Below are 144,179 nucleotides of genomic sequence, written 5' to 3' on the forward strand. Positions count from 1 at the left end.
AATAAAGCATACAGGAAAGTGCATATAAATCTTGTTGCAATACCGAAGTATCCTTGCTAAATCCCGAATTGAAAAAAGGTACCGCCATGCTATCGCAGTCTCATATATACAAGACTAAGTTTTAAAATTCAGAAATTGTCCAGTTTCGCTCTGGAAGATCGCTTTCCCCTTAGCACACGGGAGCGCTGCGGCAAAGCAAGGCACGCAAAATTGCAATGCCTAGTCAGCGGTTGCCGTTTCTCTGCAGTACACCAGTGCGCGCTGTAAAGCGCACTCGACGAAACTAACCAACCTGCCAAAACAGACCACAAACGTGAGAATGATAGCGAAACTTCCGTGTACTGTCTTTGATATAAAATGAAATCAAATAGTATGTTATTCGACTCAATAATCGAAAGTTCCGAAAACTCGCATAAGCGTATCACAACGATCCGGCCAGGTAGCGAGGCTTGAGCTATTAAGAACTATATTTTCAGTATTGTTAAAGGGAAATTTTTGGCGCAATGTTGGCGCCAATTCCCCACATTCTGGTAAAATGTGGCGGGATGTTGCAGGATAAGAACTTTGACGCAGTTTGGCGCAGATGGCGCAGCAATCGCATCACTGCAGCAGTTACTTCCAAAATCTGGGTTTGGATGGTGTAAAGATGGCCGTGCACACCCGTATAGACAACTTCAGAAATTCCTTGGTGTCCTCGACCTCGTGCAAGGTGCACATGTGGGGTGTGACCACGGGTCAGCGGAATTATCATGCCTTGAATGAAGGTGATAAGAATGCAAGACTGTATCAGGCAACATAGAAAAAGAGCCACTTGAAACTTTATTAAAATAATTTAAATAATCTGAAACTTTATTCAAATGTCCCGAGAAACAATTGATTACACATTCCCGTTAGGTGCTAATTTCTCGTAGCACATCAGGCGAAGGCTTTTGCAGATTATAGGGGATTAAACAAAAGCCTACATGCCAAAATGGGATGAACAAGCTTTGAGCCCATTTCACAGCTCAATAAACTTCAGCAAAGAACACGAAGGATTACATAAAGAAATAAAGATCATTTTAAATCTTCAGTGTGTGGATTACAGACCCTTTCCAACTTAATTTGCTTATGTTTTCGGTTTGCCCTTACCCATTTTGAAAAACAAAATATTGCATTTTCCCATGTTGCATGTTCTTCTATAGAAAGCAGAATAAATAAGCCATCTGTTCCACAAAACAGCTGTCAAGGGAATTATCTAGATAATGCCTAATTCCATAAAATGATGACCTGTGTAGTCTTCCGTGTCCCAATATGTATCACAGTGGCACAAAAAGACTCGTTTGTATTTGACTATTTCATGCTGATTTCAACCTTTTACTACCATTAAAAACATATCATTTCTATCAATCCATAATGCAGAATAGGCGTCACTAAACTTACAAATTTAAGAGACTGAAGAATGCTTCAGCATACATTCCAATTTCAAACTGATCTTGATTTTCTTTGCCATAGGTAATTAATTAGAATTAACGTTGTTCATTGGAATTAATCACTTTTTAATTTATAGTTGCTATTTAAAGGGATTATTTTCTAAATGCCTCGAATAACCCTGCCCATGAATCTATCCTTAGTGCCCTGAATTGCCAACACATGCATGTAACACAGTAGAATAGTTCAGTAAGTGGGTAGTGTCACCAGAGTATTTGTATGCATTGGGCATGGCTGTAAGAACATTCAATGCATAGCTCAACTCGCAAAAGCTTTCACCAAGACCAAGACAAGCAGAGAATGCTTCACAGTAGATTATCTCAAAGATTTCCCTGAAGCTCAAGTAGAGTAACGGAACTAAAAAATAAAAAATCCACCCATTTAAAATTCTTTTTCTAAAGAAAACCCATTGAAAAAAAAATGCCGACATTTACGTAAAAAAAGTTACAGCTCATTAGTTAGGATGGCTAGCTTAACGAGCTGTTATCGACAATACTTTCCTTCGCAAATATATCCTTGGGTCTGTCCAAAATGAGACGGACATTGAATGTTAAGTTCTGCATAAGTAAATAGGAACACGAATAAATGATGTAGTGGAGGGTCCTTACATACAGAGATCTTTCCAGAATAAAAACATGCCAGCTTGTATCAACCGCGACGTCCAAGCGAACATTTTTACAGCCACACCCCGTACACGTGCATGAGAATAGGTACAACTGCACACGGGCGCATGTAATTGCACATTTGTTAAGAGACTCCCGGAGTTGCACATTTTGCCCCGGTTTTTCTCTTCGTGACATTGTGAAAAAGTGCCCTCAAGCACTGTTCAGACTTCAGTGGCAAAACCTTACAAAAAAAAAATGTATGTTCGAAACACAAAGCGGGAAAAAAGTATGTTTTTAGAGAAGTCTTTTTTCAGCAGCCCAAAACATTGGGACATTTCAGAAACATAGTACTCCACCTCTTTGCACACCCCTTGAAGGTAGAAAAGTAACATTTTCTCTCCTTACAAAGCCCCAATACTACACTCCGTTTCAGCCCAAGTCTGTCCGCAGCTGTCGCTTCGATCCGACAGAGCTGATCACGCAGTGCCAAGAGCGTATCATCACGTCACTCGTTGTGTTTTTGGGCTTGCCATCATTGGCTAAACCAATTGCGCGCAAGAAAAACCGCAGGGTCGAGGCACATTTATGTGTGCGATTGGTTTAGCAGTGAGGACACACTTTGGACGCTGCGCAATTGGGTCCATCGGGTCGTAACGGTGGCTGTGGTCGGACCTGGGACGAAACAGGGTATGGCTTTGGCCTGAAGGAAGCACTGCATTGCCCGCGTGCACAACACAAAGTAAAAAAAGAAAAACCACATAGTTGACGAACAGAGAAACACTCTTAGCGAAAAGGCGGCAAAGAGTTCCAAAAAGCGGCTGGAATGTATTGCAACGAGACAACTCGCAAGAAAAACTCTCCAAAGGAATAAGACACGAGAACGAGGAAGAGTCGACACCAGAAAGGAGGCACTCTTGCACTTGTAGGCTGAAGTGACTAGACAAAACTCACCCTCGGCTGAACCAACAGCCCAACAACCCTGGTGCCAAAACAGGGCATAGACCGAGATGCCACGGCACTCCGAAAAACGGCCAAGAACGGAAAACGATGCGCAGAGCAAACAGCACTTCTGGTCTCTATTCAAAAATAAGTACTAATTCTTTTGGCAAACCCAGCCAAGATACAGAGAATCAATGGCTGTGGTGCACCCGATTTGACCAGTAAGTGCGCCATAATTGCACAAGTCCTTTTTTTTTTTCTTCAATGTTTAGACATTAGATATTTTTTGCAATTCGCTGGCCTCTTTTTGTACAGCCCAATCACTGCAACTCTGCATGCTCAGAAACAAATTTAACTCGCAGACGTTGAAGCAAACTTTAGAGTGGGCGCTGGTAAATTGGGCAAAAGGTTTTTTGCATCTTTCTTTTTTTTTTTTTTCTTTTTTTCGGCAGGAGAACAGGTGCTTTCTCCGTTTGCAAAACACAGAGTCAATATAACATGGTTTAGTTTAAACGAGCTTGTGTCCAACTTGTGAGAAAGCCAAAGAAAGAAAACAGCAATGGGCACAGGTCTTCCAAAAGAACTTCAAGAAAAACATGGAATGTAAGAGAACTTAAAAAAAAAAAAGAAAGCCCACACCAGGGATCTTAGAAACAATAAATAAAAAAAGCAGAAATAAGAAGTTGGAAGATAAAAGTGACATATAAAGCTAAAAGGCTCTATCCAAAATAAATTTTAAAAAAGGTTACAAGCACAAAAGGGGTAAAAAAAGTCTCGCAGAAGCCACAGCCGTCACCGTCTCCCAAGGCACGTCTTGTGACCGTGAAAAGCGTCCAGTCTTGTACGACGCCATCAAAACGGTAAAACAATTTTCATAAAAAAACTTCTCAGTATGCCGCTTCGTAGCCGTAGTGAGGTTGACGCGTGCCTCCATACATCGCGAAGGCTGCAAGAAAACAAAGAAATGCAGAATAATCATAAATTTGTCTAGCACCTTGCAAACACAGGGAAATGCAAGACATGCATCTATTTATGCCGTCCGTTTTTTTACAAACACTGTACACCGCAGGTGATCATCTGTGTGGGAAATGGTGCAGCAATGCGGTAGGTTCTCCCAATGCTGCACACTCACATTTACCACTTAAAGTAATAGTTGGCATTTTACTCTAAACACCGTCATGCAAGAAACAGTTTTTTTGCTAATCTACCTAAGCACCAAGAGGCATGCCCCAACTGTAGTTCTAAATCCAAAACCTAATACAGTAAAACATCGTTATAACAAAGTTGAAGGAGCGGTCGTAATTATTTCGTTATAACCATTAGTTTGTTATAGCCAATGTCCATTTCTTCCCACTATTAGCAAGCAAGGGGAATTACGGTTGCTTTGTTATATCCATTAGTTTGTTATATCCCATTTTGTTATAACGAGGTTTTACTGTATAACAAATTGCACTTTGTACACACGTGTTCGACGACGCCTTCCGTTGACTGTCCACTTAGAGTCTTTTATACTGATGTGGCGTATGCATGGAACACATGTACAAATGTTTTGTTATTTCGGGGCTATTTGTTTGTTTTTTTGTGCGTCCAAGTCGGATGGTTTACACGTTGGTACACTCCATCCACCCCTAAGCTGACACACCTATGACTGGAACAACAAGCACATGGCCCCACCATTAGGGGTGAACGAAGTATAAGCATTAGCATCCCTAGCAGCAGCAGAGTTGGCCAGACATCGGCCAATGGCTGGCAATGGTCCTTGGCCAAGTGACCAGACAGTGGCCAGAGACTGGCCGGTGACTGGCATTTATCGGGCCACTGGCCATCAGCCATCGGCCAAGCATTGGCCAATGAATGGCCACTTTCTGGCCACTTGCCAAAAGACCATCGCCAGACATTGGCCATTGCTTGGCCAAAATCCGTGCTGCTTGGGATATTCAATGCATTGCACATTGGTGCGCTCGATGTAAACAAAGTTCCTTCCCAGACGAAAATCAGCCCACTTCTAGCTGGATTATGGAACTGGTCCCAGCTGGAAATAAACAGTTTAGCTGGATTCCAGCTGGACTGTCTCATTTCCAGCTGGGACCAGTTCCATAACCCAGCTGGAAGTGGACCGATTTGCACCTGAGTTACAAGCACACATGGATTTACACAATAGAATTCCTTACTTAAAACAGAGCTGTATACGTTTTGCCCATGTATGAGGGGTGAGGATGCTGATGACTATGACAAAAACGACAGCAGTGTTGTTTGCTATGCCTCATTTCCAGCTGGGACCAGTTCCATAATCCAGCTGGAAGTGGAATGATTTTCGCTTGGGATAGATTTTATAAATAAGGTGTTCCTTGTGAACCAAGCAGAAGCTCCAGCAAAATATTGAGTCGCTGATTTGCCGCAAAATTGGTTCAATGCATTAATAGACATATCTAAACTACTAACCCAAATTACAAATCACAATAATTTCCTTTTCACGAAGTTGTAGAATTTTTATGCTTGGACCGAGAGGCTGAGAGGTACTACTGCGAACACTGACATCAAATGTAGTATTATAGGGGTCAGTACAGTTTGTTTCCCACCATCAAGAGGCTCACGCCAGCAAAACAAGTGCACAAAATACTCTGTTCATAGACTGCCCGCTCGACTTACGCAAGTTTTACGTGCGACGTCACTCCGCTGGACAGCGCAGGAAAATTGGAATGTTGATTTTGGCATGACCTTCATTTGCCGTTTTCTATTCTAATTTAGAGGTAACAAATAGCATGTCGGGAAGAGCCAACCCTGGTACTCCGAAACAGTGTTTTGATCAGGTAGCTCAAAAAACTACCGGAGCTGCCGTCAAACCAAAGCGGGAGGGAGTGTCACAGTAGGCGACATAAAGCAAGGCGGACACGGCGAGCGAAGCATGCGGACGGACACGGGCAGGAACGGCTTACGAGGCGGCGACAGCGAGTGTGGCGGCGAGGGCGAGGGCGACACACTGCCGGGGGCCCACGGGCCGTGCACCGAGGGGCTACCTGGAGGCAAGAAGGCGCCGTAGGGGCCGTAGCCCGCGCTGCCCATCGGAGCTGCCGTCACGTACAGGGGGCTGGTCAGGTGGGCCACGTCTGGCTGGGGCACTGGTGGAAGACACAACAAAAAAAATTGGAGCTTCAATCCACGCTGTGAAAGTGGTTTGTCAGCGAAGCTGTGGTATCACGTGCAACGACTGCCTACTGCACTATAAAAAATGCCGCCGCCGGTCGCAGCACGCCGCCGCTGGCAGTATTGCAGTTTCTTTTCCGTTTGCCGCTCCTAGTATTCACGCTGCTCCTCGGGAGTCCTAACTATGCGTGGCCTATTCATTGCGGTGCCGCAGCAACAATGGAATCAGTTGCTATACTCCGTTTCATCTTACGTTTAAGCGCAGCGGATCTTACGAGCCATCGGAGGCACAGCGACGTGCAGGAAGCGTATCACGGGCCACGTCCACAGAACGGGATTGGCTAAGATAGCTCATAGCATCCGCTGTGTCTGGACGTAAGGTGAAACGGGATATAGGCGGGTTCTCCTTTTATATGTGAAAGGCAAGTGACGTCACGCCCCACGTCGCAGCTGCCGTTGCCGCGGCAGCTTGGACAACAGTAATCTTCACCGGGAACGTATGCGGTGAGCGCTACGTGCTTCGCATTGTTTTCAGGAGCTCCTTATCATTCATTATATGATTAGGGTGCTTGTTTTGTGCTTATTCTTTATTGAAACGAATGTTGTGCTGTATATGCCTGGTGTTTGTACTTTTTGCTTCGATCTTCTGAAGTCTTCTTTTCGTGAGAACGCAGACACGAAAACACACGCGTGGAGAAGAAACATGCTTCGCATTGTTCGCAGGGGCCGTTATAATCCATTATGCGGTTTGCACTTCACACGAGGGCTTTGAATGACATCAACCCCTTTCGAAGCAGCTGCAAACCTAATCTTTACTGGAACGCATGGGAGGGCGTTCCTATTGTTCCGGTCGGGTGGTTTCGTTTTCTTGCCGGTAGCATGATGGCAGATATAGTTCTCGGCGCGCTACAAGATGGCGCTTTACATTTCGCATATGGTCTATTCCCCACTAAATTTAGCACGGAACTGAATTGGTATTGAGGCCACATGATGTCAATTTTCCTGCTAATCTAGCGGAGAAACTGAATATGTTTATATGTCTCGTGACACAAAGTCATGTGATGTCATTTTCTCCACTGAATTTAGCGCGGAAACTGAATTGGTGTCGAGGTCACGTGGCGTCAATTTTTTAGCTAAATTTAGCGGGAAAACTGTGGGAGGACGCGAGGGTTTGGAGGAGGGGAAGGTATGGAGTAGGATGGGAGGGTACACAGGAGAAAGGGAGGGTATGGAGGAGGAAGTGGTGGAAGGGAAGAAGGGAGGAGAAGGGGAGGAGGAAATAAGGGAAGGAAGAGGGGGTACAGAGGAGGAGAAGGGGCATACCCTCCCCTCCTCCTCCTCAAGAGCTGTGCTCTAATTTCACATTACAGAGATTTATAAACGTCTTTCATTTTTTTCGGCTCTTCGACCTAATACGCACCGACCCTATCTGCTTTTGATTGCCTCCAATTTTTGCGCGGGTGCTTGCTCGGTATTTTATGCTGCGCAACACTGCCATGCTGCCATCAAGTTTGATCCGAAAAATGTGACCCCGGATTATGGACTCACTTTCTGGCCTGATGCCGAGCTGTCCAAGAACGTGCTCCGCTGCGAAATCCTTGGCTTCCTCGACGCTGCGACACAGCTTGCTTGGCGTGAAAGCGTTGTTCGCTGCTGGCAGGTCGGGCAGCGTCACCTGGTGCCGAATACCTTCGTATATACCTCTTCGAGCGGTACATAGAATTGATATAGGAGCAAATACAAGAATCACGCACTCTGCGGGCTCCTCAAGAGTGAGGTAGAGTCTGAGGATATGACTAAACGTTCCATAGCATCAGGTTAGAAGAAAAAAAAGTAGAAAAGTGCTAACAACCAAACAAAATGAGCTGCAATTGACAGTGGCTGCTGCTGCATTATAGACAGGCACGTTGAAGGAGATTTGCCTACGGCCAGTGGTGCTGTACAATGCATTCGACTCTCATAAAATCAAACTCTAGGGAGCCACAGATTTTAGTTTGAAATACCAGATGCGTGAATTATCCGAAATTTATCTATGATGTGAAACGAAGTACCGATTCACTGTAGGAATAGCCACACATACCAAGCAGACTTTTTAAACTTTCCTTATACACGAGCCTATTTATAACCAGCACACACATAAAGCATTGGTGAAGTTCGAAGCGAGTAGTGGTTTTGGCCAAATATTTTCTAATCGAATATCAAATAGTTTCTCCAAGTCTTTTATTACCGTCGTGCCATGCTTTAATGAAAATTCAGCTGAGCTCGTGAAGGTCGATCCCAGCTTCCACTTAACCACTCGTAAGCTCATTTAGTTTAAATAAAACTATATCTATGAACTGTGGCCTCAGAAAGTCCAATGCCTACATTGGGGTGGCATGTACCGTAATTACTCGCGTAATTAACACACTTCTTTACCCGAAAAATTTACACATATATTTGGGGGGTTGCGTTCATTGTGCGGGGTTAAAGTTTTGCATTTATGTTATTTTAGGTGCCAATATGACACGGCAGAGTACTGTGGCACGTCTCCACTGATGGAGGCTCACCAGCAACTTATTGTGAGCGCGCCACAGTAACCATGCTCTTTAAATTGCGAACAGTTTTTAGGGCGCTTTCAGCATGCCTTTTAGCGAAGGAAACGTGCCCTACGAAGCTCACTCAGCACAAAGAGTGATGCGACCGTTCTTAGGCCTAACCATTTTCACAATTGCACTGTTCGAAAGCAGACCACAGACGACAGCGTGTTTGTTGACATCAATGCATTCGATGGGCGAAGAACGTTCGGGGCTGGGCGATTCCTCGACCCCAGCTTTGTTAGATGTGCGCGCCACTCGGTTTCACGGTTGATCGCTTCCGCAACTATGCACTTGCAGCCATTATGAGAGCCACTTGGCTTGGCTTGACTCAGCCTGGCCACTTAGCGGCAAAAGAAAATTGGCTTGGTGGCTAGCTGCGTTGAACGCACCTTGAGACTCGCGCAGACAAAAATTGTAAATGCATTCTTTATGCAAGAACAAAAAAATTCAAATATTGATGTTTGTTGTGGAGGGGTGCATTCATTATGCAAGTAAATATGGTAAATGACAGATTTCACATAAAATTAAACCTAGAGAGACGCCCAGCTATCCAATTAAGGGAATTTATAAATCTGCGTGCTATATGCAAATATTCTTGCTTTATTCTCGAATTTAACCCCATCAGAAAAATAAAGAAAAAGTCCGAATAATAAAGCAGATTGTCAACAGTACTGCCCCATCGAGTGCTCTTCTCAGTATGCACCCACATAATTCAAAAAAGCAATGCCCGCGGGTATTGCTTTCCCACAGTACACTGGTGCTCAGTGAAAAGCACACACAACAAGGCTCACCCACCGCAATGAACAAATAGTATCAATTAAACGAAAAAGATGGTAGAATTAAGTAACTTAGAAACATTTACACACCATATTTTCCGAACTAGCACAGCGGTACGGCGAAATATAGTACCTTTCAAAACCGACCCAGAATTACTCGGCACATACTGGTATTTATACACCTCGCAAGCCTTCTATCACGTTTGCATGGACCAGTATAGTTGATGCAATGAACAGTAGTGAACCTTGTACAGGTAGAGCTGGTTATGTGCATTGCTGCTGTCCGGAGACCCAGATTCACTGCCGGGGACAGGCACGGTGTGGAGCTGGAACTGTGGCTCCCCCCAGCCGTTCTTGTGGCACACGTCGAGAAGGATCTGAGATTGAAAACAAAAACAAATTCATTGACGACCAGAAATTTTCGGTTGTCGTTTCAATCATTTGTAACGGTGTGCAAATGCTAAATCCATTAAAGATTTTTCCTTGTAGTATTTATTTGTCTAATCTTAAGTTCCTCAATATTTATGGTGATGGCCAGTTCAGTAACAAAAAAAATTATTAAATTTAAATGTTTATAACGAGGGATTCTGAACCAGAAAATCAAAGATGCTAGCTTCCCCCAACATACTTCTGGTGAGCAGCTTAAAGGGTAACTGCAAAGAAAAAAAGTGCATTTTTAGACAGCCTATTTGGGACAAGCATGTCAAAAAACAATTTTTTTTGCCAAAAACAAAATTTTTCACAGCAGTATTTATTGCGTGAGACTGATTTTAGTTTACGACTATTTCGTCCGTTTTAAATCGCGCGCCACAAAGTTGGTATTATACGTCATGTAGACGTGGCTGCTATACGTCACGGAGTGACGTATAACAGCCACTCCGAGCGCCTCCAAAGAGCGGGAGTTTCAAATGTGGAGAAGTATAGATTCCCGACTAAATTACGTCCTGTGGCGTAAATATTGCTAGAAAAAAAATTGTTTTTTCGCGGAAGATTTGTTTTGTGATGTGCTTTTCCCATATAAGTTGTTTAAAAAGACACTTTTTTTTCTTTGCAGTTAAACTTTAAGCAGAGGCTATTAATACCTGGCTGATCTACTAAAAATGTTTGGCTTTCATGCTACTGCAAGTAATGACTTCTTTGATTTGCTATGCACATTTACTAAATAACTAAGCTAAAAAAAGAAATTTCACAGATTTTTGTCATCCAAGTTGTTTCTAGGACAAGTGTTGTAAACCAAGTTTTCCACCAAATCCAAATATAATTTCTAGGGTTTCAAACTTTGTTCCTAAACAAAGATTGATTGTACCACCCTACCATTTCTGCCTAAGCTATGGCAAGGTTAGAGAGCATATTTTGAAATGGAGCAATAAGGAGCAATAAAAGACAGCTCATACGACTGTTAATAGATAGCATCTGGGTATCTTGGGATAAGCTCAAGGCAGCAAACACAAAAAGAAGGTCAAGAGCATGAGTACAGACAGCATTAAAGAAATGGGATACAGCAACTCATGGCAAACAAACAAAAAACAATTGTCTTGAGAATGGAACAGCATAACACCAAACCACAGCAACAATGACCACTAAGCACAGCAATAACCAACATAAATAAACAGAACAAAAAAGCCCTCAAATCAAGGAAGCAAAAACCAGATCCCCAACATATAGTTTAAATTTCGATGACCGACTGCGCACTATACTCGGAGGGAGTATTTTAAAATGGAAATGGGACGATTAAAAACAATATGCGCAATAAAACAGGGTCAAAAAGAGAGGGACACAGTATGCTTTGTGTTGTGTGCCTCTCTATTTGTCCGTTTTACGGTGCATATTCTTTAGTAGACAGTGTTCTCTTAGCAGTGAGCATAACCTGCAGTTAAGATAAGGCGCTGTTGCATTCCTTTATCATCATTATCATCAAAATATTAGTTGTTATAATAGTAATAACTGGACACTGTGTGCTCGAATTCAGTCACATGGCATATCTAAGAATTGAATAGGCTTCAGTTTCACTTGCTCTGATGCAACTGTTTCAACTGAAATAAATATGAACCCCCCAAAGATTAAAAAGTCCCTGAAAAAAAAAAAAAAAAAAATTTATTTTTACAGTTTGGCCAAGACACGCGTATCGAAAAATAAATTTTACGCGAAAAGATAACAACTTTCTATAGCAATATTGATGACAAAAGATTTATTTGAAATTCTATGCGCAAAGTTAATGACCCTGGAATGGTCATCCGCTCTTTCCACCTCATCGACATGGTCATTCGCTCTTTCCACCTGGCGAAGCCAATCCACCTCTCCTCCACGTGCCCGAAATGCCGAGAGAGAAAACGAGTGGAAAGGGGGTGACTGACTACCGCCTAAATTGCGTCTTACGCCGTCAATATTGCTCTAAAAAAACTTTTTTTCCATTGAATTAATTTTTTTACATGTGTGTCCAAACGAAACTGTTTAAAAAAATCTTTTTTTCAGGGGCCCTTTAACACAATGCATGCATTAATGCCTATGAACCTTCCTATGTGCACTGAATGACAGTCTGAGCAACAATATGCAATGTGCATCTGTTTTGTCACACTGCCCAAGAAGTATGAAGGTATACAGTTCCTGAGCACTGCTGAATGATCTTTTTAATATCAAGATAGAGCCTGAAATCAGAAAAGGCACTAGGTATATAGGTTCATACTACCCCAACAACGCTAAAACAATTCTTACACTACTCATTGCGCTTTTTTTACAGTGGAGCTGTTAAGGGCTAGTTTCCCCAGGATCGTGTCCTCTGCAAAGAAATGAAGACACCAAACTCTGGACACCTACCGCCATCTATGAGCAACGGCGGCAAGTCACGTATCTGGTTGCCGCCGTCGCTCATAGATGGCGGCACCCTTTTCACTCTGGCCTGCCGATTTGCATCCGGCTATTACTTTCCATTGTACAGCTCTGCTGGTCTTCCTTCTTCACCAGAGTGGAAAGGCTGAAAGATTTTTTTGTATTTTACTCTTAACACTAGCAGCAATAACACTGAATTATTAATGTGAGCTGAGCTGGACAAACACAGCTATGTGTTTGTCCTGTTTCTGTGTAAGTGTGTTTTAGTTCACACTGTTTTCCCACCTTCTAACAATAAGACACTGCGTCGGCATCATCGTGTGGCAAACTTGACGAAGCAGCAGGTTGAAGGTAAGGGCAGACAAACTTGCTAGCAAAACGAACGGTGACAAAGCACAAAGCAAGCACAGCAGGGTATATGATGTACAGGGTTTGCCACAAGAACAAATGCAGGTGCTTTTGTGCGGAGCGTTTTTCGTTACCTGCACCGCATGAAAGGCTGGTTTGAAAATGACATGCTGCGGTGTCGGTGTGAGCTGCATGCCAGGCTGAAGGTCCACCAAGAACGGCTGCTTTGGATGTCCGAGAGAAAGTGCCGCAAAATTATTGTCGTTCAAAGCCGAGATTGAAATTATGCGTATTATTGGAAGCCTCGTCCACGTTTCATGATGTCAGATTGTAGTTTCTGCAATTAGTATGACCGATGAAATTTGAGTTGCGTTGAGTCAAGTTTTTATTTTAACTTCACTTAGACAACGAAATACCCAATGCCTTAGAAGTACCACTTTGATCCTAAATGAAACACCTAAACCTCGTAAATTTTTAAAAAGTAAAACTTCAATTGCTGCTCATTTAGAGCACCGCGTAACATACCGAGCAACTGCCCATTCCGAATTAAGTGCCCAACCCTCAATTTTGTAACATTCAGAAAATACACAAAGGACATATCTTTACATATTGTTGACACGAGGAGAGCCTATGCCCCAATTTTACATGGTTACAGTTGGCTCGCAATAAATAAAACTGATATTTCATACTTCTGGTTAATTAAAACAAAATTTGAACTTTTGGTTGTCCCGTCATGTTTTTAAAGGGGCGATGCAACAATTTTTGTACTTTGCGCAAATACCACTTAGAACGGATCCCTGACATTAATTACCTATGAAACTCACGTTCGTTTTTCACCCCACGCGATAGAAGTCCCAGAACAAAATCAAAGAAAAACGAGCAGCGTTCACCCCCTCAACTCGCAGCCAGAACAAGCGGTCACGTGATCTGGAGCCGATTATATGCCGCCAATGTAGATCATAGCCACGCGCTGGGGTTGGCAAAGCACAGGACACGCGCTGAGTTCCAGATATTGTTATGGCTCGGCTATTGTCGTCGTTGCAGCGATTGGACACGGGCCCACTACCCGAATGCTTCTCGAGCTAGTAATTATCACGAGCCCAAATCGAGTGCCCACGCAATGCTCGGGTCCAATCTATGAACAGCATTCAAATATCGTCATATGGGTGTACTGCGATCCCCACTTTACGTCATGAAATTTTGCAAAGGAGAGATTGAATGAAAATGATCGCTTTTGTCCTTGAAATTAGACCGCAACAAAGGAGTTCTTGGCCAGCGGAGTTGCGTGCGAGTATCCTTGACTCCCACTAGTGCCAGTAAGCTCGTGTATAGTGAAAAACATTCCAATTGAATATCGTTGCACAGCTCCTTTAATGTATTCATAAGCCGCCTTTACCGGTAATTCATACTTTTTTGCTCTCGCGGCCCCATTGAGAGCACTTCTTTCCGAGCACCGGTGCACTTCAAAGTGGCAACACTCGTAAAGCTTGCTTCCGTGCGTGTTGCTTCTCTGCAGTGCACCGGTGCTGGGTGAGAAGCGCACTCAACGGGACTCAAGCAGGGTACACATGAGCTATGAAAACGGGCACTACGAGGAAATTACCACAGCAACTTGCACTCAGTGTTAATATCCTGCCCAAGAGAACAACTATGCAAGCTCAAAATGTATTCTACAGCCCAGTACATGAAAATGGCAGCATACAGTTACAGGAGGCAGCAACTGCAGTGGTCTATGCCGCCTACCAAATGCTAAGTTGGTTTAAAATCGGTAAATAAACTTTACTTCTAAACTTTTAAATATGGCATGCCCATAAAAAAAGCCTATCAGAAACCATTCTGCAACATACCAACAGCTCTTGAGCTTATTTTTTTTAGAAGAATTTTGAGAAATAGGAGGGTTTTTTCATGTATAACTAAAACATGTAGGTATGTCCTTTTAAATATGGGGGTATTGACCCGCTTCTCACCTGCATCGTCCTGGTGTAAAAGGGCGTGATCCTCACGGGCATTGGACGATATCCACGCACGCCTCCTGCACCCCTGCCCCGGCCATGGATTTGCGCCCTCGACGAATCCACTGGCCTGGAAAGATGGTCAAAGAGGTGCTTGTGACGTACTTCTAAGAAACTCGCATATGTGCCTTAACCTTAACGATGTGCAATCTGCTCTGTAAAGCTTCTTCTTGCCTGCACTTCTAGGTCACGGGCATGCATGGAACAGAAACCAATTCGATTTCAGGTAGGAATCGGTGGACGATTGTGTTAGCGTGCCAAAGCTTGGGCGTATGAAATGAAACCTTCTTCCAAAGAACTCGGAAATCCTGCATTCGATCCACACTGCTGCCTTTTTCAATCTGGACGGCCATTGTACCGGCCCGAATTAGCAGCGCACTCCACTTGCCAAATCTGTCTACAGTATAAACGAGCATCACCATATCGCTGTGTGGATGTCACGCTGCCTAGATGTCATGCTTCCTAAATGTCACGCAGACTAAATGTCACACTGCCTAGCCACTAAGTCTCTCAGCTGCTCACTTTATTTTTTTTTTGTTTTTCCTTGGCTTTTATAGCCCAATCCTACTTTGGAACAAGCCTGCCGAGTATAGCCAGATTTCACTTCACTATGCTCTCTCGGGTGGGCTTTTGAGGATCCCAGGCTAGAGGTCATGCTGCACAAGTCAAACTGTTCCTTCACAGCAGTGACGCAGCCAGGAGTAGAGAAAGCAACTGGTAGTATAAAGCTCAAGCCCCCTCCACCTCCCCCCCCCCACCCCCCACACCAAAATGTAGCAGACCCTATAATGCTATTGGGGAGGAGGAGCGACCGTGACGCCCCAAGCGGTTAACTTTAGAACTACACGGATGGGGACAACAAATACAATGATTCAGCGCCCGGCCGACATAACCGAACGCGGCGTCAGCGTTCGGCTAGAGTTTGTGTTCTCGGGTGAGGGGGAGAAGGGGCTCTTTTGTTTCCACTCTGGCCTGCAAGAACAATGCAGCATGCAAGGTCCCAGCTCTGCACAAAAGCCGAAGTGGGTCAAGCTCGCATTCTCCGACGATAGATCCGGCACTTAACGTCGCTTCGTCGATCGTTAGTATTTTTTACATTAAACTGTGCCCTGCGCTCTATTGTAGAAGATGACATGGACATGCCCATAAGGCCTGTTGGCATGTGCACAGGCCTTGTGTTGAGTAAACACCGAGGGTGGGGACAACAAAGGGGTTAGAGCGCCCCCTATAGTTCGATCTCCTGCCCAATACCCTTTGATATCCAAGCCACAAAGATCCCAGCCATGCTAGGCTCCACCCGGAAAAAAAACTTCCTAGTCCAGGGTAAACTCGTCGCAGAACACAGTGCACTAACCTCAAGCTTCATGGAGATCTACACTAAGCTGCTAACTTCTGAGCTCCAAATTTCACCTTCGAGCTACGTAACCTCACCTTCCAGTGCCGATGGGTGGGAGGCGGGGGGACCCCAGGGAGTAGAAGTCATAGCCAAAATTAGCCGATGGGGAAGCCATCATGACCGGGGGCCCGCAGTAACTCCTCCTGACGTCCGAGAAGCGACATTTTGGCATTGACTTCGGATTCCGGCTCCGGTCAACTGGCTTGGACCACGTCACCTCTATCACCGAGCCGTTGAGCACTGCATCTGAGCATGTACAAAAGACTTTTATTACTATAAGCCCTGGCTTTGAGCTATACCAGCTCCAGGGAAAAGTCCATTAGTAAATTCTAGGCCAATTAGTTTGTTAATTACTCTGTAACATTGGTGCCAGACAATCTCCGCAATCTATAAGATTATCCCAAAATAATTTTTTATATAAAATGTCTTTTCTTTTTTATAAATTTTAGACTACACGAAAACACCCCGTGTATACATAGCTTCACTCATCAGCAATAGGGAACATAAATTTAATAAACCACGCCTGGCAGTTTCATTGCAGTCAAACGTGTTAATCTAAAACCCTGGCACTGATGGGAAGCGTTTCGTACGCAAGCCACTTCATTCTGCCAGATTGGCACAAGAAATCGTGCATGCGAAAGTAAACCGGGCCTGCCGGCTCTATCCCTCAATGGTGCATCTGCACAACATGCGTCCCGTTGTTTTACATAGGACAGCTCAGTCTTCTCTCTCACAGTGTGTCTTGCTGGCACCATGTATCCGCTGAGCAAAAGACCAGTTAAGCATAAGCCAAGTATTAATTACCTCAAAAATACAAAGCATGAAAAACAAAAATTAAACTGGGTGTCGCAATTAAAGAGCCATGGTATTCTGAAATCCGTAACAGGGCACTTGACTGGCCTTGGTCGCTGCTCCACAAGCCAAGGGCAAATTTTATGAAAATAAAGCCTATGCTGCTGCTCACAATGTTTTCTACAACCGATACTCTCTTGGTGAAGGATTGTATATTAACACTTTGGATTGCATTAAACACCCCAGGATAGCTTTTGAACTGCACTGGCTAAAATGCCCCTTCAGAGCACTGAACCGACGGCGTGGTTGGATCTTTTGGGTAGATTGAGCCCCTACAGACATTAACAGCTAGTGCTCAATTGGCTTGACCCCAGTAATTCCCTTCCAACACTAAGCACCACAGCCTGACCTATCAAAGTACAAAATACTACAGACAGTATGGCTCACTCTGCATGGCCTCCAAGGCTGTGGTGGCTTCCTCCCGAGACCGGTAGTGGATGAAGGCAAAGTCCCGAATCTTCTTCACCTTGGACACCTTGAGGCTCCCGTTGAGAGAGAAGACTTCCCTGAGTTCATCCTCCGTCGTGCTCAGCACCAGGTTGCGGACATAGAGCACCATCACCTGCGCACCCCCAGAAGTTAGCACCACCGCACAGGCTAAAACAAATAAAACTCGCTATCTCTTTGGTATTTCCCAGAGGCACTCATATATAACTCCCCCGTCAACTCATGATGTCACCTGACAACACAGCATCACGTGATTTTGGGTGACTAACAGGAAAGCATCTGGCATCACAGTGTCAACATCATGCTGTCACGTTAAGCGAAACCACGTCATATGATACCTCGGTGTTATATGTGACTTCATGCTGTTGAATGGCGACCGCCACGCTGATGATTGTCGTCGTGTGACATCATGACAACGTGAGGGCCACATACCAGGCATGCTAAGAAATCGCTGAGAGTCGACTCTATAAATGCTACATGCATTTAAAATTCTATTGATAAAGTCAAGATCACACTGACTGTGTTGGGCGTTTATTTGAGCTGCACTAGGTGTTCATTTATATAGAAACTTTCTAAGTTCAGGAGACACGCTGAACGTAATATGCGTCCCCATTTTATTTTGAGATGTAAGATACCTTTAAATTTATTATGACACTCTGGAGATGACTTGCTCGTTTTCTTTTAAGACTGAAGGTACTGCAAGTTTTAATAAACAAAAAATCACAACTTTTCAGGACAAACTCAGTACAGGCGACTGTGTTGGTCTGTGTGAGACGGCTTATTTAAGTCTCCCCCCCTCCCCCCCTTCCACCTCCCCGTATGAGAAATCGAAATCCGGAGAAGTACCTGCTGGGCAGTGTCCCCACGAATTGGTGGACGTGTAGTAAAATTATGTTTTGCTGCAATGTTGGCGCAAATTCATCACATTTTGGCAAAATGTAGCAGGTTGTAGCAAGGTAAGCACTTTGGCGCAGTTTGGTGCAAACGGTACAGCCATCACATCACTGCTCTGCTCATCCATCATACAAAAGACAGTAAGCAAACACAAGTCACCGCCATATCCGTGGTTTGAATGCCGCGTGCCAAGTTTTCCCCTTGAACTCATTGCCGTGCGGCATTCCAAGAACAGACCTTGCACTGACTCGCGTTTGAGTCTATGCAGAGTCAGAGTGTCTTTGTTATTATGTGTAACCAGTGTGACCCCAGCGGGAAACAAGCTCTTTAAAGGAACACTAACAGGGTATTTATGCTCACCAAAGTTTTCATTTCTACATGACACATGAGAGCCCAACTACCCAGAACACGATTTACGGCTCGAAATTCTTTTTCTTTCCGCTCGAAAACAACCGATTGAGAACTGGTTGGTTAGGCTCGCTCTCTTCTCCGTGGTCACGTGCCGTTTTCTATGGTTTAGACACAACCACCAAATATAATCGAAGCTGTGGGTCATCAAAGGCACACACTCAATATTAAAAGCATAAAATAAAATATGACACCGATTTTGTAGCTTCCAAAAAGCTACTAATACATTGATTTTTTCTTCCTACCCAGCCCAGTTTCAATTTCAAGCAGTTACGTGTTTTTACTTTGTAAAAAATGTATATGCCTCAGTAGCAAAATATTGATTTGGTAGTCTTCTGAAAACCATATAAAATCACCTGGCAAAAACTTTCGATGGCAGGAATTTTAACCGCACTGCATCACAACACTGCCCTGCAGTGAAACCAAATATAATTTGTCGCTATGTACTTTTGTTTTCATTTTGTTTCATTTTTTTTATTTTTTTCATTTCACTGTCAGGAAACACGCAATGGCACATAATTAACTTTATCCAAAAAATTCAGTTTTGCAAAAAATCTCAAGGCAAACATTTAAAAAAAAAAATTATATATAAACTGGGTGTTTTAGCGAACGTTGGACAAACTTCTCCTGCAAAAACTCTGCAAAAACTATATATCACAGCAAAAAAAAAAAAAAAAACGGTTGGTGCCATATTTGTCATTGCCGTCAGGCACATTGAGTTTCGGATAATTAAGTTCCTCACACTGATGTCATTGATTCGAGTTATTTTGGAACATTGTTTAGAGCAACTGGAAGTCCTTTCTGGAGCAGCAAAAAAATACTTTTGGAGTATCGCATACTTTTTAATCTTATTCATTCCACAGTGAATACTGTATGCTAAGATTCATGTATCGCCCTGTCCAACAAAACCACACTGCTTGTTTACCTTCCCACGTCTGTGCAACCACTTTTGAGAACCCACTACAAAACATAATTAAAGTGCAAATGTAATTTAATTATGCTCATCAGGGGTCCCTTACAGGAAATCTACAGCAGGTGGACAATAAATGTGCCTTAACAAGTCCAGCTGCAACTCAAATGTCATTGCCAGAATTTCATTCCTCAGATAAAATAAACTGAACTTTAAACCTTATTAAATGCATCTATGATCAGCTGGGGGCCAATTCGGGGGTAACAACTCAACATAAGAAGTAAACCTATTGGGGAGGAGGACAGACCGTGACGCCCCAAGCGGTTAACCTAACAACTACACGGATGGGGACAACAAATACAATGACGCAGCGTTCGGCCGACATAACCGAACGCGGCGTCAGCGTTCGGCTGGAGTTTGTGTTCTCCGGCGAAGGGGAGGAGGGGCTCTTTTGTTTCCACTCGGCCTGCATGAACAATGCAGCATGCACGATCCCAGCTCATCACAAAAGCCGAAGTGGGTCAAGCTCGCATTCTCCGACGATAGATCCGGCACTTAACGTCGCTTCGTTGATTGTTAGTATTTTTTTTATTAAACTGCGCCCCGCGCTCTATTGTAGAAGATGACATGGCCATGCCCATAAGGCCTGTCGGCATGTGCACAGGCCTTGTGTTGAGTAAACACCAAGCGTGGGGAAAACAAACGGGTCAGAGCGCCCCCTATAGTTCGATCTCCTGCCCAATAGCGCTGCCCAGCTACACCAAACCAACATGGTTCACTTACCCCCTTACCCAAAACACAAGTTATAAGCATCCTTAAATCTCGAATTAAAAAAAAAAAAAGAAAAAAGACACAACCTATGCGTGCTGTCAGAATGTTGTAATCTATCACATAGACGTCATAGATTAACCATAGTTTCATTTTTAAAATTTTATTGCAAGGTCAATGTTGTCACATTATAATTCACAAAATCGTTCTTTTTTCTTCCTTTTTTTTTCCTGAATGGAATGGCGCAATTACGTGCGCCATTCCAACCTGGGGCTCTGATCTGGACACTTCGCAAAAAAAGTCGGCGAGGAATTCGGAGGTCATGGTTGGCCGGCGCAGCGCTTGACCTTGGCGCCGGCCAATCTCGGCGGTCCAAATCTTCGCCGACTTTTTCGCCAAGTGTCCAGATTAGAGCTCCTGGAGGAGCGTTTTTCTACTTAACACGAGGCCGAGGCTGCGCAACGGCGAAGCGACATACGCAGAATCGCGATGTCTCCTCCGCGGGCATCGCTTCTCTGCAGTGCTCCAGTGAGTGGGGAGAAGCGCACTCAACGGAGCTAATTTAAAGGGAAGCTGAAGAGGTTCTTGAAAAAAATGAATTAGAGGTGAATTCTAGAGTATTTTTATCCCGTGAATCTGAATATCACGTTCGTTTTCCCCGAAGACGTAACATAACGCTAAGAAACACACACACACACACACACACACACACACAAAAAAAAAGAAAGTCCGATTAGTCGTTACGTTATAAAAGGATCTTTGGTTTGCCACGCGCGTGTCACTCGTGTGGGCAGCGCGTGCAATTGCAAGCCCTGCCAGGTATATTCCCCCGCACTCACACCAGTCGTGACGCCTCATTTTGACCTTTTTCGAAATAGCAAGAGTGCGCGTGCATAGCTTTGACAGGCGCCGAAGATGCGCGAGAGTGGAGATTCCGAAAACTCCTAATGTGACATAAGGATCCGGGAAGAAGGGGCTTCAGCGGTACTTCGAAAGTGATTTTCTGCAACCTCCGTGCACCATATTGAAAAATAATCTCGATATTCGTGATCCTGGAGACCAAATGAAAACGACTGAAGTGCTTTTCCTCAAATACAAAACCGCTTCAGTTTTTTTTTTTTTTTTTTGTTATTATTATTACTTGAGCAGATTAAAAAAAAAATTGGGAATATCATGAAACGTACGGGTAATGAGTCATGTACAATACCAAGATGAAATCAAGCCACACGTTCTTCTAAGGGATAACCGAAAGTTCCGAAAATCCCTGCAAGCTTACCGAAACAATCTGGCAGTCTAGCAACGTCTAAAGGCCCGTTCACACTCTTGCAGCCCAGTACGACCGAGAGAGACAAGACCGGTTTTTAAGCCTCTCACGACGTCTTAGGACCAGCTCCGCAGCAGCGCATCCGATTTTAAGACGTCGCAAGAGGCTTAAAAACCGGTCTTGTCTCTCCAAGGAGGATAGAAGGGTAGGAGAGGGCATGACGCCAGCCGCATAGCCTTCACAAGCCATGCTCCCTTGACGCCTCGCCTCTTTCTCATTTTCCTCCTTACTCTCCTCACTTATCAGGCAACGTGACCACATCACGTGACCGTAGCTAGCCTTCGTCTAGCTATGGGGTACTAGAATACACCACAGTCTAGCCTTCGATCTGAGAAAACCTACCGGACGGAGCGCGCGCAAGCCTGCAAGGAGTCCTTCTACAATCAACCATCCATCTCACACGTGACATGTCACGCGCACCAATAGCCAGAGAGATCTACGGTCACGTTGGCCACAACATCGTTTAATCTTTTTATGACTAGGCTTCACCAATATTGCACCGTGCCCCCTCCTAGTACTTCTAAACTCCTTGTGTCTCTCTCGGTCGTACTGGGCTGCAAGAGTGTGAACGGCGCTTAACTTAAATATACAAACTGTTAAAAAAAAAAGTAAAGGTTTTAGCTCTGTTGGCTGCTATTTTCCCTTTCCCGCAAAACATTTTCATAAAATCACATAATTTTTTTAATAAAATAACGGCTAGTCTGAAACTTTGGAATCTTCTTCGGACGCCTACCGCAACGTTTGATCTGAGAACGAGCGTTCGGCGAAGCGCTGTTTATTTTCGGGGTACCCTGTTCTTGTTTCCGTACAGATAAAGTGAAATATGAGCCTTTGGCGGAATGTTGGCGCAAATTCCTCGCTCTTTGCTGAGATGTGGGAGGGCGAGGACTTTGGCCCAGATGGCGCGGCGATCACATCATAGAGCCTAAATTAGCGTTTCATTAATTAATAAGCTCTTGGTTATATAGTCACCGACAGAATGAGAACGGCAGGGCGTCTTTTTCATCGACGCCTGGCCTCTAGCAACTTCAAGCGCTCACTGCCTTCCGTCGTGCTTTGACTACGCGTGCAAGCTCGATGCCCATAGAAGGCCGAATCGTTATCGAAGGGAGGAAGCTCAAACTGGAAGCGGGACAACAAAAGGACCTTCCCACCGTCCTATTCCTGCCAATGACTAATTAAAAAAAAAAAAAAAAGTGGTTCTGTTTTGAATTAATTTGATGAGCGCCATCATAAACCACTCAATTATTAAATCTATATAAAAAAAAAAGTGAGTTGGAGCGCGCGTGGGGAGAAACGTTGTGGTCAGCGAAACAAAAGTGGCCGCAGTTGTTTGTGCTGAATGGAAATCAGATGACAAGAAATGGAAAAAACCGCGCAACCGCGTCAAAGCTGGTACGCAATTTCGGGACCCAGGAAAAAAAAAAAAACAAAAAAAAAACTAATAGTGGTTTTCAAGGCTCTCCAAGGTTGACCGTTTTGTGGTATTCAATGATTACCAAGAAATTTGTAAAAGCTTGCTTTCTTCGTGTTTTTTTTTTCTTATTTTTTGCAATAGTTATTTACGATAGCTTAAAAAACGCAGCTTTTTTTTTTTCGTTTTGTTATCACTTTTACAGGCAATGTGCTTGCGTCATTAGCCAACAAGAACGCCAAAAAAAAAAAACCAACCACGACGCTTGAAGCCTAGACGTTACAAAAACACTTCCTCAATTAATAATAATTAAAAAAAAATCCCCGCTGCGTTCCGCAAACGAACTGCGGCCACATCCGAGACGCTGAAACTGCCGTGTTTCAATTTTAGCGGATGGCGTTCGTGTGACACTATGGTCACGTGACGCCATGACATCACGTGACGCCGTAACGCAACGCGACACCAAACTCGCGCTAAATATGGCGGAAAAATTGGAACGTTTCGCGACACTGCGATTCCCGCCAAATTTAGCGAATCACGTCATACGTACTACACGAGAAAAACACACACGACTCCCACTGCGAAACGTTCCCCGATAACGCGTCGATCGCAGTCTAGAGTTAATGCAAGCACACATGCGTCAAAACTCAATTAACCTAAACGCTATATGTAGCTCAATAGATAGAATGACTAATATGGAACCAATGATATCATTTCTGTGCGATGGCGCAGTGTTTACGCGCAATTTTTGACCAATATAAGCTCGTTTTTTTTTTTTTTTTTTTTTTTGGGGGGGGGGGGGGGCGGCCACGCTGCAGTTTTGCCGCCTCTCCAACCTAGTCGTCACTCCACCCACGCGTACGACACGCCAATCAACGCGCCGTGCGTAAGCGATAACCGCGCCATCAGTCGGCGCGGTTTATCGAGATCGCACACCCCGTGCGGGGTTACCTATTCACCGGTAACGAGATAAGGAAAGACAGGAGGGGCGTTTGCACCGGATAAGGTTGTCCGGGAGATCCGGCGCTTTGCTTGACGTCGAATCTGGGAACGACCGCGATCGCGCTCCTCTGGGGACCGATTTTGCTCGCCGCGAAAGCGGGTCCGATCGAGAAAACGAAGCCCCGTTTTTCGATCCTCATAAATACACTATGCGACGCAGAAAGCCAAAACCCCGCGTGAATGTGGCGCTATATATAGCGGGGATGCTGGAATGAGGACATTTTAGAACATTTCGTTAATCTGGATCGAAGTATAAAAAATTTAAAAAAAAATGTATCTCTTATGTGCCGACGTCCAATTTAGGCCTAATATTCGTCAAACCAATTGAAATGGCATTGCGGTTGCCTGTGGCATTGATTTGGGTTAAAAAGAAACTCCAGCAAAAAAGGTAAACAAAAATGCATTTCTCGTTGACAGGTTTTTTCGCTGAAATAATTGCCATGGCGTGTACAATGTCATTTCTTGGCTTCACGCAAACATTCAGCTTAAATGCGTAACAATTTATTGGGTTTTTTTTTTATCTTTTTGATTTTGGTACGCCATGTTCTGAAACTTTCGCAACTTCTCACCCCCGCTAGCGTCACATTCCCAACAAGTTTAATTGCTTTCTACGATGTGTATACTTCATTCTTGCGAAGCTAAAAACGTGACACGGGAACTGATTTATGACACCGCAGATCGCAGACACGGCGAATTCGCGTGCAATAAATACGCGGGAATTCGCTACAAACTTCCCTGTCCCGGGTACGGCCGCAGCAGAGCGCGGACGCAGCACATTCGCGCACAGCGCAAATACACGTAAGGACCCGCTACAAACTCCCGGAGAAACGATATCGCGTGCGCAGATCGCGGACAAAACCGCGGGAACCCGCTACGAAATGGTATGTCACGTGAACAGATATCGCAGATTTCGGAAGCACCAGATTCGCGTTTCACGGCGCGATAAACATGAAAAATCGATACAAACTCGCGTATCACCCGAACCAATATCGCGCGTGCAAATCGCGAACCAAAAGAAAAAATAATAATAAACGCGGGTCCGAGTTACGAATTTGCATGTCACGGAAACGGATACCACAGATTGCAACGCTGCAGATTCGCGTGTCACGGTGCGATATGCGCGAGTTCTTAATTAAGATAGGAAACAAAGCTTTTGTCACTTGATTATGAACATTAATTACATTTTATAACGATAACTTCCTGTAACAAAAATCAGCATGTAAACAAGAAAAATACCTTCTTAAAAAAATTAAGAAAACGACCTCCCCGAATTTGTTTAGGTTATTTCCAGGCTTTCATTGACTGCTCCAACTAATTTAGTATTAATTTACTGCATTCGCTGTACCATCGAACGGACTAACCGGGGTTGACCTGAAAAATAAACATAAAGATCAGTTCAGCAGTTCTCTCGCAGTACTTAAGTATCCTTGATGAATCTCGAACGTGGAAAATATATCTTCAGGATATCACAGTTTATCGTAGACAATAAAATTTAAAAAAAAAAAAAAAAATCGCAGTTTTATTTAGAAACAGCGTATAACGTCTAGCTCTGGAAGAGTGTTTTCCCCTCAGCACACGGGTGTGCTGCGGCGAAGCAAGATATGCAAAATTGCGACGCCTATAGAACGCGGTTGTCGCTTCACCGCAGTACACCGCTGGGCGGTGACAAGATTACACTCAACGATGCTAGCTATCCAGCCAGAAACGACGAGTGTCGGAGATATCGCTATCCAACTACGGTCAATGATCTATTATACAGAGATCAAATGAAACATCGTGTCAGTTGAGGCGTTAATCGAAAAAGTTTTCGAAACTCGCACAAGCCTACCCGAACGATCCCGTCGTGTAGCGTTGGTTCGTTTATTATATTGTCAGTATTAATAAATTGCAAATAAGTTTCGATACAATGTTGGCGCGAATTCCGCACATTTTGGCAAAATATAGCAGGATGAAGCAGGCTGTAAGCGCGTTGACGCAGTTTGGTGCAAATAACGCAGCCAATTAGATCACTGCCAGTAGCAGAGACCGCGTCCCTCTTCGCTACGCAAAAACGCCGCGCATGCGCTGTTGCGACCAATCTCCGCAGGAGTCGTCCGCCATTAAATTGCAAACGGCCCACACGGTTTGAGATGAACCCTTTTTTATAATCTCGGCTAACTGTAGTAAGATGGTGATCTGGGCCAGTTGGGAGCAGTTGTACATGATGGGGATGAACAGCTAAAAAAACTGGGACAGCGATAATAAAAATATTAAAAACACGACAACACAAAGCTGTACTCGCAACTAGAATTTAACAGAAGAAACGGCATAAAGAAAACATACATAATATCTTAAAATATACTATGCATGTTTTCTTAATGCTGTTGTAACATATATGTTATAATCTTTTAAAATCTTATGTTTTCTTTATGCGGTTTCTTTTACTAAAGGGATTGTCCAGTGATATCCGGAAGTTACTAAGTTCTTGCGCTGGTCACGTGGAAGGCCTTAATACAGTCAGATGTGATATGTATTTCATTAAAGGACGCCCCTATATTCGTTACATCAATTATGAACATCAATACGAAACTTCACGCCAGATTTCGCTAGTATGCATGGCTGGTCCTGTCGTGACGTCACATCAGGCATGGTGACGTCAGAGTCGCGGGCGTTGACTTATTTCCGGTTTTGACCGACAGGGTTGATGGTGCGTACAGAGATCAATGTCGAAGAACCGAGCTTCTTTTAATACCCTAAATCCTGTCTTAGAACGAAGTTATTTTACTGAGACAGCAGTCAAAGGCTGAGGAGGCTCTCTTTGCCGGGTGTATCTCAAAACATCTCATTCGAATTTGAACCTTGCTCATTTCGTCCCATTCTTATTCGGTCCTCCTCGTTTCAACTTTCTCAGCAGATCCGAATGAGTTTTTTTCGCAACTGGACGCGTTCTCATTTGGCCCGTTCTCTGTAAACGTCTCTTTCGGCAATGGACCTAATACTTTCTAAAGAAAAAAAAAAACTTATTTTAGCGAAGGCTATTTTGATAAGAAAGCGCTATCCCAGGCTACTGAACGGCTCGCTGACGTTGCTGTGCGTTGGAAACACAAGTTACGATGCTGAGAAAACAGGACCACCTCAGTTAGGATATGTCTGAAGACTGAACAGGTCTACTATCGGAACAGAAACGCTGCGAATACAGATAATTATGCATGTCAAGAAAAGGTTTTTAAAATTGAAATGACCAAGTGAGCTCTTGTACCACGTTTGAATCCGATTTTCTGCACATTAACGACTGGTCCGTGTAAATAGAACATTACACGACCTAACACCCATGCATACCTTTGTTGGAAAAGGGCAACGATCGAGTGATGGATGCAGAACCTCCGCCTTCTCTACCTCTCACAACTTTACACCTTTCCAAAAATCGCCTTGTGCGCGCTGACATCTTTGTCCGGGCTGTGAAAGGCGTTCTGCACGTGCACAGTATAGCTCTTTTTAACGAAATATGAGACGTCGCGCACGTGTGCACAGCCCAGTGACTCAGCATTTTTCGCCTGAGTGATAAGCGCTCCATCACCAACATCTTCCTTTGTTTTGGCAATTTCCTTGGGCAAGTATTAACACAGAATGTGTTTTATGAACCGATTTTCATGGAGATCTATATTGTTCTACCGTAACGTTTGGCTGTAACGAAAACGAGACACTCAACAGAGTTACGCCTATAGGGAACCATGGAGGCCAAGTAAGAAGGGCTAAACGAGAACAGGCCCAAATGAGGAGGGTTGAAATGCGAAAGACGAAAATGGAAAGAGCCAACTGCGATGGGTCAAAGCGAGATCTTTTTGAGAATCGTTGTTTTGCGAAGGGCCAACTGAGAAAGGCGAAACAAGAACGGGCTGGAATGATAACCACCCCTCTTTGCCCGATGTTACGTCAGAGCTTTCGATCTTGCATAACGAAAACGCCGTGTGCTTTGCAAATGCAATCTGAGCAGTTGGGCTCTCTTTAAAATCGAATTACTCGTGCGGCGGAGGATTAAAAGTTCGGATATTGTGCGGACGATGTTCCTAAAAGCAATGACAGTATAATTTAATTGTTTACTGAAATACACAATTTTACGGGACAATCCTTTTCAATTTTACAATTGCGAGTACAGCTTCGTCCTGTCGCGTACTGCCAGTGCCGACGGCAGCGCCGCCACAGCTGCGTGACGCCCGACAGTCTGCGCGCAGCCATCTTTGTCTGCTGGGCTGTGAAATATTTTCTGAGCATGCGCACCGCACAAGCTCCCTCTTGCTGAATACCAGACGCCCCGCACGTGTTTGCAGGGCAGTGACTCGGCATTTGTCACCTGAGCGAAAAGCGCGCGCTAGAAGCGTGTAAAAATGTACAAAATTTAAGTATATAAATAAATGTATTCCATGTGAAACAATCACTTACGGGTGTACTCGAATTCCCCTAGGAGCCCGACAACCTATATCCTAATAAAACTACTTCGCACTATTGTTTCTTTTTTTTTTCCTTTCTGGAAGTGACAGCAAGTATTGATTGGCTCAATGGAATTGTAGCGTCGGCTGCACTCGGGGGGAGTGATGATAAGGGAGACAAGGCTATCTGATCGGCCTTCTTCGCCAGGCTGCAGACCAGGCTGGGTAAGTACCCCGCACGGCACGCGGCTGATAACGACCCACTGGCACGCTCAAACATCGCCGATGACATAAGCGCTGCGGGCATTCCGCGAGGGTCGCCTTCGCCGTTCGCTGTACATCTGACCCCTTTCGAAAATCACGTGCCATTAAGGTCGGAACCACTGCACAACGGAAGAACAAGTGACAAGGTTTACAAAATTTTTCCATGGGAAGCTCTGTAGGGAACCTGTAGATTTAAGCTGAGGTCCCACGGTGGCCATGAAAAAGGACAATATAAGCCGATGTTCGGATCGCTAATATAACGCTTGGTCGCTCCCTAAAAATACCTAAATATACCACTGTAGAGAAAATGTAATGGTCTTCATCTTGATATCAAATAATTATGTGTAAATTTATAAAAAAAAAAAATCAGCTCGGTAGGAATTGTGAAAAGTGGCATTTCTGGCCGCACAGTCGGCACGGAATGAAACGCGAACAGTGGGTGCATGGTTTTCGCTAGATGCTGCACTACCTGAACCAGATGGGAGCTGCAAGATGACTCCTCCTTCGATGTGTTAGACCCTTGCTCAGTGCATCCAAACCTTCGGTGTTGCGTCCCTAGGTGACTCAGCGTGGGTCGAAAACCATGCGCTCCATGTTCGCGTTTCATTCCGTGCCGACTGTACATGGTTTGGTATAGTACAAATGGGCAGAGTTTAGGGTTGGACCGATTTGTCTAAAACTTTTAAAATGTCTAATAGTGTTTGCCTTGCATATCGTGGCCCCTATTTTTTTTTCTTTTTTTCCTATTTTCATCTTTGTTTGAGATGAATAATTTGCAATATACGTTTTGTGGAAGGAAATAAACATAAATTTCTATGACAGCCGCTCGTTTTTTTACGTTTGAGACTCGTAACAGTTATTCATGAGTATAGTTTCGAAATGTGTGCTGAATTTCATAAAGATTAGTGTTCAACATTTGTTGTAAGGCTCGCATGAAAATATAAGAAATTTGCAAAAATAGGAAAACATTATTTCGTAGTACAAATGCACCGCCGTTAGGTATCAACACAAGGTATCCGACCTTCTGGCAGACAAACTTCAATGTATGCTCGCTTGCATATCATGGCCCCTTTTTTTTAATCATTCGCCTTGAGATTATTTGAGAAAATGTTTGAATTTTCAGAAAAAAAAAATTGTATTCTTTACACACAAAAAGGTAAATTTAATATATCTTCATTAGTTCATAGATAATGTTAGTGCACACAAGAAAGATTATTATCGCAAATACAAATTAGCAGCTTATGATTTCAGTAAACGTTGCTTAGTTTTATATAGACTGTTTTACTGTTTACAAACATAAACGGCAGCTTCCCAGGCAGTACAAATATTGGGCCAATATCGGGGTAAAATTGGGTAACTTGGCCCAAGTTGGGCCGGCTTCCCAAACGTGCACCAAATATCGGTAAATGTTAGGGCAATCTTGCCAATGTTGGCCAATATTACCCAGTTTTCACCGATATTAGCAAATATTGGTAAAAATAGAAATAATCTTGAAATAGCTGTTTAATATTATCCAGTATATGCCCAATATTGGTAAATATTGGGCTAATCTTTGATAGTTGTCCCAATATTACCCAGTATATATATGTGCCAAAAACCAATATTACCAACTACCCATGCAGCACAGATTTTGGCCAAGCAATGGCCAATGGCTGAGGCTGGTCTTGTGGCCAGCGGCCAAAGAGCGGCCCTTCATTGGCCAAAGCTTGGCCGATGGCTGATGGCCAGTGGCCAATGGCCAGAGACAAGCCAGTCATCGGCCAATCTCTGGCCACTGGCCAAAGGATCCCAAAGGGCCCAAGGGGCCAAAGGATGCCAGCCACTGGCCAATGCTTGGCCAACTCTGTGCTGCTTGGGCATGTACCCAATATTGGTAAATGTTCGGACAATCTTGGTAAATATTGAGACAATCTTTGTATTGCTGTCCATTGTGTCCAATTTTATCCAGTATGTGCCAATATTGGTAAATATGGGGAGAATCTTGGTATGGCTAGACAATATTACCAATATTATCCTGTATGTGCCAAATATTGGTGAATATTAAGACAAGCTTTGCATAACTGGGCAATATAACCTAGTATCTTCCCAGTATTGGCAAATGTTGGGATAATCCTGTGTCACGGTGAGGGGGTAAAAATGACTAAACCCGATAAAAGAAACACTCCGTAATTAAATTAAAAATTACTCAGGAATTAAAAAAAAGAAAACTAGGTTCGGACAGGTGACCAGCTATTGGTCCACACCAGGTGCAAGATCGGGCGAAGAGACGACGACACAGGAAGATTTCGTGAAAAATAAAGCAACGAAATTTATTACTGCGATAACAAGCCGCGTACGGCTTACACCAACAAGCATTCAACACTCCACAACCGAACACTGTCAATGTCTGCGAGACAACAATGAAAAACTAAAACAAAGATCGAACAGGTCGCTGTGCCAGAACGGCACACACGCACGCTCATATCAAAATCAAACCGCAGACAAAGACAAGGAACGCGAACAGAAACAAATTCCCTGCGCTACTCTTCTCCACGAACAGTCCTTCGGGCCAGGCCCGAAAGTCTGCCGAAGCAAAAACTACACCCAAAACAAGCGAATTCAGACTAAAAAAAAGGAAAGGTTCGGATGAACCGTTTACTGAAGTTGGCTCTCGAAGGATGACACCAACGGGGCACCGTCCGACGCCGTCGACTCGGTGCACGGCGGGCCGCAGGGCAACGCGAAGGGACACCACGCTCCACGCAGCACGGGGCAACCACGTCAAGCAGCGCCCCGGCCAGCTCCGGCGGTTCAACGCCGCGAGTTTGTAAACAGTAGCTGCTATGGGTCCCCCAAAGTAATTTCCCCACAATCCACAATGTACACTGGCAATGTTGCGGACATCGCACGCCCCTGGAGTCCCACCAGACACTTCAAAACACTAATTCCTTGCCAGGGCCTCCGTTCCGAGGTCGGGGGAAGTCACTTCCTACTCGGTCCCAGCTATACCCAAGCAAAACACAAAAAGAAAAACTCCCGCCGTCTGGCCTCGACAGAAACATGTCTCCCTTTCAGGAAGGAGGACTTGAGCTGCACGGTGGCCTTGTGCCGGCGGAAGAGATGCGAGCACCCACAAAGATAATTTCCACAAGTGGAAGCGGGAGTCGACAGCGGTGGATTCCGAAGAGTTCCATGTGGGTGTTTAGTGAGAAAGGAAGCCACTTGGGGAACAGACACACTCACGACCGAACAAAGCAGCATAAAAGCAAAAATTCACCGAAATCGTGACATCATGGTATAGCTGTCGAATATTATTTTGTCTGTGCCCAATATTGGTAAATATTGGGACAATCTGGTGGGTGATTTCAGATAAGATCGAACAGGGGGTGGCTGGTCGACCTTTTTAATTTGCTTCATAATTTTATATGTTGTTTCCCGATGCCCAAAATGAACAAAATCAAAATTATTTTCACCCAGAAAAAAAAATTGTCAAACGCAAAAAATCGTATATCACGTAGAGATGGAAAGTTGCATTTGCTTGCATAGCCGGAGGGGGGCAACTTTGGTGAATAATAACTAAAGTTATACTTCTTAGGTGAGTTTCATATTGTTTTAGTACAATTTATATGTACTTAGCAATACAAAAAAAAAATATTGTTATTCTTTAGTATGTTTTAAAAAATAAATAAAAAACATCAATTTCGGCTCCTTGACCGTTTTTCCTCCAACTTTGCATGCCTGTACCTTTGGAAATAATTCAGTGAGAGCCGTCATATTTTAAGTAAATACACCACTTATAAGTGGAAGTACATTCACTAAAATTCAAATTTATTTAAGCCCGGATTGGGGAGATTTTGGCAAGCAAACACGAGACAAGCACCGAAATAAAAATATTTTAAGGGCGATTTAAAAAGAAATCCCGCTCTCGAATTTTTCCAAACTCTGACCAGTCATTCTACTCTATTTGGGGGTTACTATAGATTAAAAACATGTTGCATTACATTGATGGTGTAATAGATACAGCACCTCTACCGAGCCCCTTCCGCGAAGCTCGGCACGGTGTGCCCCCGTGGTGCGACGCAGTTATTGCGACTTCTTACTTTAAGAGAAGAGTTTTTTTTTTTTTTTTTTTTTTGTTATTCGAGTATAGCAAGTGATAGTATTTCACATCTTTTGCACGTTATAATAAATTGTGCATTATATAGAATAAATTACACAACAGATACAGGGTGATTTCAGATACGATCGAAAAGAGGGTGCCTGGTCGACCTTTTTAATTTGCTTCATAATTGTATATGTTATTTAACAATGTCCGAAATAAAAAAAAAATGATTTTTTTTGGCAAGCAAACACGAGACAAGCACCAAAATAAAAATATTTTAAGTGCGACTTAAAAAAAACGTTCTTTTTTTTATCTCTACCCAGTCATTCAACTCTATCTGGTGGTTAATATTCATTAAAAACATGTTGCATCATACTGATGGTGCAATGGATACAGCTCCTCTACCGAGCCCCTTATCCGAAGCTCGGCACGGGGTGTCCCTGTGTTGCGACGCAATGATTGCAACTTGTTATATTGTGAAAAGAGAGAAAACAAATATATATATATATATATATATATATACATATATATATATATATATATATATATATATATATATATATATATATATATATATATATATATATATATGAAAACGTGGCATCGGGGTCGTCGGAGCAAAAGTGCTCCACATGCACCGAGTGGGCGGACAACATTCGCCGCGCCTTTGCGACCACAGCCTCTCCCCGGGAACGCTGTCAATTGCTGACCCTCCTACCATCAACCTTGACAAGAAATTAAGTCCAGAAAATCATCCCAGAGGCATCGATCTACATCATTAATAGGTCTTGGAAGCTGAGGGAGAACCACGGCGTGTGGTATGTGCCCGATCCCAAGGTGTAACGTGAGCCCTGAAAACATATCTGCAGCGGCTACTACATGAAAGACGAGTTAGAGTGTTCTAGGCAGAGTCCCAATTAGAAGGACGTCATTTCTGTTGTGCTCGATGGCCAGAAAACGCTCAAGCCGAAACGTTTTATGACACGGTCAATCAGAGAAGCGTTTCGTGTATATAATAGTGACCATCCCGACTCCGGCATCGGGACTGACGAAGTTTTGCTCCCTGCGACCCCGATGGGTTAAATGCAATCCCCAGCAAGAAGCGTGCGTTTGTGTGTTATGCGCAAACTATAACCTCTGTGTCGACTCTCTTCAAGTTGCGTCAAGGTGCGTCAAGTTGTGAGCTGCTGGCTCACAACTTGACGCAGCGGAATTGAACTCGGCATTCATCTGCAACCCGCCATCGCGTCAGTGCCTTTTAGGCGAATGTGACCATTGTCCCAAAGGCCAGTCTCTTACACTCGAAAAACTCAACATTTCCGAGGATGAAGAGATAGTTTCAGCAGCATGGGAGTCAGGTGAGCTCGTGAAAAAGACTTTAGATCCGGTCACTTTTCTTGAAGAGCTTCGTGTGTCGGTCTTAAGGTGGATCATTCACAGCCATATCAGACAGACGCAAGGCAAAGCCATCTATGAAGAAAAGCAGTGCGCGCAGCGTGGCAGCATTGTCTTCCACTTCGACTTTGTTGAAAACTGAACTGTTATCCTTCTTGGTGAGATTCAAGCGTACCACTGGAAAAAAAAAAAAAACAGGTCTCAATATTTACGTGTGTGGTGACGACTAGAAAGTCGACATACACTTTTGCCGTCATCAGTGACGACTTGCATCATGACTCCGCTTATGCCTGTCGGGCTGTACAAAAAGTGAGAGAGTGGGTCGATGACAACCTTGCTGTGTACTCTCATTTGACTTATGTAAGTGACGGTGCCGCCAGTCACTTCAAGAATCGCTTCCAACTTCATGAATTCCAAAAACAAAAAATGTTTTCCCAAGGCCCAATGGTCACTGGGCACGGAAAAAACGCGTGTGACGGAGTTGGAGGACTCGTCAAACACCTAGCAACGCTTCACAACTTGAGACAGCTCCCAGGAAAGGCCATACAGTCTGCAAAATGCATGGTGAAGAGTCTTTCCCAAAAACTAAAAGGAGTGAATTTCACAATTTTGGACGAAGACGAGGCTGTTGAATTCCGTGAACGCAAAAATGAAGAGTGGGTGGGAATGCGCGAATTCCTGGTATTCAGTCGTTGCATGTGTGGCTATGCAAAACATCAGAAGCTTCGACCTGTGACTTGGGAAGTGGCACGGACTGTCGGGTCCCCTTGGAAGAAACTCTAAGTGCACACCGTCAGAAAATGTTTGCGTCAAAATCTGTCAATTTTGAAACCTATGAAGGCAGAACTGTGTTGTATATGATGTGTAATTTATTATATTTAATGCTCAATTTATTACAACGTGCCAAAGATGTGTCAAACTATTAATTTCTATACTCAAATGAATAAAAACATACTTTTCTCTCAAAGTAAGAAGTCGCAATAACTGCGTCGCACCACAGGGGTACACCGTGCCGAGCTTCGCGGAAGGGGCTCGGTAGAGGTGCTGTATCTATTACACCATCAATATAATGCAACATGTTTTTAATTGATATTAACCCCCAAATAGAGTAGAATGACTGGTCAGAGTTTAAAAAAAATCGAGAACGGGTTTTTTTTTTTAATCGCCCTTAAAATATTTTTATTTTGGTGCTTGTCTCGTGTTTGCTTGCCAAAATCTCCCCAACCCGCGCTTAAGAAAATTTGAATTTTAGTGAATCTACTTCCATTGATAAGTGGTGCATTTGCTTAAAATACGACGTTTCTGGCTAAATTATTTCCTAAGATACAGGCCTGCAAAGTTGGAGGAAAAACGGTCAAGGAGCCGAAATTGATGTTTTCTATTTATTTTTTAAAACATACTAAAGAATAACAATTTTTTTTTTTTCGTATTGCTAAGTACATATAAATTGCGCTAAAACATTATGAAACTCACCTAAAAAGTATAACTTTAGTTATTATTCACCAAAGTTGCCCCCTCCGGCTATGCGAGCAAATGCGACATTCCACCTCTACGTGATGTACGATTTTTTGCGTCCGACAATTTTTTGTCTTGGTGAAAATACTTCTGATTTTGTTTATTTTAGACATCGGGAAATAACATATAAAATTATGAAGCAAATTTAAAAGGTCGACCAGCCACCCCCTGTTCGATCTTATCTGAAATCACCCTGGTATAGCTGGACAATTTTGCCATATTATCTAGTATATGCCCAATATTGGTATACATTGGGATAATCTTGAAATAGTTGCCCAATATTATCCAGAATGTGTCCAATATTGGTAAATATTTGAACAATCGTGGTTAGCTGGACGATTTTACTAATATTCAGTGTGTTTCAAATATTGGCATAATCTTTGTATAGCTCTCCAATATTATCCAGTATGTACCTAATATTGGTAAATATTGGGAACATCTTTGTATAGATCCCTACAATATCCAGAAAGTGTCCAATATTGGTAAATATTTGAACAATCGTAGTTAGCTGGACGATTTTACTAATATTATTCAGTATGTTTCAAATATTGGGATAATCTTTGTATAGGTGTCCAATATTATCCAGTATGTTCCCAATGGTGATAAACATTGGGAAAATCTTAACATAGCCAGACAATATTACCTGTATTATCCAGTATGTGTCATATTGTCACGATCCTCATGACAATGATTGCGCCGCGGCCGCGATCGAAGACGAAGAAGATTTGGAAGAGCACGAGGTGGGGAGCGCGCGACCGAGCAGGATTTGGAAGCGAAGCACGGACCGCGACGGTCGGCCTGCAGATCGCTCAAGAGCTGCCACGGTCAGCGGAACGTTGAGTCTAGCGATCTGGTCGACGGAACCTTCGCCGGACTCCGACATCTGGGACTGCCATGCACAGCTCCCGGCCAAGTCTGCGCTATGACCTCCAACCATCGAGGCGAAGACAACCGCCTTCACGAGGACAGGCCACGGAGGACTCGTGAGCGAGATTCACCTGATGTGTCTATGACTTGACGGAACTTTGATTAGTGTTGAGACGCGTGTAGAGATTTCTTTATTGCACTCTTCTTTTTTTTGGTAATTCTCTCTTTCTTTTCTGACGGTTTACTTTTATCTTTCTTTCTCATTAGAGTTCTTCCGCTCGCTTAAATAATATTACGTATTTCTCAATCCCGATACTCTCATGGTCTTTGTCTTCCTCTTCTGCCAACGGGCGGTGACAATGGCGAGCTTGCCAGGATATTAGCCCACTTATTACATCACACTTGTTTGGGAGAGCGGGAGCACTGTCATGGCTAGTTCCGGGATTGTAGAAACTGAGAAGCTGATGGCGGCCGGAAAAGAGCTGGGGTACGTTGGTGAAGAGCTCAGGAACTGGGTCGAGCGAGAAAAGAACTATTTGAGAGAAGAGCGAGCACAGGCGCGCGAGGCGGCAAAAGAAGAACAACGAGCGAGAGAACGCGCATGCCAGGCCGAGGCCATCAGACTAGACAAAGAGCGCGAGATATTAGAATTGCGAGTCGCGGCTCAGGAAAGAGAAACTCGCGTGGCACGAGACGAGGGGGACCGAAGTAATTCAGCTGGACCAAGTCATCGGGCAAGCCCTCATAAGCTTATTCCGCAATACAACGAGAAGCGCGATGACCTCGACGCTTATTTGCAAAGATTTGAGCGTACGGCGACAGGTCTAGAATGGCCACAAGAGAAGTGGGCAACCACCCTGAGTTTATGCCTAACGGGAGAGGCATTGAGCGTTGTTGGTCGCATGACTCCTGCGGACGCGATGGATTACACCAAGGTGAAGCTCGCGCTGCTGCAGAGGTTCCGATATACCAAAGAAGGTTATCGTGAGAAATTTCGCGATGCGAAACCGGGAGACGGAGAAACTAGACGACAGTTTGCGGCGAGGTTGGCCGGATATTTTGATAGATGGTTGGAAGTTGCTGAGGTGGAGAAGAGCTTCGTGGCGCTACGAGAGACGATGCTCATCGAACAGCTTATTAAAACATGTTCCAGCAAGCTAACCGTTTTCTTGAAAGAAAGGGACTGCACGACGCTAGACGATCTGGCAGGAAAGGCTGACGTATTTCTAGAGGCGCAAGTTCAACCGAGCAATGAAAAAGCGAAAGGAGACGAACGTGAGTTTAATGCCAGCATGAGGACATCCGGTAACGCGCTGAAGGAGGATGTAAGGAGAACTCTCCGATGTTTCTTGTGTAACAAGATAGGGCACAAGGCAGAGAACTGCCAGAGTCGAAGCAAATACTCTAGACCATCTACGTGTTGGCACTGTGGGAAGCCGGGGCATAAAGCTGAAAGATGCAACCTGAGGTCTGGGGATAAGACCCAAGTTTCTTGCCTATGGACAGCATCGGATGAAAGGCAAGGGGAACCGGACGATTCCTACATTACCCTCAAGAATGGAGGCAGGATCCCAGTTGTAAATGCGGCTGTTGGACGAGCACCCAAGTTCTTGGTGGATAACATGCCTGTAGTTGAAGGTCGTGTTGGAGAACAGAAGGTAACAGTGCTGCGGGACACCGGCTGTAATACCGTAGTTGTGAAAAAGAGCCTAGTCCCTGTCGAGTGCTACACTGGCAAATCAAGCCTTGTATTTTTGCTTGACCGAACCGTAAAATACCTACCAGAGGCTGAGATCTTTGTTGATACACCTTTCTTCGTTGGAAAAGTTATCGCAAAATGTATTGACAACCCACTGTACGATTTAGTTCTCGGCAACATCCCCCAGGCAAGAGAGGCACACGAGCCGGACCCGGCCTGGAAGTGCGACCAACAGAGCAGCACCGAAATTCCACCGCGGACCGAGCATCTGGGTTGCGAGGACATGGAAGAGCAGAGAATCGAGAAGAACAGAGCTGATTCATCACGACACGCCCCAAGTAACCACTCTACAATGCTACATGTCAACGTCGCCGGACTTGGACAGGCGAAGAACGGTAGCAATAGAGGACAGGCACCCTTGAACGTACCACAGGTTCCAATCCTTGAAACGACAGCAGAGGAGCTCTCGAAGGAGCAGAGGAATGATCCATCCCTGAAGAAGTGCTTCGACAACGTAGGAAAAGTGATAAGGAAACACAAATGCCGGACAAGATATGACATGGTGATTCGAAACAACTTGCTTTTCCGAAGCTGCGTGTTCGCCACTGGGAGAAGCATTGAGCAATTAGTGCTCCCAACGAGATACAGGCCAACTGTGTTGTCAATGGCACACGATGGCATCATGTCTGGACATCAAGGTGTGAAGAATACGCTTGCATTGGCGACAGAAGAGTTCTTCTGGCCTGGAATTCAGAGCGACATCAAGCGGTATGTTCGCTCATGCGACGTCTGCCAACGAACAGTGCCAAAAGGAAGAGTGGGCAAAGCACCTCTGGGGACCATGCCTACAATCGACACACCATTCAAGCGAGTGGCAGTCGACATCATCGGGCCAATTAGACCAACAGCAAGTTCGGGCAACCGATATATTTTGACGATGGTGGACATGGCCACAAGGTACCCGGACGCTGTCCCCTTGAGGAACATTGGGACAGAGCAAGTGGCAGAAGCGCTCCTAGAGATGTTTGCCAGGTACGGCATTCCATCAGAGGTCCTTAGCGATCGAGGCTCCTGCTTCACCTCAGATCTCATGAAGGAGGTGAGCAAACTTCTTTCGGTGAAGCGTCTACTGACCACCCCTTACCACCCGATGGCGAATGGACTGGTTGAGAGATTTAACGGAACCATCAAACAGATGATGAAACGAATGTGTCAGGAAAGGCCCAAAGACTGGGATAGGTACCTTCCGGCATTGTTGTTTGCCTACAGAGAAGTCCCGCAAGCAAGCCTGAAGTTCTCACCTTTTGAGTTGCTCTATGGGAGGAAGGTGCGCGGACCTTTGGCCATCCTCAAGGAGATATGGTCCAACGAGTCTCTCAAAGCTGACCTCAAGACGACCTACACCCATGTCCTAGAATTGAGAAATAAACTGGAAGGGACATGCGAGTTGGCTCACCATTGTTTGGAAGAAGCCAAGGGCAAGTACAAAAAATACTATGACAAGAAGACCGTCACCCGCCAACTGAGACCAGGGGACTTGGTTCTCATCCTGCTTCCAAGCGATCATAATAAACTGATCATGCAATGGAAGGGACCCTTTGAAGTCTCAAGTAGGAGAAATGAAGTCGACTACGAGCTTGATGTGGGCGGAAGAAAGAAAGTATTCCACGTGAATATGCTAAAGAAATATGAAGAAAGGCTGGAGTACGGGATGAATCGGCCAAGTTGCGGCGCGGTGACGCAAGACTCCAGCGAGAAGACTCTTTCCGAAAGAAACACTACAGAACAGTCTTGGCAAGATGTCGTCGTCAACGAGGACTTGCAGGACAAGGAAAAGGACGAGGTATGGAGATTAATTGGACAATACCAGTCGGTGTTTTCAGATCGACCCGGCCAGACCAACTTGGTAACGTGTGACTTGAAACTGACCACTGAGGAACCAGTCCGGGTGAGACAATATGCGCTGCCCTTTGCGGTCCAAGACGTAGTAGAAGAGGAGATCTCGGAGATGCTACAACTGGGAGTCATCGAACGGTGTACGTCACCCTACAATGCACCGGTCGTGATCGTTAAAAAGAAAGACGGGTCCAATAGATTTTGCGTGGATTATCGAAGATTGAATGACGTGCTGAAGGTAGACGCGGAGCCTATCCCAAGGATTGATGTCACCTTTGCTAACGTGGGACGAAAGAGGTTCTTTTCGAAATTAGACTTATCGAGGGGATACTGGCAGATCCCGTTGGAGGAGTCGGCCAAAGAGAAAACTGCATTCTCTTCAGGAAGTGGACACTACCAATTCAGGTTTATGCCGTTCGGGCTTAAGACTGCCTCGGCTATCTTTACAAGACTGATGAGGAATCTACTTGGTGGAATCGCTGACGCTCATCACTATATTGACGACATCCTGATAGCATCAGACTCATGGGCACAGCACATGGAAACTCTGAGAACAGTTTTCGATCGTCTGCAAGCCGCTAACATCACAGCGCGACCAAAGAAGTGTGAGGTGGGGTTCACCGAGACGGTCTTCCTCGGGCACGAGCTAGGAGGAGGACGGATCGCGCCCAACGCGGAGATCCTTGAAAGGATTCAAGATGCACCGCGACCAGTGACGAAACGCCAAGTCAGGTCATTTCTTGGATTATCTGGGTACTACCGCGAGTTTGTACCAAATTACGCGGATCTTGCTGCTCCACTGGTGGAACTCACGAGGAAAGGAGCACGAAATGAAGTCGAGTGGGGTGAAGACCAGGAGGAGGCATTTGAGGAGTTGAAGAGGTGCTTGTCGCGGTCGCCTATCTTACTGGCACCAGATCCCGAAAAGGAGTTTGTTTTACGTACAGATGCGTCTGATGCGTGTTTGGGTGCGGTACTGCTGCAGGAAAGCGAAGGCTTGTTACACCCGGTGGCATATGCTAGCAGGAGGCTGAGCAAACCAGAGAGGAATTATGCCACCATAGAAAAAGAATGCTTGGCAATTGTATGGGCCGTCGAGAGATTTAGGCTGTTTCTACATGGACGGAAATTTCGAATTCAGACTGATCACCGACCGTTGGAATTTCTGAACAGGGCGAAGCATGCTAACAGCCGCGTGATGCGATGGAGTCTGGGGCTGCAAGACCAGAACTTCCACGTAGAATATATCAAGGGATCTGATAATGTTGGAGCGGACTTCATGAGTCGCGTTGAGGTCTAAAGCGGAGTTTCCTTTCTTTTTACGACACGGAACGTGGAAACAGATTAAGTAATGTGAACAGTGAACGTACGTTTCGTATGATGTCAGGATAGGATTCTTGTTTCAACAAGAAAGGAAGTGGGATCTCGTTTTGTATTTCAGTAAACGTGTTTTCGGCAAACTTAGTGATCAAATGTGAGTCTTCTAGTGGTACGGAAAAGGTTTGAAATGATTGAAAAGTATCTGGGGAAATAAAAAAAAAAAAAGTATTTTTGTTAATTATGGAAGTGTGAACTTCGTGGAAAACGATTTGTTTTGACTTTGTGCATGCTGGTCGAACACGTGCGCGGGTGCTGCAAGAAAGTGACTGTGTGTGCGCGTATATGGCGACAACGACCATGTATCAATGACGTCGTCACGTGCAGAAATCTTCATGAGATGAAGTTTTTAAAAGTTGGGGGAAATGTCACGATCCTCATGACAATGATTGCGCCGCGGCCGCGATCGAAGACGAAGAAGATTTGGAAGAGCACGAGGTGGGGAGCGCGCGACCGAGCAGGATTTGGAAGCGAAGCACGGACCGCGACGGTCGGCCTGCAGATCGCTCAAGAGCTGCCACGGTCAGCGGAACGTTGAGTCTAGCGATCTGGTCGACGGAACCTTCGCCGGACTCCGACATCTGGGACTGCCATGCACAGCTCCCGGCCAAGTCTGCGCTATGACCTCCAACCATCGAGGCGAAGACAACCGCCTTCACGAGGACAGGCCACGGAGGACTCGTGAGCGAGATTCACCTGATGTGTCTATGACTTGACGGAACTTTGATTAGTGTTGAGACGCGTGTAGAGATTTCTTTATTGTACTCTTCTTTTTTTTGGTAATTCTCTCTTTCTTTTCTGACGGTTTACTTTTATCTTTCTTTCTCATTAGAGTTCTTCCGCTCGCTTAAATAATATTACGTATTTCTCAATCCCGATACTCTCATGGTCTTTGTCTTCCTCTTCTGCCAACGGGCGGTGACACATATATTGGTAAATGTTGGGACAATCTTGGTGTAGCTGCACAATATTACCAATATTACCCAGTACGTCCCCAATGTCGGGATAATCTTGGTATATATAGCTGTTCGATATTACCCAATATGTGCCCACTAGTGGTAAATATTGGTACAATATTGGTATAGGCTCTAGTATTCGCAACTCCAACGCCCTTAGGTGGCGGTGCGGAAGAGACGGGGATAGATTCTCCAGGATTTCCCGTGCGTCTGCTCGCTGACGCTGGTCAGAGCGCTAAAAATGACTTATTCGTCAACAAATGCGAAGCGACTAGGACAGGATCATATTACAGGTGACGGAGATGTTGATGCCCGCTAGCAAAACAAGCATGCTGGCATTTAAAAGTTGCAGAAACCTGAAGTTGCGAAGCTTTGTGGTGGGCGAGCGCGGTTTAGGCACCGCACACGTCACTGCTAGTGGCAGAATGTTTTTGAGGGTGATGAAGAAACCGTGTTTGCGCTTTGCCTGGCCATTACTGTCCTAAAAAGTGAGCCGCGCACGGTGACCGTCAAGCTTCGGAAGAATAGCGTTTACAGTATTGATGTCTTCGCGTAACAGGTTCACGACTCGCTGCTCGCCGTCTCGGTTGTAGTGTGTTGCGGCACGCGGTCAAACTGCTCTCTGGTTATTGATAGGAAGTTTGTTACCGCAGGCTACCGTGCGGTGTAGCATTGCAACCGGAAGCTCCCGCTGCGCCTTTGAAGCACAATTTTCAGCGCGCGCCAGGAGCGTTGCTGTGCTCACGTAGTCTGCGGTAACGCTATGCTAAAAGTGCTTTTAACATAATGGGCGCGTTTAGGGGTTTTAGTTATAGTTCTATCAAATATAAATATTTTAATATACCGTACATTTTTGTACCGTGCTATTTGCAACGTTGCGGCCCCTCTCGCCAAAACTGCCTGTTCTATAGCTTTTGTCACTAACGGCTGGCTAACACAGACGTGATTAAAATGCTTCCAGCATTTATTTATTTGCTTCGTAATTACCTAAAGCAAGTACGCGCATTCTGTCTTTCGAAAGGGCTTGAAATAAATGGTCATGTTCCTTGTAACGGCCTTAAAACGCGAACGCCCATTGCTGATTTGTACTGCTCGATATACCCGTTGCGCGACGAGTTTTCTCCCACTTGAGGCAAAGAATAGACTTTTCGTAGACCGTACGCTAGAGCCCTACATTATTAGCGGGAGCGTTTGTTGTCACGTTGAGCCCAGGTTGAGCTGGCGGCCATGCACAAGACCAGAATTTCTCAGTGTATGGGATATACGAAAAGTCTCTAATGAAATTAGACGTCCCTTCGTGCAACGCTGTTGCAAGGTGGAACACAAGAATTCCTATTTTAACGAGCTCCCTTTTTGCATTAAAACAGCTTCACGAATCAAGGCCCACAGCCCCTGCCACCGTTTCCACGCCGCCGCCGCCGCCGCTGCCGTCCCCGCTCCTCTGGTTCTCCATTCGTCCGCGAGAGGGCGCTCGGCGGGCTGGAGTCGAGAGCGATTGTTTAAAAGGTTAAAAGCGCGAATTGCAACACGTACGACAAGGACAGGGGTTTTTAAAAAGCACCTGTCCTTGACGTACGAGTTTTTTGTTTTGTCTGTGTTTCAGTTAGCGCTTTTAGCCTTTTATATGATATGATTCATATGAACCAACTAGACCCAAGCAAAGTTTTATTGTGAGCGGTTAAAACGAGGCCACAGGAAGGCTCGAGGGTCACAGTCCGGAGTTGGAGACCAGGGGTATAACGCCGCCGCTATCATGCCATCATGCGAAAGCGTGAAGCTCAAGGCCATCGCTGTCGCCTTAGAGCGAGGGTCGAACAACCAGACGTTGAAGGCCAATGAGGCCGTTAAAGGTACGAAAATAAGCCCGTGATCGAACGCCCAAACTCCCAAATGTAGCGCTACCATTCCGAACGAGATGCCAGAGTTTCAGAACTTACTGTTGTCTGATTCTAAAGCTATACACGCGATTTTCGAAAATTTTCAATGGAAAAAAATGACGGCCACGGAAGCCTGACTCACACAGGGTGAGTCAGGCAATTTTTAGATTGTGGAATGACGCATTTGTGGTTTAGATTTAACAACACCGAGAAAGTGTTGCGAAGGCGCATTTCATCATGAGTAGAGGGTCGTATATGCATGTTTTTCTTGGCTCGTGAAAAATAAAACCAGTCGGTCTTCAGTCAGCGTTCGTGATGTCCAGTCTAATGGACCAAATCACCAATAAAGCGCTCATTAATCTTGACAGCCCCTCACTACTAGAGCTTACCGCTCATCTAAACAAAGTATGGCGCGAAGGAAGCCTTCCCGAGGACTGGAAAACGGCGGAGGTCCGTCTCATACCGAAGCCAGGCAAACCACCAGCCATTGAGAACCTACGCCCCATCTCCTTAACTTCTTGCGTTGGAAAACTCCTGGAGCACATCGTTCTCAACAGGTTACAACCGTACCTGGAAGACTCGGGCAAACTTCCGACAACAATGGTAGGATTCCGTCCGCACCTCTCAACCCAGGACATCTTACTTCAAATAAAAGAGGAGGTAATGGCACCAGCGACGCGCAACTCTCCCACCGCCCTCCTCGCCCTGGATCTTAAAGGGGCGTTTGATAACGTCAAGCACTCAGCGATCCTACAAAGGCTGAACACCTTGGGTGTGGGGCCAGGACGTACCACTACATAAGGGATTTCCTGTCGGATAGAAAAGCCATCCTGAAGATCGGGGATCAAGCCACGGACCCCTTCCCACTGGGTGGACGTGGCACACCACAAGGAGCAGTGCTATCCCCTCTCCTGTTTAATATTGCCCTCATAGGACTTCCGCCGCTCCTCGACAACATCCCGGGGATTCGGCATGGCTTATATGCGGACGACATTACCATCTGGTCGTCCACAGGGTCAATCGGGGCAATGGAGAGCCGTCTGCAGGACGCAGCGGACGTGGTGAATGCCTATGCTAAGTCTTGCGGCCTCAGCTGCGCCCCCCAGAAGTCGGAGCTACTCCTGGTTTCGCCACGAAAGCAGCACCCTCCCGGCTCGCCCACTATCACCATACACCTGGAGGGACACACCATCGCCCCATCCCGGAGCGTGAAGATACTGGGAATGATTTTCCAGGCGGATCGCAACAACTCTATATTGGTGAAGAGGCTCCAGACTACTATAGACCAAGTTACCCACATGATTCGACGAATCGCGACCAAGACAAGAGGCATGGGGGAGAAGGATACGCTTCGGCTTGTCCAGGCCTTCGTCGTGTCTCGGATCACTTACGCTATCCCCTACGCTTTACTCAACCCGACGGAACTAAAAACACTAGACATAATGATCAGGAAAGCGTATAAGCAAGCCATGGGCCTCCCGACAAGCACCTCCACCGAACGCCTCCTCCGGCTGGGAGTACACAATACGGCCGAGGAGCTGATTGAGGCACACCTCTCCAACCAGCGAGCGAGACTGGGGGACACGGAAACGGGGAGGTCCATCCTCTCACGCCTGGGGCTCTCGGCCCCGCTCCATCACCCGCCTCCTCAGACTGCAAGCCTACCCCATGCCATCCGGAGCAACATTATAGTTCCTCCCCTTCCTCGCAACATGCACCCCGTGCACCACGCGCAACGAAGGGAGGCCCGGGCACGGGCTATTCACAAGCAGTACGGGTGTCAACCCTCCACAGCCTACACGGATGCGGCGTCATACCCCGGCAGAGCAGCCACAACAGCTACCGTTATCATGAACAACAAACCTCGGAGTAGCATATCACTCCCCCGAAACGACCCCCTTCAAGCCGAGGAGGCGGCGATAGCCCTCGCTCTCACTCAAACCGAAGCCGAAGTCGTCGTCACCGACTCTCAGCAGGCATATCGTAACTTCGCTAGTGGACGCATCCATGCCTACATGCTACGACTCATCAACCAGAACCCTCCAACGAGACAAGTCAGAATTGTCTGGGCGCCCGCCCACCAAGGCATTCCCGGCAACGAGATTGCTAACCTCGTGGCTCGAGATTTGACCCGCCGAGCCGACGCCGAGGAAGCCGAACCGGAGCGCATGCACCCTCTCGTCTCCCAAGAGATCACGCAGCATTACAGGCTAACACCGTAGAACTTACCCTCCTGCACACAAATCACTACCTAGAGAACAGGAAAGAATATTCCGTGCGCTACAAGTTAATACTTTCCCCCACCCCACCAGAAATCACCTCCTAGCCCCCACTGACTTTTCTTCGCAATGCCGCTTCTGCGGAGAACCCGGGTCCCTCCGACATATGGTAGGAGGCTGCTCCCAAACATCACTACATCCCCCCATCCTCTTCCCCACCACCGAGCTTTGGGAGAGAGCCTTGGCCAGCTCCGACCTCGACGATCAGATACGACTGGTCGCGAGGGCCCAAGACGCGGCCCGAGCTCAAGGCATCCTGGACTAAGGACGCCTCCCGAAGCTTCTTTTGCTCAATAAAGATGTTTATTCTCTCTCTCTCTCTCTCTCTCTCTTCGTCGCGATCTACAGGTCTTCCCACTCAGTTTAATCCAAACGACGGCCAATTTAATCCAAGTGCCACCCAAGTTAATTCAAGCGCCGTTTATTCTTGGGGTCGGTCAATTTAATCCACAATATGTACAGGCCCTTAATGTCTTCAGTGGTCGTGTTCTGGTTACACATTTGATAACTTAAAGTAATCGTTTATACAATTATATGTTGCTGGGGACAAGTGATATATTGATCACTATTTCGATTACTTGGTGTTATTAGTGCCCCGTTTGACGAGGCTTAATTGATATGTTGATTACTTTTTTTTTGTAACCACGAGTCATTATGGCGCGCTAGACTTTATTTTAGATGGACGTTTTACTCGACTTATCATTGATACAATTCAAATGATGTAAGTGCAATTGCAATATGTGATTTTGGTTAGTTCGCGCTAATATTGACACACTGATATTATTTAAAGTTTAGTTGGCGTATGGCTTCCATTTCCTAAGTACTGGTATATAACACAACTTACATGATAAAAGTTAAACAAGCATTTTTTTTATTACTTTGTCGATTACTTCGAGGAATTATTGACAAAAAATATGTAGAAGCTCATTTGACATTCTGATTACTTTTTGGTCATCTAGCTATATTGAGGCTAATAACTTTAGAGTAGCAAACATTGTCATTACTCGGTCAATTACATTGTATTTTTGACAAATTCTACATCATATAAGTTCAGCTAAGACTCTGATCACTCCATGTCATTAATCACACAAATGACATCAAATTAACTCAATTAACTTGATCGGTATTTTTTTTTTCTTTACCCGATATAATAGTCACAAAACTGAGTTCATATCAGTTTTATTGACATCTTGATTGACCCGTTTGACTTTAAATGTGTCCATTTAACTTATTTATTACTTTGAGTATTTTTTATCTCACCAAGCGATTTATTCTCAGCTCAGACGCCATCATGATCACTCTTTTGATCTTTGACTTACTATTCACCCACTGAAGTTTGATTAGGCCTAACTGACTTCATGATTACTCTTGTGATTACTTGGAGCAAATAATCAACTAACTCATTTGTTATAACCTCAAGTCAGATTGATTCCTCTTTTGGACTTAAATTCGGACTAACTGACATCTTGATGACTCGATTATTTTGAGCTAATCAACCGAAAGTGACATATTTATGATTATCTCGATTACTTTGAGTTAATGCATCACTAATTGATCTATTATGAGCTCAATTCGCATTAATATTACCCTTTTGACTATATACTTCCATTCACTTTTCACAAATGAACTCTAATTCGGCCTCATCGATATTGTGATGACTCTTAATTAGTCTCAGTTAATATTCAACCACGTAATTTATTATGAGCTGAATCGGCATTGATTACTTTTTGGATTATTTTGAGTTACTATTGACCCAATGAAATTTAATTCGGTCTAACTGACATTTTGGCGACTGTTTTATGTGATTAGACCACGAACTATTATGAGCTAAATTAGCATTCATATCACTGTTTTGATTACTTCGAGTTACTATTAACCAAATGTACGTTATTTAGGTTTAGTCTACATTGTGATGAATATTTTGGTTACTTTGAGCTAATATTCAACAAAATGGTTTATTATGAGCTCAATTAATGTGATGATTACTCTTTTGAATATTTTGTTCCTATTGACTCAAAGGACTTTAATTTCGGCTTAATTGACTTTTTGGTGAATATTTTTATTGCTTCAAGCTACTATACTACCAATTGATCTATAATGAGCTCTATTCAGTATATTATTAACTCTTTAATTACTTCTAGTTGCTTTTGACCCAATATGGACTTTTATTCAGCCTAATTGACATTGTGACTCTTGATTACTTTGATCTGATATTCAACCAATTGGATTATTATGTTTATTGAAATTGTGATTACTTATTTTATTACTCTGAGTTACTTTTGATATAATCGATTTTAATTTGGCCTAACTGACATTTTGGTGACCTGCTTATTTCGTGCTATTATACACCAGTTTATCGGTTGTGAGCTCAATTCACATTATTGTTACTTTTTGGTTACTTCGAGTTACTTTTGATCCAGAGGACTTTAACTCCGCCTCATTATTGATATTCTGACTACTCCTTTAATTTGTTTGAGTTAATAATCAACCATGTAATTTATTGAGCTAAATTTACATTACGATTACTTTTTGGATTACCATGTGTTACTATTGACCCAATGGACTTTAATTTGGCTTGATTTACATTTTGGATTACTTCCGAGTTATTATACCACAAGCTAACCTATTATGAGCTAAATTTACATTAAAATTACTTTTTTGATCACTTCGAATTACTTTTGACTCATGGACTTCAATTTGGCCTAAATGGCCTTGTGACTACTTTTGATTACTTTAAGGTTGCAATTAATTTATTATGCGCCTAATTGCCATATGATTACTCCTATTATTACTTTTACTTACCATTGACTCAATCAGTGGAGTACCTAACTGTTTTTGAGTTGGGGGGGGGAAACCAGAACCTCCTCCCCCTCCTCCCTCCTCAAATTAAAGTTCCATTTGTGGAAAGTAAATGGAAGTATAGTCAATAGAGTAATATAATGTGCACTGAGCTCATAAGAGGTCACTTGGTGATGTAATGACCCAAAGTGATCAAAATACTCTGCAATGTCATTTAGGCTGACATAAAGTCTAGTGAGTCAATAGTGACACAGATTAATAAAAGGACTAATCATCGTGTCAATTCAGTTCATAACAAATCACTTGGTTGATTAGCCCAAACAATCAAGTCATCAAGATGAGCGTTAGGCCAAATTAAAGTCCAAAAGAGTAGTCATCATTTGACTTGAACTGATAAGTCAGTTGATTATTGGCTTATAGTAATCACAAGAGTGATCATAATGTCAATTAGGCCGGATCAAACCTCATTGGGTGAATTGTAAGAAAAAGTAATCAAAGGCCATCATGATGGTGTCTGAGCTGAGGCAAATCACTTGCTTAAATAAAAACACAACTCAAGGTACTAAAGAGTTGGGAATATGTTCATTAAACCAACTGAAAGTCACACGGGTCACTAGTAACTCAAAGTAATCAACATGTCAATAATACTGATACAAACTAAGTTTTGTGACTAATATATAGCATAAAGATACGAATGAATTACGCACTTAATTGGGTTAATTTAATGTCAATTGTGTGATCAATAACACGGAGTAATCACAATCTTGGAGTACAATCAATCTTGGAATCACAATCAAGGGAGTAATCACAACTTATATGATGTCGCATTTGTCAATAATAATTCAAAGTGATCAACTGAGTAAAGAAAATGTTGGCTACTGTAAAGTTATTTGCATCAATATAGCTAATAACCAAAAAGTAGTAAATGTCAAATGAGCTTCTACCAAGTTATATTTTTGTCAATAATTCCTCCAAGTAATCGAGAGTAGTAAAAAATTCTTGTTTAACTTTTATCATGTAAATTGTGCTATTATTAGGTCGAAATACTTATAAGTGGGGAAGCCATACGTCATCTGAACTTTAAATAATGTCAGCGTGTCAATATTACCGCAAAGTAATCAAAACTGCAATCACAAATTGCAATTGTACTTATATAATCTGAATTGTATCAATGATAAGTCGAGTAATAAGAAAGAGTAAACAAAACGTCCATTCAGCTAAAATAAAGTCGAGTGCGCCACAATAACTCGAGGTTACAAAAGAGCAATCAACATATCAATTGAATATCGTCAATAGTGGGACTAGTAACTCCAAGTAATCGCAATAGTGATCAAAACATCAGTTGTTCCCAACAGAATCTAATTGTATAAACAATTACTCTAAGTTATCAAATGTGTAAGCAAAACACGACCACTCAAGACAATAGGTGCATCAGGCACGTAGCCAGGATTTTGGTTTGGGGGGGGGGGGGGGGGGGGGGGGGCCTTTGGCTACGTGCCTGAGGTGCATGTACATACTGTGGATTAATTTCACTGACCCCGGGATTAAATTAGGTAGCGCTCAGATTAAATTGTATGGCACTTGAATTAAATTAGGTGGCACTTGAGTAGCAGGCGAACTATAGTCGCCTTCCACCGTGCTTTGGTGGCGAACGCACGCTCGAGGTGCACGAAACGCCAAAGCATTGTCGAAGGTAGGACTAAAAAAAAAATGTTGCCTTTTTTTTTAGTGAGAAGCGTCGGCACGAAACTTTACACGTTTGCAAGTACGGCCTCTGGACTCCGTCATCTTGCTGGTGGTGTGCGTAGATCGTCTAAAAGTCATTCATTATTGCTAAGGCGTCCCCACGGTTGCCAGACTCGGGAGCCAATAAAGCATTTTTCACCCCCCGGTGAGCAGACTACCTGTCGAAGCGTGGCTGCTTGCAAGCGTCCGTAAGCACGTAACTGAAACTCTGGCTATATTACGCGCCAGAGTCCGCGCACAAAAGTAAAAGAGAAATCGCCGAGGTCGCAAAACTCAAAGTCCGTCCGCGTTTCCCGCCGGCACACGCGCCGCTTTGCAACAGCGCGCGCGTGCCGCCGTTTTTTGTCTGCTACTCGCTCGTCTGCCATCGAACACGCGCAGTCTGTAGAGAGCCTAGATTTTAAGAGACCGAGCATCACAAACCATGGAGACAATGGCAGACACGTCTTAAGCAGGCCGGTCTCAAGCAAGCGCGCGTGGCGTCGTCGCACGGAAGGGTGTCGAGACGCTTCCGGACGATCACGGCGTTCGCTAGCCTCCTCGCAGCTCGCGTTGCAAACGCGGTTCATAAACCACGTGACTGCGATCAAGCAGTTGGAAACACTGTAATCTATAGGCACACAAGCCGTCTGCGCTGCCAGTTTCGCCAGCTGAACCGTGTTGCTCTCTCTCTTTTCAACGATCCTTACAAAGATGGGTCTCTCAACTGCGGCCTCACAAAGAATGGTCTCGTATTCTACGACCTGTTCCGTTGCTGTGCAACGAGATCCTCAAAAAAGGCACCGCTTGCCGTAGCGCGCGCGCGTCCCCACTACTTGTTTATTGTTTGCTATTTATTTTTCATCGTCAGACCGTCTGCCATCGAAAAAGCGCCGTCCGCGCTGTTATTTTCACCGGCTGCTCCTCCCTCGGTGGTGCTGTCTTTCTTCGAAGACCACCGCGCTCTTTGCAGAGATGGCTAGATGGGTCGCCTCAATTCTGGCCTAACAGATGGTCTCGTTCCTGTGCAACGTACTAGTGCGATTCTCAAAAGCCACGGGTCACACCGCTTATACAACATACAAAATACAGACCGCGGACACTGTCCGAGTTCCTAGTATGACGGTCACGTTAGCCATTCAAAAACTCTGCATACATGTTCGAAACGCACATATGTATGAAGCTTCGATCATGCGTAGGGGTATTCACATGTCGGCAACCGTGACTTTTTTTTTTTTTTTTTTTTTTTTTTTTTTTTTTTTTTTTTTTATGAAGTAGATTAGTGTGTATGTACGATGTACTGTCGCGAAGTGATGCCTTCGCGGTTTTGTTTAGTTTTTGCTTTGGTTTGGGGCCCCTCCGCGGGTCCGCCAGTGCATGTGGTCGGCCGCTGGTCGCCGCTGTAAGGCGGGTGAAGTCTTTCAATCGAAGTGATTCACGAGGACCACCGCTGGGGGTGTCGAGTGGAACATTCCGTGTGTTTTGAGATATGTTTACAGCCCCCTGATCCACCGACAGTTCTTCCTGAGGTTCTGGTCGTTGGCAGCGGTTAACCGAGAGGGGGGATCCATATCACAAGGGCGTTTTAGCGAACAGCGGTCATTTGAGCGAATCGACGTTTTAGCGAATCACTAAGCGCGTGAAGGGCGGAGGACACCACAGCCGAAGGGGGTTCCGACGGGCAGGTTTGGGCTCCAGCGGCAGGGTGATGTTCAGGGATTGGTATCTATGGAGACAAGGCCTTTGACAGCTCCTTATATTGACTGTATTGTCGCATAAAAATGGGGCCTTTGTAGACTTCGTTCGATTAGTCCAAATAAAGATTTATCGAACAACCGGCATAAAGTTAAACATTAAAATACACACATATGAAATTAGACTTTGGGGGGAAAATAATTCTATCTCTGGCGACTTCCCCTGCCGTCCTCCTAGATCGCACTTTCAGCGGGTGCCCCGACCACAGCCAAACTCGACAAACAAGGATCCACACAAAGGCGGGCGAGCCGAACTCCTCCACAGCCGTAAGGGGTCCCAAGTTTGCGAGTTAAGGGGTGTCCAAACAGAACACTACAAAACGCACGACTCCGACAAATCGAGAAAATTGAAGCGGGCTTGAAGCGGGCGCGTCCGCTTCAATTTTCACGACTTGTCGGAGTCGTGCGTTTTGTAGTGTCCTGTTTGGACACCCCTTTAGCGGGCGGAAGACTCCACAGCCGAAGTGGGTCGGACGTACAGGTTGGCCTCCAGAGGCAGGGAGAGTTCCAGGGCTTGGTATCAGTGCCCCTCGGTGGCCGCTTATATTGGGTTCAGCAGCATTCTGGGGTCCTCCAATCCACCAATGAGAAAGTTTTGGAAGGACCAATCAAGAGGGGTTTTCTTAGCACCAATCAAAAGGCTCGGAGCCCAAAGCAAATACGAACATTCTAAAAATAAGCGCATATACGAGACAGAACACATTCCAAACGAAGCCCACAAGAGCAGCCATAAACAATACAAAGCACCTTCTTAGCCACAGAAGTTATACATACGCAAAGCAAAACCACCTCCGAAGTAGAGATCCCAAATGCAAACATACACAAGACAAAACGTTTCCAACGCGGGGTTCTATAAACTAAGTGTAGTGTTACAGCGTTCACGTTCGCCCCCATTCGGGGCCCCCCGACTCCGGTGGAATCCATGAGCCGTCCCGTGTAGACGGAAAGAACTCTCGGAGAAGGCAAAAAACATAAAGTGAAGCTAGACTAAATACTCGCGCGAGCAAAACTTCGCGACAGTATTCTGGAGCCACTTCGGCAACCAGTCGCAGAAGGTTTTCTTAGGGCCAATCAAAAGCGTCGGAGCCCAAAGCAAATATGAACATCCCAACAATAAGCGCACACACAAGACAGGAGACATTCCGAACGAAGCTCGCAAGAGCAGTGATAAACAATAAAAGCACATCCTTAGACAGAGTAGTTATGCACGGAGAAAGAAACCACCTCCGAAGTGGAGATTCCAAAACCAGACACGCAGAAGACAGGATATCTCCGACGTGGGGGTTCCATAAACTAGGTGTACTGTTACAGCGTTCAAGTTCGCCCATTCAAGTTGCCCCCCGGAAGAAATCATGAGCCCTGGGGCCCAAAGCTCGTCAAACACAAAGTTGGAGGCGAAAGTTCACGGAGCTCGCCGATTGGACGTCGGCGACAAAAGTGCGAAGTCATCGTCGTGGTAGGCCAATCGGTGTACTCCGTCAACTTTGGCCCCAACTTTGTGTTTGACGAGTTTAGGGGCCCTGCTGTGGAGACGAGCGAACCCTCGGAGAAGGTATAAAAAATATAAAGTAAGGCTAGACGAAACACTCGGGCGAGCATAATTTCGCGACAATGTGTCTGAACCTCAAAATAGTTCGCCACCAATTTTGTGTTTTATCAAAAATGTCAGATGATGTCAGCAGCTGTCGTGACGTCAGCCCGCCATGATGTCGATGGGCGGCGTAAAGTTATTGCCTGTTGAAGCAGCGTGAAATGAATACCGCGCAGAAGTTCGATGTCAGCAATAGCGTCAAAAAAAAAGAAACGTGGTTTTTTTGTTTTGTTTTTACGCGTCGGCGCGAAGTTATACGCTACGCCTACAGTGGGAAGGTCTTTGGTCATGTTACCACTGAGTCTAGGAGAGTGCGAGCCGCCTATCTGCTTTTTGGCCAACGTGTATTGTTGTTTTGTTTTTGCTTTTACATTTGCTTGAGCGTTGTTTTTGTTTGTACAGATATTTGTACATTATTTTTGTTTTGCTCGTACGTCTGCACTGTGTTTGCCAGGGTGGAAAATCAAAATCAATTGTTACAGTCTTGATATAAATTAGACCAGTTCTTTTTTTTTTCTTTTTCTATAATTTATATCAAAACTTTCCCGCAAAAATAATCCCGAAATATTTTTATTCGCCATTTGTATATCATTTGACGCTTTCAATGGGCATTCGTTTGATATTTAAATCAAAGAATCATCACTCAAAAAAAGATTTATATAAGGCTAAACACGAGCAAACAGAAGGAATCTTCTGAGCAAATCTCCTCTCGCAATCAAGTCAGCGCGCGAAAGAAAAAAAAAAAAAAAAAGCTTTTAAAAAGTCGAGCTGTTTTTGAATCTGTACTTTAAATTTACAGTAATTATTTCTTTCATTGTTATCAGTGGTCAGACAAATCGATCAATCAATCTGCCATTTTTAAAAATACGAAAAATACTACTTTCTAGTGACATTTATTTAATCAAATTAATCTGGTTTAAGTACAAAAAAAAATTTGTTTTCAATCATGGCCATTTTTCTACCCAGTGGTGTTTGCACATGTGCGGCCAGTGTTTTTTTTGTTTTGTTTTTTCCGTACATATGTTGTACATGTGATGTTTGCACACGTGTTTTTGCACGGAGACCGCGGGAATGACTTATGGAGGTTCGTCCTTGTAAGGGGGAGGGGAGGAACCTCGGAGATTGGTCGGGTTTGCGAGCTTATTCGTCGCTTGCCTGAATTACGGGGGGGTGGCATTCAGTTGGTGAAAGGACGTTTTAACGAACGCTGACTTTACATCGAAAGACGCTTAGCGAATGGTCGGCTTCAATTTCCCCGCTAAATTTGAGGTCACATGACCTGACGTCAGGTGAGCCTTACGACGCAAGGTTCGGAACGCGCGTTTTTGTTTTTGTTGTTTTTGCCCAGAAGAATCGGAGCGTGCTTTTGGGGCCGGGAGAACGCGATGGTTCTGGCTGGCACCGTTCACATCGGTGTAGTCTTTCACGCTCGCCTGTTAGAACGGTAGAACGGCAACCTGAGACTACCGCGTCTGGCAGAATGAATAACGAGACGGCTCAGGACCCTATCCACCACACTGGGGTCGGCTCTCTGGCTCGCCTTGGAAGTTCTAAATATAGTTCGCTTGCCCGAACCCGCCTGACCGTTGCGGGGTCGCACGCGGGTCTGTCTGTCTGTGTGTGTGTGTCTGTGTGTGTGTGCGTGTGTGAGTATGTGTGTATGTGTATAGGGGTTGTAGGAAGGAAGTAGGGGGGAAAAGTGAGAACCAATCATTGCGTACGCGCACGGGGTGCATTTGTCACTGGCTCCTCACGCGGGAGTGTAAGCAATTGCCACATGTGAAAAAGTGAGCCGATTGCTTGTGGCCTTTCGGCCAGTGGGAAAAACGCGTCGAGGATTCGCCGGTCCACTAAACGGGGATGGACCAACGAGTGATTCTGAGTGCAAACGCAGCAAGTGAGTTGAGTTTGTGCTGGAGCTGATTCGATCCCCGGCCCTGCCCGTGTCGATCTGGATGAGCATCGTACCTGCGTGTGGTTGCTAAAGACCGCAGGCTAGCGATTGTACTGCACTGGCTAAATTTCTCATCTACAGCCGGGAGACTCGTCGCCCGTTGAGGCAGACCAAGTTTTAGGCTGTATAGACATACCCACAACCCCTTTTTTGTGCGTGCGTGCGTGTCTGTGTGTGTGTTGGAGCTTGACAGCTAACGCTCCCGGGAATGGAGTCAGGTCGTGGGATTCCGAGGGACTTTTGTCCCAGTAATCGGGACGTTATCCCACAAGCCAGCCAACTCCCGAGATTGGATAATCTAACACCCGAGCACCTCCTTCCCAACCCCGTACAGGCGAAGTTACCTTTTTGCAGTATTTTTTTCTTATATACACTCCAAGAAATGCCTGCGCTTTTACTTACTCTTAAAACACTCGGAAGATCCAATCTTTGTGATCTACGAAATCAGCTCAGCGAATGATGAGGCGGAACATCTGTTTATACCTAAAAACTAGGTCTGCGCTGTGGCATTACGCAATGCAACCATGACGCTTTGTATTACGTAATGCCGCAGCGCAGACTTCTAAACGGATGCTCCGCCTCATCATTCGCCAAGCTGATTTCGTAAATCGCAGAGATTGGCAGAGCGGTTTACGGGTAGAGTGTGTATGCATTTTCATTCGCTACAAAAGTATTAAAACCGCTTATAGAAACGTAACTACCAAGTTCAACTGAATTAGTCGTCGACGGCCAAGGGAAGCTACTTCTACTTCGTCTCACCCTACGATGGACTAAAGGCAGGAGCTACGAACCACCAGATCCAATCACGAGCCACTTAGAATTTGTCTGGTATTTCCCTTCGATAAACGTTACTGAGTGACTCAACAGTTTTATATTACAAAGAAAGCCACGACATATACAGGCTCTTTGCAGTGTCGAAGCCATCAAAATGATGCAGCGCATTCTGATCAGGAGCATTATTCGTCCATCCTTAATCAATGTTAAGCATATCATAGTTTAGCGTCGAACGTGATTGGACCTGGCGGCCCGTGGCTTTGGCCTTTAGTCCATCGTAGGCTGAGACGAAGTATAGTCTCCGACAAGACCCACCCCGCTTCCCCCCAGAACGAAGTTTAGGAAATTTTCGAAGCTTTAGTTAGTTCGAGTGTGAAGAAATCCATCCCCTGGTGCAGACAATATTCCAAACGCTTTTTTGATTAGACATGCTGAATGGTGCTCCCATTATTTACTTTTGCTGTTTAACAAATCTTTTTTTCGAATTCAAGTGTTCCCTCGAGTTGGAAATGTGGCAGGGTTGTTCCTATCCATAAGTCGGGATCGGACAGATCTGTCTCGAACTTCTGCCCATCCTGCTCCAAAATCTTAGAGCATATTATCTTTCCACACATTTCAGAGTTCCTCGAGACTTTTACAAATCAGCACGGTTTCCCGGGGGGATTATCAACAACAACGCAACTTGTTGAGACAATTCATGACTTTTCGCGATCACTTAATAATAGACATCACGTGGACGTTATATACTTAAGACTTCGCAAAAGCATTCGACAAAGTTCCTCACCGTAAGCTTCTGGCTTTCATTTATAAAATCTTCAATTTTATAAATGAAAAGTTGATGTTATGGCTTCGAGAATACCTAAGCTGCAAGTCATCCCAGTCCGATGTATATTCGGGAGTTCCCCAAGGATCGGTGCGTGGTCCTTTACTTTTCTTTTTTTTTCCATTTTTATCAATGACATTGCGCATAACATACCTGTGACTATACGCCTTTTTGCTGACGATATAATCATGTACACCGAAGTACGAACGATAGCGGATCAAGAAGAACTCAGTGCTGGCTCAAATAAAGTGAATAAGTGGTGCGAGGAGTGGCAGATGTCCTTAAGCTTCAATAAATGTGTATATATGCATATAACGCGGAAAAAAACGACTTCCCTTTTTGACTACAATCTGCGCGATCACCTACTTTCACTAGTTACGTCATATGAATACCTTGGAGTCATTATCACAAACGATCTACGATTGAACTCCCACATCACGCATCTCACACGCCTCGCATTAAATAAACTTTGGTACTTAAGGAGGAACCTGAAATCTGCATCATCCACCGTTAAATTAGCAGCGTATAAAACATTTGCTAGATCAGTTCTTGAGTACGCTGATATAGTATGGGACCCATTTACAGCATCCAACATTAATTCAATTGAAAAAGTGCAAAGAAAAAGTTTACGCTTTACTTACAATAATTCCTCTCGTACTGACTCCGTAAAAGAACTCTATGCGACCGCTGGCCTTCAACCCTTGGAACTTCGTCGCAACAGGCTAAAATTGTGTTAAATTTATCCCATGAGCGGCTTTAATCTAGACGAGAACCTACGCGTAGAGTAGACACGTTTAATTTTTTTTTTTTTTTTTTCCATGGACAATACATGATTGGAATTCTCTGGCTAATGATATGCCCTATTTCTACCAATGCTTTATCGTCATTTTTGTTGAATTTTTCTGCTTTGTACTCGGTGGACTCATCTGTGCAAACCTGATATGTATTGTGATGTTAAATTTCCTTTTCTATGTAGACCTGTACGTGTTAACATTTTGAATGTTGTAATATGCATAGTGATGACCCTGTTGATTTTTCTTTCAGTGATGATTGTTTGTTGCCCACCCCTACAGAATCTCCAATCGGAGATGTAGTATCAATAAATAAACAAGTAGCGTATGACTCGTTACATAAGGTTCTGCGCCGTTAGACGGTAAAAGGAGACAGTAATGGAGATGATCTATACTGAAATTGGCTTGTTTTTCTTGTTTTTTTTTTCTGGCGTCATAAGCGTCGTTTGCAAATTGTAATGCGCGTGACCTGAGCGAACCTCAATGGCAGTCACACATATAGTCCCGAACGCAATTCGCTTTTGTCCTAGTCGTTTATGTCCCATTATATTAACGGTATTTATTCAATTCGTATATAAATATGCACGAAAGCTTTGTGCTTTTCTAATTCTTGTATATGATGAATATTATGATTTAAAATTTAATTTCGCGCTCCAGTTCGGTGTGATTATAATTGTGCATAAACGAAACGAAATATGTTATATCTTGATTCACAAAAAAATATATTAAAAAAAAAATCGAAGGTTACGAATGGAGCTTATACACATGAGAATCACTTTTAAGACAATATATCGCGGTATCTCGATCCCATAAAAAACAAATGGCCAATAACCGCGTAGTTGGTCACCAGAAAGACAATCACGTTGCTTATCTCACGGCACTGTATTTGATAGGCCTTCAAAGACGAGTGCAATTCGAAAGCAATGCGGTCTCCCTCACCTGGTTGCTTCCAGTCATTTTTTTTTATTATTGGACACGCTAAGAAACGCAGCGTTACGATGAGCGGCGACTGTATAATGGCTGCTAAACCACATCACGGAAATTTAAGAAAATTAAAAGACGAACATAGGATTGGGTTTTTAAGCAATGAAATAACAATGCTTGCTACAAAATATCTAAAAAAAAAAAAAAAAACGCTGACAGGATGAACACGGTAGAGAGTGCTTGTGCCTTGAACACGGTAGAGAGAAAATGCGGCCTTGAAGGAACAGACAGTACTTTATGGACGTCAGCAGACATTCCTCGATTCCTGGGACAACATATCGCGGTATCTCGATCACATAATCAGCGACTATGGCTATCCGAACCATAGCTGCTGTTACTCAGGGTCAGAACTCCCCAGCACTCACCTTGCTCATGGTGTCCTCGTCGACCTGCGGCTCTGGCTCGGCCCAGTCCACAGCCACGTCATGGCCGTTCCAGAGCTTCATTTTGCCCGGAATCATCTTGCGCCTGGCCACGGCGGCCGTCTTGTGATCCGTGTACTCCACGAAAGCAAATCCCCTGTTCCTTGTCTTGTCCATGACGCTCGTGTACAAGATGACGTTCACCACGCCCTCCGTGACCCGCGACATCTCGCTGAAGACGTCCTCCCGCGTCTTGGTCCTCGGGATGCCGCCGACGAACAGGCGGCAGTTGTCGGTGGACTTGCAGACTCCGATCCGCTTGCCCCGCCGGATCTCTTTCTCGTCCAGTTCGCGTACGGCCCTCCTGGCGTCCTCCCGGTTGGTGTACGTGGCGAACGCGTAGCCGCGGTTCGAGCCCGCAAAGTCCATCATGAGCCGGAGCTCGTAGATGGGTCCCACGGTCTCCAGGAGCGGGACCAGTTCGTCTTCGAAGAAGTCCCTGGGCAGCTTGCCGATGAAGACTTCGCAGCCCCGCTGGGGAGGGTCGCCGCGCCAGTCTGGAGGGGGACCATAGCGCCGTTGCCCGTTGTCTTGGACCATTGGGAACCCGGTCCGATTCAGCAGCGCCAGGATCTCGGCCTCCTTGGACAGCGGGCCACCGCTGGGGACTACGGACTGCCGCGGGTTCTGTCCTACTTCTGGGGGCTGAGCCGCGGCCATGTGCGAGTTGGATCCGCCGCCGCCGCCGTGAGACTGACGGGGGATCTCGTACCTGCATTGGAACGTGCACGCTTACATTTTTTGTTGCTACTTTTTTTTCATTTCGCTCCCTTTCTCTCCCTCTATTTTGCCCTCGACAGGGCGATCCTTCCTCTCTTTATAAAGGTGTGAGGGGAGAGATAGGCTCTATGGAACTTTGGATCTGGGGGAGGGGGAGAGGAGGGGGGAGAGAGAGGTGGGGCGGATAACAGGGATATCGTTGAGCGGCTTTTGTTCCCCAGATAACGGCAGGCAGGTTACGTCGAAATGAGGGAGAGAGCTAACGAAAGAGGAGGGGGAGAGGGAGAAAGCACGTCATACGGTCATACCGTACCGGCGGTGCTTTATCAGTTTAGCTGATACTACTTTATCGGCTTAGCTGTGGCAACCAAAGCCCCCCCCCCCCTTTTTTTTTTTTTATTCTCCCTGACATCCGCCGATGTTGGGTTGTGTGTTGATGTTCGGAAAAGCATGCGTGTGTGCGTGCGTGTGCGCGCATTTGAGGGGGGGGGGGGGGGGGGGGTGGATAAGCAGCGGGTGCTCTGTCGGTCTTCGGTTTGTGCTTTGGAGGGGGGTAATTCGCCGCAGCCCCCCGGTGCCGCCAAACCGGGTGTCAACGGAGAAGTGCGGCAAAGAGAAGTCCAGTCCTTCCAGCCCTTGACAGCAAGTTTGGCAAACCCGGCGGCACTGTACAAACGAATTTGTGAGGGCCTCTTGATGAGTCGGACCTTGAACCCGCGAAGTTAGCCCAGCAGTCGGCGTACGGGGCCGGACCAAAGACGACAGAAAATCTTTGGTTCCCCGCTTTTTAACGAAGTTGTCGAGTGAAGTCCCGAAAGCATGCACCGCGACGGCTTAGTAATCGTCGCCGCAAACAACTCGTTTCTGTGCGGTGGTATTTTAAACTAAACTTGGAAAAAGGCAGAAGTTGTCGTCACGAGCACCCCACGATCGCCCCTCAGTTAATGCGATTGCTGGATTAGCCAACAAAACCTCAAAGAACAAATCGCGAAGAAAGATGGGCGAAAATGTTTTCGGACGTTGACTGGAACAAATTAATAGCCAGAATATGCATCGGGGAGTTGAGTTTCTTGAAGCGGTGAAAATAGTGCTGCGTCACTCATCGCAGGCCTCCGCAGGAATGCAAATGACGGATTTTTTTTTTCTTTTTTTCCGAACGTTTAACTTTTGTCTTTAACGTAAAACTAATGTGCTCAATATATAATAGTGACAATTTGCCATTATCTGTTTTTGCACCGAAATTCCCAAAATTAGAAGCCTCGAGGTTTCGGTAAGCGTCCATCACTGTCACACAGAAGGTGGAGTGGCTCTTTACCGAAAAAATGACGCAAATCGGCGGTCAATCTTATTTCCCAAATTCTATGCTTCGTTTCTTTTTTTATTCATTTCTTTTTTTTTTGCTTACAAAAAGCAAAATGAGGAGCACCCAAAGTATCAAAATACTTTTAAAATATATATATATATATATATATATATATATATATATATATATGGGTGATTTCAGATAAGATCGACCAAAGGATGGCTAGTCGACATTTTCAAATCAACTGATGTTTTTATATGTTATTGTCTAGTGTCTGGTATGAACGAATCCAAACTTAGTTTTGACTAGAAAAAATACTTGGGGACAGGAAAAATCGTAAGGCATGAGGTGGTGGACAGTTGCATTAACGCGCACTGATGGAGGGGGCCCGTTTGAGAGTGAATAACTAAAGCGATAACATTAGGAGAACTCTAATACGTTTTAGGCGCAAACTATGGGTATAGCTTGCTTGTAATATAAAGTAATCATATTTATTTAAAATTTATTTATTTTTCTAAAAATTGACAAACATGCCTGCTCGAACGACAAATGGCAAACTTTGGAGGTCTGTATCTCATGAAATAATTTAATCATTATGATATAATTTGCAGATATTATTCTACTAATATATAGCTAATATTTAAAAAATAACTAAGGTATCTGTGTGATACAATAGTTAGGATATATTTAGTCAAACATGGAAAAAAAATCAAACAAAGAAAAATTCCTATGCGAATAAAAAAAAAACCACCACCCTCGACTTTTTTAAATTTAGGTAACCTGTTATACTCTATTTCGGCATTCATTTCCATTAAAAACATGTTGCATCATTTTATTGAGAAAGAAGATACAACTCCCCAAAGTAAGGTCCTTTTTCAAAGCCTACACTTCGCAGTGTTTTATACAAGAACTGACTCTGAGTTCCAGTTTCATGAAACCAACACACATCTTTTATATATTTTTATTCAGATGAGGCAAATGATAACTAAAGAAATCGTTCACACACTTAAATTAAGGAGAAACTACTGTGTACAAAGAGGTATCATATTACGGACTACTGATCTGAGAAAAGATCATGCAGCCATCGGCCACTAGGAACTTTGTTTACTTTATTCTCCTGCGACACTATATGCTATTCCCTCTTCCGCTCTACCTTCATCTCTCTCTCTCTCTCTCATATATATCCCTGATATATATCCAGAACAAAAACATGTTCAAGCATTCCCTTTCTGCGTGGTAGTGTTCTGTGGCTAGCAAAAATCATTTCCTCGCTAAGCTCACGATTATGGCAAAATAGTTGCCGGAAACCGCAGACGACACTCGTCGCTAGTTCTGGCAAAACGGCCGATACAATCTTTTTTTCGCATTTCCCCGCTCGCTGTCAAGGACAAGGGGGTTCGCTTCAACCAGCAAAACATGGCCGCCGACGCCTGTTTACCGAGCAGTCATGCCTGTCGCCATCTCACTCGCTGGCGTCACGGGCGATAATATCAGGCACAAAGGGGCACACCAACCGGCAGCATTATCCCCAAATACTCGAGCCTCGCGTAAATACATAGAGTGTAAACGCTGTCGCCATGTTATCGTAGTAAGACCACCCCCCCCCCTCCCCCAACGGGGGACTGCAGTACGCGACGGCGTACTAACACAACGGCGACGATATCGACATCGCGGGCTCCGAATTTTCCCATAGTTCTACTCCACGGGCATCTCTCGAAACGCTTGATATTGTGTACGCCCGCCTGGAAGGATTTCAGGCGCGTAGTTAAGATAAGGCGGTTCTCCGTGGCAAAAGAAAGCAATTTCACAAAAGCTTAAAAGCGGCGGCGACGCGTGTGCGGTGAACGCTTGTAGTTTTGGTGTAGACAGGGTGTGTGTGTTCTCGTTGTTGACACCAGCCGGCGATAAGGCACTGCAGGCGGTAGCTCAGTACAGCAAGGGCTAATCCGAGTGACCATCAACGCAACCCCACCGCCAACCCCTCGCGAACCGGTCGCCGACATGGCTCAGGCTGTGTCATGAACCACGTGGTGGAAGCTCGGGTGCTTTCATATCAGCGCGTGGAGGGACGACAGTGCGGTTCCGGAAAGTCTTTTTCGAAGGCCGCTGACCACAATTTTTTGTCTGGAGACTTTCCCTCTTTCTTCCTTTGACGTGGATCAAGCTTTGCCGACGGCCTCAGTTGTGACCTCTCTTTTCAAATGTACGTTTGCAGTGAGTGAGCTCCTCAGCCTCGGACTTGTCACTTGTGCACCCAGTAGTTCTTTCACTTGGCAATTATATGCCATCAGTTGGGGTTTAATTTCTATTATTTATGTATACATTATGAAGACGTCCTGGAGCTCCGAACGAGTGTTTTGTGCAGATTACTTTTGCAAACACAAAAAGACTATACCAAAGCAGCGGAATTTTCGAAGTGTTGGCGAGTTGGACCTAAACTCGTTGAAGCAAATTCTTCCGCCTGACTGTTCCACCAAAGTGAGTGCGACGGACTACCTGTGCTACCATTGCTTCATGCACATCACTAAGGAGATCTCGATGCGAAGCTCAGAGCAGCGCCCTGACATATTTGTGCCAGCTGAAGAAGCAATTGAAGATCTAAATCGCAGCATACTACCTACAGATGTGTCGCCGCTGAGACAACCAAGCGTCGTAAGAAGTCGGGACAGGCCTGCCTATGTGAAGAGAAAGCAGACAGAACTGGAGCAGGTTGCTGTCAAGAATATACGCTCAAGGCTACGTATTGCGTACGACAGGGACGCACCATCGGGGTCGTCCGAACCAACATGCTCCACATGCACTGAGTGGGTGGACAACTTTCGGCAGGCCTTTGAAACCGCCACCTCTCTCCGGGAACGTTGTCAACTGCTTACACTCCTGCCGTCAACACTGACGAAGAATGAGGTTCAAAAGATGATTCCACAGGCCTCAATGTACCTCATCAGTAAATCCCGAAAACTCAAGGAAAAGCATGGCGTGTGGTATGAGCCGGATCCTTACACGAGGTGCAAGGTGAGCCCTGAGAACCTGTCTGCTGCCCTAGACTACTTCACGAAAGACGAGCTACAATGTTCGCGCCAAAGTCCCAACCAGAAGGACGTCATCTCTGTCATGCTCAACGGAGAGAAAACGTTCGTGCCAAAGCGCTTCATGACACGCTCAATACGAGAGGCCTTCCGTATATACAAAGACAAGCATCCCGATTCCGGCGTTGGGCTAACAAAATTTTATTCGTTGCGCCCTAGATGGGTCCAATGTATTCCACACCAGGAAGTGTGCGTTTGTGTGCGCTGCGCCAATTATTATCTTTGTATTGCCGCTCTAGAGAACGTTACAGGCTCAACATTCAACACTGGTGAAATGAACTCGGCATTTCTGTGCGACCCAGCAACAGAACTGTGCCTTCAAGGAGACTGTGATCACTGCCCAAAAGGCCAGTTTCTTACACTCCAGGAACTTGATATCCCGGAGGATGAAGAGATTGTGCTTGCAACATGGGAGTCCGGCGACCTTGTGAAAAAAACTTTGAAACCTGAGACTTTCCTAAAAGTCATCCAAGTGACGGTTGGAAGTTGGGTATACTTCACAACCATATCCGGCAAACGCAAGGTAAAGCGATCTACGATGAAAAACAGTGCATGCAACGCGGGAGCATTGTCTTTCATTTTGACTTTGCTGAAAACTGGACCATCGTGCTTCCTGACGAAGTGCAAGCATATCACTGAAAAAAAAAAAACAAGTTTCGATATTTACATGTGTAGTGACGACAAGAAAATCTACAAACAGCTTTGCCATCATCAGTGAGGACCTGTGTCACGACGCCGCTCACGCTTGCTTGGCTCTAGAAAAAGTGAAGGAGTGGGTTGAAGACAACGTTGCGGTATACTCGTACGTGACGTACGTAAGTGACGGCGCCGCCAGTCATTTCAAGAATCGCTACCAGCTTCACCAATTTGCAAAGGACGATTGCCCACAAGCCCAGTGGTTATTTTCTGCATCTGGACATGGGAAAAAATGCATGTGACGGAGTTGGCGGACTCGTGAAGCACCAGGCCACGCTGAACAACCTGAGAGAACGTTCAGTAAGCGCAATTCAGACGGCCAGGACAATGGTGAGCGTTCTATCAAAGAAACTGAAAGGCGTGCATCTTGTATATCTGGACGAAAATGAGGTTGTTCGGTATCGTGAACAAAAAAAAGAAGAGTGGCTGACGGTGCGCGCCTTCCCTGGCATTCAGTCTTGGCACGCGTGGCGGCTCAGCAAGTCATCAACAGAAGGGACCTGTGACGTATATGTAGCACGGACGGTCGGATCTCCTTGGAAGCAACTTTATTAAATGGGTACAGCGAGGAAAACCTTAGCGTAAAGTGCCGAATTTGATTTCCCAAGGACTGCTCATTTTGAATGCAGGGACATCTTATTTATCACATTTTTCTTCACGGGGTATTTAACCTACTGTTTTTGTTGGTGGTTACTAATAATTTTTATCTGATCACTATAAAAAAAATCCCAAAATGTTATCCTCGAGCAGGATAAAATATATCGGCTTGCCACGATTCATTCATACACCGAGAGCATCGAAGCTGCTCCAGTTAGGCACTATGGCATCCGTCACCTGAAATTGTTTGTAATCGTAAATACACAGCCAACCTAAATATCTTACTATTATATCTTTGTTTTTGTGTGTGGAAGTAAAGTTATTTATTTTACTCTAGATGTAAAATATACCGGAAGGTACAACTTCACACTGCATCATCTTTTCTCAAATCATTAGTCTCTAATATGATACCACTTTGTACGCTTATGTAAAATGCTGTATATAGTTTCTCCTCCCTTTTACTGTGTGACCGATCGCTCTTTTTATTAATGACCTCATCTGAATAAACGTATATAAAAGATTTGTGCAAGTTTCATGAAACTGGAACTCAGAGTCACTTCTTGTATAGGACACTGCTAAGTGTAGGCTTTGAAAAAGGACCCTACTTTGGGGAGTTGTTTCTTCTTTCACAGTGCAATGATGCAACATGTTTTTAATAGAAATGAATGCCGAAATAGAGTATAACAGGGTACCCAAATTTTAAAAAAATCGAAAGTGGTGTTTTTTTTTTATTCGCATTGGAATTTGTCTTTGTTTTATTTTTTTCCCATGTTTGCCTAAATATATTGTAACTATTGTGTCACTCAGATACCTTATTTATTTTTTCAATAATAGCCATATATTAGTAAAATAATGTCTGCAAGTTATGTAATAATTATTAAATTATTTCATGAGATACAGATTTCCAAAGTTTGCCATTTGTCGTTCGAGCAGGCATGTTTGGCAATTTTTAGAAAACTAAATAAATTTTTAATAAATATTATTACTTTATGTTACAAGCAAGTTGTACCCATAGTTTGTTTGTAAAAAGTTTTAAAATTCTCCTAATTTTATTGTTTTAATTATTCACTTTCAAACTTGCCCCCTCCATCAGTGCGCGTTATTGCAACTGTCCACCTCTCCCTGCCTTACGATTTTTCTTGTCTCCAAACTTTTTTTCTGGTCAAAACTAAGTGTGGATTCGTTTATACCAGACACTAGACAATGTCATATAAAAACATCAGTTGATTTAAAAATGTCGACCAGCCACCCTTTGGTCGATCTTATCTGAAATCACCCATATATATATATATATATTAATTCAGTTTTTGAGTTTATTAGGTTGTGCGGCGAGGTTTCCCTCGAATTACTCGCCTCAAAACGGGGGGAGAGGGCTGATCTGAAGTTGCTCGTGCTGAACGACCTTTTTGACAAGACAGGGTAAATTGTAGCCAACGAGAGCTTCAGAAAGGCAGGGCGTTGCCTAGTATGTACACGCTTCTTGCTTCGTGACCGGTTGGTTCCTCTGCGTACTTATCGTCTATGCCATGCCTCAACTTGATTGGCTAAGAAGCGATAAGGTGACGCCGGGCGCTGATTGGATACGCGTTCCGCCGCGTTGGCCCATAAGAAAGATCGACATAAAGCGATCACTAACATTTCTTTTCTCCTTTTTTTTTTTTTATTACAGTTAGAAGGCCGTCATTAAAACTACCAGAGTGGTGAAAGGTGGCCATTTGCGGCACTCTGCTTCGAACGTGAACGAACTGCAACATATAGTCACCTCAGACTTTGGGTGGCATACTCATCATGTTAACTAGTATAGTAACTTCAAAAGCTTTTTTTTAAAAAGACTAATGTACTTAGGCCCGCTTCAGACGGGGTAGCAAAATGTTGGCAAGCGAAAATGTCTCGCCAAAAGTTGAAAAATAAACAATTGTAATTACTTTCAAATATTACTGTGTCATGCGAAAGGGTTGTTGTGGAAAGCTTTCTTTAGTGCAGACGGCCACAAAAATCCTGGAACTCACAACGGTCGAAAAAAAACACGATATGGTTCTAACTGTGTACGAGCATGTTAATTTTGAGTGCGAGAGTGAAGTGGGGAAAAGCCTACCGGCCCTTTCCTCCTTGCTGGAGCGGTAGAAAGAGTTAAAGTCTCGGATGAGAGGCTTCGCCGGTGTTGGGTGTATGCATTGCCCGAACTTCGTTCACGCTTTCTTCTCAGTTTTAAACTCCCAAACTTAATTAGAGCCACCGGTTTAGATGGCGACATTCCACCGGTCATCGGGACACGATTGCTCGGTCATAGGGTGCACGAATAACGACAGAAAGCGTCGAAGACTGTCTGAGGACCTATGTAGCTTGCACGGAATCCGGCAAGTGCGGCTGCAATGTTCCATTGCTTTCCACATGACCCGACCCCCCCCCCCCCCCCATCTTCGGCGGCAGTGGATTGCGCCCGTAAACCAAAGAGACAAAAGACACAGTCGTCGACACGGGATCCTCAAATAAAACGTTTATAAACATTGCTTGGGACCATCGAAGGGAATTCACTCCGGCTTGAAGGTGTTTATAATCGTTTTATTTAAGGATCTCGTCTCGACGAGTGTATCTTTTGTCGAGAACTAAAACCAGCCAAGACGATTTGGGCCTTTTGCCGGAGCGAGACGATCAATGATTCAAAGATTCGAAATCGATGCATACATGTTTCAACTTTTAGCAACGGAAACTGAAGGTTTCTTTCCAGCTACATTATGCACGAATTTTGAAAATAAAAAGAATCTAGGCGCGTTGTGACGGTCAACATAGTTTCACAGCTCTCTGGTATCGCGCACGAGATCGCGACTCAGGAAATCCGATAGAACTTTTCGAAACTTTCCAGCCACACCCGGCGGCAGAAATGAGCCTTCAACTAAGTGTTATAGATGATAAAATCGAAAATATCAATATTAAGATCAATTCAGTTACAAGAAGTTACAACCTGAAACAGCAATTATCTCGAGAAAACTTGCACGCACCTTGCGAGCGTACCCCATGTTCATCGGCGGTACAGCGTTCGGTGCGCGCTCCATTCACAAAATGTTCTGAGCACAGTCGAGAGGATGGTGTCCCAATGACCGGGGGATTCTCACCATCCAAGCCCGTGGCTCTAATTAAGTTTGGGAGTTTAAAACTGAGAAAGCGCGAACGAAGTTCGGGCAATGCATACAACCAACACCAACGAAGCCTTTCATCCGGGAAATTCACTCTTTCTCCGCTCCAGCAAGGAGGAAAGCGTCGGTATAGCCCTTCCTCCTTTTCACTCTTGCACTCTTTCAGTAAAGTATCAACAGGAAAAAATATATATATATCACTGCCGCAACACAATTTTCAGGTCTAAATTATGCTGTCAGACAGCACAGGATTTCAGGGTGTGCGTGTTAGTGAATTTCCGTTATTACTTTTTTTAGCCTTGAAAATACCGTCCTATTACTCACTCCCTCCTTTTTCCCCCCTCTCCCTCCCCCCCCCCCCTCTCTCTCTCTCTCTCTCTCTCTCTCTCTCTCTCTCTCTCTCTCTCTCTCTCTCTCTCTCTCTCTCTCTCTCTCTCTCTCTCTCTCCGTCAGGGTGTATCGCCTTTCGCCGGCAGAAAGGTGTATTTGTGTAACAAATCTCTCGTGGGATTGACAGTAGTTTTAAATAAAAAATAAATAAATAAAATATGCAAGAAAGTGTCGATGTGGTCTGCAAAGGCGGGGGAGGGCTCGTTCGCCTTTGCAGCTCGGAGCACGTGGAGCGAAAGCTCGCGCTGCGGAACCCAGGGATCCCGGGCTAAAAATCCCCACCCCTACCCATTTAAATATATGAGGAACGTTAGACCCGTGCCACACGGGCAACTCGAATGCCATTTACAACGAATGACATTTGAGCGGACGGCCAATCAGCGCGCGACACTCCGGGCGTGGCGCGTTCCACGCGCGACAGATTGCGAGTGATTCGCCGATCACACAAATGTCATTCGTTGTAAAAGGCATTCGAGTTGCCCGTCTGGCACCGGTATAAGACTCCAGGCTAGCATTCGTACTGCACCGACCAAATATAGTGTCGCCGTGCTTCCAAGGCAGACCGACCATGTGCTGCCTGAACACTTTCGTTTTATTATTTTTTTATTATTATTATTTTGCGTGCAACGGAGGTGCGGTGAAACGAGAGGCAAACCATCCCCTCGACGAAATATAAAGACCGAAAAGCTCCGAATACGTCGATGAAATAAAGCCCGAAAAACAACCGCAAAAAGGTATAAACGGAAACACGAAACCCAAGTCATAATCACAGTTCAACGCCTCCATTATTTCGCAAGACGAGTACTACCGCTCCGACCAGAGTCAAAGACTACGATAAATTTAGAAACAACAAAGTTCGGGTAAGCTGTTCTAGCGAGTACACTCGAAAGTGATACAACCTACGATAATCAACTGTTTCTTGGTCACATAGGTACCAATGCACGCTCAATATATTTTTCTGCTGCTTCATTCGACTCATATTGTTCAGTCAATTAATTACACAGAATCGTCTATTCGATCATTTGACATGACACTCACTCCAGTTACACCTCGAAGGCTAATGCTTCACCAACATGTAAGTCAGAAAAGTTCTAAGCGGCAGTCTCGTTTTCTCGCCAATTCCCCAAAATTGTTTTATAGACCACGCGATTGTTTGTTCTTTGTATGTATTTCGCTTTCCCTTCTAATTTGAGAATGTCCTACGACAACTTGAGATTTTAGCATATGTCATCGAAGCCAACAAAACGGACATTATCGTGAATGCTGAATTGCGATATTCGGGAATATATCTTAGTCTAACAGTCGTGACGGAGAAGGGCTTACTTTTGACCACAGGATCAACTACGAAATAACACGTCACACTAACTATGACCGCGAATTGTTAATTCGAGAACTACCAATCTAACCTGTTGAACAGGTCTCGTCACTTGGGGTTATGAAACGTGTGTATAAAACGTGTGCAAATATGCGCGAAAAAAAAGAAAAGAAAAGAAAAAGAAGATAAAATTTACGTCGCCGTTTAGTCGGGCGAATCGCCTGTGACATCTCTCAAACGTTGCGGTCAGCTAAAGTTCATACACCTCGAGATTCAAATACTGCCGATTCGAAAATGAAAGAGATGATCGTGTGATAACGGACTCACCTTTGATAGATAAAGTCCAGCCCGATATCCCGAGCCCTGGCGTATTGCACCATAATCGAAAAGTGGAAAAACAACGGCAGGAATGGCGCGAAAAACAATTACGAAGATGGCAGCAGAACCAGCAGAACGAGAACTATCACATATACACACACAACAGTAACAACAAAAACCATACGCGGATGGCAACGCCATCTCGACGTTAATTAGTGAGCGAGTTTTGTGACGTCGTGGTTAAGTTTTGGTTACCTATAATCTTAACACGAATACCAACCAAAATGACGTTGAGGTCTGTTCATTATTAACGGTACGCCAGCATCATTATTTGTTCGTTTCTCGGCTTAGAAGTAAAACAGATGGTTCCAAAATCGAAACTAAGAGACACAAAATACCACCACTAAAGAAGGTAATTTATGGATGGTTGTGATTTGTGGGCTTTTCCTCTTCAATTTTTATAATTATATGTGTTGGGGTGGACAGTGCAGTGTCGCCTTAACGCTGTGAAAACATTGCAACATGAATCCATACCCAAATAATTCGCGCGCCATTACATTCCGTTTGTTTCATAAACGCACCGAAAGATGGCGGTAGCTTCCTCCCCGCCATAAACCCACCCCGCCGTCTACCCTATCGCCATCTACCACCATCTGTTATCTACCACCACCTGTAACCCTAAGACGTAGAAACACTGATCTCTATGACAATGTAAAAACAATACAAAAAAAAAGGATATAACAACGAAGTATGGATGTCATCACCAGATCGCCTGCGTGTTTTACCTTTCTTCGAAAGAGTTAAATTTCGGTTTCGTATTGAGCTCAGACGGTGCCTGTTGGTTTGCGTGGTTTTCATGTAGCTTTTCTTTTAGCATCGAGCTTGTAACTCATACTAGAGAAATTTAGTAGATCGTTGCGATACCTCCGCTAACGATAGCCGATAACGACACGACGCATGCGCAAAGGCGTTGGCGGAAAATCGACCAGAATAATTCCTGGAGAAGGCGAACAAGGGGGCAAAGGACAGACACATATCTCCAAGCACAGCTAGATGACTGGTGCGCGACCGAAAAAATCCGCCTCATTGTGTTTGGAGGTATGTTTTAGCGGTTTTAGTCCTTTGTCCCCGTCGCTCCCCTCCTCCAGGGATTACTTTCGTCATTCTTGTCCGGCTCGCTTGCAGCACTGATCTCCACTAGAGGGGGCTGGATGGCGCACTGAGGCTCTGCACTGAGGTAAAGCCCCTCGATGTGTTTACGTGTCTTGCAAGTAGCGTCAAATGCGCGAGCGCACGAGGCCCATGTCTCGAGCGGCCCTTGGAAGCAAATGGCGGTGCAGCACTGAAATGAGCGGCCCTTGGAAGCGAATGGCGGCGGAGCACGCGCTCGCGGCACGTGTCTCGCGCGTTTCCACAACAATGGTTGGCGGTACTTGTAAAAAAGGCCTTTATCAAGGGGCTTTACATTGAGGAAACAGGTATGAAGCCACCGGAAGTGAGCGGCTTGTCCTGGAAGTGAGCGCTTGGCAGGCTTTGTAACCCTTTCGAGTGCTGGTTCGAAAAGTGTCGAGGGCGCTGGATTTTCGCTTGCTCCCTCAACAGAGCCTGCTTGTTGCGCAGGAAGAGCGCATGCGGACCCGAGAAGTATCATGGGAGGCCATGCAATGAAAACATTTTAAGATTCTAGTTGATCAAATAGTGAATATGTCCCAAGTTCAAATGCCTCATTCTCGGGATTTAATCCAGAACGGGAGTATTAAAACCCAATCAAAGACACAAAAGAGCATGGTCCAAAATATCGACTGAATGCACTAGGAAGCCCAGCGCACGCCCGACTTCCGGGACAAGCACCGAACTTCCGGTGGCTTCACTTGCGCCGGGCTCGAAGAGCAGCTAAGCGTCATCAGTGGCTTGCACTTTTACATTTAATTGCATTATCATCATTACTAAAACTTCCTGATAGCGAACAAGAAAATGGCGCGAAATAATGCGGAATGTATTTTAGCGCGTTTTAATCTCTTCTCATCTAGCCCTATCTGGTGTACGGAAGCGGACGGAACTGCACTGTACGATATTGTACTGTAGTGGCTGTACTACAGTAGAGTGTCTATATTACAGAGTTTCCAACTGCTCGATTGGGATCACGTGGTTTACGGGCCGCGTTTACATACGAGCTGCGAGGAGGTGACGAACGCATTGGTCGTCTGCAAGCCTCTCGGCCTTTCCACCTGCTCTCCTCCTTGCCACGCGAAAACGCGGCGCATGCGCACATGTAACCAATCTCCGCCGGAGGCAACGTTGGCTGGAGGCAACGTTACTAGAACACTCAGTTGGGAAACTCCCATAGAGACAGCTTTGAAAAAGTGGCCCCAATCTGTCTCCGATCACCGAGCTAATGACGAACACAACACCACCATTTCTCCCACAGCGGCCACTCGAGGAACTGCACGTGACTTCTATTTTGGCTCCAAGAACAGATACAGCGGAAGACCGGAAGAGGTTACAGGGGTGCCATCTCCATCTCCCCGGCGGACGAGCCGCGTCAAGCTACAGTAGTTAAAATGCACCTAGGTCGGGACGCGCTACCTGAAAGGACCGCTGATGCATGGTTTTATAACGCGCCCCTCTTTTTGTACTAAACTCCAATAAATTTCATACAAAAAGTCTTTTTCGTTTGTTTTTACGCAAAAACAGGCTTTCAAAAAGCTCAAGGTGACCATAGTACAGACAAACGATAAAGAGTGGCGCTGTTGTCGTATTTAGCGCGGTCTCGGTGGACGCCAGCGGCCCAGGTTTCGACGGAGAGTTTCCCAACTGAGTGTTTTAGTAACGTTGGCCGGAGGCGTCACCATTAAATTGCGAACGCCCCCCCATGGCTTGAGGTGGATCCTCTCTACAATCTGGGCTCTCCGCTGTACTCTGATCACTCCGGTAGCACAGGTGGCGCCGGGCGTCGGGAAAGATGAGAAGCGCGCGAGTGACGTGTTCAATATCTTTTTTTAATTGTTGAAAGTTGTTTTTTTTTTTTTTTTTCACCGACTTTGAGGACTTAGTGAAAGCCCTCTAATTTGCTTTACTTACCTGTGGCCACCAGGAAAGTGGGAAAGGAGGAAAGCGGATATAGAAACTACATTTAGGTCTTAAAAAGAAATGTGGGGAGGTCATCCTAGGAAATTGGAAACCAAAAGTATGGCTGTAGCACCTCTTTATTTCTCACAATAAATGAGGCAAGGGAGTGCATATATATGACAACACCTGCTGCACATTTGCCATTATAAAAACACACACACATGTTACGAACACCTGTCCACAAATGATGATTCAAGAATCAGACAAGGTGGAGCATTCACGATTGCCAAAAAAAAAAAAAAGAGGAAATACTAAATGCCTATCGCTATCAACACCTCCACGCAGACTGACTCAAGAGCTTTCTACGCTGAAAAAAAAAGGGCTACAGCTAACTGGCAGTGCTACACCTACAAAATAAAAGTAGAGAAAAACTTCATATAAAACTCCATTTCCAACTATGCAATCACTAAAAACCCCAGTCACAAAGAACTTTGCCTGAAATAAAAAAAATCTTGTCACTCCACGATCTGCATAAAAAATCTTGCTTGCAATACTTCACGGGTGCACAAGAAACACTAGGGTTAAGATTTCTTCACCTGAACACTTTGTAGATGTCGTAAAAAGGTTACGAGAACAACCGCACCAACAACAGAGGCAATGTAAGAGAAGGTTATGAAGCTGTTTGGCATTGGCAAGAGCACAAGAACACTTTGCTCAGCTGCACCTTTTGTTGCTTAGCGGGACTCAAAGTACTCGCGAGTTGCAACGTTTTTATTAAGAGCATTACAAATGCTTGATATGAGTGCTTAGAATTTTTTTTTTTTCTAAGGGTAAATTATCTCTGTTTAAATCGGAACAAGCAGTCCCAACTCCCATTGCACTGAAGGAAAAGAAAAAAAAATTACATTCCTCTTCACAACCACTTTTACACGGGGCTCGGCCCTTTTTTAAGAACCGGTTAACCTTTTCTTGTTGAAGGAAAGTATACTTTAAACTTTGTCTTCTGCCACGTAGCTTAAGAGGAAAATTCAAACAACAGCAACCCCGACTGGACTTTAACGCCACCGGTCATTTGTTCGATCGACTGTCTTTCCTTGCAGCGCCACTCTGACGTACAATCGGCTGCCCGCTTGACGTGATACGGCATGGGGGAGAGTTGACAAGATTGAAGAAATGGGAGGTGGGGGGGGGGGGGGGCAACACGAACACGAGAACTGCATCAGCGTTGTTCCTTGGGTCTTTCCTCCACGATTTACCAAATCCCGCTCGATCTTCCGCCCGGTGGGTTGTGGACGCGGATGCCACTGCGCTGGCCCTCGCTGTCATCGATTTGTGCTCCTGGAGAAAATGTCGGGACAAGTTTGCGAGTAAGCAACATTTTTTACACAAGAACAAGATATCGCAATGTCCCGTGAGATGCCCCTGCCCCGAAACATAACCCACCCCCATATTTTTGGTCTGATTGGCTACTTATTCTTTATTATTATTAAAGGAGGGAAAGAAAAATTTATAAGATGCAAGTCGCTTGCCTGTGTCCACCTTTACTAATAACATTATTATATAAAAAAACTTATGTGTTCTCATAATGGTATATGTCTTAGCATGGCTTTCACGGCTGTGGAGAGCATTCAAAGATTGCTCTGTGTTCGTCCTGTAAACACTCCTTTTTTAATTAAGAGGTCCATCTACAGTCATAACAGAAAAATGTCGACCCATAAGATTCTAAAAAATCCAACCCCATTGAGTTAAAGGCCGATGACAACTTCGGCTTTCTGCAGGAAAGATAATCCTCTTAGCTCCCCCCCTCCTCCCCTAAAGTAAGGGAGCAAGCCGCGCTGGGGCAAGCTGGAAGGTGGAAAGGACATGAGAAAAAGAGGGAGTGAGGAAAAGTGGAAACTGCGAAGTGTACATCGGCGTCTTACCCAAATGCTCCCCCGCATCAGCTGCTGCTCCTAGCGCACAGGTGCGAAGTGCAGAAGCCCAATGCACGCGCCGGCACAATACAGTAAAGTTCGACGCTCGCACGCCATGCACGATCGTGCAATGCACGATTAGGAGCTAGGAACTACACGCAAAAATGAGACGAGCAACCGAGTTGGGGAGAAGTGCGTGCGAAACAACATAGGAAGAGATAGAAACATGAATGGGCTACTCCGGATAGCCGACTCTTACGTGCCCACCCGGGCAAAAAGCACGAGCAGGCATAGGCCACTGAGCCGCTGTCGGCGGCGTGCGACGGCAGTATTTTGGGTGTAACAACCGGAAAGGCAAACACAACGAACGGGAAACTGATACACACATTCCTACAGGAATCCAACAGCACCAGCAGTTGTGTGTGTGTGAAAACAGTGGAACCGAATGAACCGAGAACAAACAGAGGACTCTCTTTAATTCAATCTCTCTTATTTCAAACTCGCTGATAATTCAAACTAACATGCAGGTCCCGTCCTATGCGTTTATAGGAAGGAAACACCCGGTAATTCAAACTTTGCATTATTCAAACAGAGTTTTGGTCCCCCTTGGAATTTAAATTAACGAGATTCTACTGTGTAAACGAGGACCTTACGTGTTGTTTTCGGGAATAAGAGAGACTTTTCTCCATAGGGAGCCTCTTCTTCACTCTGTACTGAGCAAGGACCTAGATATTAAAAATTATTTCCACCACCGCAACATTGAAGACCACTTTGCACATTTGTATCCACAAGTTAACATGGAGCATAAGTTCACCTGTTTCTTGCGCAGAGGTTGCGATGATGTCAGAATGGCAAACTTTTACTGGTCGATTGAAAAAAAAAAAAATAGTGGGTAGATTTTGAGGGGTTTAGCACTGATGTCTACCCATCATCCTTTCAATCAAAGCCAATCAGAGCCCGGCGTTGTTCTGACGTCACCGCAACTCCTGTGCAAGAAGCAGACGACTTGCTCTTTGCATAGAGTGTTCTCTCGTTGTAAGCGGTCACGGGTTGGCACGACACATTCGATTGCGGTCAAACACAATTGTGCGAACCAGCCTTGAACGACGCTCAAATCCCGTCGCAGTCCAATTGCTCACCGGAGAGGCTGAAGCTAGAATCCTGGAGATTGCGGCCACCGCTGCGAGTGGGGCCCCTGGTGTGGAACTGCTGCTGAGAGGGTGTCAGCGGGCTGTAAGGGGTGTGGGGGCTGTTCTGGGCCCGGTATGGCGTCTGGCCTTCTTTCCCCGGCGTCACGCCGCCGTTGAACACCTGGTCGCCGCCCACGGGTCCCTGGTAGCCGTCGCGGTTCACCTTGACCGGCTGGTTTGCCTGTGCGGCGCAAAAGCGTCCCCGTTAGTGCCGAGACGTTTCGCCGGCACCCTCTCGTCGTTCCTTTCCGTGACAATACAACCGGGGACTCTAGACTCATTAAATGCAAAGTCAGGGCTGAGGGTCTGCGGAGTGCGCAGACTGGACTTTGGCGACAAAACGCGGCGGCGGCGCCGCGAGTGTCCAATCGGTGCGCTCCGTAGACTCCGGCCTAGACCTTGCGTTGAACGAGTCTGGGCACTCAAGACTCGCCTTGCCGCGACCTCGCAAGACGTGATCCTGGCCACTCACGATTCATTGCGGATGAGGTCTACGGCCTGCATAAAGGGGACGGTGGAAGTTTGCAGTCGCCACATTCTTAAATGAAGACCTTCAAAGTTGGCAGTCTGATATCATTCTTGTTTCTGTGGATGAAAATCCACTAAAGACGTCATATTGAGTGTCTGGCCAATCGTGGAAAATCTGACTATAACGCTTTTGGCTGCACACGTCGCCAATAGTCGTCGAAAGGATTGGAACGGCAGGGAAGAGTTTCAGTGGTCCCGCCTCCAGCACAAGCTACTTTCGATAACGCTTTGTCTTCTCACAAACCTTGAGTGCACATGCACAGCCGAAGTGAAGCCCGGCAAAAGGCAATTGGCACGTGCTGGAGGCAGTGCATGAAAGAGAGACGCCCAGCCTTTCTCATTCTATCGGCGACTATGGTCCATACTTGGAGTCGCAACATGTTTCCGCTTTCGCGTCCTTATCTCCTGCATGTACTGGAATGCCTTTTGCAGATGGTAGTAACAAGTGGGAATCGTGAAGTTATGGTAGCTACATCCTGCGGGACTGATATGAAGTTGAAACTGTTTTTTGCAAAATTTCAATTTGGGACAGATTTTTTTTTTTATATATATATATAATGATATTAAATGTTTGGTCGACAGCTTCGAATGCATCATATCGGGCTCATCAAAGCCATGTCGGCTTGTGCGACAGAGCCTCGCACCTCCTGCTCTAACTTTTTGTTTTGCATGTCAAACAACAGCTTGTAGAGAAAAAAAAGTACCATGTTGAGATCTGTTAAACATGGATGGCTCGCAATATACGAAACATTTTGGTTTATAAAATTTTAGTTGACACAACGATATAGTAAGTCCCTGTAGGTACGCACTAAACAATCAATACAGCTTGTAAAAGAAAGAAAAAAACTTAACAAAAAGACATTTATTTAGTCAACATATCAAAAGCCACAACTTATGAAGTAGAGTACTTTTTAAAGTCTTTCAATATCTACACATCCAATAATTACTTTAAAAAATTAATGTTTTTTTGTTTTTTTTAATTATTACATGCAGGGACAGTTTTTGATATGCATGCGGTAGCTGCACATTGCCAGTGCCACACGGAGCGAATCCTTTATCTGCAATGTAGCCGTGTTTATAGAAAATATTTATGCTGTTTTATTACAACTATAGTCGCAAGTTTTGCATACGGGTCACGTGTCTGAAGAATCATTCAACAGTAATAGCTTCTCCTTTCTAACCTTTCAAAACAAACAGTGAGGTGCGAGCGAGGAGTGACACTAGCTGTGCCTAAATCATGCCGAACATTGAGACCCTTCCAAACAATACAATTTCTTGATGTCGAAGCTTCTGGACATTGTATAGTGAGAATTCCAAAAAATTCCGCACCCTCTCCCTTTCGAAGAGGCAGCTGAAGGTGTGGGGCGAGAAAGGTGGGAGGCTGACGAAGCGTCCGGATCCCTCGCTGACTTTCAGCTGAAAGGAAGAACCAAAGCGATTGAGAGTCAGAACACCATTGAGCACAGAGCATGACACCATGCATAACAGTACAGTTTCTTCCCAAAGCTGAGAAGGAAAAACTTCCACTGTCTTAGGCAGTTTGCATGTGGCAGTCTCCACGCCACTTGATTCCAGTGGCAAGTCAAGTGCGTCTTATTCAGCACAAAAATCGATTAAGATGAAACGTCAAGCTTTGGGCCTCCAGAATACTGTAAAATCCCAAGCATGTGTCCATGTTACATAGAGTAGCCACCCATTACTTTTGAAATGTTTTAAAACTAAGCAAAGGGTGCGCAGCAGCATCGACTTTGTTTAAGCACCCACTGTTAACATTTTCCAAACTTTGAAATTCTGCAAATTGTACGTTAAGCGCCCAATTTGACCGAAGAAGTGCCCATGTCTAGATTAACCCAGTTTTCAGTAAAGATGGGGTGGATGCTCCCCCGGTATTTTACGGTACTTAGAAAAAAAATTAGAACGCAGCTCTTATACAACACATACGGAAACGATATTCTCCTGTAAGCAGCTGCAGAACTTTACTCTCGAATGGAAATTGCACTCCATGTTGGTCTCCCACATACCAACGATGCTCATGAAGCATGAGACGCCGATCAGGGCTTCCTACAAGTCATTGAAATAGAAATTTAGGAAATTTTCGAAACCGTCGCATGTTGAGAAGACTGACCTGTCCTTCCTCCAGAACGACATGCCCATGCGACACGACGCAGCAGGGTCCGCCGCGAACTTCGAGCCCCTCGAAGATGTTGAAGTCGGACACGGAGTTGTGGCTCTTCTTGGAGATGGACACGAGCTCCTTGGGGTCCCAAATGACGACATCCGCATCCGAACCCACCTGAATGCGTCCCTTTGGAGGATAGCAAATGAAGTGAAAGAGAACAAGAAGGTTGGAAAGCCCGAGCATGCCTCATCTTTCGCGGCATTGTGGCTGCTGCTTCGTGAAGGTCACACACCCGCAGACAAGTTTCTGTGTCTATGCAGTTACAGCTATGGGCGTACGGATGCTCGGTCATCTCGAGTGCCGATCACACCTATGCACATGCACTCTTCACTTCTTCTGAATGGCCACATAGAGTTGTCCACGAGTATATAAAGATAAGTATTTTAGGTGCGATGAATGCAGTCAATTCTCGGTTCTTGAAAGTTCTCCTTAATCAAGTAAATTTATGATGGGAAAATGTTTCTACTTAGTCAGTGTTTCTGGCAACGTGAGCATATTGTATACCTGTACCAGTATTAGCTTGTTATTACTTCATTGCAAAAAAAAAAAGTGGTATATGCAATTTCATTATCTTGATGTAGCAATGTTTAAACAAGTTTCTAGCAAGTGACCAGCTGCCTCTGTACAATTCGAAGTTGACTGCAAAGTATCTATAAAAACTGTTTTAATGATTCACTCTGATACAGGGACCTCATAAGAAGCATACACTGTATGGCCATTTCATTTTTACACCATTAATTGGTCAAAATATTTGTTATAATGAATTTGTCGCTCTGTGTGGAATATTCCAGCGTAAAGAACTGGTTGATCTGTCACAAAGTGGCACACCATGTGCCTTACAAACTGTCACACCAGGAGCGGGTTTACAAAATTCAGGGGGGGAATAGTATCTTACCAATCTTGAACTTCCTGAATTAAGAAACTTCAGGTGTGAATGAATAGGAGAGTATAGGAAGCAAATCAAGGAATGACAATTTTTGTTTTCTTAAGTTGAAGTACACTTTGAGTTTTAAGCTAAACTCAGACTGCTAGACACCAGATATTCTCATTTCACTAAATTGCCTCTTACCTTTTTAGGATACATGTTAAACAGCTTAGCTGCATTTGTGCTGGTGACAGCAACAAAACGGCAGGCATCCATCTTGCCTGTCATCTGAAAACAAAAAGAGCATAATTAAGTACAATATTTCATAGCAGTGATGTCAAGGCACAATCTGTCTCCTATTACAGCAATCATTCTGTTAATGCTATCTGAATATTCTAAACTTTTAATAATTCATAAATAGCATTTTCTATTCGAGTCGATTCGTAGCACACTTTTTCTGTTCGATGTAGGTAGGTATTCGAGTATACTTAAAAATTATGAATGATGTCTTCAGAATTTTCCAATTTCTCATGTCAAGCTTCATTGCTTTGCACATACAGTAAAACTTCGTTATAACAAAACGGGATATAACAAACTAATGGATATAACAAAGCAATTATAATTCCCCTTGCTTGAATGGATATAACAAAGCAATTATAATTCCCCTTGCTTGCTGTTAGGGAAGAAATGGACATTGGCCATAACAAACTAATGGTTATAACGAAATAATTACGACCGCTCCTTCAACTTTGTTATAACGAGGTTTTACTGTGTGTGCAAGGAATAATGGGTGACATGCCGAAGCATATGGGTTGGCTCGATGGACTTGGCCATTTGGCCCACTATTGTAGATCGACCTTCTTTGGTTACAACTGTAGATCTATCCCCAATTTTAAAAGACAGTGCTGGAAAATAAAATAAAATTAAGCTACATTAAAATAAATAGGGTAGTCACAGCTTTGCATTGCCATGTTCTATGTTGTGTTTTTCTCAACTATTCTTATCTGGTCATTTTTTTCGTAATACAAGTATGTGAAATATTTCTGATGTAACGAAACTGTTCCTCTATATGTAAACAGTCTTCAAGAAAAAAAAAGGAGAAACGTCTACTAAATGTAATATATTAGCATTTGAAAATACTTTAATTTGAATTCACACTCAAATTTAATATTAATATTCAATCCATAGTCAAAATGTATTATGTGCACACCTTTACTTTTTACGACTGATCTAGTCATTTTAATTTTCCTGCACGACAATCTATATGGTGCCTATTAAACTCGCCCAGACCGTAAATAAACCAAGATTATACACCACATGAGAGGTTCCTTGAGAGCTGGCGATTGGTATAACTAATAAAAGATATTGCAAAAACATGCTGTGGCATATTGCGACTGAGTTAGGAGATTGCATGCACCTAAGAACAGTATCCGGCTTTCGTAACATTTCTATTCGCAGGGTGGTGATAATTTTCATTTCTAAATCCTTGTCCAAGTGAAATTTCAGCTCACGGTAACATTTCACTCGGGCCATACTATTAGAAATACAACTGGGAAGGTAGGTTTACTTTGTGCCTTTGTGCAAAGTTGGAAAAGGTACAGAATGCAGCACAAACTGTACCCCGTTTAACCTTACGATCGACCACAGTGGACGCCACGAGCCATCAACCAGCCTAATGCCATAAGAGCTCCATGCGACCTTCCAGAGAAGCGCAGTGACACAGAGGGAGAGGAGTCGCACGACACATTCGCAGCGCCGGATAGACCATTCCAGGAGTTTGCGGCGCACTCGCCGTCCTCTTGGTGCATTACGACGATCCGATGTACGACGCGTGAACTAACTAAAAAAAGATGTTACGTTGGTTTTACATTTTATCGTTTCGCAAAGCAAAGGCGGCGAGACGACAGGAAAGTGCAGTGTGTATCAAATAAGTTGTGCATTTGTTTTATTTACTCCGTGTTGTGGAGTCACACGAATGAGGGAATGGATAGTGCGCGAGAACAGCCTCGCGCAATTCCCCGCGTCGCGCACCGCAATCTAGGATTGCCGTAAGGCCTTCCGTGATTTTCCGGAAAGGTCTATTGGCTGGGATGGCCCATCTGTCGTAGGGTGCAATAAAGTATAAATTTATTGGCACAATAAGTTGACCATGCAACATAATGGCAAGATCATACACTTATGCCACAGGAAAAAAAATCTACTAGTTAGTATGCCGCCGTTGGACGACCAACATACCACGCCCTTCTCCCAGACCACTAGCATTCTCTCCTCGACTCCGTTGACGCCGTGGGGAATCTTGGTGAAGTTGTCGCAGCCGACCGCCTTTTGCGCCATGGTGTAGGTGCAGTGGTGCGACCCCGTCGTGTGCAGGTCGCCACTGGAAGAAGACGGAGGGCATCATAGTTGTTGCCATCTTTGCCAGCAATGCTTTTTATAATTAATAAAAAAACTAGGAAAAAAAAATTTAAGTGTGATTTCAATGAATGCAGCATGTCTAGAATTTTTGGTCTGAGTTACATAAGGAGATAGTATCATTAAAATGACACCCGATTTAACCTGTTCTTCAGGAAAGAAAACCAGTCCCAGATATTTTTACTCCTCACTTGAAAAAAATATACCCATAGATTATGAAAACATAGAGCCCTAGATACAGTGTCCACAAGAGTAAGGCTTCAGCTGTTTGCAGGTATTTGAAGTTCTAAATGACTGATGTACCTCATACGAAATCTGAGGGACCTGTCTTCTATTCACATGGTCCTAAGGATGCCCAAAGTATCAACAGGGAGTCTTCCTAATTAATTAGGTTTTAAGCAAGCCTGGCTTTTCTTGTTAGGAAAAACCAAAACAAAAAAACCTCAGTTCATAATTAGACCAATGACACCACACCGTACCATGTCAGGCCCTAGCTTCAGCATTTGGACAAAATCAATGTGAATAAAAGTGAGCAGTGGATGTTCACAACCATGTTGACCCACCACGAGATAACCCTAGTGGCACAAATTATGAGCGTAATCTTTTTTGCTCGAAATAGGACTCTGTTTCAAAGGCCTAGAAGCTCAATGACTTCTTGTAGGCCTACACGCTCTAAATGCTATACGAAACCTTTACTAAAATGTTCTCTTTTCAATCGCCGCAAGACTCTCCGTTCGCTTCGTGCGTCCCTCATGAAATGACCTCCCATTGTTTGATTGAAAACTATCACTGTCATGACGTTGAGAAGCAGTGTCAAGAGGAAACGACACGGCAACAAGATTTGACGTACCATCCGAGGAGGTCCATCAGACGACCGGCTGTTGAGGGATCGGCGCTCAGAGGAGGCGAGGTCACGTGGGCAGCCGCGTGCGCCCAGCACTTGTTGAAGTAGTGGCTGCCGTCTGTGCCCAAACTGGCCGCGGTAGGTTCGCCAAACACAACGCAGCCTGGGGAACACAACATCCACTGTCACGTGATTACGCTCGTTCGCATGTATGCTGTAAAGTTCTCGAGGGCGTGAATGACATCGAGCAAGCTTCGACTAGCTCGAGAGCATGCGATGTTTCATAGCCTAGTTCAGTAGAGATATGAAGACACATATAGAATGTATTGAAACATTGCATTTGTTAGTTTGTGCAAGTCAAACAATGAACAACATTAATCTTTTTCCATTTCAGTGGAGCCATATGCACTAACGACTTTGGTCACAATGATTATGTACACTACGAAAACTGTACACTGTACGACACTGTTAGCGTGAACAAGCAATGAATACTAGTGCGGCTGGAAGGATTTGGGGAACTAATTTGAGAAGCCAAATTTGGTGCCCACCAATGTCGCTTCCAAGTAAAATGCCAAAACAAGCCAATGTCACGTTCATGCTAAGAGTGCCGCTGCACAATGTATGTGATCTCGTTCTAGTTATGACTGAGAATGATTTAAAAATAGTGTGGATGCAAATACGAAGAGGATTTAATGAAGTTCTTACCATCGTTGCGCTTTTTCACAATCACGTCGGCAGCACCCTTGCTCATGACTGGAGAGACCAGCAGGGGCGTAGACACCTGATTGGCCAGGACGATGGCACGCAGGGTTGCTTCTGCCTCAGCCTAACATTTTTTTACGAAGAATATACATCCAAACAGTGTTAAAACATGTCAGAAGCATGTTTAATTTGAAGGTGACATTTCTGGATCAAAACCTCACCTCTTCAGGTTGGCTGTAGAGCACACCTTCGGGCCCCATAATGCCAAGTGCCTGAATGCGCTTCTGGTTCTGCAAAAGCAACATGTCTGCCCCATTGTTGACCATGTGACAGAAATCATTTGCAAGCGTATAGCTTTTTAGCTTTATCGGCTGGATTAGTGCCTAGAGCTTCCTGTATATTGTTGTGGTAAAGTAAGTAAAACTTATAGCTCAGTCTGTTGAGGTAAAAGCCACATGGTACAAAAGGTGCAGCCTCTAGTGGCAGACTTTTGAACTACAATAGCAGGGAAGCAAATATAACTTAGAATCAGCTAGGAATTGCCGCAAAAGAGGAAGATCGGTTCATCTCATGCTTTGGTTTTAGGTAAGTGCCTTTGCACTTGAAACATTCTTCAATGCTATGAGGCCACACAAATAAATTGTGCTACATTGTATAGATTTACTTAACTTTATCAAGCATCATCAATTCATTAAATAAGAGAGCCCATGCTTCTCACAATCTTACACCTTTCATTTGTATGAAGTGCATGACTGCACACTATTTATTCGCATTGTATAGTACATACCTGAAGCTGGTGCAAAACATATTTCTATCGCCCTTGTTTTATGTCCATGTATGTCGCACCTGATGTGAATTCAATTGACGATACCAGGTATGTATGCATAAAAATACAATGCAGTGCAGCGTTCCTGAGAATACAAGGCTTCAAGTTGCACTAAACTCATATCACCATTCTACAGTGTGCCTGAAGATGTTTTTATAGCTATTTTATTGAGTGTGCCGGCTAAGTTTAGAGCACAGGTATAATCCCCTACAATAGTCGGTGACAAGTTAAGAGCCAAATTGATGCTCCCTCTCGAGTGTGAGGTCTTTGCCTTCGATAACACTTCATCGCATGTGCAGTCAAGGCCTGGCTGAAGGCAACGAGCACATAGGCTACTGAACTTGCTGCAAGACTTCTTGGGGAGAGGGAGAGAGAGAGTGAGAGGCAATTACCTCCGCAATCACCAGTCCATTTTCGGCATGGACCGTTGTCAGTGCTCCCAAGTGCTTGGAAACTTCCAAGAGGTGCACAAAGTCGACGTCGGAAAGCATCAAGGAATCCATGCTCAGGTAGGCCCTGAAGGTGTTGACCCCTGGAGATAAAACCACACATGCAATTAAAACGATAAGGGGTCCATTAATCATTGTTCTTTGATGAGTGTAACTGACCCCTAGCGATAATGAAGAGGCCTTATCAGGCTCTACGAACCTTTTTGGCAGCTTTGATGTATTGCAACTCCGTACCCATTCATTTATTCTTGAAAAAACTTTCGCAGATCCTCAACCGAAGTACAGCCAACACGGGCTCCACTGTCAAAATATTCAAGCTCATGTGCAGCTGAGAAGAGCTGCCAAGACATGCTGATGTGTCCAATAAACAGACAGCACACGCCTTTCTGTTCGACATTGGAGCTAAGCTGTCATACTGTAAGATACCGAGCAAGCACCAGCGCAAAAGTTGGAGATAATCACGAAAAAGTGAGGATGGGCACTTTTTAGTTCTCCACTTTTGATCCAGCGGAATGGTATAGTAGCAGCAGTGTAGGAGTCTAACAGAACCTATCATTTTTTTAAAGTAGCCACGCTGCTCTCATCATTGCGCTCTCGTGTCAAGCTTTCCCACTTCGCACCGATGCATGCGCATGAAGCTCCCCTTCTTCGCACAGCCTTCTCAAGAGGCACCTGACATGGAGAAGTACCTAGGTCAGCCCAGTGGGCCTATTAGTTTGCTGGAGTGGGCGCTTCGTACATGGCTTGCACTGCCGTCGCAACGAGAGACAATGTGTTGGCCTTGCTGTTGAGCGCGTATTTTCTGCGACTCAGATTTTGCACCGCCAAATTTTTCTTTTTGGCAAGGACATGTAGGAACGACCGCCAGCTGGGTACGATGCCGTCACGTGCAGGCCATGTATTGCAACATAGGCGCACGGCCAGTATTTTAAGCCAAGTTTGCGAAACTGCGACATGAACTGCACCTTTTTCCTTGACCAGAGTCTCCAGCTCCTCCTTGGTCTTGGGGTCGAAGGAAGTGACGGCCAGCTGGAGGCCGTAGTCGCAGCACACCTTCTCGTCTGCCCAGCTCTTCCACTTCTCAAAGGCCTCCAGGGGGGAGCAAGTAGTGTCCAAGACGCAGTCGACTGGAAGAGACCGTGAGGGGAGAGAGAGAGCAACGTTTGTTGTTAGCCCCAACGGAGCTTCCTCGACGTTGTCCTCATAGTTGTTACGAAACTGCCCTCAACCCCAAGGACGCTACAAGTTGCCGCAGTAACTCCAGGTCATTGGGTTTACAATAGCACGACAAGCTCCTCTCCGCAGAGCCCTCCACTCTTACCACTTTAGCAGAGCAAATGCTGGAGAGGAGGAAACCACCAATCGAGGCAAGGCAGGTGATCTGTGGGTGCTAGGGGCTTATCCTGCTAGCTTTAACCTGTAACAGAGCATAGTGCCGCGCAACGCCTATTTGGTATGGGACACGCTGGCCAGGTGGTGAAGGTCACGTCCCGACTCTGAGCAGAAAGCCGGGACATCTATGTTTATGAATTAGTATACATACTTTAAAACCAGGAAAACTAAAAATGGACCGGAAATGTTTTAAGGACAATTAGCAGAAAAGTTTTGGAACCACCAAAAAAGTATATTGGTCATTAGAAAAAAAAAGAAAAAAACATTGCTTTTGTGATTATGGAACAAGTACAGCTTTTAACGCTAACCCATATTTGTACATCCAAAGAAAAAATGTATTTGGCCGCATATCAAAGGATGCCATCTGCCCGTTTGCTGCTCCTTCTTGGCTCCAATAATCGTAATTACAAACCGAGGAGGTGCCACAAAGATAGCCTACAAGCAGATGCTAGTCTGTTAAGAAAGCTGCAGCAGAGACCAAACCATTAGCATAGCAACTTTATGATGCCGATTGCCAGCTAAACTCAGGTTGTGCAACTTACCGATCATGGTGGTTCCACCAGCCACGGCTGCGCGGGTTCCCGTGTAGAAATCGTCCGCCGACCGTATGCCGCTGGGCAGCGGCAACTGGAAGTGGGTGCTGACATCGATCCCTCCTGAAATTCGAATTCAACCCGCCCACCCAAATTCCATCTCTCTCCCTTCCACAGACTTTTTGCAGTGATTGCAGGCTTGGATCAAATATAATTATCATCATCATCATCATCATTTATTATTCCTTGAAGGCCCAGGGGGCATTATACAAGGGAGTGAACACTTCAAAAACAAACAAACAACACAACTATTCATCAACAAAAACACGCTGCAATCTAGTTATAGGTTAGAAAAAATAAACTAATGGCTGCAGAAAATTTCTCAGTGTCAGATAAAGAAACAATTACGTCGGCAGTAAGTTCCAGTCGTCAATGGCCAATGGTAAAGTAGACATTTGGTGAGTGACAGTTGACAATAAAATCGGCCGGAGTTTACAAGAATGGTCGAGACGAGGAAAAATGCATAAGGAGGCGATAGCAAACTTTGTCTGGGATGACTGTTGTCATAAAAGATCTGATGAAGAGAAAGACGAGACACCCTGCGGCGGTGAGAAAGTGTGTCAAGGTTAGCTGATTGGCGAAATCCTGATATGCTTGCGTAAGGGGAATAGTCGGAATAAATAAAACGGAGGGCTCCGCTTTGAACGGATTCCAGGTTGTTAGTTAGGTATGTTTGCCATGGTGACCATATGGAAGAAGCAAATTCTAGTTTAGTTCTGACCAAGGTAGTATAAGCAAGTTGTTTTACTGGGGATGTAGCTTGTCTGAGGTTACGACAAAGAAATCCGAGAGTGTGGTTAGCATCGGTAATGAAAGATGTTATGCGAGTGGTCCATGACAGGTCAGATGTCAGATGAATTCCTAGGTATTTATACGATGAACAAGCAGTTACTGGAATGCTAGAAAGGTGGTAAGAGGAGGATAGAACATGTGAACTGCAGGAAAAAGATAGCAATTTACATTTATTACAGTTTAAAGCCATTTGCCAATTATGACACCACTGAATTATAAGTTGGAGATCGTTCTGCAAGATTAGTTGATCGTGTCGCGAATGAATCGGTCTATAGATGACACAGTCATCGGCAAACAAACATACTTCAGAACTGATGCCATGGTAGAGATCATTAATGTAGATTAAAAAAAGAAGAGGGCCAAGAACGGTTCCCTGAGGGACGCCAGACGTTACTGTGCTAGTGGAAGATTTTACATTGTTAACAGAAGTGTACTGAGTGTGATTAGCAAGAAATTCAGAAATCCAACTGACTACAGAGGGGCGAAGATTAATATCTCTTAGTTTCATTAAAATATGTCCCTATTCTCACCTGGAATGACGAGTTTTCCTTTGGCTTCAATAGTCTTAGTGCCTCCTGGTATGGTGAGGTCTTTGCCAACTTGTCTGTAAAGGAAGGCATTGTTTTCTCAAGTTGCTGTGGGTTCCACTCCAAAACTAGGGTAAGTGAAGATGCCTATGGTACATAACGGGCTAAGAATTCAGGGGAAACTACTCTCACCCCTTTCCACTTTAGTGGAGAGGAGGTAGCCTCCTCTCCAGTGTTTGCTTTTCTAAAGTGTTCTAATGTAAAATTACTAGCGACCAACTCACTCGTAAGACCCTAAGCTTGAATACGCCAGCATTGTATGGGACCCTTTACCAAAAAAGATATAAATAAACTAGAACGAGTTTAAAGGCGGGCAGTCAGATTTATTTACAATAAATTCAAACGATCCGACTCTCTCTCTTCACTAATGCAAATAAACCAAATTGATTTGTTACAGGAAAGAAGAAAAAAGGCTAGGCTGAAGTTTTTGTATCTTCTTGCAAATGATAGGTTTTCTATTAATCGGCGCTCATACCTACAACCTGTTACTATGAGACAAACCAGACATTATCAGCCACACTTACTGGCACCTTACTTTGCTCGCACCAATCTTTTTAAATTTGATTTTTTCCCCAGAACAATTAGTGACTGGAATTCCCTTCCCACTCAGTTAGGCGTTTCCTCCTAGTTCATGACTTCATAGGTCCTCACTGCTACATTTCCTTCTGCACTGCTGGTGGTTTTTTATGCTATGTATAAAAGTTCTTTATTTGTACTTTCTGTCAAAGGTGTTGCTTGTATATTGTCATGTACGGTGTGTGATTTACTCTTTTTTATTCACTCCTGCTTGGACCATCTTGGTCTGCAGTATGTTATAAATAAATAAATAAATAGAGGGTGGAAGGAGCCTTCCCTGAACTTTTAACTTGTCACCGACTATAGACTACCATTTTCCGTTTCCTATGATGTCTATTTCTGTCAGAACTCTGTGTTTGCGACTGGTTTTTTAGTAATATTGTTTATTACTGGCTCTTTGTTATCCAGTCTTTACCGATGCTCTGGCATGGGTATGCATAGAGAACTCAGTTGCAATAGATGCATTATCACCAGTTCTTTCAGAAGATGCTGGTTCAAATATATGCTAGACGTACTGGAGGCATGGTACAGATCGACAGCCATTGTGAAGGACCATGCGGCTGTGTGTGTACCTTCTGCAGCATATAATTTGCACCACCAAATTTTTTTTTTTTTTTTTTCTCGGCAAGAACAAGTAGGAATGGCCATTGGTACAGTACAATGACATCACATGCAAGCCGTGTATAGATGTAACATAATGGTCTTTCCAAACATTTTGGTTAAACATTCAAAGTACTTGATGTAAGGTAGAGAAATTCGCTTTAAAGCTACAGTGCTCTGAGACTGCAAAATAAATTTCTAAGTAATTGGTATCTCCACTCACCTGATGATGCCATCTTCTATGTAGACGTCACCATCCAGGATCATGTCATCGTTGACAATCTTCCCACCCTTGATGTGCAGCCGGGTTTGGGCACTCTGCAGGGTAAGAAAAAACAGAAACACATATTTACAGTTTTTCAGTGTACCCAATGTAACAGGCTTGAAGATTAAAGCACATATGTCTGTGCCATAACGCACGCCACTCACGGCTGTTGTGAGCAAATGCAGGCTTGTTCGTAAACGTGTTTCCTACCTCTGAACAAAGGATGAAGTAAAGCTATGCGCACTATGTCGTGCACCTCGACTGGAAATGGCTATACGCACAACGCAAAACTGGTATAAAACGAATGGTTACAGTTTCCGAAGCGGTGGCATAGCTTATTGGTAAGGTGCCTGCTTCACACGCAGCAGACCCCGGTTCGATCCCCAATGTGGGCTTACTTTTTTTTTTTCTATAACATTTTTTTTTGTCGTTTATTTCGCGATTTTTACATTTCTTAGTTCGACGTGAGTGCGTTGGTGAAGTTAAATAAAAACAGAAAGAATAAACATAGGGACGGACAGAACAGCACCTCTGCTGTTCTGTCCGTCCCTATGCTTATTCTTTGTTTTTATTTACATTTCTTTCTTACGATTAGCAGTGAAAACAAATCGAATGTTGACGAAACTTCGCCGAACTAAATGGTATGGGCCTCCCTTTCCGGAGGTGCAATCGGGGAAGGACGCCGCGAAGCGGCGTGTATTGGGGGGGGGAGGGTAACATGCTTTTTACACCTTTTACACGCGCCGTCCGAAAACGGTGACCCAAATACACGGTCCCAAATAGCACGAGCTCTCCGCGTCGTGCGTAAAGCCATTTCCGGTGGAAATGTACTAAATTTCAACGAAAAAACTGTCTTCAATAAATGCTCTGATGAACACAACGTAATTTGTCCGTGAAGCATTTCAAAGTAAATTGTTTGAGACATTTGCTCTTGAGACATTTGCTCAAGTAGGAAATTTTTAAATCAAAATATTCGAACGAAATGCCCCATACTAACAGATATACAGCGATCAAACTTTTGCAAGTACAATGCGCGTCTGGTAGTGATACGTGTAACCTTCCACTGCCGCTTAAAGTACACATCCTTGCGCGCTATAATAATTAGAGCACCTTTTAGACCATCCCGCTTCCCCCCTCGTTAAAGCGAGATAACACTACCGTAAGTTCGTCGACCTGTCACTGGTTTCGGTGGTGCCATGGTCGGGAGCTAGGTCAGCCCGGCATTTGTCTCCATTATTAACAATCAAGCCCCTCTCTTCCTTGCTGCTTCTCCGACAGTTGTTACAGCAAGCCAAGCGAGACGACGTCCTTGCGTGGACGCAACAATGAACAGAGGAAGCCCGCCGCGTTTTTCGAAGCATTTGAGGCAGCAGCCACCAAGCGAGACGCGAACCGCGGGCCACGCTCACATAATACACGAGTGCACGCGCGGAGAGCACGGCCAACTTTATTAATCCCCCGAGAGGACGTGGTTGGTGGGTTGGCTGGGTTGGCGTTGTTCAAACATGGCCGACATCGTTCTTGAAGTTTCGGTTTTGAGAAGGCCATACATCAACGTACATTACATTAAATGCATCTGCCGTAGTTACAGGAGATGTAGTAAACCTTATGGTGGGAGTATTTGCGTAATATTTGGAACCTCTTGTATTGTTGTTTTTTGTTGTTGCGTCGAGAGTACGTTTTCAATTTATGGTGCTCTGATGAACGGGAAGTGAGTGCTGCGCGAAGGACATCCTGTGTCTCAAGGCCCCTGAAGCGTTTAATGCGCACGCCAATAGTTCAGGGCTTTCGGGTGCGAGAAGAAAAAGGAAACAGAGCTTTAGAAAACTGACCGTGCGTTCAGTTCAAAGGGGTAAGCTCTTGTGCTGCTGCATATTTCGCCCCGTGGCAAGTTGTACCACAATGCAAATGTAGCCAGTAGTAGCGCGATGCAACTCCGGGTATATTTAAGATACAACAATTTAAGACATAAAAGAACCACAGGGAAGTAACTCGAATGCCACCGCGGCCCTTTTCATTAAAAGGGGGAAAAACATACTTGGATGTATTATAATGGAAACGCCGAGACAAGAAAACGCCAGCTTTCCTAGGAAGAAATGTTTAGTTTTTGGTAAATGGCAAATATTGAGTCTCGAAAAAGCGCTTGAAGTTGACATTACCCTAAAACGTCCTTGACTCACACTGTGCCTACTAGCATCTCCCTCCCCCTCCCACGTACGCTCCCTCAACCACTGCACTTTGCACCTTGCCTTGCGCCGTAGTAGGCATATCTCGCGTAGGCGCGTGCCAATTCCGTACCGTCCCTGGGACCGTCTCGTATCTCACCCCAAGACAACCGCCAAGAGGGCACGTCTGTCGCAGCCCACGGGATCTCGGAACGCGGATAAGCGCACTCACAAACATAGTCGCCATCTTTTTTTCTTTCCTTATCGACAATGCATTTTCTCTACTCGAATCTCTATCTATGTGCTCGCGCGTTGTAACCCAAACGCGTTTTTTTTTTTTTTTTTTTTTTTTTTTTTTTTTTTTTTTTTTTAGGAGCAGCGTGAATGCCGTTAGTAATAACGCGCTTTATTTACTCCTTCCTGATCGTGGGTGCAAACAGAATTTCTCCTCCCTCTTTCGATTATTTTTAGTCCCTGGAATGTGTTTACGCAATGCAGTCGAAGTCGACATGGTAGGTATTGCTCATCCGAAGAGCATGTTCCTGTCACGCGCAAATACATGTTAGCCACTGACAGGCTGAGAACGCCAAGAAGTCTCTTTCGGAGGCCCGGGCTCCGACACGGGCTCGTTGTTTTTCAACGCGCCTTGGCTGCGTGTGCATGCTCGAAGTTTGCGAGACGCGGGAATGCTGTCGAAGGTAAGAACCTTGCGCTGCTGGAGGAGGGACAGCTGAAAGACCTCTCTGCTCTTCTTATCCTATCGGTTTCCGGGGACGGGGGGCCGGTCCAGATGTTGGTAACCGACATGTAATGACTGCCCGGATGTTACAGAAGAAAAAAGAAATGCGTTCCAAATTTTACTCGAATAAAGAATTTGAGTTATTCCAGGCGGTCATGTCACGTGACACAACAGCGGTGGCGTAGCCAGGAATTCAAGGGGCTGAGGTGGTTGGAATGTCCATGACCTGGTGTGTGTGTGTGTGTGTGTGGGGGGGGGGGGGGGGGGGGGTTCAAAGGCACAAAGGCATGTGGTAGGGCTGAAGAAGCCCCTCCAAATTGGCTACGCCACTGCGACACAGGCAGAGCAACGTTGAACGCGGGTGGGTTCTCGAACGCTAAAGTACAAAACTTTTACCCTAGAGAGAGATGGAATATATACATTTCAGAACATGGCCTACGACATCAGGTGGCTGATTTTATGTGACCGATGCACCTCGAGCCTGGAGGTAGGAGGACTTCCCCTAACGCTGACACAAACGTCGGACCGCACGCCTCCGCTTCCATCAATCAATATGTATTTGCACAAAAGAAAAGAAGGGAGCGCAGGAGGCGTGCACGGCTAGCGCGGCTAGCAGATATGTAAACAAGACTTACCGAAAGCATTCCAAGACGCTAATCCTTTCCGAGCCAGCCCACGAGATTCTCCTCTCTTTCCCCGCTCCCCAAGTCAAACAGGATACGCGGTCTGACCCTCGCAGCCTTCCTCCTTTTCGACGCCGATGTCTCCGAGGATGAGCGCAAACAAACAAGCAAACTATTCCGGATTTTATCGTGAAAATGATAACCTAGAGATGTATATCACTTTCACCAAATAAACATCGAAATATCGAGGAAAAACAAAACCCAAGTAACATTCTTCGTCCCCGCCGAGTTCGAACGGAAATAATCCACATAAACTTCGAACATAACAAGCACCTACATTCAGAATAGGAGTGGGTTTAGGATGGGGCTCGCGTGCTCGCCGTCGCAAGCGTGTGTCTGGAGTCTAGACCCGTTAGTCGTAGTTGTCGAGTGCAGCGGATGTCTCGTTGCGCAAGCTCTCGTGTCTGCAGTGCAAAGCGTTTCGAAAGGCCAGTCTCGACACAAGCGCCCACGCAAACCGCGCTCTCGGCGCTTTACTAGTTGTAGACATATACGCGCGTAAAACAACTCGAAATGTGCGTGAGAAAGATACAAAGGCAGAGAAATTCACTCCCAGATTCAGAAGATGTGTCGATGTTTGGATCTTCACGCGCGTGACGGCTCGCAACCGCAGTAACTTGGCCAGTGCTGTGTGGTACAGCACTGGCAAAGGGCAAACTTTGATAGCCACTGAATTGCCTCAAGGCCACAGACACATCTGAGGCAGTAACCCAGACATTACACCTCACAATAATTGTTTTTCGTGAAATTATTGCATTTTCGAATTCGGTCTGAAAGACTGTCAAATGTAATAGGTTCGCGGGGGGAGGGAGGGGGGGGGGGGGAGGGGAGGGGGGGGGGGGCAGTACAGTTCTCGACGCCCTTCAAAAAGTTTGATGGTGTGAAATCAATTCTGTGCAAGCTCACGCCAGTAAAAAGAAAAGAAAAAAAAAACGCAAAATAGTGTACCTGTTCAGACATCCGCGTATGACTGCGTTCAGACTGCTTGCGTCGAACTGCTGCTATGGCGACCCTTACAAACGAGCCAATGGGAAGGCGCTGTGCTGTGCCGACGCAACGCAGCGCAACGCAGTCGACGCCACTGTGTGAACGAGTTTATTCAACATGTCTCCTCACTCGAGGAGCACGGAAATATTTTGAACGTTGGTTTTGGCGTAACCTTCCCTCGCCGTTATCTCCAGTGTCACTTTGAATCTAGGCATAGGTACTAAATTAATCAACGGCTCACCGAGAAGAGTAAAACCTGTGTATCTCCTAAGATGTGTTAAGTTTCGATAGCTCGAAAACCCGACAGAGAAACGGCACGCAGAGTGCTGTTCATATCTCCTGGTCACTGGACAGCGACCGAGATTGCAGCCTCAACCCGATAAGATAAATCGCCAACAACATTGCAAAGTGACAACCACCCTCATATAGTGGGGGTGGGGGATAAAAGAAAATCAATACCATTTAAATCACGATTTGTATCATTCATGATTTAAACCGTGATTGAAATCACATCGGTTTCACTCTAACGATTTTTTTTTAAACCAACCCTTTCCCGAACAAATTATTATCTAAAATATATTTTTATTTGCTGTCTGCCAATCGTTTTATTTTTTCAATGTGCATGTATTTTGTAGAAGAAAACCATTCACCAAGCAAGAAAAGATATTGATAAGGCTGAACGAGTGGTGCTCTTTCGAAAAAAATTCATTTTTTTTTCTCTACTTTCCACTTTGTTCCTTAGTCAAATAATGTCGTATTGAAAGCATAAAAAAAAAAAAAAACACACGAAAGGGAGAAAGGAAAACAAGAAATACGTGCGCGTACATACACGCGCACACAGACCAGCAAGGAGAGAGGACTTGGACAGAAAAAGACCGACAGACACGGAGGTATGCGTCAGGTTGATCTTACATCGGCTAGTATAGCCGTTTCATCTTACATGATCACCGTCCCACCTGCTTTACGAGACCGTGCCGACTCCTCGTGCACTTCAAAACGAAAAGAAAAAGCCATTGCCGAGAGGAGACTCGCCAACTGCGCTCGCAAGTACAAAGGCCACGACTCTATATCGTCGATCTTACTTTCTTTTGACGCTTTGTGCGCTGTTGGTTTGGCCAAGAGACAGAGCCAACGGAGCACTCCTATTTTGCCTTGAGCAGGCCGCAGTGGCACCATGCAGTGACCACAGTGGCAGCCTGTGCCCGAAATCGACGGAAAACAGTGCGGCTAAAAGTTTTTAAGATGCTAAAAAATATATTGGAAGCTGGTTGGATTGCGTTTTGATTCGCTGATGTATTAAAGCAAATAAAATGTTTTCCCTAAGTAAAAAAAAAAAAGAAAAACCTAATTGGTTTTGTTTTAACAAAACGTATGACGTGGAAGAATAAAACAAAGTTATAAATTAAGCTCGATTACATTCACACTGAATTTCTTTTTTCGCTGTGTTTTCAACGATTCGGAGCATTGAAAAATCAATCTTCCACGCAAGAAAAAAAGAATATGTGTGTGTGTGTGTGTGTGTGTGTGTGTGTGTGTGTGTGTGTGTGTCTGTGTGTGTGTGTGTGTGTGTGTGTGTGTGTGTGTGTGTGTGTGTGTGTGTGTGTGTGTGTGTGCGTGCGTGCGTGCGTGCGTGTGTGTGTGTGTGTGTGTGTGTTTTACCTAGTAATAGGAATCGTGAACTTAAGAAACATGCGATTCTAAAGTTGTAAGCGACCATTATAGAGCTCCGCAGCACACTTCCTGCGTTCACTTCTAGGACGACTTCTAGCTACAACATAAAGGTGAAAAATAATGTCCACTTTTATGCGCTAAGTGTGTGAATGCATGCGACCTTGGAAACTTCGATTTTGTCATTAGCGTTCTGAAACAATCTCTTCGCATACTTTCCTCCAAAGTGAACATGTATCTTGTAGAGAAGAAATCACGGAAATACTGCCATTTCTAGACTAGCGCGCATAATTGCCATTTCTAGACTAGCGTCATAATTGAAAACCAGCGAAGTTTTCGCGTTAGATCGGCTGCAAACATAGCAGGCTGTGCCCAACCACTCATAAACCTTAACAGCAGTTTTTTCTTTTTTTTTTATAAACTTAAAAATAATTAAATTAATGGTATCAGTTAGTTGGACAAACCTAGCATCAGCTCTGGGTGAGTATAAATAGCTGGCAGTGCTAGCGTATAAACTGTGCAACATACCTTCGCTTAGTGCACAGGCATTACTTTTTTTCTTCTTGTTCAGCAGCATTCCGACGACCTCCTGCCATTGTGTGCAGCAAGTGTCATCACAAGCGGATACGGAGCAACGCCGAAGTAATTCTCCATTGTTGTTTCATTCACCATTTTTTTTTTTTATATTTGTTACATTTTGCAGAAAAAACAAAGAAAAAAACAAGTACACAAACTACGAGAAACAAGACAATGCCGCAAATTTAGCGAGGTATAGTCATCGGTCCACTGCGTGCAGGAGCGCCCTCCGCTAAAGAGTCGGGCCCCCCGGCCAAAACACAGAAAACAACACAAAACGTAATGACGGCGATACAACGTATAAAAGAAATGGCCGCCGTTCCTGACCTTGGGAATTTCGCGTAACGTCGCGACCGTGTGAAGAAAAATGAAGGCTCCAGGGGGCCTATGGATGTGTTTGTTTGCTATTTGATAACAGCTTAACGCTCTTTCATTTTTCTTTTTATTGTTTTGCTTATCAGCCTCGACGAAGTGACATCCTTTTGATGTAGCGCGCTGCGGTCGGTTCGGGCGTCCCGCGGGCTCGTTGTCGTCTGCTCGTTGCCGAAGCAGACGACGCGCCCAATAACGTCGTCTGCTGTTTTTTGTGTGTTTGTCCAACGAGGAGCTATCTCTTCGCACGTTTGGCGCACTCGTAGAAGACGACCTTTCTCACGTCGATCTGGTGGCGAGCTTGCTTTCTTGCTGCCTAGTTTTCATCCCTTATTTAGGACGCAATTAAACTGATTGCGCTTCGAAATTTAGCAGGAAGGCGGGGATACCATCACACGCTCGTTACTCATTGCACGCGCGCTGTTAATGGAGGCAAGCGCCTGTCTGGTAGTAGCTAGTGCGTAGAAGCTGTCCTGTTTATGTATTTCTTTATTATCTTTCCGGTCTTTTTATTTTTTTATTTGTCAAGTCTTAGGACCTGCCAACCGGTTTGACCCCGGAAAGCCAGGAGGGTCAAGCCCATAGGCGTTCCCTGCGGGGGGGGAAACCTTAGAGAACAACCTATCGAAGGGGTTTTGGGATAATAAAGATGTCACTGATGGGTTCGACTCGGGGTGGTCTACGGATCTGGCTAAAGATGCATAGCGAACTGCAATGCCACGCTATGCCGACCTTCTTCTTATTGCGTCCATTGTGTTTTTACGGAAGGCGAGCCGAAGAGAAGCACCTGCTAGTCGAACAATTCTGTTTTCGTCGACGACGCATGCACATTGCAATTCGCCAAGGACTCAGTCGCGTATCGCAGGTGCAACTTTCATTTTCTTTTTTCCTTCAAAATTAGGTTGCTGTAATTTATACATGATACAGCAGTAGTCCGCTGTGAAAATGCGTATGTGTACGAAGTATTTCAATCGTTGCGGCAGATCACCTACCTTTACATGTACATTGACTTTTTGTTCTTTTTTTTTTTTTTAATCAAGTACATGCACACCGAAAATAAAACGCCCCAGAAATGCGGAAGTATTACTTTTTTTAACTACAAACACAGGTGCGGACTAAATATAACATGGTCACATATTTAGTTAGAAACCACGCCATGGCTCATATATAGGCCGTACATTTCCCTGTTTTAGTCGAAAAACATAGATACACATCTGTCGGTTTCAAAAAAAAAAAAAAAAATTAATAAAATTTAAGAACGACGGTAAAGATTCGTGTCGAAAATACAAAATCGGTTGAAACCAAAAAATAGGAATTTCTGGAGATGTCTTTGCTCCAGCGAAGACTTTTTTTTTTTTTTTTTTTATCAATACACTTTCCTTTGCGTGGGATGTTTTCACAGCCTTAGCATCCGTCCAAAACAGATCACCAAAAATACACCGATATTTGTAGAATAAATAAACACCGAAAAACATGGGCGTGCCAACCGGGGGGGGGGGGGGGCAAGGGGGCGCTTGCCCCCCCCCCCTCCCCCCAGTTCTCAGAGTGAAGGGGGGGGGGGGGCAAGGCATTTGTCCCCCACCCCCCTTGAATCAGCCGCCACTGGGCAGGGGCGAACACTGTCCGCCGGCGCCCAAGGGATACCAAGGGCACCGCCCCCCCCCCCCCCCCCCCCCCCGCCCTCTCAAAAACAAGTTGGTACGCCACTGCCGAAAAACACCTGCCGATGGAGTTGTTACAGGGGTACAAAGCACCCAATTCAGCGCGCGCGAAAAGTCTATAGACATATATATATGAAGCTCTGCGTTATCGCAGGTACACGTTGTTCCGAGGCTTATCTGTGCGTACAACGCGAAAGGATTATCGGCCTCTCGGCAATGCAACGCAACGGAAATCTAACGCTTTCTCGCCTACGATTATGCGGCCGACACCAACGAACCGCACAATTAAAAATGTCCATGCAGTAATTATTATAAATATTTGCTTTGGGAAGTTGCGCTTTATCGGAACTATATTAAAAGTCCCGCTGCTATATCGCTCGCAACCAATATATGGGCGTTGCACGTTGTAAAACGGTTGTAAAGCTAGGGCTTCGGCATCTGGCGCGTCGTAAGCACATGCGCGACGACGCGCAAGCCATGTTATTGATCCAAAAAGGCGCTTCTACCTTCAAGTGAATGGGAAGCTTCTTTCCAGGCCTCACTGGATCCATGGCTAGTCGGGTGATGGTGGTAAACGCGCCGCTCCGATGTCTTCGTCGACTCTGTGTCCTTCAGGTTAGATGAGCAGAAATATCGCAGCTTCGGCGTGTGCGCAACGCAGGACGACTGTTAAAGTCCACAGCAGGTGTTCATCCGTCGGCACATCACACAACTTCGACGCAAATATTCTTTTTTTCTTTTTTTTTTAGATGAGGCGAATTGCGATGGCTCGTACAGACAGATGTCGAGTTTAGACTGTCTGAGGTTTCCGGCGACGATATGAAAGGGATGCTTGAAGAGGATGCGTGGAGAAGGCCGATGGGGAAAACGGGGCGAGCGTCTGCTTGAGTACGAGCGGCGCTCGCGAAGGAGAACCACCTTGCGATATTCTCTTTTGGTTTTTCCAGTTTCTGTTTGCACGACTGGGTCAGCCGCTCGGGAGTCTCTCTGCTCGGCTCCGCGGAGACGCGCTCGTTGAGATGGTGGCGCCACGCGTCGTCGCGCAGTGCGGGTTCCTGGCGCCGAGGCTTTTCTGCGCGTGTCGTCTGCTAGAATTTGTCTGCTGCGCGTTTCGCGTGCATCGGAGGCACTGTTATTCCCGTGAAATCGTGCCCTTGGTGCGTTTTCAGACAATTGATTGCCATATAAAAGAGGATTTGTTCCATACTATAGTCTATAGGTGACTAAGAAAAGATTACAATGCACACACATAATAGCACAAAATTGCGAACCGATGGATAGTGTCCAAGTTGGTTACGCTCTGATATTTTTCTATGCCCAGTCTCAGGTTAATCCAACATGGTTAAGGTTCACCAGCTCGCCTGCACCCTTACGATATTTTCTTTGATATTTTTCATTTTTTAAGGACCCTGTATGAAATAGACACAAATAATCTATTTAATAGGGCCTCATCCCCTCAGCTCCCTCCATCTTTTGATTTGTTGCTCGAGATTCAAGTTTGTCCTTATCTAAGTAAGTGTCCGTGGTAGAGCGTGATGATCACGTCACTTTAGGCTTAGCGATACTTTCCGTCGTATTGACGGGAAGTTTGCAAGTTATGGTTGCGGAATAAGAAACATAAGATACTTATGTCCCTTTTATTTTTATTCCGTGGGCTTTCATTTGTCATGTTAGTGTGTGGCGCTATATATAGTCTGTTATCGCTGGCTACCTACCTCGCCCTCACGTTTGTGAGGACGGGGTGGCCGCATAAAAAAACAACCGTAAAACAACGCTATGCGTGGCTCCGCTCAACGCCAAATGTGTGGAGTCTTGTTTTTGTGGGCGCTAATCTCGAAAAAGGGGGTCTGACGAACGCCTCTCGCTTATCGTGACGTCACAGAAATGATACGTTTCTGCTGAGCGGGGTAGTGACGTCATTCCTTTCTGAGAATGTGGGAAAGGGCGGGAAGGGGGGAGGGGATGGGTCGTCCTTTGGCGTTGTCCACTAATACTGCAATTTTACTGGCTAAAAAGCGATAACTCTGTTCAAAAAAGAAAAAGAAACTCTGTTTAAAGGAGCGGTGCAACGATATTCAATTTGAATGTTTTTTCACTTTACACGAGCATACTGCACTAGTGGGGCTCAACAATACTCGTAGGCACCGCCACTGGCCAAGAAACTCCTTTGTTGCGGTGTAATTTCAAGGACAAAAGCGATCATTTTCATTGAATCTCTCCTTTGCCAAATTGAATGACGTAACGTGGGGAGCGCAGTACACCCCGATGACGATATTTGAATGCGGTTTATAAATTGGGCCCCAGCAATGCGTGGGAACTCGATTTGGGCTCGTGATAATTACTAGCTCGAGAAGCATTCGGGTAGAGGCCCGTGTCCAATCGCTGCAACGACGACCATAGCCGAGCCATAACATTGTCTGGAACTTAGCGCGTGTCCTGTGAAGAACGAACGCGTGTTTCATAAGTCATCAACGTGAGCGATCCGTTCTAAGCGGTATTTGCGCAAAGTACAAAAATCGTTGCATCGCCCCTTAAACACACTTGTATTTGTTTTTAGCTTTATTCCAATAAACTAAAAGCCTAACAAAAAAATTAAAAAGGCCATTGCAGGATTGCAGTCCCCCTTGCTTTTATCCGCTCGCTATAAGTATGATCTGTGATTGGTTAATTTGTTGGTTAACAATAATTTAAATTGGTTAACAATAATTTTAAACAAAAGCAAATATTGTTTAAAATTATTGTGCACCAAGGAACCTTGATAATAGCCTAGAAGCTTTCCAGACATGCTCCACATATACGTAGAGAAAATCTAACCCATTGCTAGGTAAACGACATATGAAATTGATCCCTGAAAAGTGTATAGTTATAAAGAGCACCTCTGCAGAATTACTTTTCTAAACTGCTTTAACAATTTCTAAAAAAAAAAAAAAAAAAAAAATGGAAGACAAAAAATTGCACGCTGGCCAAATACAAAAAAAAAAAAAAAAAAAAGGGAAGGGGAACACTTTTGATTTATGCTTTTGACACCGCAACCAGTGGCGTAGCCAGGATTTTATTTCGGGGGGGGGGGGGGGGGGGGGGGGGCGGGTGGGCGGTCCAATGGCATGAATCCCCCCCCAATGACGAAGCAAGCAGGGTGAGCTTGGCGGTACGGACGCTCACGCAAAGGTTGGCGAGGCGCTGTTAAAATAAAACGGGTAATGCTGCATTATCTTTTTTGAAAACGTAGCAGGCTTCATTTACAGAAATACGGGCGCAGTGACTCACTTTTTACTCTCGTCGTAGTTGCGGCCCATTAACTTTAAAAGCTTTCACACAACCCCCCCCCCCCCCCCCCCCCCCCCCCCTGTTTCCCCTTCGCTTTTTGAGGTATAGCACTCTATTACCTACATAGCCTGTCTGGTACTGGGTAGGGCAAGAAGTGCCGATTGGGCTGGCCTGGCGGGCCATTCCAATTGGCGGGCCATTCCGATTGGCGGGGCCATTCCGATTGGCGGGCCATTCCGATTGGCAGGCCTGGCGGGCCAATCGGAACGTGACTACATATCACCGAAGTGCGCTTTTACAGCGAAGAAGTATGAGGCTTTTCGCTGCGTCATGCTCCAATATGTGTGCGTCACGCTTGTATACGTAGCGGATATCGAAGCCCTCAGCACGGATTATGGCGCTTATCGTTCACCCCTTTGCCAAGTTACACCAAGGCAGGGTATAACCTTGGGCTCTCACTCTACTGGCGCCGCCTGGCTGTTACCGACAAAAACAATTAATAAAAAAAAAAATCTCGGCGCTGAAAAATTAGAACAACCGTAATCGCACAAATTCTGAACAATCACAAAAATAAAATCTATTATCTATTAAAGGTTTAAACGAATTCGTGCTACAGAACAAGATGCCGAAGGAAAGAGAGTCATATTTTTGCTAGGCCGCTTTATCTTGCAGTGTGGTCTAAAGGCAGCTGCATATCCTCGGGGCGATGAGAAGTCGTCAGTCCGAACTCGTCGTTCCGCCACTCGAAGAAATGACACCACACGCCACACACAAACACGCGAACCACATGCCGAACGTGGAAAAGAACTTGAATACTCTTGCGCCTATGCATAGTGAGAATATGAAGGCCCTTCAGAGTTTCTGATGTTCCGTGCAACGAAAATATTAATCTAATAACGAATCGCATCGGGTGCCACCTCGACATGCAAAGCAGAAAGCTAGACGGACTTCGTCGCATCCGTGAGCGACCATCGAGACGGGTGTCTCGATGGAGGGAAATTTCACGAAGTGATGGAACCTTCGCCGAAAATGGGGAAATTTTAGGCGTCGAATGAAAGAGGGAGAAACACGAAACGCCCGTCACGTCTGCGCTACAGGCGGTCGCCCTCTGTCCGGAGGCCCTATTCCCAAACGCCTATCGTCTCCTCAAGATCCTAGCGACTCTGCGCGTAAAAACGGCGGAAGCTGAGCACTCGTTCTCTTCACTACGACGGTTAAAAACATACCTGAGAGCATCCATTTCGAATGAGCGACTGCTTGGGTCTAGTGCTTTTGGATGTTCACCGCGACATTGAAGTTCAAGCGGTGAACATCCTGGATATTCTTTGCCGTGAACGCAGGCGGAGCGCCTGGCAGAAATTAAATGACCAAGAGAGATTGTAAATTGCTTTCTGAAATAACTAGTCAGTTACTTTTTTATTCGCGGTCATTTCTAGCCCAAAGCACGTAGTTCTGATCAGTACAGAAGGTGTGCCTGAGCGCAGCGCCAACCGTTGCTTACAGTGCAATGGTTTTTAATATTAATTTAATATTCCTTATATCACTGACATTGTTTTATATTTATCACAATGGTGTTCGTTTTATTATGTCCACTTTAGTTTGATTTAACTATGCATTTGAATGGGGATAGTTCGTTATACTTTGCCTTGAAATTGCCATCCTTCACCACACAAATGTTTCGAAATATCAAATTCCGCATCCCATCAAATAAGCATGATTGAAGAAATATGGACTATTTTATTTCTTTGAGCATGTTCTACCCCACAAACATTCCTCCCGAAAGCATATAAGTTGGAGATAGTCCGCGCTCCCGCTTTGCTCCGTGCCCCGTGCAAGACCGACTGCAGGGTAGCGAGCGAACCCAATGCACCGGTGTGCGTGTGTGTGTGTGTGTGTGGGGGGGGGGGGAACTGGAGGGTAGCTTCGGCATTTCGAGGGGTGTTTCGACCCCCCCCCCCCCCCCCCCCCCCTTGCCTACGCCACTGAGCGCAACTCATCATAATTAACATTTGAGCGAGGAACGGCGAAATAAGAATTACGATGACGTAACAATGCGTCCTACTGTAGCTTTTTTCTTCTGCCATGCGCACGCACGCACGCACGCATGTAAGCACCTGGCATTTCAGTCGAACTCTCGTTCCAAGTTTCGATGAGGGAAATACTATAGACCTTTTCTGTGTACTCTCGTCCCCAGCAACCTAATAGGCGTATCCGGTATGGGCGATGAAAAAATAATCGAACGTTTCAACCTGCAAATAGTAAAAAAATAAAGGGGAGGCAAAACGAGAAAGTATGACGGTTACGCTTATATCCGAAATGTCTTCTATTGGCGTGGCAAAGGCAAAACAATGTTTTCGCCCATACTGGAAGTGACGTCAATTCAAGATGGCGGCGCACTTGCAGAAAAGGTCTATACAGCCCCGTTCCAACCTGGGTCAGGCCCAAGAACCGAAGAAATATGTTTTCCTCTTGGCAGACCGCACCCCTCCGGCACAACAGTCGCGGATGCACTTGATTTAGGAGTCACGGTGTAGCCACCCACGACGATGTTCTATAGCTCAACCATACACGAATGTTTCGGAGTTTACAAAAAAAAAAAAAAAAAAAAAACAGACGACAATTATCCAGAGTTGGGCAAAGTACATATGAAAAGTACTTGAAGTAAAGTACAAAGTAAATTAGAGGTTTTGTACTTCAAGTAGCAAGTACACCGGGTACAATGTACTTAAAGTAAAGTACAAAGTAAATTTGATAGGTTTTGTACTTCTAGTAAGTACACCGGGTACAATGTACTTCAAGTAAAGTACAAAGTAAATGATAGGTTTTGTACTTCAAGTATAGTAAGTACACCGGGTACAATGTACTTCAAGTAAACTTCTATAAATGCAATGTTTTGAAAGTAAAGTACAAGTACTTTTTAACACAACATTTCATGAAGCCCTTTCATTTCCCTGTGATAGTGGTTTTCAACCAGTGATGCTTCGCGGACTTTTTGTGGAACGACGGAGGTGATGGGGACCCCGTTTGCGGTGGAAGAAGGGAAATGTATAGGTTAATTATGACAATGACTTAATTATTGGATATAACTAAGGGCTAGTGTCAAGTAGACTTCTCTCATTGACATACACGCGAAAAAACTCACCCGAAAATTGCAACGTTTTATCTCAATCTAAAAAAAAAAATATATATATATATATTTCGATTGCTGGGTCCCTAATGAGGCCGGGCTTCGCGGACCCCAAAGGGTGTGGGTACGCCTTATTTAAAAACCAGTGCCCTAAACAGTGTTTTTTTTTTTTTTTTTTTTTTTTACTGGTATGCGTTGATGGATAATCGGGGGCCCATCAGTTATTTTCGCAAATGGCGGCGAATATCGGATAAAGTAGAGTGGTCACGGAATAGTTCTTCTATTCTGGCTGACGAACTATTTGACACAATCAACTTATAACTTATAAGACACTTATTTGTTGACATAGTGTCATTTTGGGATACAGATTTAACGAAACCAAATTTGGGGAATATACTTTTAAGCCGGGAGTCCTTAAAAAGTACCAGAAAAAGTACTTCAAGTAAATTACAAGTACATAGTAAGAAAAGGTATACTTCAAGTATAAGTTTTCTAAACATACTCGAAGTAGTACTTTAAGTACAATGCACTTCAATCAACGTACGAGCATCCCAAGTAGCACAAAGTGGGCTCTGAAAGAACGCCGACATGGGTTCCAAGCACGTAGCCAGGGGGGAGGGGGGCTACGTGCTTGGAACCCCCCCCCCCCTCCCCCCTTTTTTCGAAATTCTCCATTCTGCTGGAACCTCCTCCCCCCCTCCCCTTCATACAGCCTTTTGTCATGATGTGGTGAAGACAAAGTCACGAAGTGTGCCGGCAGATAAAACGACGGCAGCGAGGTTGACAGACATTTATGGGTTTCTTCACGCTCGTGGACGTTATGTTGGAGTGGTATTAGCGGCGAGATGTTTTAGTGGCGCCCTCCTACGGTTCCCCCTTGTGACGTCATTACCTTGCAAACAACAAGTTCGATGGTGTTTGTAAATAGCATGGTGGAAGCTTGAAATCACTGCGCTCTCAAAGGAACACTGCCAACACCGTCAAAATTAGAGTTCTTTCATTCCTCTTATTTCCGTCGATGATAAATCCTTTTCTGACGTCATAGTCAGCGTTCGGCCAATCGTGGAAGGCCGACCACAGCGACGCTTTCGGTCGCGCACGTCGCCAATAAACTCCATCCGACTTTGGGTTCGCGAGTACTGCAAATGCAGATAACTTCGTAGCCTACAGAAAACCCGTTAATGAGCACTTTTTTTAATTTTTTTTTTTTTTTTTTTTTTTAAGGGGAGGAGGTTATTTTACACTGCGCAATTTCTGAACGATTCAGATTTCGTAAGATTAATGATTTTGATGATGCCCACTGCGACCGTAACATGTTTGGCCTCTTTAGCATCGCGTATTTTTGTCGAATCCCGAATATGAGCATTAGGTATTTTTCGTCTTTTCGTGTACGTCACTTAGACTCTCATAATTGTCTTTATACGTTTGTTTGTATCTTCATTATGCCTTTCGTACATTCATTTTCCTCTTTTTTTCTTAAACGATCGAAGACACCGGCAGTTTTTCCCGTACAAGCGTTCTACTCTTTTAAGCGGGCCACATATTTCACTTGTCTTATATCGTGATTGAACGTTATCCCAATCCTTATATGACTTCGTGTTCTTTTTCTTTTTTTTTTCTTTCTCGATGTCACGTCGGACATTGGAAGCCGCACGTGGCACTCCGTTAACGACGAAAGCCGGAAGCAGCTCGGGCTTCAGCCCGGGCTAACAAGGGCACCTCAAACACCGATTCGCGTCAAGGGAACGCGTTCTTTCTGGAAAGACAGGGTTCTTCCCTTCACGGCCAAGCTGACAGTGCGGTGGACGCTACGCTCCCACTGGACCAATCAATCGCCTTCCTTTCATCACCTGACCCCGCTCTCTGTGCTAGAGCTCACTCTAAAAAAATCGGGAACGTCTACTTTCCTGCAACGCACGTAGCTTCCACAGCACTGTCAGCTTAGCGGCGAACGGAGAGTAGTTTGGGTTTTTGGAGGTCGGGCGCCGCCGTCAAGGGGGCGAGAGGGAGAGGGGGGGTGGGGGGGGGGGGGGGGGATGCTTATTCTTAGCAGGGAGCTCCCGAGATTTTTTGGCCCCCGGTTCAAAACCGTAGACTCTGGAGGCGTGTGTACGCGAGCAGCACATACCCGCGGATGTCATGCATCGTGAGCGGCGGCGGCGCTTTGACGTGCCTATGTACACGTGTTTTCGGGTGTTGTGTGCTGGTTTGTAAGTTTATTCCTTTATTATAATGTATAGCTTTATTCTCCAGCATTTTTTTTAGAGTGATGTTCTTTTGCGATGCTGTTAATATTTTTTTTTTTTTTTTTTTTATTCTCGGATGTTGTCATAATTGACATATAAGCGAATTTTCCAGTCGAAAAGTATTAACTAGGTGCACCATTTTCTTTTTTACTTTGTACAATAGTGATTATTGAAAACTAAAACTTTTCTACATCTATATTTGTACGTGCAAATATGATATTCAACCTCTTTATTTAGTTTTTTATTTCGTTTCAAAGTGACTTCTTTTGTATGCTATTATAATGACGGCTAAACAAAAGAGGGGGACGAGGACAGACATGTAAATGTCTGTCAACGTCCCTCCCTTTTGTTTAGCTTTCATTATAGTAGTATCTATATCAACACAACCGTCCAACTCTCTTCTTTTGTGTGTACTGTTTTTTTTTCTCCCCTCCTGCTTGGGCAAACCATTGTCCTGCAGTATGTTCTAAATGAAATAAAAAAAACAAAAAGTAACAGAATCTCAACGCCCCGCAATTGCGGTCCAACTCGAAGCTGCCCTGATCAGAATATCTTGCAACTTGTGCTGCCCACCAACGTATGTTGCCAGACAGCATAATGTTGCTGGAGAGCTTATGTTGCTAGACAGCATAATTTTGCTCGAAAGCTTATGTTGCTAGACAGCATAATATTGCTCGAGGGCTTATGTTGCTGGACAGCATAATGTTGCTGGACAGCATATCCAGCAACTTATGTTGTACAATCTTTGCCGCGTCTCCTTTGTCATGCAACTTCTGTCACGCAACTGAAAGGATGAAAATATTAGCTCTCGTTTAACTGGTAAATTATAACGCATGAGACATAATGAAATAGGTTATGTGTTATGACACAAATAATACGGTAAAACTAGACTTTAAAATATACGCCATGAAATTGAAAGTTGATTCGATTTTTGAGTTTGCAAACTTGAAGGGACCTCTTGGTTCCTGGCTCGAAATTATAGTTGGTCTAAGCAGACACCATGTAGGATCACCTGCCTACACATATTGCGCATATTCAACTGTGTTTAAAATCAAAACGCTAATGCCAAAAAAAAAAAAAAAAAACAACGAAAAAACAAACAAACAAACAAAAACATTTGCACAGTTATTGAATTTAAAACTTATCAAGTGCAAAGTAATTATAGCATAATATTTCACACACATTTTCAAAATACGATGACACTTGGGTTTGAAAAGGAATGTCCCACCCAGCTTCTATTTTTTTTTTTTTTTTTTTTTAAGTTTATAACATGGATATTTTTCTTTTTCAGAGAGAGAGGAGAGAGAGAAAGAGGGGGAGCGATTATGCGTCGATACATTTCCGATTTCCTTGATGCACAGTCGTCTGATTGTGCTAACCAGTATACTGGATAACGGTCAATAAGAACCGCAATTTAACGCGTTCCAAAATGCCGAGTCAGAAAACTACACCGCAACTTTCAATGTCCCACAGTCTCTTAAAAACTTTGAGAGAAAGATCAACGGAACGTGTGCAAACAAAATTGTCACGGCGTCTCACCTTGATTCCGCTGAATGACATCGCGTCCCGGGTCTCTCTCCCTCCGCCTCCACCTTTTCCTCCGACGGCTGCTACACCACTCCTCAAGAACCGTTTGCACCACGCAACTGCCGCAACCTGTGGCTTGCCTTGTCTTCGGCTCGTATCGTCTTGTATTACGACCGCGTCTTGGCACGCCCACCGTTTCTACGGTCGTGAGGTTCAACCTCTCCACACTTTGGATGTCTCCGACTTGGCTCTGCTGCAACTGCCTTCTCCTCTTTCCCATTTCCCCCTCTCTCCATTTCGCCCCTTCCCCCGAGTCTTTCTCCCTCGCTCTTTATGTTTTGTTTATTTTTTGCGCGCGTCGTCTGCTAATTTGGGTTGTTCGTTCAGTACGTTCCCTGCTCTCGATTTCCGCATCACTGTTCCGCTGTCGTATCGGGGACTCACTGTCCCGGATGTAAGCTAGCGGTTAAAGCGGTTACAGACGCTCGTGGGATGGCGTCGCACGCGATGCAACTTATTCGAATAAGCAGACGATAGACACAACAGATTCAGGCACAACTGTGTGTTTATCCAACGAGTTCTGTTCTTCCCTTCGGGCATCGCTTCGTGGTATGCCTGTCAAATAAATGCAAATTCACCCTGGAATGCTGTTCTTTCTTCTCATAAACACCGGGACCGGCTTGCCAAAAACAGTCTTAGCTAAGACTGCGTGAAACAAAGCCCTGCCAGAGCCTGCGGACAAGTAGAGTGGCATGTCTTGTCGAGTTTCAAGTGCTCGCACGCCCCAGGTTTGCTTGGCAGGCGTTCCTTCATTTCGCAGTAACTTGGCAAATAGCGAACGCTGCGGCCCGATCGAGCCAATCGGAGCGACGGATGCGAAGCACGTGACAGCCCCAAAGGTACATGGACGAGAGCGTAACCAACACTGGCGTAACGAGCAGTTGGAGAAGAGGAAAAGGAGGAACTGCCCTCTTACCCAGACCCTTTTTTGTGCGTTCCAAATGTCGCTTTTGTATCCCTCAGAGATTAGTCCGTCATTCGAAATTCGTACAAAAGCGGCTTTGCTCTCTTTTCCACCCGTGGCTTCGACAGCACTGTGCGCAACTATACTCCGTGTCACTAGTTGCGTGCAGTACAGGTGAAGGCAACGTCAGGCGATGGGAGAAAGGGCAAGCAGTAGAAAGGCTGGGGAGGAGAGAAACCACCTCCTCTCCAACGTTCCTAGTGCTCTTCTTTTCTCCCTTCACCCTCACCCTCCATTGCCCTCATCTCCCGAACCGCCTTCATAGTATTCACCCTTTCTCTCTTCGCCTGCCATTGCCTTCTGCACTGCACACAACTAGTGACACGGAGTGTAGAGAGATAGCCTAAAGTCACGTGTCTCCTTCCGACGCGCTGATTGGCTCGCCGGGAACGTAGCCTTCACCGTTTGCCAAGTTACGGTGGGACGGAGAATAGCTGTTTGCAGCAAGCCCGCCATGTTCTTATTTACTGCGCATGGTCTCACATACATTTGATTAGCATAGCAATGCGAAGTCATCCGTGAGAACACTAACACAGAATGGAGCGTTCCTAAAGACCTTTTTGTGTTTCGTTCACGCAGCCACCCTCCGTTCAGATTTCATTAGTTCCCCCTTCTTTTGTTAACAACAACAACGTAACGTCCCCTACAGGCGCACTCGCAGACCAACGTTGGCGCAGACAGACTTCGTGACGGCCGAGAAACCGAAACCGAGAAACCACGTGACCGCGCAGGTGGTCTCGCTCAGGACGGTTAATTAGTATCCGCCTAAAACGAGTTTTATTGCGACACCCCCTATTGACGACGGTGGCATTAGAACACACTGGCGCGTGTTCCACCAGTACCGCCTAGAAGACAAGGCCCGGGCATGTCGCCCCCAAACGTCATCACTGGATGAATGGATGGATGAGGCTGAACCCTTTGAATCGAGCGGCGGCTTGCACCATCTAACAGTTTTTTTTTTCTAACGTTTACTTAACTTAGTTGTATATCTAGAGATTGGTGGATCCACGCAGCGCGAGGAGCTTCCGCGTGTTTGCCGCTTGGGGCGGGATTTACCATCGATGACGTCATTCGCAGGGCCTTGTCTTCTAGGTGGTGGTACAAGTCAGGTACAGGTTCCACAAACCGGAGCCTTCGTGCGGCGTTACACGTTTCTCTGAAACCAGCGTCTTCTGCTATGGGGTGGCAGATAGAAGTCGTCGTGACCTTACGGATCAATCGTGACCCAGAAGCAAACCTCTCCTTGTTGTTGCGTTCTTTTTTTTTTTAGTTTGCAGCGCGAGACTCTTATTTTCTGTCGTGTCGTCACGCGGAAGAAGATGAATCGAGTTTTTGTTCTCTCACCTCTGATTGGCCACCGTACGGACGGGCCGCTACCAGGTTTGAGGAAGACTTGACGTAGAGTTCGTCATCATCTGACATACAAGAAAGAAAAAAAAAAAAAAAATATAAGAATGAATTATACGTGCATGAATATTCCGATAGCCACAGAGAAGTGTGTAGCTTGCATCCATGCTGAATAGGTAGTAATAACATGTGATTTGGCATAATTAATATTATTATTTTTTTGTCATACGACCGCTATTGTTGGTGTGAATGTCGGGAACTATGTAACTGCTGCATGCCTTCTGTTGCGCTGTTGAATTAATGGGACAGTCATGTTACGATTATCCAACATTTCTGGTTGGGAACGCATATTCTCGGCACGCTCTTAGCCTCACTCGATTACAAAATAACAACTTGTGCACCACGTGTATACCGTTTATGGAGAAAGGACAGAAGTGTTCCCATAAGCGCGGTAGCCTAGGTCATTCTAATGTCTGACATATTAAAAATCCGGCCTTGGTTCTGAACAAAAGCTGATAGAGCAAAACGTTATGGTAGTAATGTGACAAAGCGACTATGGTTTAATGATGTGGGCGGGGTGCGTGTAGAATAGTAAAAAAAAGCCAGCACCTTTAAAAGAGTGACGTTTCCATTGCGGCATGCTGTCACGTGACATGAATCTGGGCGGCGACTTGGTGTCGTCCTTGCCTGGGACCCTTGAGAAGACAGGTGACACCCAACTGAGGGCCATCGTAAAATTCAAGAATTCTAGTTTCAAATTATTATATACCTATCTACTCTAATAGCCTGCTAGGGCACTGTCAACTTTTAAACTGAGTTCTAAGTTGGCAGCGCATCAAGCGAAAAGTGTAAACTCAAAACCATGGAGCCCCTTACAGTTCTTTCGGGAGCCGCGAGTACGATGTGGCCAGTGTGGCTCTGCCACGAGGCGAGCTTGTTCGGCGGTGAAGGTTACCGCCCTTTCTCTTTTTGGCGCATGCGTGGATGCGCTGACGCCAGCGTTGGGTTGCGGATCGATAGTTCGGTTCCAGTCTGACCAGACATCGTTTATTGTGCCACGAGAGCACAGAGAGGAGAAAAAGAAATGCTTTGTCTTTTCGTTGCGCGATGCGTGCACAGGTCTTTTGTGTTGGACGTTTGATTGTGTACTTTGTAACTAGGACGGCGGAAAGTATGTTTACTTTCGAGGCGTATTTGCGGTTCTATCGACTCGAAAAGGTCGTTCGATTTGATGACTATTCAAAAGTGAGCCAGTTCTTGTGGTTTTTGTTTCCGTTGCCCTTCTGCGGAATTTAAAAACGGTCAGTCCCCGCCGTTACTAAAACCAAGTGATCGCTCTAAAAGAAATCAATTGATAACGATTAATACGCGACATCTAGATTTCATTTGTATAAATTTTTGTTTGAGATACGTACTTGAAACTTGTAGCAGTGTTAATGGAACAGAGTTTCAAAGCTGCACCGCTGTACTTGCTGCCCGACGTCCTACGCGGGCCGGCCGCGGGAGTGAACGGAACTCACTCCAAAGGGTTTAGCCCAATCGCGTCTTCATCACTATAAACTAAAATGGCGACGTCCTGCGCGCTCGCGTAAATTCCGCCCGCACGGTGATGTTGAATTTCTTGCGGTTCATCGTCGAAATTTCATAGCCGTAATTTTCACGTCGGAATGAGGCATAAGTTGTTCATCGCCCGTACGGTGCTCGTTCAAAACAACCAAGTCGAAGAGGCACTTCGAGTGCTGAACCGGTAAGCGAACCCTCGTGCCGGTTTGAGCTGTTGAGCAGACGAGCTAACCATGTGCGAACTTCACAAAACTGCCGCTTCGGTGTTGACCACGGGATCTCTAATGTAATTGCGTTGTAATCTTAAAGCGAAACTACGACAGTCCTTGTCTGGAACGTTCGGTTGCCCTACAAATTGAGGCTGAATATTTGCGTTTGCGTCTACGATCGCGCAGTTCGGCGAGTCATAATGGCACTTGACCTTTGCAGCATCTTGGGCATGGAGGGCATCTTCGACCGCTATCGTCTGACCAGGTACTACGAAAAGCCCACCAAGACGCGGCGGAGAGTCAACTACGAAATCTGCAAGGCTGTCTACGACGAAGATATGGCTCGTCGGATTCAATTCACGCTGCGCAAGAACCGACATGACCCATGGCTGGGAAACGATTAGAATGTCCAAAAAATTACCTGTCGTCACTCTGTAGATAAAGCAACACAAAATCCTGATGCTACCGTCTGCTTGTTCCGACTTCGTCTATTCCAAGATCGTGCGAAGGCTCGCCCCGATGCACGCGCGAACGATCAGTTCGTGCTCTCGCTGGCATCGCAAGCTCTTGTAGACACGCGAGAAACCGGCTGCTAGCCTGAGGCCTTGAACGTGCATCGCGATGCTCATCCAAATCGAAACGCGCAGGGGTTGAGATTAAAAGCAGTGCAACTCTCGCTCCACGTGCTCCGCATTGTATGTGATGCACGTTGAAGACCCCATGCTACCAGGGGTACTGCACGGGCTGAATTGTTAATCTACAGTACAGATACCAAACACCCTCTTTAAAGTTTGCAGGTTTTTTTTTTTTTTACCGCAAAAATAAACTACTCATCGCCGAACGCTCATTCTCTGCCCAAAGGTAGCGCTAGAGGTCTGAACCAGATGCCAAATTTTCAGCACAAACCGACATCTTATCTAAAAGTTATTTGATTTTCTGAAAATTTCAATGGGAAAATGGGGCCCATTTTTGCCCGTTTTCGGCAGGGATCTGTCGTCTGAAGGGCTGGAAAATTAATAAGTAAATATAATTTAGGAAAAAAAGAAATCCTATGTAAGCAATTATTTTTGAGTAAAAAAATGAAATATGTTTACAAATCTCTAATGCGAAATTAGAGCGCAGCTCTTGAGGGGGAGGAGGGGAGGGTATGCTGCTCCGCCTCCTTTTCTCTTCCTCCATACCCTCCTCCTCTGTACCCGCTAAATTTAGCGGGGAAACTGGATGCGCAGTGTTGCATTATGGGACGTCAAAGACCCACACAATTCAGTTTCTTCGCTAAATTTAGCGGGAAATTGAGTTGGTGTATAGGTCTGCAACATCCAATAATGCAATGCACACGGTTCCGCTGACACTGATGGCATACCTCTAGGTACTTATTTTTAAGTCCAGTGTTTAGCTAAAAGCTGACATTACACAATAATGGGGATTCAGAAAACTCACCAGGCATAAACCAAAGTGCATGAGAACGTTGGCATGTTCCAACAGGACTGAAAACTATTTGAGAATGATAGAACTGATGCCGACAATATGCAATAGTTACGACACAGGACACTGAACACAATATACATGGGAACGCACAGGAATTTTAACACACAAAGTTACATAGATATGAAACGAACTAAGAGTGGTGATGCTGGTAAGGAAAATGTTCAGTGAATAATATGAAGAAAGGACACGCCTTAGAATGGGCGAATTTCACTAGTCTTTTTTTTTTTTCTGGCAGGGCTGGGCAGTAGAGATGCAAATGTATCGCGATAGTACTTTAAAGATACTTTCAAGTATCTGTATCTCTGTATTGAGGTACTTTTGAAAAATGCCTTTGGGGGTATTTCAGTTTTGGTGCACGGAGTCCCAGAATTTGTAATATGTGCCCATTGCACAACTGCATCTGCAGGGGTGAAGCCTCTGTAACATATCATAGTCACCAAAATCGAAAAAAATTATTCATGAAAAAGGCAAGAAACAAAGGCGGTTCGAGGAACAGTCACTTGCAAGAAGAGCAGGATAACCTCCTCTCAGAACCCTGTTTTGCCATGAAGGTGTGTCTCAAATCGAGGCACACTTTTAGGGGCAAAACAAGGTTCAATTTGGCATACGCCTTTTTCAAGCATGGCAAATCGTCCTTGGTCTCTAGTACCTATCATGTGGGTCACTGGGGGCGACAATGTTTTTAGCAGCATTGGGAGGTCCATAAACTGACATAAACTTGAGGAATACCAGCCCTGCCATTTCCATTCGCTACAAACTGCACCCTCCGCACCTACCACTGTCGGAGAAAGAAATGTATCTGTATCTGTATTCCAGAATACTTTCTTTTCACAGTTTTGCGTATCTCAGGGACATTCCATTACCTAAAAGGCAAGTATATCCGAGTATCTGTGTCTTGGCTCCAAAATACATGTATCTTGGTATCTGCAGTCCAGTATACTTTTTGGAGTATCACTGCCCAACCCTATTTTCTGGTATCATAGTTTACACGGTTAGTGTGTGGTGCTTCGCAGTTTCTTTGTACATGCTTATTTTGGCACCGTTAGCAGCGAGCCGGGGTTTAGAGACCTCTCTGTCTTGGACAGATAAATAAAGTACATTTGTCTAAAAAAAAAAAAACTTTCAGCCTTTCCACTCTGGTGAAGAAGGAAGACCAGCGAAGCTGTACTATGATGGGACGACCTCAAGGACGACTTGGACGACTTCAAGGATGACGCCTAGAGAACAACGTCTAGGACGATCTTTAGGACGACCTCGAGGACGTCTAGGACGACCTCATGGACGACTTCTAGGACGACCTCGAGGACAACCTCAAGGACGACCTCGAGGACGACATCTAGGATAACACCTAGAGAAATTTAGCCTTTCCTCTCTGGTGTAAACCAGAGTGGAAAGGCTGGAGAGGTTGCCGCCATCTATGAGCGAGGCCGGCAAGCCGGTTGTCTGGTTGCCACCGTCGCTCATAGATGGCGGTAGCTGTCCAGAGTTTTGTGTCGACATTTGTTTGGTACGGGACACGATCCTCGGGAACCTAGCCCTTAACAGCTCCGCTGCAATTGTTTCATAGGAGGGCATATACAGCTATCGTGTAGCAAACTTCAGGTGTGCCAAATAGTCGGCGACAAGCTAGGAATTCAGTAAATACCTTGTTTTCAGCGTGAACGTTTCGCCGTTGATAACACTTTGTCGCACGTGCAGCCCAAACTCGGCAGAAGGCAACAAATGCGTTGTGGAGGCGGAGCTTCTAGAGTATTTCTAACCCGTCGCTGACTATGGTAAGTACCGAGGGCATTACCCCAAGGTACGCTGCAGTGAATGATACCACCGGCAAATGGTTTGTTCAGACATGTATTTTTTTTGAGGGTTTTCTTTTCCTTCCACGGACATATCTAAAGGCACTTCTCACACAATACACTTCCAACAACCTATGTGCCCCATCACACGTCGGAGATATAACCACAGGTTCATAATGACATGGATCGGGCAAAAGTAGTGCTGAAGGAAGTTGTTCGTACAGTGGTGTGCATCATATTTTGAAATGCCGCTTCGAACAAAGTGTACAAGGAGGAGACTGCCACTCTAAGCTGCTCTATTATTTAGGCGATCTCAAGAGTTCTGCACAGTTTGAGAGCATTTTGGCAGTTTTATTTACAGTGCAATGCCTTTCAGGTGTGCAGTACATTTTTTTTAATTGACTGCTGTACTATTCGCCTAGCTTCCGTTTCTAGCTAGATTCAACAGGTGACGTTCGTTTTTCTCTCGTGCAGGGCTTTACATTTTTATGCGTGACTACAATGCTAGTACCTTGAGTTATGTGAACACCGCTGTTTCCCAAAATATCTTCTCTTTTCTTGCAAACTAGATTTCACCCGGCAGCCGCTTTTATACAGGCAGACGTTACGAACCTACTGCACACTGCACACTGTGAGCACAACTCGTTTTGAAGTAACTATACTGGTCACCCCAAAAAACAAAAAATGGTTTGTGCACAGGTTCTCCACTGTGCAAAGTGTGTTTTTTTTTTTTTTCTTTTCAAGATTTGTCTTCCAAAGAAACAAACACTTTCTGTGTATGAAACATATACGTTTCGATAAAACAATGAATACCTGATTTCAAACGCATGTACAAGTGTCTTTTACACATTAAGGGGCAAATCAGTAATGCTCTGCAAAGAGCCAAACTTTTTTCACAACAGTTCCTGAGGCGAAAAGAAGTACAGCTCCCATTTTTTTTTTTTTCATAGAAGCAAAGTCGCTCACCTCTTTGGCACGACTTCTCTTCCGGCATAAAACAGGTAGTAACTAGCAGACAACTGCTAAGAGTCACAAGATGGATGCTGAGAAATATATATACACATCCTCCAAAGATGGTCCTCGATATCGTAAACGGGTCTCGCCAATAAACAAGGGCAAGGAATGTTTCAATACTTTGCACACAATAACAACCTTTGCATTGGGCTTTCATTTTTTTTTTTTTTTAACAACTCATTCAAACAGATTTTGCCTGGATCACTGAACTAATGTAAAAGCAATATTGAAAATTTGCCCGTCGTCTTGCTTGCTTGCATCTTTCTGGCAGCAGAGTCATATATATTGCATTTGGAAGAACAAAGGCACTGCCCTGGCAGAGTGTGATATAGAGACAAGGTGCAACCAAAAGGAGAAACCGACACAAATTAGGCATCCTCTTTTGCACTTGCAGTCTTGGATTCTAAGCCAATCACAGATAGACACTGAATTTTTTTTTTTTTTCTTTGCAGAAAATGTTATTGCGCAGTTCTACATGCAACGTCGGGTTGCTAAATCAAGTTGCATGCAATTCTCCATTGGTCCTTATACATATAGCATATATCACCACTTTACAAATTACCGTACTAAAATCGGGAATAAAAAAAATTGTAACATGCTTTAAAATGAACGAAGCACGAGTTTGACATGGGACTAACACAGTTGTACTAATGCATTGCTTGTGCCTGCAGCAAGCAAACAAAAAAACTATGCACAGAGGCATAGTCTCTCGTGCAGGCTTCTTTTGGCATCCACTAGCTGTCTCGACGGAACACTGCATGCATAATATCCACATTAGCACACGACGCAAACGATCAAGTTTTCACGTCTGAACAATATGCACCTACAGCATCTTTGCCTTAAGTACAATGCGTAATAAGGCCAGAGCTTGCTCAGGGTAAGCTGCTTCAGAGAAGCTCGTGATGATGACATTATTAAGGGCTGTCCAAACAGGACACTTCTTTAATCGTGAGGCGACACAAACTCCATAAAAAGTCGTGGAAGTTGAAGCGGCCGAAGTCCGACAATCCGACGTCTGATCGACCACCACCAAGCAAACGTCACGACTTTCCTCCTCGCTTCCTCCGCTTTTTGGTGACCTCGGTGCTCGTCAGACTCGATGTCGCACGCCAATTGCCAATGCGGGTGGTGTCTGATCTGCCGAGCCCTCGTATCTTTGCCCGTGTTCCAAAATTTACTCAATCTTGCTCCAGGGTAAGAGTTTTACACCTTTGCATTCAAAAACTTACCTGCTTCCAGCAGGAGTCGCGTCGCCTCATGATTTTCGAAGTGTGCCGTTTGGACGGGCCATCAGAAGGTGGTTAACGCGATAAGGAAGAAAGATTTTACGAGGGAGCTTTCAAACAGCTACGGGCACAGACAGGGTGAAAACAGCGGGACGTTTTCTTTCAAACGCCTGGCCTCCGGCACGCGATCAGGTTCGAGGCTTACGATATGCCGAAGCACCGCCAAAGGCAGGAAGTTTGCACCGGAGGAGGGACAACTGGAACTCATCCCTGTCGTTTTCATCCCGTCGATGGTTATAGCATTGGTTATCGTACGTTGCACCGCAGCAGTCGCGCCGTTTGGTTCAAAGGTGACAAGACGTCGAGTAACGTCGAAACGTGGGTGAAGTAGCAGAAGACCCAAACGGCCGCCTTCGATTCCAAGAATGACAAGACGACATTCGCTCCTCAAACCCGACTCTGTCGAGCGGACTCGGAGCACGTCGCAGCTTTCGTACGGAGAGGGAGGGCAGTGTAGACGTATAACTCGACGCACAAAAAAAAAAAAAAAAAAAAAAAACTCGACGGCGGGGGGTCGTTGTGTACGGTGTTCATCACCTTGCGCACGCACAGTATTGTCCGTCCTGTTCGACGAGCACGACCTCGGGCCAGCTCCCGACTTGCCATTCGGGGTAGCGGCTAATACAGTCTTCAGAGCCTGAGAGCGCCGGTCGCACGACGGTCAGCGTTGTGGCCAGTGCATAGCCCAGCAGGTAGAGCTCCGCCTACGACGTTGGAAAAGGAAGCAAGACAAGAAAAACAAGTAAGACAAGGCAGTTACTGTTGTCGGCAGCTGCTTGTCAACCTACGGCGAAGGCCCGACAGATCGAAAATCAGTTTTGCATGCTCCGACGCTGTAATCTAGCCCAAAGGTCCTGTTTACTCAAAAGTATTTAACAGAAAACTTGCCTCAATCAAAAGATTTTAATGGCTCAGTAAGCAGCAGTTAAAACGTTTTGTGCTCATGCGAAAAAAAAAAAGAAAAAGCAGACGTTTTATTAAACAGAAATGACAAAAAGGGTTAAGAAAACAATTCCGACCTTGCAAACCCCTTTGAATTTTTTTTTTTTTTTTTATCAGTTTTTAGTTGTATATTCTTGATTGAGGTAAGCTTGCCCTTTCATATTTTCAAGAAAATAAATGCACCACCCAGATGTGTTTGTGCCCTAAATTATGGCGTGCAAGCGAGCAAAATTAATGTTAGAGATTTATTTAATGTGGGTTTGATTGGTAGGGTTCATGCCGCATGGCAGTTGCACCGCTTTGTTTTATTTCAAGGGACACTGACACCCCCCCCCCCCCAAAATGATTTTATTTGTTGCCAGGATATCCGTTATGGTGTCGGAAGACTACCCAATCAATATTTTGCTACAGCGTCGCACATATTTTCAATAAAGTAAAAAAACACACTGCTCGAAACCGAAGCTGAACTGGGGAGGAAAAAAATATAGAGGAGGAGAAAGTTACCGAGTGTCACGTAACTGTGCAACTTTTTTTTTTTTTCAATAAATGCATTTGCAGCTTTTTACAAGCCATAAAAAATTGGTATATTATTTTCTCTCCATTTTTAGCATTGAGTGCATACCTCGGCGAAGTCACTCACGAACTCGCTCACTCACACTCACTCACGCTCACCGCGTCATGGTGAAGGGCTGTGAATGACTTCGTGAACTCGGACGAAGTCGTGATGTGAAGGGGATGTGACTTTGTGAACGCGGAAGGAGTCGTGATGTGAACGGGCGTGACTCCGTGAACGCGAAAGAATCCGTGATGTGAAGGGGATGTGACTTCGTGAACGCGGAAGGAGTCGTGATGTGAACAGGCGTGACTCCGTGAACTCGGAAGAAGCCGTGATGTGAAGTGGATGTGACTTCGTGAACGCGGAACGAGTCGTGATGCGAAGGGGAGTGACTTCATGAACTCGGAAGGAGCCGTGATGTGACGGGGAGTGACCTCGTGAACTCTGACGCACCCGTGATGCAGTGGTGAAGGACTTCGTGACTCTGGTGTATACGTGATGTGATGGTGAATGAATTCGTGAACTGAATTTGTGATGTGATGGGGACTGAGTTCGTGAACTAGGAGTCAGGACTCAGGAGATGTCCGTATGGATTTGCTTGCGTGTGCGTTCTCTTCGCGACTGATAGCCGACTTGACATTTGGTAGTGTCTGCAGCATGTTGGTGCCCTTACACGCACAAACATACTGTGGCGGTTAGTATAGAGTGCAGACGGAGCAGAAACTTGGAAGGAATTTCTGTTAGAGGCCAGAACGAGATTCGTAGGGGTGGTCTGGTAACGTTTGGGGGAAGCAACTGCAGGGGGCGTTTGCTTTGGAGGACTTTGAGAGAGGATGTGACATTTTGCGTGTGCGACTATGCGCGGCTTAAGAAATCGAAAATGGGGAGGGGACTGTGTATTGCAGACGAAGCGGCACCAGCGCTTCCCAGATGGGGATTGGGGGGAGGGGGGGGGGGATGTTTGGACCGGCACAGACTCAGCGGCGACTCCAACGAGTTTGGCGGGCCTCCGCTCCTCTGCCCCGATACTGCGGGCGTGCGTACCCGCGTCGCGTAGTACATGTGCAGCTTAGCGAACGTTAGGGGGGCTTTGTCTGTGCGCGGCAGACGTTTGAGCCTCCTGCATGGCCGTGGGGTTCCGTTTACGCGGCGCGGCTTGACGGCTCCTCCTTTCGGTGTGTGTGTCTGTGTGTGTCATTGTGTGTGGGGGGCCGGGGAAGGTGTCGTCTTGCCACTGTGCTATTCTGCCACGGGAGGGTTTCTCTTCGCGTTGATTGCATCTGCGTGCGTCCGTGCGCCCATGTTTTTGTCTTTTGTAAGCGCGTGCGTGCGTGCGCGCACCCCTCAAGGAAACACAAATAAAACCGTCTTCCCGGAGCTTGCAGAAGTGTAGTAAGTTGGGCGAGTTGGTTCTGTTCATCATGTTCCCGGAGCTTTTACGCGAGTACTGGTGTGACCCTAACTGGACTATACAATGTTTGTTTTCTCGCTCTCGCTTAATAATGCTTACATATATTCTATGATGCTGGTAATATGCAGCATACGCTCGTTTTTATCCGTCCACACGAAAAAGCGTGCGCTGGATTTGATATGTTTCGGCCGCTTCCGGATTTTTTCAAACACTGTTTAGCATCTAAGATCTCGGGAAGGCTTGACGCTATTCTAGAAAAATCACGGAAGTTTACGGGCTTTATCCATATGCCAGAGAATTATGATAATTTTAAAAATGTGAGGAAGCAGCCGATTGGCATCACGGTTTGTAGCCCACGTCTCCTAACAAGCGCGCGGACATGTCCGTTGCAATAACAGGTGGAGAGGATTGTACGTGCTCTCAGCCGTTTAGGTGGGGGCTTCGCTTGCTGTTGGCGATAATAGTTTTCATCACAGTATTCCTGAGTTCTTGAATTCTAGGAATACGAACAGAGTTCTTCGATTTCCCTTGAACGTGAATATTGACTAAAGAGGTTTTTGTTTCTGTTTATTTGAGCGAAAGTCAGCTACTGGCACGATACTTGTGTGTAAAAGCCGGACCCCATCAGAAATTATGCGACGAACACGTGGCGAAGCTCAATCCACTAAGCAGCCTAGCCTTACTCCGTGAACAGCGCTTCGAACGCGAAGGCGGAGTACGAGTGTTCAAAGATTCTTGATAAAATGACATAAATCTTTTCCAAGGGAGGAGACAGATAGGCCGTCCCCATTTCTGAATTTATCTCTTTTTATGCTAGCTAGTTTTGCATACGAACAATATCGGCCACATTTTGCTGGAGTGCTTTTCATTTAAAATCGAGACCACTCTTCTTACATAAGTGATTAGACATTCGTCTCCTCGTTATTTTCCTGAGCAAGTGACTCATTCAAAAATCTGCTGGGTTTTTTCAACAGCGTCGGAGCGATACGAATGGCTCTCACTTCGATCGGAAGTGAGAGCCCATCACACAGGACCACAAGCAGACCGCGATTGCGTTGTCATCACCGTCATCCTGCTGTTGCAAGCAGGCTACCAGTGAAAAACAAGGTGCGCGGTCAAGGTCGAAGTCAAATTCGAAGTAAGTGTTTATACGACGTGCAAGTAGGGGTACCAAAATGTGTCTTCCGCGCTTGCGAACGTTATCGTGACCCATTGAAAAGAAGTAAATACGAAGAATGGCACAACAGTCAGTGGCCAACATAAAGGGCGCGCACAGAACGCGCGAAGATGAGACAGAAAAGCGCGCGCCGTCATTGGTCAAAACGAGGTGTAAATAGCGGTACGTCAGAGCGTCTGAGGAGTAAACAAACACACGAGGTGCGCAAAGAGCTGAATAAGCCTGTTATTTTTAAAACATGGAAAACTATTGAACCGGGCTGGCCGCGTTTTTTTTTTTTTTTTTTAACTTTCTCCATGCACGTCGCCGTGCTGTTCTGAGGCACGTACCGTCGGTTCACTCAAAGAGCTTTTACTTTCCCACGCTCTTTAGAGCCTGACATTGGACCTTTTTGTCAGATGAGCCGGTGATGTCCAGTTTTTCTGACAGGCTGTGTTCCCCGTCTAGAAGTATGGACGAGCTGTTTACCCGTCCTCCCATCTTGCATCCCACCAGACCTTGTTCCAAAATGACCCTTCTTTTGTAACAAAAACAAAATTAAGAACCTGCCTCTATTCATCTCAAAGACTATGTTTGATGCTCGCTGAAGGCGTCCTCACTGGCTCTGTCTCTTGAAGAAATCACCGGTTATTAAGGGGAGCTGAAGGAGCGAAGACGACCTCTGTTTCCCTTCCCTTCGAGATTAGTTAGCTTGCTTCTCCTTGCCAACGTCGTCTTTAATTTCACTAGAAAAACGATAAACGGTAGGGAGTTCTTGTAGACGGTTTTTGTGCTCGGTAACGATACCCAATAACGATACTATGCATGCACAAAGACGACAGAGGAGTATCGGGTATCCTTACAGGGATTATTGGAACAATACACAAAACTCCCTAGTTTCTTAGACGTGTAAATAGGAAGTATAAGCACTTACTTAATTCGTCCCCAACACGCTCGTTTGTGATTAGTGCTTTTGTGTTTCAAGCTTGGGGTAAGCTTTTGTGTTTCAAGCTTGAGGCAACCTGTAGGTACAAAGTTTGACCTTGCCAAGTGTAGGGAAAAGTTCGCTGTTCAGGTTTTTCCTTTTACGTCCTTTGTCGACCCGTTGTGACCTGTTATTTTTTGTTACGGGTTACGTGTGGAGTCTGTCGGTTTTGGTTTTAAGGAGCCTTTTTGTTTTTGTTTTAAGGAGCATCTCTGTTACGCCCGATGCGCTACCACCGCGCCGTAACGTAACAGAGATGAGTTCATGCATTGGTGAATATGTCGCCGAAATTATGTTCTGGCTATAACGAACCAACGAACTCATCTCTGTTACGTCACGGTGAGGTGGTCGCGCGTCGGGCGCACTTCCGGTCTGGGGCTGAAGGCGGAAGGTTCTATGCGAGACGTGTATTCTAGGGTTGTATTAAAAAAAAACTGACAAAAACTTGCCTTCTCGCCAAAACGCCGCGACTGAGGCTGTACCAAGAGAGTCGAGAAAGGTTTGAAGATCAGTTTTCATGTGCTCGGTTCGTCCGAGAACGTGGATATGTGCCGTGAAAATGGAAAACCAGTCGCCGTCGGACCACGATTGCTTGGGCGGGAAGCAGTTTGGGTTAAATTCACGGATACTTGTTGTCATCTGATTTATTTGTTTTGTTCCGTCATGAAAGCGGGAATACCGCCAAGTTGTTGGGACCGCCTGCATGCGGACGTTCAGTGCGTCTTCAAGATTGAACGGCCGCCTGATCGCTCGAACTGTTGTCTGCTCTTTCAAACGCTTCTGCTTGTCGTCTGCTCTTTTAGACGACACCGGCCCGTGGACCAAATGTTGGCCCGGTACTTGCGATAAGAAGTGAGTGCAGGCCTCAAAATACTTAAGATTGAAAATTGGTAAGCAGGCTCGATGTAAAGAGTGGATACAAGGAGATATTGATCGTTGTTACCAGTGACCATCAACGACTTGTTATGCCTCATTCACTTGGTCCGATTCTGCTTGCGATTTTCAGTATCGATGTTGAACATCTCAGCCACGGTTCACGCTGTTGTAACCCGAGCGACGTCATGACTGAAAATCGCGACCGAAATTTCATCATGCGAATCAGGCTTTAGCGTACCCTCTGCGGCGTCCACGCGGAATGAATCGCCGCATGTCACATTATTCACGCGAAGGTTTGTGGTGTAGCGAGCCTCGGTAATTTTGCTGAGGCTGCTCAAATAGTCAGGCATTGCCAGGAAGACATAGAATCAACAATTCCAACGCAGAAAAGTGCACGGGGACTCACACCACCGCCGACAACAACGCAATTCAATGGTTTGTTTATCGGCGACGCGGCGAGCTTCTTGCCCACACCCCATCGCGCATGCGCGGCGCCGGTGGCGTCGGCGAGGAGCGCTCCAACTTGTTTGTAAACATGAGTTGGTGTATAAAATATAGTGGAAAAATGATGTGAAATGAGGTGCCACTGAGCACCACGTTTTACATGCTCACGTCACGTCATGTGAGTATATAACGTTAGAAAATTCATTTTTAAGTCTAGATACTTCTAGTCCTTGTCATTCGCAGAGTTTTCTCCGTAGGTAGCAGCCGCCTGCATTACTGGTGTTCTCGCGGAAAGTGGCGCACTAGCTCCCAATCAATCGCACAGAGTGCCATCCTGAATGAAAGCAATGCCAAGGGGTGAAACTGGAAGACCCGGTCCTCTAATAAAACGCTTCATAGAGATTCCCGCTTCAAGAACTTGCGTCCCATCAAGTTTCCGAGTCTATTATATTCACGAACACTGCCCCGTCGGACTTTAGCAAATGATTGACTCTTTGTCCAACAGATGTTTAGTCGAACTGTGGTAAAGTTTGAAGGTGGGCCAGTCGGTGTATAGTGCACAGTCTTTGTAAGGAAGCAAGTAGAGGACAGACAGCGCTGTGTCACGTGTTGCTGTTCTACCTGTGTGTGTGTCCTTTTGCGCCGCGGTTCCTTTCATGTTTAGTCGAACGTAGCTTCAGATGCGTAGGAGTTTAACGAAATACGGAAACATGCCGCCCACAGGTATCAACGTAGGTGTAGCGTGCCAAGTACGTTCAGCACATTGCGCTATTGTACTTATATTCATTGACCGGTGAAGACCGCAGTGCAAGGCCTGCCTGCAGCGCGAGGTTTCTAGTCTCCGGGTCACCACTGCGCATCCTACTGTTGGGGCTGGTGTACGTTCTCTGTGCCTCGACTCTCGAGGCATGGGTATTCCGCGCGCCCCGACAACTTCGTCTTTTATTGATTTCGTATGCATGTTGTTTTCGTGGACCTGCGTCACCAGAAAAGCACAAGCTTGCAAGCGCAGCGAATGCTCGGCGGAAGGGAGCGAGCGCGCGCTGGGGGCTTCGAACTGCAGTCTTAACCAAGTTAAGAATGCAGTAAGCTCCGCATTTTGCGTGAGCCCACTACAGTATAATTAGGGCTCCGCGTTTTCCAATAAACGCTATGAAATCCGAAGAACACTTGCCGTTAGAACTTTTGCCGATTCGGGTGTATCCAAAAAAAAAAAAAAAAAAAAAAAAAAAACGAATATTTGGGGCTGCCAGAAGCAATAACGCCGACAGGTCTTCATATTTCCCCGGAATTTACAACAAGCTTTACGTTTGTCATCTTTTCTAATTGCAACGTATTAACTTATCCCGTTATCATAGAAACGAGGTAGCTTCTCTTACGACCACAGTCGAAGACTCGCATATGAAAAGGCTGATTTACTAAATTCGCAAAGTGCTGTTTTCTAAATTTAATTCGCACCGCCGAAGAAGCCGACAAACTCCGAATTTTGTATACCATTAAAGAAAGCTCCGAGAAACACCTCGAATTCATTGTAAAGAAATTGCAGTGGCTTAGCTCGGCTATGCCAGGATATACGTAGCGTAAGCTTAGGTTCAGCTGGTTATTCTTAGCTTTCCTGGTTGTCTAGGATTAGCTTGATTATCATGCTTACTGCTGCTTCAGTGACACAGACGGTTTACGGATTATGTGACTACTTCGGGATCCGCTGAGTTAAGCTCCTCCGCTCTTCTTATTGCGGAGGAGGCGCCGTGTAACCGAGCCTTCGGTTGCACGTCAAAAGATCCCCAGATGGTCCAAATTAATCCTCCGCTGGGGCGTGCCAGATGCCCGTCATTGGTTTGGCAAGCTGTGCGCCGTGCTATGTATCAAGTAACCAAGCTGCCGCCTAGAACAACCGGACAGCGCGAGCCATGATCTCGAGCGGGTCCATGCGCGCGGCGCGTGCATCGGGGACTGACACGTGTGACGTCACTGCTCCTCGCGCATACGCAGCACGGCTCGCCAGAAGCCACGCGAAACTGCTCAACCTCGGCCGGTGTAGCCTACGCTACAAAATAAACTCCGAAAAACACGCTCCGATTCTATTCAAAAATGAACTCCGAAAATACAGTACGCTACATATAATACGAGTCTATGCGCAGCCAAACCCCGGCGTAAAACAACGAGCGCGAGGCGCGCGTGAGTCGCACGCCTCGCCTCGGTTCAAAGCTGAGAAAAGTGGAGTCGACCGCCATCATTAGTTATCTCGACTGCATTTCGCTCAAAGTAGGTCGAGCGACACGAACACGCTTAAGGCCGGTTCAGACACTTGCGTTTGAGTGCGTTTGACTGCGTTGCGTCGAGTGCGGAAAGCTAGTCACCGGTACATCTGTGCTTCGTATGAAGCATGGAATCCAATCCAAGAAATCATCTTGGCACGCGATATAAGCAGCAGGGATGCCCTGGTTTCTCGCTGCCGCAACGCAGTCAAACGCAGTCAAACGCAACTGTCTGAACCAGGCTTTAGAAGTAAACATATTGCTTTGAGGTGAATGATCCAATGAGTGGTTTAATTAATGATGAGGTGTACCCTGACCAACGGGTTCAAATAAAACACAGATTTCATTGCTTCGGCAAGCTGCAGGTCGCCTCTTTAAGAGGTTTTTCAGGGGAGGCACTTACTTTTTTATTTATTTGTTTAACTGGCATACCCTCAGGGCCATCGGCATTACAGATTTGAGCGGGAGTTAGGAGAGAACAGAACAAAGCTGTACACTTTGGAGCTCAGTCTGAGCTGTGTAGATTATTTACGGCAATTTTAAACATATAGTAAGTGGCAATTGTGGCAACAGATGTGGGAAGGTAGTTCCAGTCCACTGAAAGTTTTGGGCATGGATGACTCTTGTTTTGGAATGTCTACTTTATATATATGTGATGAAATCCGTGACAAAATATTAGACGGGTGATTCAGAGGTCGGTTGTGAAGTATTGCGTTATTATGGTATCTCTTATGAAAGTGACATCATCGCGCTATTTTACGACGTAAAGTGAGGTAGGCAACGATAGGCTGGTTGCCATGGATCATAATTATTAAGATAAAACACACAGAACAATTTTGTACTGATCGAACGACGGTTTAGCGAGCGAAACCTGGCCCATGACGTTTCATCGAATGAAACTTTAGCGAATGGCGGCGTTCATTCGACCGAATAGATAAAATGGAGGCCGCCGCCGTCCTGTTTTCGAGCTTGGCGAACCTTTGGCGATGGACGCTCGAACTTGAGTTCATATTATTTTCCCCAAACTATAGCAAAGCTATCGTTCCGAACAGACCGACTGGCGCGGTCTGTTTGGATGCCCAGTTTGCCGCCCCTACAAATCCCTAAACGTCGACTCGCGTTTGTGATCTCTATTCGCTAAAATGTAATTCGCTAAAACGTCTTCGTTCATATAATATGGACTCTTATTAATGTTTGTAAGATGTTTCACAAAAATCGTGCACGCAGGTTCGTGTCTGTCTCCTTTTTGCCCCCTCGGCGAGCGGTCGTTGGCAAAAATATAAGCGCCTTCTTTTTTTTTCGTAGAAATAACCGTGCGCAACAAAAGTAAAAAAAAAAAAAAAAAAAGAAAAGCAGTCCAGAAGATTTTGAGGTGGGGTCACCTCCACAATCACAACGCCGACAACCAGGCGCAGTCTAGGGAGCCTTCATGTGCGCTTTGCTAGGGTGATGCCACCCTTTGTAATACCGCTCGCCGACAAACCAGCAGCCATTTTGGTTCTGGGCATCCGTGGGGCTTATAACTCTCCCGGAAACAAGCACCTTATCTCACAAGTTCGGAGCAGGGAAGTCAAGAAGCCGCTCGCTCTCCACAGCATGCGCGCTCGATGAAGAAAGCGCGAAACAAAACGAAAATAAAAGAAACGGGACAACAAAACTAAAAGCCAGAGGGAACTAGCTAAACAAACAAAATGACAAGAACAGGGTGCGTCGCCCGGCCCAGCCCAATACACCCCCCCCCCCCCATACATACACACACATAGACACACACTGACACACACATCTGGAGCCGTCAGCGCCGGTGCGAAAGAACTTCGAGGGTGGCTGAGAGCCGGAGGCAGTGGCGGTGGCCGCGGCTGCAGGGGCCGACGCCGCTTTCCGTGACCTCGGTGACTCGGTGAATGGCTGTGACTCGGTGAACGGCTGTGACTCGGTGAAGGGCCGTGAAGTCGAACCGGTCGAACGACTTCATGAACGGGATCAGTTCACGGACGTGAGGGGAACGACTTGCTGAACTCGATGAGCTCGTGATGGGAGGGTGAGCGACTTCGTGAATTCAGAGTTGGCGGTGATGGGATGGGGAATGCTTCATGAACTCTATAGGATTCGTGATGTGACGGTGAAGTACTTCGTGAACTTGCCGGATTCGTGAAGTGACGGTGAATGACTTTGTGAGTTCAGAGATTGCGGTGACGTGATGGGGATGAGTTTGTTGTCCGGTTGAACTCCGTGATGTGAATGGCGGTGACTTTTGGACGTCGGTGTACTTTGTGATGTGAAGGGCCGCGAATATTAGACATCGGTGTACTCTGTGATGTGAAGGGCTGTGACGTTTGGACATCGGTGTACTTTGTGATGTGAAATGCCGTGACTCTTAGACGTCGGTGTACTCTGTGGTGTGAAAGGCTGTGACTTTTGGACGTCGATGTACTTTGTGATGTGAAGGGCTGTGACTTTTGGATGTTGCTGTAATTAGTGATGTGATGGTGAGTGAGTGGGTTCGGAAATGCCGACCTATGATTGAGTGTGTGCCCTCAATGAGCCATGACTTTGATTAGCTTTGGTGGTTGTGCCTAACCCACAGCAAACGGCATGTGACCACGTAAAAGCGAGACAGCGCGACTCAAACCAGCCAGTTCTCGATCGGCGGTTTTCGGGTAAAAAGAGAATGAATTTCGAGCCGCTAATTCGGTTCTGGGTTAGTTGGGTTTTCACATGTCATGTACAAGTAAAAACCTTGGCGAGCATGAATGTCCATGTCCCTTTAAGGAATGTCGGAAGATTCGAAACTTGGCGGGTGAGTGCTGACTGGCTGCATCGGGAGGCAGCGCTCCGTTGCTGCTTGTAAAAACGCAGCCACGAGAATAAGTGCACAGACTTTGTTTCCTGTTGGCAAAAGGGCGAAACTGGAGCTGCGCCCAGAGTACCGGAACTCCGTTCCCCGATTTTCTTGCGAACACGGCCATTTGTGGTGCGGAGTGGGAGCAGTTGGCGGTCGTTGCGATTCCGAAATTCAACTTCCTGAGCTTTGGATACCGTGTTGGGAAGCTGAGACTTTTTTGTGAAAATGGTGTTTTCACTATGCAGTTAGTATACAAGCCTCACTACTTTGTGTTGCACCGATTAAAAGCAGATTGCTTGCACATGTGAATACTGCGATTGTAACATACTGTAAACAACTTTATTCTTGCGGGCTCAATATTTCACAAATGTTTAAAGAGTGTGGGTTTCAGGGAAAATTACATGGGCGCAAAATTTCGTGAACTGGCGTGGTACGATACGTGTCCGTTACCGTGGGGCGATACGTTCGTGAGGTAAATTTCATGCTACGACTTTTAAATCCTGAAATTAACAAAATTGAGGTCCTTGCGAAAATTATGCCACTTACAGTATACGCCCGAGTGGGAGGCTGTTTCAATGCGCTTGGCAACAAATCAAACAAGAAATCTAACACCCGTAACAAATTTGCACAATTAGAAAAAAACAACAAAAAAACCCAAGAAAACAGCGACCTGCAGTTAAACATTTTTATACCGAATGCCTCTAAAGGGCGGTTCAAACAGACCCGGAATACGGAACCCGGGAGCCGGAACCCGTACTGACGTAATCACTTCCGGCTCCCGTTTACAGCGCTGACGTCACGGTTTGGTTTGAACGGCGCGCGGCGCGGGTCTCCGTATACGGGAGTGACGTCACGGCGGCTCCCCAGGCAACCAATCAGCGGCTGTCGTCAAGCCGGGTTGTCGCCCGGCCCAGGGAGCCCGGGTAGCCCGGGCGCCTAGGCGAGCGGGCGCTTCGTCTCGTAGAGCGGCTCTCGCTTTGTTTCGTGATGGCGTCCTCTCGGCAGGATCCCGGCTACGAAGCTCGAATTGCCTCACTTATGAACCTTTGTGTAATGAGGTGCGTCACAAATGCAAGAACTATCACCTGGCGTCGGCTGACTACTTTCGCGGCTGCGTGTGAGCAGTACCTACGGAGCGTGAAGAAAAAGAAGAAGCGAAAGGCCGTCCGCGAGCTCCTGAAGCCTCGAAAAATGCTCGACGAGTATGCCACCATCGTGAGACTACAGTCTTACAGTGTTGCGAGACAGACGTTCGAAGACCCCGACGACCGGGAATTCTTTGAGTGCTTCCGAATGTCACGAGCAAGGTAGGGTGCGCTGCTTTTTATTTTGGATTATTTTCATGTTATATATCAAGTGGCGTTCCACATGGGCCCGCGCGTCGCTCGCAGGAATACTCACCTGAAGCGTGCGCTCCCGCAGTGAAAGCACGTTTATGTCATTTTTAACGCGGCAGGATTACGAGAGCAGCTTTTGTAACAGTCACATGCTTGTCAAATTTTACTGCGTCTGTGCTATAAAAAAAATAGCAATAGCATGCACATGTGCAGCTCGTACGACACTCTTTCGGTCCACAAAATCTGGTCACTGTGTTGTGCTCCTTTGAGTGCATGAATGAGGGAAGCCCGTTGTGCTTCCTTGTCCTTTGTGCCAGCTAGGATGTGTGCTTACAAGCTTTCTGCACGAAAGCTCGCGCTGCAGAACCCAGGGATATTGGGTTCAATCCCCACCCCTGCCCGTTTCGATCTGGATGAGCATCGTACCAGCAGACGTTCGTGTTTCACTACTGCGTGACGGGTGTTAAAGACCCTAGGCTAGCGGTCGTACAGCACTGCCTAAAAACTGGTCCACAGCGCGTACCAGTGTCGTTGGCCTTTTTAACCTTTTAAATGTCAGATGTAGCTCGCACGCACAATGGTTGCAGCTAACACGTAGCCAGAATTTTGTTTCGAGGGGGAGGAGATTTTTTTTGGTCGCAGAGTGCCCGAGGCTGGTAAAACATTGTTTATAAAAAATTAAAAAAAAATGAACAAATGAGTTGCTTCATTACAATTGTAGTGAACAAGCATGCCCTCAAAGCTGGAAGCTTAGCACATTTGCTTATTAATAACATCCCACTGCCTTTCCGGTCTCTTTGCAGCCAGCAAGCCAACCACCGCCTGCCTCTACAAACGGCCTTTCTAAAGGCCACTCACATTTGCATTGAAGAGGCCGTTTCATCGGGTTGCAACCACCTCCCGTGTCTCCGAAACCGTGTCAATAAATTATTAAAAGCAGTATCGAGTTCTTTCACTTGTCCCGGTCCTTGTGGTCGCTACGATACCTGTCGTAGATCCAGGGGTACCGCTAAACTAGCTAACTAGTCCATAGGCTTTCTCGGGTACAACAAACGCAGCGGCACTCTTCTTTGCAGCTTGAGCTGCTTTCCTCGCGTCGGAGACGGGCGGGAAGTTCATCACCGGAGCTTTTCTTGCAAGCAAGCACGGAGCAACTGAGGCATTCGCACGCGGAACAACGTGAACGCCGGTGGCAGGGAGGGCAAAGGAGGGAAGCGCGCCGCGCTGATTGGCCGCGGAGAAAATATGGAAACCTACGTCACGACCCGGGAAGGAGAAAGTTGAAAAAATTTCAACTCTTCAATCCGGGTGCCGGAAGTCGTATTTACGTCACCGCCCGTTTGGAGAGAGCGCTGACGTCACTATGGGTTCCGGCACCCGGGTTTCAGTCCGGGTCTGTTTGAACCGGGATTAACACAAAAACTCACTTCTAACGAAGTAAAATAAAGTCCCGGCCAGTCTCCTATGTGTTCAACGTGTTTCTCTGACTACTACAATGAATTCTTGTTGAACGAGGTAATTGCACGGCACCACAAAACAATAATGATTGGTATCGCAAATTTTCTAGGTAAAAAGCAAATGTCTTCAAGTATATTGTAGCTTTCAAGTGACGCGTGTAGAGTACGAATACTTCGGCAGCCGTGAACTTAGAACGCCGCGCGTTCTAGGTTTCGGATATAAATAATTTATTAGAGTGCAACTTTCTGTCTACGCACAACCACGAGCGCACGTGCATACTTTTGATTTGCTCACACCGCTGAAAACGCACCACTCCACACCGAGATAAGTTTGTACAGTCTTCCCGACCCGAAACTCCAAAAAGATTGTGATGTGAAACTGGTAAAGCAATGACAGTTCTTGTTAAAAAAAAAAAAAAAAAAAAAAAAAAAAAAAAAAAAAAAAAGCCATTGCAGGAAAAGAAATGCGCACCCCTCTTTGTGCCGGGCAGATGGGAAAAAGAACCGAGTCGACTCGGTTGTGCACCTCTCCCCATCCTCGCTCCACTACAGCTGTTGCGTGCCGAGCGCATGGCCGATTCAGCCGCGCCCGTTTCTATATGCCATTTAGTTATTATGCACGCAATTGAGAGCAGCGCAGCTGCTTCGAAAGTCTTTTCTGAATGACAGGTGGCGGCGCCACCCGCCGCCCGATTTAGAAAAGGCCAAATTTACACAGTTGGCGAAGGCCTCTCATTCACTGCGTGATGGGGGATCGAACTCGGTGGGTTATTGATCACTGCAATCCATATTTTGTTACGTCAGTTAAGGCTGTTGTGTGGAAGTTTGGACGGTGGGAAATCAGTCTGTAGAAAGGGGCGCCTGGTGTCTCGGCCGTAGGTGACAAATTTTTGCCGGCGGCGGTACTGACGGTACAACTGCTAGTCTGGTGTCTTTAAATTGCGTCATACAGTGATGAGTACACGAATGCGTGCCAATACATTTTTTTGTTTAGAATAAAAAAATGGTAATCGAGCTTAAGATGCCTGGATACTGCACACGAGCTTCTGCCTCATGTGCTCCGAGCTGTGAGGTGCTAGCAGGCTGGGCCAACGTTCACCCTTTTGACAAGTCAATTGTCAACATACGTATACTAACCCTTGTTTCTTATGTCGCTCTTATTATATTTGCCACTATACTGTTCCTAAAACACCTCAAATGTCAGGTATGTCAATATGTGATAACACAAATTCAGATTTGCACGATTGATTTTTCGCGTTCAACTACCACAATAAAGTTACCGGTATTACGAAAAATTTTAACGGTCCCGCAAACTTCGTTATGAAGGTTTGACTGTATGAACTCGAAAATACAGTATATATTTCGCAAGACATATACTGATGAAAAAACATTTCCACGTGGTGAATGATGTTGACTGGGTCGAAGCTCTGGTGGTGCTGATGATACTGATTTTATTGTTCATAAATAGTGCTGATGGTGCTGATTTTTTTTTACTGCTCATAGGTAGTGCTGAGTTCCGGGTTGCGTTTTGACTTCATTAATACTGCTTTATGGTCGGTGAAATGCGGAGCCAGTGGTTCTTCTAGCGGATCAGCTTGGATCTGCTAGAAGCCGTGGGAACGCATTTCTACCGTTGAAGTGAACGGTCCATTCAGAAAGAGAATGTGTGGTATGGAACGTGGTTATATACGCTTTTGAGCATTTGACTGCAGCACCCTCTCGTCTATATACGTTGAGGCAATGCATGCGAAGTTTAACGCGATTATATACGCATTTGACCGCAGCGCCCTCTCCTGTATAGACGTTGAGCGGCAACATGCAGCGTTGGAGTGTAGCATAGTGGTTAAGACGTCTGCCTCGTAAGCAAGCAGTCCTGAGTTCGAACCCCCGTGCGGGCGTACCCCTTTTTTTTAGAAGGGGGTTGATCCCGGAGGCAGTGCAATCGATGTGAGCTCGGATGCCGGACAAGGCTAGACCCCAAGGAGCTTCACCCCTAATAGTTTTCCTAATCCAAAGAACAGTATAGCCAGTTTATCAGTGTCAACAATTCCCGGGGATCCACCACGTTTTTCGGACTACAGTCTGCACCCGGTGCATTGTCTGCAAGGGTAAATTTGTGGTCAACAATAAAAGTTTCTGCTTAGATAGTTTGCATCCAGGGCATAGTTTGCACTTAGTGCCTAGTCCAAACGTAAAAATTATCGTACACAGCACACCTTAGGGGGGGAGACTGGCTAGAGATTTAACTTCTGAACTACTCAAGTGATCAGAATGAAATTTGCAGGGGAGATTTAAAGTCAGATGTAGGTGTACTGTGCAAACTTTCAGCTCTCTAAGACAGTTTTGCATACCTGCATAAGAAGATGCGTCACTTTTCGTTAAGAAATCTATGATATGCAACTGAAGCTATTAAGCACCGTTTTGACTGCTTTGTTATAAAGTGGAAGATGAGGGACTACGGGCTATCTTGTTTTTATAACTCTAATGTAAATATTTCCGGAAGAGTGATTACCTCAAAATATGATATGCATATCTGTCCTATGTCAATTTCGGAAAACATAGTTTGTTTTGAATGACGACTTCAGATTAAAACAAAATAAAGTAGACAGCCCGATTCTCCAGTAAATTTCAGTTCAGAAACATCTTGATCATGGTATCAGAATACTTTTACCTTCGAAGAAAAGGTTCCTTCGTATGAAATTTGCAGCAGAAGCAGAGCTGAGGAAAATGCACTCAAACACTGAACTCCTTCACTCTTTTACTGCCTCACAATGTGTGGAAAATCTTTTATATCAACGTAACTATTTGGCGTATGGTTATCAGACTTGGTGTCAGGGTGTATAATTAGTTTCTAAAACCAAAAACCTCAAAACTGAGAAAATAATCTTTTAAAAAAAAATTTTAATATTAGGCTTATGTCTCCCCTTAATAAATGCCTGCTGTGCTAGCTCGCAGAGAAGCTTGTATCATACATAAATTAATATGCCCCGTTATTCCTAAAAATACACTTCATGTCTTGTCACAGCGAGTGATCTAGAAAAAACAAACAAATCCTTGTATAGTCCGCACCTGTAAATAGTCCGCATCGGGTGAAATTTCAACTTTTAGACATGTACAGTCCGTGGACTATACTATGGAAAATGTCCCCCCTTAATAAATGCCTGCTGTGTTAGCTCGCAGAGAAGCTTGTAGTATCATACATAAATCAACATTAATATGCCCCGTTATTCATAAAAATACACTTCATGTCTTGTCACAGTGAGTGATCTAGAAAAAAAAAAGAAATCCTTGTATAGTCCGCACCTGTAAATAGTTCGCATCGGGTGAAATTTCAACTTTTAGACATGTACAGTCCGTGGACTCTGCGGAAAGAAAGTCGTCTGCTTCTTGCGCAGGAATTGCGGTGATGTCAGAACGATGCCGAGCTCCGATTGGCTTTGATGGAAAGATGGTGGGTAAACTTCAATGCTAGATGCCTTGAGGTCAGCCAATAAGAGCTTGGCGTTTTGACATCATCGCAACCACTGTGCAAGAAGCAGACAAAATCGCACTCCGCATAGTCCGGAAAATACGGCGCTTGCGACATGTGTGCCCAAATTATGAAATTTTGTAGAGTTCTGCATTGATACTGCCTGCACAGCATTCGGTTTGTGAAATACAACGCTAAAGTCGTCACCTCTTGCACCTCCTGTTCCCTCCCGAGCCGGTTGAGGTGGTTCAGAAGGAGGTCCCTTGGCGTTGCCGATGAGGCCCGTGAGAAGAGGACCGTCGCAAACACGGGGCACGGCCGATCACTGTCCCGCTGCAACAGGGCAAACAGGTCTAAGGCCGACTTGAGCATCAGGATTTTGACGGCCTCGACCAGTCTGGCGTCCAGCATTGAATCCTCGTTGAGGCGCCGTGCCAAGAACAGCTCGGGATTCGCCGCGGCGTTCAGTTGGTCCTCCTGAGACATTAATGGTCCCGTTTAGATGTTACCACGCAAATTCACGTCTATTAACTGCACGACACTCTGCGCAAATTAGTGCGAACAGAGGCAACAAGAAGATCAAAGATTGAACCCACTTCATACTTTGTTTCATACTTTGTTTTCGGAGACGCAGCCGACTCTACAGGTTGACGATACCAATCATATGGCGTCGAAAGTGCACCAACGGGGTGTTTGTCATGTTTCTGTAGACATTCTATCGCTGCTGAACCAATCGATCACAGGTAAGGTCCAGTGACTTGCACTCTTGACATTGTTTGATTGGTCCCATCAGCGTGTATCGTCGGCCGTGTCCGTATTTAAGGGGGGACATGGGCCTAAATTTTAAATTTTTTTGAAAAAATTCATTTTTCAATTTTAAGGTTTTCAGTTTTATAAACTTATTATACACCCTTACACCAAATTTGATAACCATACGCCAAATAGTTATGTTGATATAAAATATTTTCAACACATTGTGAGGCAGTAACAAAGTAAAGGAGTTCAATGTTCGAAAGCATTTTTCTCAGTTCCACTTTTTGCAGCAAAATTCATACGAAGGAATCTTTTGTTCGAAGGTAAAAGTTTTCTGATACCACAATCAAGATGTTTCTGAACTGAAATTTACTGGGGAATCGGGCTATCTACTTTGTTTTGTTTTAAGTTGAAGTCCTCAGTGATAAAATACTAAGTTTTCAAAAATTGACATAGGACAGATATGCATCTCATATTTTGATATAATAACCTTCCTGAAATATTTACATTTAAGTTATTAAAACTAGATAGCCCGAGGTCCCATATCCCCCACTTTATATTCAAGCAGTCAAAGTAATGCTTATTAGCTTCATTTGAATATCATAGATTTCTTAATGAAAAGTGACACATCATCTTATGCAGGTATGTAAATTTGTCCTAGAGAGCTGAAAGTTTTCACAGTACACCTACATCTGAAGCTAAATCTCCCCTGAAAATTTCATTTTGATCACTTGAGTAGTTCAAAAGTTTGACCTCTAGCTAGTGTCCCTCCTTAAGGGTGAAACGAAGTATAGGGTCTTGGGTACTGTGATTGATGAAAACTGTGAATGTGCAATCCTGCCTTGACTGAATGGGGTTCGTTATGATGATAGCTTAGGTAAGTTTGTTATCCATATTTAGAAATTGGCCGCATATTTGGTCATTCTGCCAATTGCGTTTAAATGCGGTAGCTATATAGGGTGTGTGGCGCTCTTAGTTCGGGTGGTGACTAGGACAGGATGACCTTTAGTCTTTTATTGCCTGGTGCCCTTAGTTCAGGTGGTGCCTAGGGTAGGGTTTTGTATGAAAACAACTAATGTCACGTCATTGTCTCTTAGTGATGCTGCATGCACTTCCCTTCAGCATCACCCGGACACAAAGCCTTTGTGCTGAATTTTCTGGGTCACCAAGCGAGGAGAAGCACGCTTTCCTGCCCTTTCTAATCATTCCGCAAGCTCTTTTTACAACACGTTTCTGTTTGTCTCTTTCTTGCCCTTTCACCCCTTCTGCCCTCTGCATACTTTCTCACACCACCTGCTTCTGCTCCTCCCGATCCGGCATTCTGGGTCCGTAGCTCAGTCAGCAGCATACTCGGCCTCCATGCCGGTGACCAAGGTTTGATCCCTGGCACAGGAAGCCATTTTTTTTTCAAGGTCGTTTTTTGTTACGGACTGACCTACCTACACATTTCGTGCTTGCACGGCTCTTGAAATTGGTTGGCCCTATATAGCTACTGCTTTAAAACTTAGTGTAAGGGACAAAACACGGACAGAAGAAACACACCAAACAAAACTTTATTTTAAAAGCCGATAGCCATGTTTTCCGTTTTCTCGCACTTATTAATATTAAAAGATAACCAATCTCGAAATAGTTTTAACTTTAGAAACAAAAAAAGAACAAAAAGAAATTTGCCTCTACGTTTTACATTGCATCAGCTTCTTGCTGCAGAAGTACATAAAAAAAAAAGTCTTGTTTTTAAAATTTTGTTTTACCGATACAAAAACGTCCTTGGCATGTTTGTGGAAACTACATTGCCCCTGATATTGTGCCACTGTTGCAAGGTGCCATTATTTTAACTCCACCACCGTTGCTTTTCAGATATTAGTGTCAAGTCACTCCTTCCAGACGATACCACAGAAAGTGATGCGTACCTCAAAACTAGTCCCGTTAAAGCACCGTCGAAGAACTGTTGAACTTGGACTGCATAATAACCAACGGTAACACTGACATCACGTGACGCTACAAAATGTCACGAGAATGTTCTCGTGACATTCATCTCGTGACATCTATACTTCGTCTCATCCTACGATGGACTAAAGGCCAAAGCCACGGGCCGCCAGGTCCAATCACATTCCACGCTAAACTATGACACGCTTTGCGTTGCTTAGGTTTGGTCGAATAATGCTCCGAATCTAAAAAACGCTGCGTCAGTTTTATAGCTTCGACACTGCAAAGAGCCAGTAAGCCGTGGCTTTCTTTGCAATGTAAAATTGTTGAGTCACTCATTGCTTGATCAGAACCACTGTCGGCCCATTTCTATCGGTGATCCGAGGCGCGAGCACCGATACGTGCTTCGAAGCGGAATACCACACAATGTATAAGTGGATCGTGATTGGATCTGGCGATTCGTAGCTTCTGCCTTTAGTCCATCGTAGGGTGAGACGAAGTATAGAGAATGTTCTCTATTTATTTTTTACAGCAAAGCTGTCTATGGCTAGGTTCTGGCGGATTGTCTCCGGCAATAGACCCAGTGTGGACCAACAATTTTCAAACGCAACAATGTATGCCCCACTTTATGCTCCTCTCTACTGCCGCCACCTCTTTCCCGAGTTGTGTATACTCCTCACCACACGCGGAATCTCTCTCCCCTGACATTGCGCAATGTTGCGCGCTCTTCGGCAGCCAATTGTGAGGCGCGCTAGAGCTGCGCCGTGAGTGGCGTAGCCATGCTACAATACAGCCAAAGCTCGTTACAACAGACCTTGATTTTGACCAAGCTTTTGGTATGTTGTAAAAGGAGTATGTTGTATGCAGATATGAAGTTAAGTCAATGGTATGTAGAGGAAAACCAACTGAACTTCACAAATCGGTACGTTATATCCAAATGTCTGTTGTAATGAGCTTAGACTTAAAACGCCTCTCTCCCCCCTCACAATGCGCAACGCCACGCGCTATTCGGTGACCACCTCTGCTGGCGCAGCCGCGCTATAATAAAACGTCATTGTCTCTATCAGAGTGTCAGCTTCGCTGGACTTCCCTTTTCACAAGGAGGAAGGGCTCTCAATTTTTTTACATCACTTGGCAGAAGCTTCTGACTGAACATTTCGTGGTGCAGTGCAATAGCATATGCCTGATATGTCAAAAACCGGTATACTACATCACAAAATTGTCACGGTTCTTTGACGGGAGGAAAATGGCAGGGCGTCCCTCTCTGGTGCCTAGCCTCCAGCACACGCTCGTAGACTTGGGCGCGCATGCATGCTCGAAGCTCATGAGAGGCAAAAGTGTTATCGAAGGTAGGAAACTTGTCCCAGAGATGGTGAGCTGCCTACCCTTGGTAACTGAAAAACCTCCCTGCCGTCCTCTCTTGCCAGAGACTACAGGCACAACCGCCGATGCCCGCAAGGATGGGTCGAACTCACGGTATCCTGTAGGCAGGACAGGCACTCCCAGAACTGCTGCAGGGACGATGTTGCAGGACCCAGCATGCGGTGAAAGCGCCATTGTTCCAGCCATGGGAGCTTCCCAAGTGACGCTGGCTCGTGAAACCTCTGCAGAAACAAAAGGCCGGGGGTGACCGTCCCACAACCGGGTGAGGAAAGAATTTTTTGGGCGTTTTGTGCAGACCGCTTGAAGAGAGGTTTGGAAACAAACTCGGAAAACACGTAAAACAGCATTTATCAGCTCCCGAGTATATGGGGGGCGGTTTCGGATGATGCCTCCTCATTTACCGTTAGTCGTTCGTGGTCGTGCTAAGAACGTTTTCTGCCGTTTTCCCCGTTTGTTTCCGCCCAAACAATTCTCCCTTAGTGACTTTTTTCTTTTTTTTGTGTCGGTAAATTGCAGAAGCAAGGAGGTGGCTTTGTCGGCGACAGTACCCAAGAAGTGCGACCGGGGAAATATTTAGGTCATCTAAACACACGGTTAGTTCATGTTCTCATCCTTCGGAGATGCACCGGCAGCACCAGCTAAAGCCGTTTTAGTCATTGAAAAGAAAACATTTCCCATGCTGGCTCGTTCTGACTTTCAATAAAGACTGGTACGCATGAAAAATTAGTAGTGACCGATGCTCCTTTTGCCAACTACTTCGGCAGACGCAGCCGAACAAAGGGTAAGACGACTCGGGCGAGAGGAAAGACACTGCTTCTGCACCTAGAAACACATAGGGTGAAGATTTCCACCATGAATTGCAGCGAGATTTCCAGCCGGAAACATGCAATGCAAAGCCGGCCATACGCTCACGAGCAACTCGAGTGGAACCGTACGACAAAGGAATGCAATCAACAGGCGGTGGCTTGCGGTTGTGACATTTGGTCACTTTTAGGAGTAATTTTAATTTGATGTCCAGCAATATTGGCCCGAAACAATGGTGCTACGATGCCTGGAATGCATCTTCGACTGGTCTGTTTAGCGTCCTATATTGCTCGTACGTCGAAAATCGTTCCGAAGTGGCAACAAATGACGTCACGGCAGACGGCGTGTTACGTTGTCGCTATCCCGGTCGTTGTGCGCCGAAGCTCCGACACAACGTATGAGCAAACACGAGTGTTGCTGTCGTTGCTGCGTCCCAACTCCCGACTGCTGAACCTTCTACCGACCGCAGCTGGAGAGCGACCTACAGCAGAACAGGCACCTACCATATTTGCCTCCACCGGTGCGACATCGCCAGGATCGTGTAAGGCAGCAGCACTACACTTCTGCGATGTTAGCAGGCGGAAATCGAGGGACCGGATTCAGAGACGCGGTGGACCAACCAATCGGACACACTTTCCAGGCAGCATAAGGGGACCAAACTTGTGGTCCCCTTATGCTGTGGGTTGCTGGCAGTGTTTGGGAGGTTGCTCACCTGATAGACTGCATTAGCCCCCCTGTGGCTGGAGAGCAGAGAGCCTGCGCTCGCCAACACTTGAAAGGCGGCAGCCCGGATCGCGCCGTAGCCGTCGTGCTTCACTCGTCTCATCGATACCACGCTCAGCCCAGACAAAACTCCCGTAAGGCTCTGAAAAAAAAAGATTGGAGACTAGGGTTTTAATCATACAAACACTCCCACGACGATTCAATGTCGAATGCCAAGGGGCAATAATGAACAAACTTTGACATTTCCGGCGCTCGTCCAAATAAATCACGCGAATCGTTGCCACGCCGTTTGTAGCGAGATGGAACGTCTGGGTTTCCGACGAGTGCAGAAAGAGCCAATGCGTAGCACAAGTTTGTCTGCTTCTTCTGCAGGGGTTGTGGTGATGTCAGAATGCCGAGCTTTGATAGGCTCTGATTAAAGGGTTGTGGGTAGACTT

General features: G+C 45.2%; 4 protein-coding genes across 13 annotated transcripts in view; 1 reads left to right on the forward strand and 3 right to left on the reverse strand.

Moving 5' to 3' along the window:
- Positions 1-828: 828 nt before the first annotated feature.
- LOC8031438 (APOBEC1 complementation factor-like) lies at positions 829-61,058 on the reverse strand. 2 transcript variants are annotated; one of them, XM_029987157.4, is made up of 9 exons: positions 60,281-61,056; positions 17,329-17,503; positions 16,125-16,335; positions 14,649-14,763; positions 12,816-12,905; positions 9,753-9,884; positions 7,704-7,830; positions 6,029-6,130; positions 829-3,957 (listed from the first exon to the last, which is right to left on the reverse strand). In XM_029987157.4, exons 1-9 carry the CDS (start codon positions 60,995-60,997, stop codon positions 3,899-3,901), a joined length of 1,728 nt encoding a protein of 575 aa, XP_029843017.3. In that variant the 5' UTR covers positions 60,998-61,056; the 3' UTR covers positions 829-3,898. The 2 variants fall into 2 exon arrangements, with proteins under 2 accessions (XP_029843017.3, XP_042145385.1); XM_042289451.1 differs by lacking the exons at positions 829-3,957; positions 6,029-6,130; positions 7,704-7,830; positions 9,753-9,884 and having other exon boundaries at positions 12,581-12,902; positions 60,281-61,058.
- A 14,026-nt stretch (positions 61,059-75,084) lies between these two features.
- LOC8030166 (dihydropyrimidinase-related protein 2) lies at positions 75,085-114,568 on the reverse strand. 5 transcript variants are annotated; one of them, XM_042289455.1, is made up of 17 exons: positions 114,483-114,568; positions 113,677-113,762; positions 113,065-113,135; positions 91,637-91,731; positions 90,181-90,254; positions 88,808-88,921; positions 87,839-88,000; positions 86,817-86,956; positions 85,820-85,888; positions 85,602-85,722; positions 84,903-85,059; positions 83,876-84,017; positions 81,845-81,928; positions 80,722-80,901; positions 79,926-80,012; positions 78,018-78,249; positions 75,085-76,303 (listed from the first exon to the last, which is right to left on the reverse strand). In XM_042289455.1, the coding sequence occupies exons 2-17, from the start codon at positions 113,720-113,722 to the stop codon at positions 76,218-76,220; spliced, it is 1,860 nt and encodes a 619-aa protein (XP_042145389.1). In that variant the 5' UTR covers positions 113,723-113,762; positions 114,483-114,568; the 3' UTR covers positions 75,085-76,217. The 5 variants fall into 5 exon arrangements, with proteins under 5 accessions (XP_042145389.1, XP_042145388.1, XP_042145390.1 ...); XM_042289454.1 differs by lacking the exon at positions 114,483-114,568 and having other exon boundaries at positions 113,677-113,797; XM_042289456.1 differs by lacking the exons at positions 113,065-113,135; positions 113,677-113,762; positions 114,483-114,568 and adding an exon at positions 110,709-111,138.
- A 32-nt stretch (positions 114,569-114,600) lies between these two features.
- Positions 114,601-115,300, forward strand: LOC115312659 (28S ribosomal protein S21, mitochondrial). Its single transcript, XM_029971524.3, has 2 exons — positions 114,601-114,814; positions 115,060-115,300. Exons 1-2 carry the CDS (start codon positions 114,735-114,737, stop codon positions 115,241-115,243), a joined length of 264 nt encoding a protein of 87 aa, XP_029827384.1. The 5' UTR covers positions 114,601-114,734; the 3' UTR covers positions 115,244-115,300.
- A 2,861-nt stretch (positions 115,301-118,161) lies between these two features.
- Positions 118,162-144,179, reverse strand: part of LOC8030159 — a 66,051-nt gene continuing 40,033 nt past the window's right edge. For all 5 annotated transcript variants that reach the window (XM_040505173.2, XM_029971522.4, XM_042289452.1 and 2 more), the window contains 4 exons: positions 143,732-143,884; positions 142,308-142,436; positions 138,361-138,630; positions 118,162-121,124 (listed from right to left, as the gene is read on the reverse strand). In XM_040505173.2, coding sequence (XP_040361107.2) covers positions 120,954-121,124; positions 138,361-138,630; positions 142,308-142,436; positions 143,732-143,884 — 723 coding nt within the window. In that variant the 3' untranslated portion in view covers positions 118,162-120,953. The remainder of the gene's footprint in view (positions 121,125-138,360; positions 138,631-142,307; positions 142,437-143,731; positions 143,885-144,179) is intronic.

Source organism: Ixodes scapularis, unplaced genomic scaffold (assembly GCF_016920785.2).
Source record: "Ixodes scapularis isolate PalLabHiFi unplaced genomic scaffold, ASM1692078v2 PGA_scaffold12__126_contigs__length_90152505, whole genome shotgun sequence".
Classification (NCBI taxonomy): domain Eukaryota; kingdom Metazoa; phylum Arthropoda; class Arachnida; order Ixodida; family Ixodidae; genus Ixodes; species Ixodes scapularis.

Bases quoted from the DNA above. Each gene is read 5' to 3' on its own strand.
- LOC8031438 (XM_029987157.4), bottom strand. From the start codon at position 60,997: ATGGCCGCGGCTCAGCCCCCAGAAGTAGGACAGAACCCGCGGCAGTCC. The intron at 16,336-17,328 runs GTGAGCCATACT...GTACATGCTCAG, and splicing joins AGCCTTGGAGGCCATGCAGA to ATGCAGTGCTCAACGGCTCG. The intron at 6,131-7,703 runs GTGAGTCCATAA...GTCTTCCACCAG, and splicing joins GCTCGGCATCAGGCCAGAAA to TGCCCCAGCCAGACGTGGCC.
- LOC8030166 (XM_042289454.1), bottom strand. From the start codon at position 113,797: ATGGCCCTCAGTTGGGTGTCACCTGTCTTCTCAAGGGTCCCAGGCAAG. The intron at 85,723-85,819 runs GTGAGGTTTTGA...AAAAAATGTTAG, and splicing joins TCTACAGCCAACCTGAAGAG to GCTGAGGCAGAAGCAACCCT. The intron at 80,013-80,721 runs GTCAGTCTTCTC...TCTTCCTTTCAG, and splicing joins TCGTTCTGGAGGAAGGACAG to CTGAAAGTCAGCGAGGGATC.
- LOC115312659 (XM_029971524.3), top strand. From the start codon at position 114,735: ATGAGGCATAAGTTGTTCATCGCCCGTACGGTGCTCGTTCAAAACAAC. The intron at 114,815-115,059 runs GTAAGCGAACCC...TGACCTTTGCAG, and splicing joins GCACTTCGAGTGCTGAACCG to CATCTTGGGCATGGAGGGCA.